This window comes from Cavia porcellus, unplaced genomic scaffold, assembly GCF_034190915.1.
Source record: "Cavia porcellus strain 051 isolate PalLab524CR breed Dunkin Hartley unplaced genomic scaffold, mCavPor4.1 scaffold_21, whole genome shotgun sequence".
NCBI classification, from domain to species: Eukaryota; Metazoa; Chordata; class Mammalia; order Rodentia; family Caviidae; genus Cavia; species Cavia porcellus.
The window spans coordinates 15,184,256-15,328,434 of NW_026947504.1; the positions used below are offsets into that span (position 1 = coordinate 15,184,256).

At 35.9% G+C, this 144,179-nt stretch overlaps 2 protein-coding genes across 6 annotated transcripts; both read left to right on the forward strand.

Moving 5' to 3' along the window:
• Positions 1 to 25,885: 25,885 nt before the first annotated feature.
• Spink5 (serine peptidase inhibitor Kazal type 5) lies at positions 25,886 to 84,652 on the forward strand. Of its 5 annotated transcripts, none has more exons than XM_023560533.2 (30): positions 25,886 to 26,039; positions 27,270 to 27,295; positions 31,590 to 31,717; positions 33,590 to 33,662; positions 41,120 to 41,247; positions 42,686 to 42,749; positions 43,696 to 43,823; positions 45,129 to 45,195; positions 47,883 to 48,010; positions 50,187 to 50,268; positions 50,595 to 50,722; positions 53,329 to 53,377; positions 55,101 to 55,228; positions 57,031 to 57,109; positions 59,715 to 59,842; positions 60,424 to 60,487; positions 62,566 to 62,693; positions 65,161 to 65,254; positions 67,628 to 67,755; positions 68,517 to 68,589; positions 69,192 to 69,319; positions 69,645 to 69,723; positions 72,958 to 73,088; positions 73,940 to 74,009; positions 74,690 to 74,776; positions 74,885 to 75,012; positions 75,783 to 75,876; positions 77,983 to 78,113; positions 79,778 to 79,866; positions 82,423 to 84,652. In XM_023560533.2, exons 1-30 carry the CDS (start codon positions 25,985 to 25,987, stop codon positions 82,479 to 82,481), a joined length of 2,874 nt encoding a protein of 957 aa, XP_023416301.1. In that variant the 5' UTR covers positions 25,886 to 25,984; the 3' UTR covers positions 82,482 to 84,652. The 5 variants fall into 5 exon arrangements, with proteins under 5 accessions (XP_023416301.1, XP_003477254.1, XP_023416302.1 ...); XM_003477206.4 differs by having other exon boundaries at positions 72,961 to 73,088; XM_023560534.2 differs by having other exon boundaries at positions 68,517 to 68,538.
• Positions 84,653 to 99,242: 14,590 nt separating this feature from the next.
• Spink14 (serine peptidase inhibitor Kazal type 14 (putative)) lies at positions 99,243 to 102,944 on the forward strand. Its single transcript, XM_003477332.3, has 4 exons — positions 99,243 to 99,312; positions 100,242 to 100,285; positions 101,544 to 101,680; positions 102,596 to 102,944. The coding sequence occupies exons 1-4, from the start codon at positions 99,243 to 99,245 to the stop codon at positions 102,639 to 102,641; spliced, it is 297 nt and encodes a 98-aa protein (XP_003477380.1). The 3' UTR covers positions 102,642 to 102,944.
• The last annotated feature ends 41,235 nt before the right edge of the window (positions 102,945 to 144,179 follow it).

A 144,179-nucleotide genomic window follows, 5' to 3' on the forward strand; every position in this document is an offset into this window, starting at 1 on the left:
TAAGGAGTAATGGACCAATATTCAAGACCATGTGATATTGAAGGTGATACGATACCCTAATATGGTTAAATATTGAACTTATGCTGGAATAATAAGAACACAAAGACAAAAATGGATATGCAGCCAAAGATAATTGGAAGGGGAGAAGAGACTTGTGATATGATTACTGTGAGGAGCAAGTTGAGTGGGAGTTCTAAAATTGAGAATATATGAAGAGATATGATCTGCAGAGGATTTTAAATTTTGCACTTGAAGGTAGAGGAATTCCCTGTAATGATGAGGAGTAAGTGTGGCTATGCATATAGGTTAGTAAGGTAAAAATTTCATCGATAAAATGCTATAGAAGAACTAAAAGACATATCAATTTGAGGTTATAGTAGGGAAAACTATCCCACGTGACTTGGTAAAATGTACAATGTATTTTAGAAAAGACAGTCTAAACTATATGGATTTTTTTATTCAAGGTGGAAGTATATTTGTGACTCGAGTTCAAAATATTTTAGCTTTAGACATTGATAAACTACATGCCATGAGAAAATTAATTCTCAATTAGATAGAAATCATGACTGTATATATTCTCCAAGATGTCAGCGCACTAATAGCACTTTATTTAAAATAATTCCCTTTACCTTTATTTTCATTAAAGATGTTAATCCTAGTCTCTGCTACTTACGGCCAATTTTTCTATATATCTTTCAGGTATGATTACAGTAGGTGCAAGAGCTCTCCAGTTCCTTAGGAATTTCTTGGTTGAGCTTCCTTCGATATCTGATAAGCCTGTCCCTCCTCCAGGTACCGTCTCAGGAAATTACCACCCACCTTCCACCTGAGAGTCCCAGATGCTGCCTTCCTACTTCTATTTTGATAGTTCTATAAATATCTCCATTTATTTATTTACTTATTTATGGTAGTGCTGGAGATGGACCTCAAGGCTTGAGCATGCTAGACAAGTACTTTACCACTGAACAACACCCTTTGCCCGTATCTCCTTTCATCTCATCTTTGTCTTTTTTTTCAGAAACAAGTATAATTCCCAAATAAGAGGAACACTAACAAATGCGCTTATGCTAGTTTTCAAAATTTTACCATATGTACATTTTTATATTATGTTAATGTAAGAAAGCTAAATTATTTCTAATAGGTTGATGGAGGAGAGAAGTGAAGATTTGTCCATAATAATATTTTCTTAAATAAAAGGAAGTGTGGGAGCGATTATACCTTTCAAAATCAAACCCCACTCTCAAGAGCAGCCTTTTACAGAAATATGAGTCTTAGAGGTGGAAAAATACTGTTTTAGACACTATCAGTTTTAACTTTGTTCTCACTAATAAAATTATCATCGTCGAAGTCTTTGCAGTAAAAGACAATGTGTTTCTTCTTCTGTTAGGTTTGTTCATCTTGGATTATTTGCTTTTCTTCACATAAGGTAATTTGGTATCTATATAACTTCTATACAGGAGTTTTACTCTCCTCTCATCAGCCACACAGATCAAAGTGATTACCACCAGATTTACCTAGATGGATTTTCAGTATTTTCAGAATCTATTTTCTCAGTCTCACTAGTTTTTATTTTCCAAATATTTTACAGGGAGTATTTTCCAGTCTCTTTTGTGGAAGTCTCACTCATTTGGAACTTTTTCATTAGTTATCTCCCTAGATGGTGGGATCTACAGTCAAACACGGCATTTTAGATGTATTCCTTTTATTGGATTGTTCCACAATACAACTTTCACTCCATTTATCCCAGTGATATGCTACAGTGAGTAAGTCCAAAGCTCATGCTGACATTTTAGGCTAGCCACTGAGATTTCATATTGAGATTAAAACCATTTAACAATTTGCATAATAGGATTTCTGGTAATAATCCTATAGCAATTGTGCCTCCAAACACACATATCTGATAAAGGCTCATCACAGTCTTGGTAATAGTGATTACTGAACTTGGAAGGGCAATATTTTGGGGATTCTGAGTTGGAAAATTGTATCTCATTCACACCACAGTAATTCTAGATGTTCACATTATTACCTACTGAATTTTATTTTGTTAATTTGGTTATAAGTACAATTTGTTAGCAATGTTTTATATTTCTTCAGTTTTTTTTATTTTTAATTTAAATTTTAAACTAAAAACAAAATTATTGTGGCCTGCAAGAAAAATTAAGCTTCTGATACAATCATTCTCAGTTATCCTTCCCGTCAAGCTATACCTCTCCCTTCCCTCAGGAACAACCTATCATGAGGACGACTTACATAAGTTTGTAATCAGTTATAATATGTAGAAATGTAGATGATGAATTGGAAATTAAGTTCCAAAATATAAACATGCTTGTTGGGCCAGGGATAATAGTTCAGTGGCATAAGTGCTGCCTGGCAACTGCAAGGTCCTGAGTTTGATTCCTGGTACAAAAATAAATAAATAAATCTGCTTGTTAAGGCAGTATTTCTTTTTCATTTTGTTTTTGTATTTTTGAGACAGTGTCTTGCTGTGTAGTTCAGGATGGCCTTGAGCTCATTTTGTGCCCCAGGCTGATCTCAAATTTGCAATGATCCTCCTGCCTCAGCCTCCTGGGTGCTAGACAGTATGTCTTGATAGCCCTTTTAGTTACTATCTTTCTCAAGGATGACCGCTCTCTTGACATATAATGTTATAAGGTAAGTTCTACCTTACGATGAACTTTATATAGTGGAAATCATGCTATTATTTGGCATTTGTGTCTTGTTTCTTTTACTCAATATCATTTTTTGATAATGTGCAAGTTGGGGGCTCACATTTGTCTTTCACTCTCATTATTGTATGGTGTGGCATTCTATTGTGTGAATATAGTATACCCATCCTACTGCTAATGGGTGTTTGGGTACTTTCTAAACTTTGAATGCCAATGAATAATGTGTTAGTGTACTTATTTTAGTGACCTTATTTGGTCATGAATTCGGTCATGTATTTGGGTTAGGAATATAATCAAGAGTAGATTGTTGGGCAATAAGATTCCTAATAGGTTACTACTGTTAGAAATTTTCTATTACCACACGTGCTTCATCTGTCTGGAACTTCATAGAAAGGGAATTCTATGCATGTAATCTTTCGTGTCTGGCTTCTTTCACTATGACATCTTTCATCTCTCTTTGAGATTCATTCAAGTTGCTATCTGGTATTTTAATTCCAAAAGGACTTCAGTTCCTTACCCTACATAATGAGAAGGATTGGACTAGATGAACTCTAAGGATTTTCTGAATTCTGAGAGTCAGTGAAAAGCTCTCTCCACAGTTTTGCAAGGAATTAAAATACAGGCATTTTGACCTGAATCTGTTGCCATGATACTATAACAACATTAGGACTGACAGTTTTGAATGTGTAATCCAGTGGGAGCACGGACATTGCATGTCTAGTCAGGGAACATTTTATGCTCTTGTGTAAGTTGACAAAGAGTGTTCAAAGCTTCGGATGCTCTCCCTGACCTCTGAGCTCTTTCCACATCCAGAATTCTTTCTATATGACTTACTAAGTTGAATTATCCATGGTAAAATTTAAAATCACCGATAAACAAGATTAAAATAAAACTTTGTGCAAAACTCTTGCATAATTATTTTTTGGCAATCTATATGTTCTCAGGAGCAGTATATGGTGTCAAACGGTGTTCTGGTGATTCACTTCTATCTGTAAGAATTTGAACAAGTTGCTTAAATACATCAAGTCTGTGTTTCTTCATGTGGAGACAGAGATAGCAATATCTCCCTCATGGGATTGTGAGCAGGATGCAAAGTTTCCAGAGTTCTTGAGTCAGGGGAGTGCTCAGGCAAGGTCAGCTATGGATACCACTGTTTCTTCTTAGGATTTTGTCATTTTATGCTCCTGTGACTCCAGTGCAACCCTGAGTTTCCACTTCTATACCAGTCCACATTTTTGTCATGTTTTCTGAGACAAAGTTTGGTATAAGCAGTGAGTAGTGAACAATCATAAAAGAGATATTTTCAATAGAGGATGGGGTGCACTTCTTAAAAATGAGTGACCAGTGGCCTGGGAATGGGAACCTTGAGTTCTAACAGTTTCTCTAGTGATAAAATTTTCATGATTTTGAAAATGATACTACATTTCTTTGTAATAAAGTAAGTTGTTTAATGGTTTAGACTCTTATATGCACTTTTTTCACTCAAACCATATTCTGCCACTTAACCTCAAATTCTTCAAGCCATCCCTGAAGAAATTTCCTCAAAGGAGAAATCAGTGGAGTATAGAAGTTAAAATACTAGATTTTGATTCAGAGGCACTGGGTTTGCATCTTCATGTATCAGTAGAGTCTCAGACAAGTTATTTTACTTCTTAGCTCTTTGGCTTCCTGACCTATAAAATGGGTTGCTGTTAAGACTGGCTAATAAAAGGATATTTTAAACAGTGCCTGGCATATAGTAACTGGCAAAAAAGGTTAACTATTTTCCACAAAATAGACATCATGATATTTACCTCTTTACATTGTTGAGAGTATTTGAATAAGATAAGGATAAAATAAAGCAGGTTAGGTGACTGGCACAGATTCCAAAGATTTCTCAAATTCTATTGCTCTGTAAGCATGTTAATTTGTGCAAAGATTGTTGATGATATCATAAGATTGAATGAAACTCAAAATCTTCAGTGGCACATATATATACAATTTTAATATAAATTATGATATCTACATAAAAGAATAATCTCATTTTTGTGCTGAGGGAAACGAAGTGGAAATTCTTAAGTCAGACAATAAAGTAACGACAAACATAGTGATAGTAACAGTAATAGTAATTTTTTTCATTAAGTCCAGTAATATGTATTTTCAGGAACATAGAATTCTTTCTAATGTGAGATCCACACTTCTTGCAGATTATAGTTTATGCAGAAAGACAAACAGTAAAAAAGCAAACAGTTGAACAAAAGAAGGACCCAGACCATGTTTATTCTATGAAGAAGGGAAAATAAACCGTGTAATAGAAAGTGACAGTGTCTGGGCATAGAGTAGAGTCTGATTTAGACTTTCTTACAAAGAAAACTATCTTTGGAAAAATAATAGTTATACTGAGCTGTGCATAATGAAATGAAGCCAACCATTCATATTATTCAGGGAGAGAAGCTTTCTAGGCGGAAGGGGCACCTGGTGTGATATAAAGAAGGGAAAATGAGCTCAGCATGTTGAAGGAGCAGGAAGAGAACGATGGAATTGAAATATAGTAAGAGGGGACAAACAGAGTTCAGGCTGATGCTGGATAGATTCACTAGCACTTACAGATGGGGGTGTGAGTCTAATTCTACCTGTGAGGTTTAACGGAAAATAATCAGAAGGCTCACTGTGTGGCTTCACTGCTATGACTTATATTTTGAAAACCCAGGCCATTAGATGACAGATGTCCAAGTGGCGGCAAAAAATCTGACGAGAAAGCCAGAGGAGCAGTCTGTATGAGAAAGGATGGTAGCTTTCATTGGTTGGTAACACCGTGGAGATGTACAACATGTTGAAGAGGAAGAATAGATAAAAAGAATGAGATAGAAATCCTAGACTGTTGGCTTGGGAAGCTGAATTAAAGCTGGAAACATTTTGTAATATGGACTATTATAATAGAGGTTAGAATTAGAGAGTTGATGGCCTTTTCTTAAATAGCTGTCTTATGGGTATTATATAGATAATTTTACCATTTTCTTTCATTGTGAATTAAGTGTTACTTTCCATTTTAAAAAGACAATGGGTTAAACAGACATTTATTAAAATAGGATACATACATGGTAAGCAAGTGTTTGAAAAATAGTTCAACACCACTAGTCATCAGGGAGCTGCAAGTCAAAATGAGAGTGAAATATCATCTCACCTTTGTTAGATCAGAAATTTTCAAAATAAAATACAAACATCTCAAATATTGGCAATATATTGCAATATGCAAATATATGGCATATTGCTATCATCCAAATAGTTACCCAGATCACCGGCCCCAGATCTGAAAAGTTAGTCAAACAATATGAACATCAGGTTGTTCTCTTACTTCAGTTACTTTTCTCTATTCCATAATTACATATAGTAATTACTGCCCATGTGCTGGCAGAGGCCCTACTAGCCTATAAGAGAAAGAAGAATTTATACACTGTTGGCAAGAATACAGATTAGTGCGGTCATTATGAGGAACAGTTTAAAATTTCCCCCCAAAACTAGAAGCAGAGCCACTATATGATCCAACAATGGCACTATAGGGTGTATACCCAAAGAATATGAAATTAGAATTTCAAAGGGACATCCACATGTTTATTACACCACTATTCTCAAAATTCAAGCTATGGAATCAACCTAGGTACCCATCATTGGATGAACAGATGGAGAAAATGTGACAAATATATGATGGGATATTATTTAGCCACCAAAAGAGTAAAACTCTGTCATTGGCAACAAAGTGACTGGAGCTAGAGGACATTATGTTAAGTGAAATAAGTCAGGACAAAGACTTTATCATCACTTACCAGGCTGCTAAAGTTGATCTCAAGGGATGAGAGTTGGTGACTAAAGCCAGCAAAGGAAGAAGGGATAAGGGTAGAGCGAATATAGTGCAGGGATGCAAGGAGGAATAGCTTCTAATGGTTTATAGTGCAGTGTAATAACTATAGTTGACTATAATTAATTGAACATTACAAAATAGTTAAGAAAAATGCAAAACAGTGAACAGCAGAGCAAGAAGCTTTCTAAGTTTTGGGGTCCAGACCCTGGATACAGTAACGGGGAAGAGAAGAAAGCAAGCAGTGAGTCCCATAGACACAGGAAGGTTCTGAACTGAGACTTGAAGCCCCTGGAGAGAGAGAATTCGGGAATTCAGCAAAAACAAGAAAACCAAGGACAGCCGACCTGCCTGACAGAGAAACAATAAGGAAGCAATGTGGCCCTCACTCTCTGTGCACCAACTGAGGTCCCGCTGGCTGCTGGGGAGAAATAGCAAGGAAGCAACATGGCCCCCAAACCTGGTGTGCCCAGATGGAGCCCCTGCAGGCTGCTAGGGAGAAGAAATAAGGAACAATGTGGCCCTCACCCTCTGTGCACCAGAGGAGAAACAGCAACCAAGGAGAAACAACAAAGAAGCAACGTGGTCCCTGTGCCCCATGTGTGGGCAGAGGCCCTGCTAGCCAGAGAGAAGCAGAGAGGAAGCCGTGCAGCCTCCCTGTGTGCTGGTGGAGGCCCTGTTGGCTGGGGAGAAACAGCAAGGAAGTCGTCTCTGTCTCCATCCCCTCTACCTGTGGGCAGCTGGTCACGGCACACGCTGAAATGTTAATAACTGAAGTAAGGAAGCAACCTGATGCTTATACTGTTTGGCTAACTTCAGTGATCTGGGTAACTATTTGGATGATAGCAATATACAACATAGTAATGATTTTGAATTGTTTACTGTCCTATTACTGTTTTATTTGGTTTCATTTTACTGTTCTGTTTTACTCCTTTTAAAATTAAAAAAAAATAATAGAGATGATTTTGCATGTTCTCAACACAAACTATTGGCATATGTCAGGGGTGGCCGATATGCTCATTACCCTGATCTTCGTATTACATGCCATGTGTGTGTATTTGTGGGTGTGTAATACTTCTCTCTATCCTGTAATTACATATAGTTGCTAGCATAGATTAAGCATAGATTAATGAAAAAATGAAATAAAAATCATTGACCTACTATATTGCTCTTCAGAACCATATTTCTCTTCAGAAAAACAGGACCAACCTACAACACACCATAGTGTAAGCAATGCTGTTTTCTAAACACTCTCCAGCGGTGTGTACCTCTCTCATTAAGTCTTGTGAATCCAAATGAATCCTATTTCCAGTTGTGCACTAGGCACTTCTTCTTCAGCTAATCCTAAAAGTTTTGAGAGGGAGTTTGAAAGGAGATAACCAGAGAGAACAAAGAATAAAGTAGATATAATAATGTTTATTGATATAATTGCCAGAACTTCTCTAAGTAATTTGTAGATGTATTGCTGTATTTGAGTATTGGATCATGATACAGCAACTCTAAAATTTTATAAGTAATATGAGACAAGGAGAAATGAAATGACTTGTCAAAGTTTAGTGACAGGTACAAAACTAGACAATTTACCTATAGAATCATAATATTCTGGCAATTTAGAAGATGACTGATTGATAAATTTTTATTTAAAGAAATAACATAATATATAGGTGGCTTGGCTATGAAATATTCTTGTGCTTATGAAAACATGCTTATGAGCTGAATAAATCAATGATGATTTACTTGGGAATTGAAATATTCAAAGAGTTAAACTATCTCCTCTCTTTATCTCGGTTCAAGTGACCAAAACAACCACTATGCTCACTATTATCACCACTATTAGTTGGTAAAGCCATACTATATGCCATGTGCTTAGTTATGAAATTTTGGATATGAGCAGCATTCCTCATATTAAGATCACTTTCTCATAAAAATAGTGGATGGAACTAACTTAAAGGAAATCCCTATGATCCCAAAAACACCCTCCAATGGTGGCTCATGCCTATAATCTTAGCACTCTTATTTATTTATTTATTTATTTATTTATTTATTTATTTATGGTACCGGGAATCAAACTCATGACCTTGTGTTTGCCAAGCAGGCTCTTACACCACTGAGCTAAATCCCTAGTCAATCTTAGCACTCTTGGAAATTGAGACAGGAAGCTTACAGGTTTGAGCTCAGTCTTGCCATTTTTGTAAGACTCTGTCGCAAAATTAAAAATAAGTAAAAAATGAAGAACAGAGGATATAGTTAAGTGGAAAGGTCCTAGATTCAATCCTTGCTATTGCAAAGAAAAAAATAAATTTATAATATAGATGCTGAGGAGTGGAGGGAGTCTAACCCTAGAGCTGGAGTATTTCTGACTTAGCCTTGATTGTGTATTTTCTAGAAATTCTTTCTCGAAGTTGAACTCTTTAGAGCTACTCTAATGAGTGGCAAAACAGCCAATCTACTCTATCACTGATAAGTATTACTTGACTTGTCTGGTAACTGCTTTTTGAGTATCATAGCAGAATTCTTTGTTGCAGAAGTGACTACTCACCAAAATAATTAGTGAACCTTTGAACTTATGCCTGGTTAAAAAGCATAGTAGAGAAGGTTTTCTGATCTCTTGATTAGCATTTTGAATTGGCATTGTTGGAGGAGCTATGTGTGTACTGTAGGATGTTTACCAACATCCTTATAACAACCAAAAGAATTATTTCCAGATGTTGTTGAATGTCTCTTGAAGAGCAAAACGAGTTCCAGTTGAAGGCCAGTGGAATAAGCTAATAAAATGCAAATGTGAATTGGAGGTTAAATTCTATATAAAATGCTATGTATGCATATAAGATGAATTTGAGTTTGTTCATTGGAGTTCGCATGATAAAAGAAAAACAATCCCTGATTCAGGCACAGTTCCAGTCTGTGACCAGGACTTCCTTTTTGGAAGGACAGGCCTGGGATCATGGGGTAGTGGAACACATTCTAGCTATTTGTCCTCAAATTGTGGCTCCCTCTTTCCAGGACTGATTATAAAGTGAAAAGGATTAAGTGTATTTGAATACACTAAGGCTCATATGAGCTCCAAGTATGCTTCATGTATCTGTACCTAGTTCTTAGAGATGTGAGCTCATCGAAGACTATATGCTCAACAAGATTGAGTCAAATGTATTTTTTGTGTCTGAGCTTAATCTAAGAGAATTTCTCTCATTTCTTTTGCACCTAAAAGGGCTCATCCTTATATTCATTCTTACTGTTTAACTAAAAAGGATGATCTAACAGAGACAACGGTTCTGCTCCAAAACAATATTGACATTTTTTTCCTGGAAAAGAAGCTGTCCATTAAGAAGTTTTGATTATGTCTGCTCTTTTTTGATCTCATAAACATAAGGTGAGCGGGGAAGCAATCGAGGATGGGCTCCTCTGGAAAGGTAGAACACAGACACATGTCCTTGTCTCTCTTTCCAGAAAGCCGACGTCAGAGAGATTCAGGATTTCCGCCATAAGTGGGCTGCCATTTCTCCATTGCATCATGACTGTAAATGAAAGATTACTCTGACTCCCAAGGCTTGTTTTCTACACACCAGCTAATTAAGCAACATGACAACAGGGTGGAGTGATACTTGTGTTCTGAATGTCTCCACACCCACAGTGGATTTGCCTTGGTGCTGCTGCAAACCACGCTCAGAGCATTGGCATCTTATGCAACCACACCCAAATGACAACAAATCTCATGTTTTAAGGACTCACTTTGATTTAAAATTGCATATGTTAGTTAATCTAGGTACAAAACAGAAAAGTGTCAGCTCTTTCTACCTTTAGTCACCCACCACCTGCTTTCCTAAGATTTTGAGATATAGCGAGAAAGATTTGTTTCAGCATTATAAGTACACTGATAGGCTTTGGGGCTACTTGGCACACACAATGTCAACTTATCCAAAACCTGGCAATGGAACAGCAGGAAACACTTTAGAGCTCAAGAAGTATTTCCTCTTGGATGGCTTAATTACATTTGCATAACAAAACTGATACATAGGAGGTAACATTTTATAGAAGAGAAAATTGGGCTCAGAAATATAAACAATACATCTGAAATCATGTAGACAAGTTGAAGCATCCAGTGTTTATTTAAATTTTTTAAATTTTATTTTAAAGATAATAAAACAAAACAAAACAGTGAAATCGGAAGAGAACTTCAAAGCAGGATAATAGGAAAAGGCTATATCTTGTTATCTTCACAGTATCTGTCCATTCCATCAGATACAGCAAAATCAAACCAAAACAGAATAAAACCAATCAAAACAATATTGAATAAAGCAAAACAATCAGGGCAAAACAAAACAGAACAGTACTAGATTTCAGAAACAAGATGGAAAGAAATCCCCCACATTTGCTATATTATTTACCATTATGCTCCCTATAGATACTCAGACCACAAGCCTTGGGCCTGAAAAGTCAATCAAAAAATGCAAGTGTTCAGTTGTTTTTTGTACCTCAGTTGCTGTCAACTCAGCATGTCCTCCCAACCAGCAGGCTGCTTACGGTTGGGGAAGGGGATGGCTGGTGATTCTCAGCCCGCATTCCTTAGCTCATGGAAGGAAGGTGCTATCTGACTTTTCTCTGGCTTACCAGAAAGGCTGGCTAGCTGGCTTGTTGGTTGGCTCCTCCCAATCCCAGCATGGCCGATTCTTAGGAGCCTCTATCTAACTTTCATCTCCCTGGACCCCACATGGGTTGCCACACTTCATGCTTTTCCTACTCTTTTTCATAATGTTGCCCTATGTATATTAATGATGTAATGGTCAAATAGACTATCAATTAATTTAGTATACATTGAGCACCGTGGGGTTCCAGAAATCATTGTCTCAGTGGGCAATATCTTTCCTACCTTGGCAGACATACTTCATAAGTGCAGTTTAATTTGTCCTCATTCTTTTTTGTCTCTTTTTCCCATTTCCAATGTGCCTCATCTCATTGTAGTTTAGGAATTTATTCTGAAATCACAGTCTCAACTTCAGATAAAGATGAAGGCTGTAAGTAAAACATAGAATTCCTAATCCCATTCAAATATCATTTTGACTGCATTCATGGCCTTGCTAGTGATTTAGAGACATGAGCAGGACCAGTAATAACATACAAAGGCATTATTTAAACATAGGAAGCATTGCTACAAAGTTCAACGCTTAACTTTTAAGTTATACTTCCTTCTTGTTTTCGAATAGGTTTCATTATGAATAACATGGACCATGACCAATAATGATAGTTACTTTAGTTTTCTCATACCACCCTCCCAAACTACTAAGCATTCCTATCCAGTGGGAAGTACCCTTATTATGAAACCCCTGAAATCAAAATGTTTGCAAAGTGCATATTTCCAAAAAAGTCATTCATCTTCCATGGTACAAATTGGAGGACCAGTCTGTCCAGGTTCTGTCTAGATTCAACCTGCAGGAGCTGGTCTAGGTTCAAACATTTTCCTGTAGGATTATGAAATGAAATAGGACTTTTGCAAAGATGAAAATCACTCCTTTCATCAATCAAGATACATCATGACATTTGTAGAAGAATCATGCTTATGACTCAGGAAAATTCATATATAACTTGTTTTAAAATTTTAAATAATTAGAAAAGTTCACTGTATGTGTTTTAACCCTCGGAGTTTCACCTACAAACTAAAGGAGAGGTGAGAGTTAATTCTGGGTGTCAGCCCACCTGTACTCAGGGATACCCAGAGAACTGGAAGGGTACTATGTCTAAGTGTCTGTGAAGATGCTTTTCAGGGAATATTGATCAGTGAATTTGTGGTAGGTGTTCACTGTTAATGTGGGAGGTGTCATCCAATTGACTAGGTTCCAGAGGAAACAGGAAAGCAGAGTAAGGGATAGCTCTCACCCTCTCTCTCATTTTTACTTCCAGATGGGTGAAGTCTAGTGTCCTTTGACATCAGATTCTAGGTTTTTGACTTTTGAACTTTGGAACTTGCAACATTAGGGCTTGGTGAGGTCCTTGGGGTTTTGACTTGGACCAGGTGTCACACCATTGGCCTTACTCTGAAGCTTCTGGCTTCTTGGACTGAGCGATGCTACTAAGCTGTGTCTCTTCAGCTTGCAGATGGCTTTTTGAATGATTTTTAAATGTCTATCATCACATGCACCACTCTTAAATATATATACATCAGTGTTTATTTACACATATTAGTTCTGCTTCTCTGGAGAGCTCACATGGAGGGGGCTGGATGACTTTCAGTGTTCTATTCAGCCTTAAGAATACCAAATTCTTTTTTATTTTTTACTCTTTTTTTTGGTATTAGGGATCAAACTCACAACCTTGCATTTGCCAGTAGGTGCTTATGTCGCTGAACTAAATCCTGATCTTAAATTCACTTTTATAAAAATAGAATTCATATTCTTCAAAATAATACATACTTCATTCAAAAATCTTGCTAGCTAAGAAAAGTAGGAAAGGAAATATAATTTATAGGCAATTTTACCTACCACTCAAGGACAATAAATCTTAAGATTTAAAAACAACATGCTTCCGTCTCTCTTAACACATAATGAAAGATATTTTAAAAATAGTTTGATATCAAACATGTTTTTTCTAAAGTTAAGTTATAAAAGTTACTTATAAAAGTAAAATTTGCCATTCTGGGTGTGAAGTCACATGAGCTTTGACAGAGTCATCACCTATGTGACCATCAGTACAATTCACATGCAGAGTAGTACCATCAGTCCGGAAAGTTCCATTGTTCACCCCTCCAAGCATACATCAGTCAGCTGGTCCCTGCTTCTTAAATTGATTGTTTTGAAGATGTCATGTAAATGAAATCGTGAAGTCTATAATGGCCTTTTTCCTATAGAATAGTGGTTTTGAAATTCATTCATTTTATGGCAGGTATTGTAGCTCATTTCCTTTTATTTTGGAGCAGCAAATTTCTTTATCTATTTGTCAATAGATGTGTTGTTGAATTGTTTCAATTTTCAGTAATCATAGATAAATTGCTGTAAATGTCATCTTATAGATTACATAAAAATCATCTTTAACTTATCTTGGATAAGTACCTAGGAGGTAGATCATTAGACTGTATTACCATATAATGCCAACAGTGGATGCAAAATTTTGCAATCTACTTTTTAAAAACATTTTAAAGATATTTCCGTGGAAATAACTATAGATTCACAAGAATCTGAAGGCAGTACAAAAAATTCTGTGTACTGTTTGTCCATTGCCCTTTATCTAGCATCTTTTATCCTGTGCTCTTTATCTAGTACCATTGCATCATTATAGAGCAACATGAAAATCAGGAACTTGACTTCACGATGCGTGTGCATCCTCAGTGTCATTTTATTGCATTGATAGGTTGGTATAATTACCTTTGCACTGAAGTCATCAAGTTTTTCATCACTATCATGATCTTGCTGTCTCTACTGTGCACCCAAGCTTGTCTGCACCCCGCCCCATTTTTCCTTGTAATTTTGAGAATATTACACAAATTAGAATATTCTATGTGACCTATGTGTGTGTTCATTTCACTCAGCATAATGTCTCTGAGATCCACCCCGATTGTTACACATAACCACAACTCATTGCTTTTCTGTTTTTGATTCAGATATCATGGTGAAGTAGGACAGTTCGGGTGTTTTCAGCTTTTGACTATTACTGTGATTGATTGTAGGCTTTTCTGTACATATAAATTTTATTTTATCCATGATAGATATCCAGGAGTGTAATTTCTAGGAGGTATAACTCAGCTACTTCCAACTTGCTTTCTGGAGTGATTGTTCATTCCTATCAGCGACCCGTGAGGCATTTGCCTCCTTGTTCATGGGCAGTGCTTTTTATTGTTAGTCGTTTTGAAATTCTACTATTGTAAAATGATTTCCCCATATTTTCCTCCTCCTATGTCCACTACGGTTGGAAAGTGCTGCAATTCTTTCACTGAGGTCCCCTATTCTTTTGGTTTTGGGGTCATTGTCTCTCTCCTGTGCTGAGGCACTGGTCACATTCATATCCTCACTGTTTTGAACATACTTTAACCTTCAAGCCCCAATTCAAATGCCATTTCTTTCCTAAAATGTTGCTTATCTCCCAGATGAAAAGATATTATTGAGCTGGGGATTTAGCTCAGTGGCGTAAGCACCTGCCTGGCAAGCACAAGGTTTTGAGTTCAATCCTCAGTACAAAACAATAACAGCAACAAAAAGATATTATTTCCTGAACATTTATATGTGCTTATTTATGACATTTATTATATGTTCTATTGAATAATTTCTTTTTCAAAACAAATACTATCATCTTTCCTCAGTTGCTAGAAATTTTAGTATGGAATGATCTTTTTATTATTTTTTTCTACTTGGGTTGATTTCTTAGGAGTTTCATCTTTTCAATGAATAAAATTAAACATACTTTCTACAAACTTACACTAAGTTGAATTTTTACATTAGTTCTAATGCATTAGATTAGAAGAGTAAAATGCTTAATTTTTTTTTTCTTGTACCAGGGATAAAACTCATGACCTTGCACTTGCCAGGCAAGTGTTTGAGCCTCTGAGCTAAATCCCTGGACCCTGAAATGCTTCATTTCAAATCTGCATTTATTGTCTTTTTAAACATATTCTGTCTTGACCTTTACTTCTGCTTAATTTCTATATAGCATTCAAATTTTATGACATAAAACCCATTAGTTCTACCATTGGTCTGAATAGTAGTCACCCATTTATAGGACATGTAAGTATCCTATACGAGTTTTTCTGGCACCTCCAAGAATATAAAATACAATATCCCCAAGGCAAATACTTGCTTTATTTCTGGCCAGATTTCCCTGTTAAAGAGATATTTATTCCAGTGGAGTCATACCTGCCTCTTACCTCAGTCAGGTTCCAGTTTTATCCTCTTGGAATACACATGATAAAAAGATATTTCTTTCACTTTGCTTTGTTTTGTTTTGTTTTGTTTCCCCTGTCCTTTAAAGGCCTTGCTTCACTGTCTTTTCACTTGCACTGTTTCCAAAAGGAAATGGTTTTGAGCAATTTGATAGTGGTGCCTGTTGGGGTAGTTTTGTTTTCTTTCTTTCTTCCTTTCTTTCTTTCTTTCTTTCTTTCTTTCTTTCTTTCTTTCTTTCTTTCTTTCTTTCTTTCTTTGTTTAGTGTGGAGTTCACTGAATTCTTGAAGCTGTCAGTTTATGATTTGGAAACATTGGTTTTTAGCCTCAATATTTATATTTTCCAAATTTGAATTTCAGTGACTAAAATTGTATTTCCAGTAGCCTAGATTCAGTTGTGCTGCAGTTCTCTGATGTCCTTGGCTTTAAAGCATTTTTCAAATAAAAAGTAACATTAAGAAATCATGTCTAGTTGATGCATTACCTATTGTTATCTTAGAAGTAGTTGTTCAAGTTACAAAATCAAAACATAAAAAATGAACAGACAATCAAACAATGACAGCACAAGCTATTCTGTTTGATAAACTATCAAAACCTTAGCCATATGGTTATCTATTTTGTATACTTAAACATACATGCAGTTATATGCATATACCTATAAGTTGTTCTTTCCTTTCAAGCAATTCTGTCATTGTGTGTTCATTTTTTATGTTTGGTTTGGTAAGTTAAACAACAAATACTAAGATAACAGTAGGTAATATATCAACTAGAGATGTTTTCTTAATGTTATTTTTTGAAATTCTGTATCATTTCTACCCTTTTTTCTGTTTTGCTTTTTTTAAATTAAATTTTTTTATAGTTTTTATCATACATTTTCAAGTTCCTTACTCTTTTTATGAAGTGAAATCCTATTTTAACTCACATTTAGAGTATTCTCATCTCTTAATTTGTATTCTTATTTTATATCTTCTGTGTCTACAGTTTTGGATATGACATATAACATGTTATATGCTCATATGTCACATGTTATATGACATATACTTAATATGATTTTTAATTTCTTCTTCAGTAATTCTAATATTCACGGTCCTGATGGATTAATTGTTCTTCTCCTCATGGATCATTCTTTCTTACTTCTTAGCTTGCTCTCTAGTTTTAAATGCCAAGCTCTAGTCATTAAGCATTATTGAATAGTGAGTATTTTTTTGTATTTCTTTAAATACTCATGATTTGTGTTCTGGGATATAGTAAAGTAAACTGGGAACCATATAATGATTTTGATTTGTGTTGTTAAGTTTTATTAGTAGATACAGAAAAATACTGTGCATAGCCAAGGGCTAGCAATCACCACTTCTGAGGGATCATCATTGAGGGCAAGGTTCCTTTAGGCACTCTATGCCATGCCTTATGAGTTTTCATATTCAGCCAGTAGGAGCGGGCACTATTTCTGGCTCTGTGGGAGCATGAGGTAGAGTTTTCTCTAATCATTTCAGGAAGGACAGACTTTTCCTTGATCTCAATGATTTCCTGCACTTATGATCTTGCTGATCAATCAATATTCTGCTAACTACTGATGGGACAGTAGAGTCTCTGGGACCTCCTTCTCTACCTCACTCTCTTAACCCCATTCTCTGTTCTGTGGACTCTAAGCTGCCTTGATTCCTGGAATCTGAGCTGTCCCCTCAACACAGGATCGAGATGGCTAGGCCTGGTTTTCTCCAACTTACCCTGAGTCTAGGAAATTTTCTCAAACCAGTAAGCTGTACCAATTTTATGATTTGGCTTATGTTTTCTTGTTTCTCATGGGTCATTGTCTTTTCAAAGCACTGATATCCACCACTTGAAAACAACTGCTAACTGGTTATGGTAGCACATGGTTATAACCTAGTATTCTGGAAGGCTGGGGCAAGAGGACTGCAAATTTGAGAAAAGCCTGGCTTACTTAGTGACTTCACAAGACTCAAAAGTTAAGTTTACCAAAAAGATAGGTGAGGGCAGAAGCATGGGGATGTAACACAATGCAAAAGTCCTGAGTTCAAGTCTCAGTACTGGGGGTATGAGAGGGTATATATGGCAAGCTATTGCTTAATATACTTAGTCTGCTTTTCTTTTTGATAGTTTTTTTAAGTCCATTGTTGTTTGAAAGTTCTCTTATGAAAGTCCTAGATTTTTTTTTATTCTAGAGTTATTTTTTCCTATGCCTTTGAGTAATTTTTTCATGTGTGCTTGTTGATTAGTACTTAGCTGAAAACTAGATAGAACAATTGCTGGGCATTTCTGAAGGCGTTTCTCTGACAGTCTCTCTTTTTATTAGTATTCCAAATGGATCTCACCCCTTGCATCTGACCCTCAAGGTTACTTCTGGTCTCCGTCTGCATTCTCCCCTCTGTGCGGCACTCTGGAAACTCTACAGTCAAGAATCTGTCAGTAAGGAAAAACTTGCTGTGTTTTCTCTCTACCACGATTCCTTGTGCTTTGTGATACACTATACAATGTGAGAAAGCCGTACTTTCTATTTTTTTAAATTGTTTCATATGAGTGAATATTTTCTTTGTTATTTCATCCCCAGTCATAAGCAGAAATATTATTTATTATTTGAAAACAAACTGGTGTATTTTGGATCTTATTGCTTTTTCAGATTTTTATTTTTCACTATTTTTTATACTAGGGAGACAATATGATATTTATAAATGTGTGTTTGATTTATTTCACTTATGAGTATGGTCTCAAGTTACCTCTATTTACTTATAAAAGCCTCAAGATTATCCTTTTTATAGCTGCACACTATTCCATTGTATAAAAATACCACATAATTTTTTATCCATTCTGCAGCTGATGGGAATTTTGATTGATAACTTTTGTTTCTAGATTTTGTAACGTGAACAACCAGTTCTGAGATAACATTATGCAATATATTAACTAGTGTTAATTCCTTACTTATTTTTCTTTTTTGAAATTGTACATTATTTCTTTTCTTTTTTTCATTTTACTTTTTAAAATAAAAATACTGGTATATTACACATTTCTCATACTAACATCTATTTAGTAAATGTTTAAATTTTATCATTCTTTTCATTTACTTCCAATGAAATTATAAAAACTATATCATAAAGTACCTTTGACATTTGTAGGAAAATTGAAGGACTTGAAAAAATCATCTTTATTTATTTACACTTTTGTCTGATTTCTAATTTCACTGTTTCTGATTTGTGGGAATGTTCTTACATTCCTCTAAATTTAAGTGAGTTGGGAATGATAACAATGATACATGCTTCATCAGGCCACCAGAAAGAGCACGAGGCCAAAGAATAAACATAGGATAAAACACTTTGCAGTCTGTATCACATTACACATGCTTTTACTTTCTTTTATCATCAATTCCCATTTAAATTTCTCTTTCAATACATTTTGCGCCCTTTCATTCTCTTTATGTATTTCTGAATGAATGGCTCTCTTTTGTTTCTCCCCTTATTTCCTCTTTCTTTCCTACCCTAATATCTCTGAATGTATGATCATAATTTTGTTGAATATGAAAAAGGAAAATACATTTCAGACTAAGAGTTAGGAAGCCTGAATTCCTGTGTCAGCTCTTCCACTTCTGCCTAGCCAATCTGACACAAACAACTTAGTCATCCTGACCTTTAATCTTCTTAACCTTAAAGTGGAAATGAAATAGTTCCAGTTTAATTTAGAATTATAATAAAGACCAAATACATAAGAAGAACCCAATTTGCAATGGCTTTAACTTATGATTTCAGCTATCAATGTGTACAAGCAATTCTTACTCAATGGAAAATGAACTTTGTATTTTGAAATTAGATCACTACTCTGGAGAGTGATATATGTTATAATACTTTTATTTTTTTGGATAACAACAGAAAGCCATAGTTCATAACCATTTGATTGGAGATAAAAAATATCAATGCTTTACATTATACTGTGTTGCTAAACTAATATGTTCAGTAGGTCAGGTATAGTAAATGCATTTTTGACATATAATATTTGCAATTTAATGTATTTACTGAAACATAATCTCATCATAAACTTATATTTCTAAGAATACAACATAAACATTTATATATCATCTATATATTAACATTATTCAGTAAGCTATTTTATAAAGAAATTAAATATACTGCTGTATAATGAGGTATCTATATAATAAATAAACCTTTAATGCTGGTAACTATAAGAAATACTTAAATAATTTCTTATGCATTTTTTACAATCTATCTCTTTTACCGTATCCAGTATTTTCTGTCTAGATATGGAAGAAAAAAATTCTTTTTCTCTTTCTCTTTCTCTGTCTCTGTCTCTGTTTCTGTCTCTGTCTCTCCCTCTCTCTCTCTTGATTATACTTGATATATTTTCCAAGTCTGTTGATGTGTTTGGGAAATGTCCTTCACTGGCATATAGTTTATTAGTCAGAAATGTTTCAACTACTTTCTAAACAGTCCTTTTAAATCAATCAGTTTCCCATAGGTATTTAACAATGAAAGGTATTAATTTCACTTGAGAGACATCACTTCAAATAAGTTATTCATTAAGTGCAAAACAAATTTCACATTCAATTTTAATTTCAAACTTTGACCTTCAACTAATGTTACTTAACTAACTAGTGTGTTAAACACTGCATATATTAGATGAGATAATGGAAGAACTCAACATGTTAGAAGATATTATGGGAGCAAATATTTGGCTCTTGTAACTATCTAAAGTGTTTCATTCTGTGTTTTTAGGCCTTTTTAAGCATCTAAAATAATATTTTACATGCCTCATACATTGCTTACCCCACCCACATATGCTGGTTCACATAAATTACTTCTCTGCTTACAGAGTTGAAATGAAGGTCACCTATTAGTGCAAAATTACAATGTGTATTAACAGAGTGTAAAGTTATAGAAGGGTTTAAAAGCATTCCTGGGAAGGGACCAATAGGTTTATACATATTTAAAACATTGCCTAATGTCACTTCCAGTTGTTCTAAAGATTGCTCTTCTGATGATAATTTATACATTCCTTTACCTGTGTGTCCAGTCACAATTCACGCTAAATTCTCGGTCACTTGTGGGTCTAGTTAGTTGGTGCTCTCTTGAGCCTCTTGTGGTATAATGCCTCCTTCTTGCACTTGTGTGGAGTGCTGTTATTCCTTTTCCAGTTGTTTCTCACCAACAGGTAGCAGCTCATTTTAAAAATGATTGAACACAATTTAACTTGGAAACCCCCTTTTATAAACAAAATATCCCTGCAATGTGCTTACCGTTCATTCTCCATTAACATTTTCTTAAACACTTGTTAGCAAATTCAACTGAACAATGATCTCTTTGGTTATTTCCCAGACACTTCCCCTGGACTGTAATCTCTTAGATATCAGAGATTGTATTTGATTTGTTCATAAACTTAACATTGTGATTAACACAGTGCCAGACAAATACAAGGCTTTAATAAATCTTTGTAGTATTCTTATGGAACATATTATGAAATGTATCTGAAAAGCACAAGACGTCCCTAAATTTAGGTTTATATTGCTAACATTTTAAATTTTACTAATTATGTTATATATTGAGAATTCCCTTATGTCATACTTATTACTGATTTTCTCCTTATTTTTTCCTAACTAATAAATCAAGGACATCATTTACACATTGGTCAGTGTTATTCAACTTGCTGCATGATTAATTTTGAGGTCCTAACCCTAGACATGAGTCTCAGCCTTGTCACTTAACACTTTTATGGCTCAGCCTGAGTCAATAAGCCTCAGTTGTTGTGCTTTTGTTGTTGTTGTTATTTTTTACTCCAGTCTTTTTTCTTAAAACAATGAAAATGTATAAGGCAATAATTATCAAAATTTGTTAAAATTATAAAAGTGAATTCAATATCCAAATATTGTTTTTCACTTAATCAGTCACTATGTTTTAAAACAGAATTTAACTAAATGTATAGATAGAAAAGTCAACTGGCAATTGCAAGACTATGTCACAGTGCACTGTCTGGAAAGAGATACTGTATTTTGTAAGAGTCCAGAGGAGGAACCTGCTCTATGGGTTCAGGGAAAGACTCCTAGAGAACACTGATCTGTGTGGAGTCCTATAAAGATTATCCCAGTGGAAAAAAATGTCATTTTACAAGGGGACAGTAGCAGTGTATAAATGCATTAGATGTGAAAAATAACACAGAAGAAAATTTCTGAGGGGATGATAATGTTTGGGTTAAAGCAGACGAAGTCTGGGACCTGTCCAGCTCTGTTGTACATATTGTGGAAGGACATCAAACATCAGGCCATTTGGAGTAGGGAAGATCAGATCTACACAAGAAAATCAACCAAGAAAAAACAAAAGCAAAATGTAAACTGTATTGTGAAAGTTGAATATCAAGTTGTTTCTACTTAACAATAGATATTCTCTCCTAGAATAAGTTGTGGTCAGGATTCTCTGATTCTACTTCTCAACTAGGCCTCACATTATATATGGTAAATAGCTAATTTGCTAAGCCTCCTATTTAAAAAAATCCCAAGACTAGGAAATTTAAACATAGAAATTTATGTTCTCACAGTTCTCACTACTCTAAGATCAGTGTTCACAGGCTGGATTCCCTCTGAAGCCTCTCTTCTTGACTTGAAATGAATGCCTTCTCTGTGTTTTCCTGTGGTCTATGTGTGTGTGTGTATTAGTCACATCTCGCGCCAACAATTTAAAGGAGCAGGAGTTTACTTTGGCTTACAGTTTTCTTGGGTTCAGTCCATGGTTAGAGGCACCAACACACAAGCAGCATGGTGGAAGCTGAAATAGTCCTGTTTTTAATCTTAATTTACAAGCAATAATTATTTCTATAAATAGGAGAGTCTATAAATAGTAGACAAGCAATGCCCATCCCATTCTATTCTTAGATAAAATAAGATACTTATCTGTAACTTTTCCTTATCTTTCCAGACAAATGGAAAGAAATCCTCATAGAGCAGTGTAGTTGCTAACAAATCACCTTGAGATAATCAGGCCAGTAAAAGCTGTTGCCAAATTGTTGTGGTTCATAGAGTGGAATAACTTCTAAAGCCTCTGAGGAAACACAGATTAACTTGTGACTGAATTATCTCCTAGAAAACCAATCATAATCTGGAGAGAGAGAGGAGAAAGAGAGAGAGAGAGAGAGAGAGAGAGAGAGAGAGAGAGAGGAGAGGGAGAGGGAGAGGGAGAGGGAGAGGGAGAGGGAGAGGGAGAGAGGGAGAGGGAGAGGGAGAGGGAGAGAGACAGCACATAGGAGATCAGATGAATGAATTTCTTTAGTGGTTAAATGTTATTGTTGGTTTAAAAGATTGCAGTGTCTGGCTTCTGTGAACTGCATGAAAGTCTATGAGGAATCTATAAGGTTTCAGAGTGGTTGAGAGCACAAAAGATAAAAGCATCAAGACCAGGATGGTGATTCAAGCTACCTCCTACTTTAAGCTTTTTAAATGGGACCCTTTTGGTACATTAGAAGAGGATAATCATAACAACTCTGGTACTGCATAACACTGCAGACAGATCAAGAGAACTAATGACGAGAAGATTGTTTTGAAAGCTGTGGAAGTTGATATAATTATAAGGAACTGTAGTTTACTGAAGATGTCATCAGCAAAGAGTTCTCTGTGTAGCAAAAAAAAAAACTAATTTTGGAGTTTGGAAATAATACTTGTTTTCAGTAACATTAATGGTTTGAACAAATTTTGTTAACTTTGTACTTTGTTATTCTGTGCCTACATCCCTTATGTGAATTCAGATTATGAAGCACTTGATAAATTTGTAGGGTCATAAGATTCATCATTTTTATAATGTAACTCCTTTCTAATGAGAGACAAAAGGGGATCTGCATGTTTTGTGAATAACTAAGAGAGCTGAAAACAGAACTTTGAGTTGAGAAAAATACTCCGATCAATCTAAGTCTCTGTTCCTCAAAACTTCATTCCTGTTTATATGAATTTAATAACTATGGTGGTTTTTAGAAATAAGAAGTAATTGACAGAAAATTGGATGAATCACTCCTAGATTTCAACATTTCTTAAATGAACTGGAGAAAAGCCCACATCCAGGAGCCTCTGATGGGTACTTTCCACAATGGGGGTGCTCATTGGGTATTTTTGTGGCCACCTTCTCCTCTTGAAAGACTTCCTAACCTCTTCTACCCGCTCAGAAGGCTCTGTGCATTAAGAAGGAAACCAATTCCTTCCACAGTCCCTCATAGCAGAGATTCTTCAAAGAGGTGCTCATCTTTGGTTCTTTTGTTCTCCCTAGCACCGCTTCCACTCCCTGGAATACTGGTTCCCTTTTGCAATGTGTATTGATACTTTTTCTGCTAGCTTCCATGGATTGTGTAAACTAACCAAGTCACAGGTTTCCTTTTGTCCTGTGTATTGATCCTCTTTTATTGCTAGTTTTAATTGTGTAAACTAACCAAGTCACATGTTTCCTTTTGTCATGTGTACTGATACTTTTTATTGCTAGCTTTAATTGTGTAAATTCCTAGGAATAATAGTCATTTAAGCTATACTTGGGCTCATGGAAGTCCATCACACAGTCATCTATTTTATTGCAAGGCATTAAACTTTCCGGCTACCAGATACAGAGTATATGGTTGAGATACTTTTTATATGGCCTCACAATTTAGTACTGGTATGTCAATATTTAGAAGAGGAATTTATAGGGAAAGAATCAATGACTACAACTATGAAAATAAAGGGAACATAGGTATCCTTTGTTTTAATTTTATGTGAAATGTATTGAGGGCATGATTCTCTGTTGAGTTAACTTAAGTCTGTTACTGAGATCCATGGTGAAGAGATGTTGATTTTTCTTGGAATCTTACAAGTTATCTAACAGAACCACATCATTATAATGGGAAAAGCACATCTAATTAATTATAAAGTTTATCACTCATGCTTGTTATTACTGCCAGTAGCGAACACACACAGGCCCAGAGAAAATAAATGGTTTTTCCTAAGGTAGCACAGCAATTGGTGAGTCAACTTTTAGACCTAGAGCTACTTTGTTTCAAAGCATGGTTCATCTTCATTATGTGCTGTAGTTGCGAACACAGGAATAGAAATAGCCTTGCTAACTATGCCATTGTTTTGTCCCATTGTCTTTCCCTTAAGCTATGGTGGACTTTGATTTTCTAGCCTCCAACAGTAACACAACCTAAACTTGCTCTTTGTGATCACGGCTTTTACTGAACTATTGAAAAGCAGCAAAGCTATTATGGACATGAAGATATTAAAAGCAATGATTACACTTTTATAGGAAATAAATTATTTCATGAAGAGCGAACAAAAGAAGGACGCACTCTTCTTACTTGATGTTTCTACGAGTATTGGCATGTTCTCTAGCTGGTCAGTCTTGATAAGCTTCCTGAGACAATTACAACATGTCCTTGATGATACCATAGAATTTTCCTTCTATGGTTGTGAAGAATCTGAGATTCCTGTCATCAGTCCGTTTGATTTTGGCTTCAGTTATTTTTGCATGTTCAAGTGACAAGATTAATCTCATAGTGAAATAACTTGGTAGACAAAAGATGTTACTCAAAAATGTTTCACTTATATATTTATAACCTTTAATAACATTTCATCTTTCCTTCTTGGGAGAGTAAATATAGGATTATATGACAATAAACTTAATTTAGGGAAAACTAATTATGTCTTGTTTTTCAAACAGTAACTTGGATAGTTATGGGCTATGGAAATTTAAATCGATTCTTCGATGCTTATGGATATGACATTTGGTTAGGACATAAGATTAGGTTTCAGATAAAATATCCTTCAGGTTGAAAATTTTTAAAACTGGTAATATACAAGCTCTGGGTTCATAGAGTTTCTGCCTTTGTGTCAAGGATGAAATAGTGTGGACTGGACAGAAAGGTGAACCTATTTCTGCTTGTCGGGGTACAGGTTCAGCCTCTCCTATCTTCACTGTGAGATCCTGGAAAAGCAGTGCAACCTTCTCTAAGTTTGCTCTCACAAGCATTCGGTTTTACAGTTTTACTATGTTCTGTTTCAAGCTCATTCTTCTCTAGTGTATATCTGAGTCATGGCAATCAATTCAGGTAGTTCAGAATATCCACAGACGGAAGTAACAGCAGTCCTTGGTTTTCTCAGCATAAACTGCTTTTACTGGGCATGGAGCTCTTTAAATCTTTACCTGGCTGCAAGGACAGCCAATCTGTGTTCTTTTCTCCTCCCCTCCCACTTAGGAAGTGATTCCAAATAGAAACAAGTTTATCCACAAAGCAGCATGTCTGGTGCTGCTGAGGATCTCAGCTGTCACATAGGATTATGGAACTTTCAACTCTCAGTAGTGTCTTTAAACTTAGATTTTTGCCCTCAGTATGGGCCAGGGGCACAATGAAAACACATTACTGCTTCAGAAATAGACGTGATTTGTTCAAATCTGCTACCTTGACATGATCCTAAAGGATAGAAGATAAATTGGTGTGGTACCTAAAGCCTAGCATGAGCCTGAACAACTGGTTCTATGTGTGTGTGTCACCAGTACTGCCAGTATGTATAAAAGTGAGCCGTGTTTCCTGAGCTCAGTCTCAGAGCACCAGCTGAGCAATGCACAGAGCAGACTTGTAGCCAGCTTACATCACCTGCACCATGAAGACAGTCACTGTGCCAGTGCTTCTGACTCTGGCTCTCTGCCTTATACAAGGTGAGCAATTTGCATGCAATTTAATCTCTACCCACACATCTCGAAATCCTGAGGAAGGGACCTTTCTCCATCTACACTTTTGTGTGTGTATGTGTTTATGTGTTCCTACATATAAAATCTTTTACATACATAGAATTTTGAATATTTATGTATGTGGACTTATAGTGACATTGTTATTTAGAAAAGGCAAGTAAATGGAGAACAAGCAAATTTTTATCCATGATAGATCCTTTGATTAATTCTATATTGCTCTGTGAAGAATTTTCATGCCTTTTAATGTTCCTCTCATGAAGTATATTAACATATATATGTATATATATATACATATATATATACACACATATGTGTGTGTATCAAGCTATATTAGAAATGTAAAACATATGTAAATAACATGCATTTAATATTACATGTATAAACAAAATTTTAAAAAACCTAAAACCATCTGGTTTTGTTTTAAAGTAGTAGTTTCTTCTTATTTTTACATTTTCAAATTCTTAATGGATTTAAAGTATTGATTCTATACCATAAAGTACTTCATGGAAGCTAGAATTTAGGTTTTAAAATTTACTGTTTTATAAAAAGGAAAAACAGATTACCTAGATTTATCTTGTTTCAAATCATTACATTTTAAAGAAAAAAACCTTAGCGAGAAAGTCAGTAAGATCATTATATAAAAATGATGCATACTTTCCAAAGATGAGTGTGTAAATACAAGACAACAAGGAATGAGAGAGTGGAATAGTCTTTGATTTTAGTTAATCTTACTGTATATCTAATATTTGTAACTACGATTAGATGATAGGTTAGCCAGAATTCAGAAAGTGGAATTTTTTGTGTGTATGTGATATAAACTTCATGATATAATTTTAAAATATATTAAAAGTGGTATGATATTCATCATATGTATGTTATGTTGTAACTTATAAAGGAAGATTACCATACTTTAAAAGCGTTTTTGTAAATCACATATTTTGAGTTTGTCAGAAAGCACAGTATTATGACTTGCTGTGATTTCTGAGAGATTGGAGTATGTGAGTGTGTGTATTAATCTCCTAGGAGCCTGCCTTCATTTCAGCTGCCATGGTAAATCTAGATGTCCTCAAAAATGGCTTGTGGTTTTACCATATATTACCATAAAAGCAGTGAAAACGCAGCACTGAGTGATTTCTTTGATGTTTTTACTGAATATTTTACAGTCCCCTAACTTTGGTTTCTGCATTTTTGTCCCAGATGCTGTCAGTGAGGATGCCAATCAGGTCAGTCCTGCTTTTTCTCATTGAATTCATTCCAAGGGCTCTAAAGCAAAATGGACTGTAGCCAACACTTTCGTGTTAATAATGCAGACATACTGCACTGATAGGTACTAATAGCTTTTGTTAAAAACACTGGAACAGGCTTTTATGAACAAACTGTGAATTTCTCTTTTTGTCTCTCTCTCTTTCTTTCTCTCACAGTGAACATATTAATGATGACAGATGTCTGAAAAAGGTGCTGTACCATGCTAAAGAAGTGTTTTGAGATTCTATAAATATAAAATAAATCAACTAAACAAACTACTGCTGTACCATTTAGCAGCTGAGCAAAATCACAACACACCATACACTATACAGGAAGCGAAAATGTTTTCTGGCAATTATAATGCCAAAAGGGGTTTTCTGTATCTAGTATATATTACCAGTGTATAGATTTCATACAATAAATATGTATTGAGATTCTGTCATGTATCAGACCCCGTATGAAATTCTGAGAATATTCTATGGTGAACATACTAGATGAAAATCTTATCCTCTTGAAACTTACATTTTAGTAGAGAACAAGAGACAAGTGAATATAAACATTAGTAAAACATATAGTACTAAATTAAGTACAAACTAGTGCTAAAAGAAAAGTAAATGAGGATTTTGGAGGAATTCCAGAGCATGAAGGTGGTATCTGTTCTCACTAGGACAGTCAGAGCAGACATCCAGGGGATGAAGTATCACAAAAAGGATCTGGAGGTGGTACAGAAGCGAATGTGAAGACCTTTGCAGCCAGGGGCAGGCCAGGGAGATACCCACTATGAGAGAGGCACTGATGCAGGATATCTTTTGATTGAGAAATAGACAAATCAATGTTAATACAAATTAAAATTTACTACTTGAAAGAAAAGTTAAAAGGGCCAATTTTTCCCTTCTCCACACTGTTATGTGTGCTGTTAATTTGGCATCTAAAATCGTGTTATGTACATAGCAACTTTCACTATATCTCTCAAAGACCCTGAACAGTTAAATAATAGGAAGTGATATAAATTCTTCTTGGCACTTTGAACTATGGGTAAAACTCTTTGAACTATGGGTAAAATACTTTCTTGTTGTATTTTATTGTTACTTGTTAAAAAGCAAATGTCTTACAGAAATGTTCTAGAGAATTTCATCATAATCTCTATTACTTCATCTATGTTGGCTGATGAAAGAGAGGGCTGAAATCCTGGTAAAGTAGCAAAAAGGATGGATTTAGAGCAACCAGAGAGGGTGTTTTTTTTTGGATCTCTTACACTGGAAAAAACGATGACATTGTTCAAATCTTACTGAGTAAAAGAATCATTTTATTTTTCTGTGTTTTGAGTGCTAACTGAAACATTTTTAATAGCTAATTTTCGTGTCATGAAGCTCAATTTCACTGAAAAATACTTAACAGTGTGGATTCAGCCACCTCATATTGGGATAAAAGGCAGGACCACAAAGAAGAAAGGATTTTTCTGGAAAGTTTTCTAATCATATGCTTTAGTTATTGGGCCACCAAAAAAGGAATATTGATGATACTGAATTTTTGTTGTTTCCCAAATTCAGGATATTGAGTTCTTTCTAGCACCTCAAAAACATGTTAAATATAATAAACATGAGCCAGATCAGCATGGAAAAGTGTTGTAGCAACATACAAGAATCCTAAGCTTGTGAGGTCAAAGCAAACTTGTTTGTGCTCTTACACTGAGTTGTAGCGATGGATTTGGAGATGAGTCTGTGATAGAGAATGGAAGATAACAATTAGACCACAGCTAGAAGTAAACAAAGAACACTGGCTCAAAGTGGATCCAGTGTTTCTGTGACGTGCAGAAAATATGAACAGCAACAACAGCAGGATAAAATTATGCTGAGAGCCAGGAGTTAGACTCCATTTCCAGATGTCAAGATGGTTTGTTGGTATGGATTTCTTCCTGATTCAGTTCTCCCTTTTCTACTAATTGAGAGCACAGTCTGCTTTCTCCAGAGTAAAACATAACTCACACTTTCTGCTTGCAGTTTTTCCTCATGTGTGAAAGAATACTGAAAAACTTTGTAACTCAGAAAATAGTATTGAGCCTCATCTAAACAAATTAAATATTATGATCAAAATCCTAATTAATTATCAATGTCCATTTGTAAAAAAGTAGATCTGCTTAGGTCTTAGGCTACCATTTTATCATGACATTGTAGAAATCCAATTCAGAAGTTATACTGATGGATTTAGTTTTTAATAACTGACATTTAAAAGTATTGTAGATCTTCCTTCCAATATTATCATGGGTCTTTATATTTTCTCTAAGATTGACTTCACAAGAGAGCTGTTTTTGCTGTGAAAATCCATTCAAATCTAAGATTTTCAAGACTATGGACTCTCTCATATCTGGGAAATTAGGTAGTAAATTGCAAAGTTAGCATAAAATACTGTAGAATCAGAGACAAGACACAGATTGCAAGATACCCAGTTGTTAATCTGTTGCCAGAAATTACTACTCTGGTACTCAGATAGGATCACAAACTGTTGATAATAATCAGAGGTATTTCAACAGGTCATCCTCAGCAAAATTTCCCAGCTGATCTCTGATATTATTTACTCCTCTTTATTATTTATCACTCTGTAAAGGTTACCAGTTGTCTACCATGCTTATGAAACTTGATTAAATGCATCGTTCTCTATTTGAGTTATAGTCACTTTTCAGTCAAGGATAAATCTGCCTAATTTACTTGTGTATCTGTGGCATCTTACAAAATGCAGACAGCTCATAATAAATGATTCTTGGAGTAAATTATTATGCTACAAGAGGTGCAATAGAATATTATAACAAATGCTTTGGGAGAGTTTATGTTTGTAGGAATTGGAGGAAATCCTTTATTCATTTTCTAATGAAAACATCTATTTATTCCTTTTTTTTTCTTTTGTCAAAAACAGAACAGAACAAAACTGGATTCAAAGTCTGGATTTAAAGGCCTTTATAAACTAAGAGGGCCTATATAACATTTTAAAGCAGCACTTTACAACCTATCACAAGTGTATCATTGATTTTAAATTAGAAATGAGTGACATATAAACAGATCTTCAATAAAATATAATGAGTGATATAGAACTCTCACTTTGAAAGGTTATTTTATTGCATGTTTCCTCATTAGTTTTAGTGTTCAGTGTGGTTTCTACTTCTCCCCACCAAAGTTGGTACAGTATAACCATTGGCACTTCAAAAAGAAAATCCAAACGAAATACAGCACAGGATGCTGCACAGAATAAGAAACGGTGCCAAAAATAAAATGAGAGGGAGGAAGAGAGAGAGTTTTGAGACATTAGTGCATTGCTTCTGCAGACTCACCAAGTTTCTTTTTACCGGTAGTGACAGAGTTGTGACTTTGATGGTGCTAGTTGCTGGACTGAAAGTGGAACTACTTAACAAAAAGTAAAAATTTGAAATTACAAAATGGCTAGACTCTCACAAGGTCTGGGGAAAAGAAATAATGACAGTGAGTGGTCCTGAAAACACTCCAGCCTCCCTGGCTTTGCATAGGTCTGTCTGTGCTCGTAGGTCAAACGATGCATCACACACTGAGGGTATTTTTTCCAGACAATGAACCAGTGTAGAAACTTGTTTTCCAAACGTACATGACTAAAGTGGTCTTTTTCATTTGACAATTGTTAGCATTTCTAGGACCTGATTTGTTATAGTATACACTGTGGGAAATGTAGGAAGAAGTATCTTAAAGATTCCAGGGCTGACAGATTGTCTCAGTCCACAAAAATTTCATACTGCGTTCACACAAATGCTAGTTGGTCTACAGTGCGTAGATATTTAATGGACCATCTTGGTATATTCCATTAGTAATAATAATAAACTCTACCACTACCCTAATAAAAATGAGACAAGAAAATTTACTGAATGAATATCCACTTTATGTACAACAATTAATCTTCTTGTGAAACGCATGTACTTAGATCCCTATTTTAGTTTATAAAACCCTTTGAAAATTAATTACTAAAGCTATTAGACCGTAAATAAGTATTACTGGGAATATTATATCATGTTTTTTGACTCCATGTTTTCTATTCTTTCCATTCTACTAATTGTACCACATAAATCTCAACTAGTTGAATTTGTAATCTCGAACAGATGACCCAGGTTTATTTTTTTGGTTTTTGTTATTCATATCAATGAAATGAATTGCTTCTGACAAGGGAATATTGACCATTAAATAATACTATTCATGAAAGTTCTTAAGTCTCTTTAAAAAATGTATTGTTAGTAAGTGCATTCTATTTATTTTTCAGGAAACATGCAGTGAATTTCAGGCATTGATGAAAAATGGAAAATTGTTCTGTCCTCAAAATACAAAGCTTTTCCAAAGCCCTGATGAAATAACATTCATTAACAAATGTGCATCATGCAAAAAGATATTGTGAGTAATGTTTCTCTTACTTGCTACTCCCTGAGGTAGTGAATACACTCTTCTTTTCTTCAAGATATATTTTTCTAAACCTGAATAACTAAATGAAATGTTTAGTTGACCATCTGACACCTTCCACTAGATAATATTAGCAAAGTGCCATTTGGTATAATCTTAATAATCTTTCCTAGAATCCAAAGGCGTTTCAAAGTAGTCACAATTAATATTTTATAGGTGTTCACAGTCTTTTGAGGATGTAGTTCCACTTTGAACTGTTTTGTAAAAAATAATTTAAGGAAAAATGACAAATATCTTAGGCTAGATTAAGGCCTAATTCTGTTGTAGCTGAGGTTCAAAAAAATCCCCTTAAAGGATACCAGAATCTCCTTGTGATGGCCAAGCAGAAGACATTGGCCTGTGAGTGTCTTCAACATCTGGGCGTCCGGGGTGATGGGGTGGACTAAATACAGTTTCCAGCTGCCTGAAACTTAGGAGTTAGCATCCTGCTGGGATACAGCCATGTGGAACAGCATCTGCCTGGTAAGAGAAAGGTCCTGAGTTTGACTTTGAGTAACAGGGAAAAAAAGTAAAAGAAAGAAAGAGTTAGCATCTTAATGTTTATTAAGTACTATCCAACAATGCCTTTTACTTGATTTCTTTCTCTCAGTGATACCCCAAAGGTAGAAGATTTGAGTTATCAATTGCAAATCCTCAAACCAGTGTACCTTTTATTTTTTTTTAGATGGCTTCAATTTGATCTTGCATTTTTTAAGATTCTCTGTGAGAAGTTGTTGTTGCTGCTGCTGTTTTTCTGTGGTGCCAGATAGTGAAGTCAGGGCTTTTTGTATGATAAGCAAACACTCTACCACTGAGCTCAACCTTCAGCCTCCCTGATTTGTGAACTGAGACTCCATCTTCAATTCTGACTGCGCTTAAAATTTCAGCAGTGGTACCAATCCAATACTGAACATAGTAACTTAAGATAGTTATACTATAACTGTCATTTTAAAATGCCAGGTTGCTTTCCTTGAAGGATTTACTTTGCCATACCTAACAATACTGGGATATGAAGCTGTGATCATATATATGCCTTCCAGAGATGAGAATGTGGGACTGTGAAGCCAGACAAGGCAAGGTTTGGGAGAACAGGGGCATGTTGAATAATTTTAATCATTCTCTTGAAAACTAAATGTAAACCAGAAGGTACATTGTTGACTACAAAGTTTCCTTACAAATACAGGGAATACCTTAATATGAGATCAAATTTATGAATATAATAAATGTATTGAGAAATAATTTAAAACTAAAATAAAATACCTTAACGCTTACAAGTTGGTTCATCACTTTGGAGTTACTCATTCAACAATTATTTTTAATGCCTTTGTAAAATATATTGGAATAAATTTGTTGTGTTAAACTAGAAAGAGTACAACATATAAATATTATCTGCAAATTACTGAAAGAATAGGTTCATTTGCTCTTTGAGGCAGTAGAGGCTGGAATCACCAGCAATATAGGGAGCGACATAGATGTTCAACTCAGCATAAGTGCAGTCATTCAAAGTTTGTATGCAAATAGTGTCATAGATAAATATTACTGTTGCTGATCATGAAGCTGTTGGAAATATTTCAGAGAGGTAGTAACTCATAGTTAAAAAGTAAGACTATCCCTATAGCAGTCAATAATTGACCTTTTGTTTTGTTTTATTCTTTGGCATTGAGTGATATTTGTGCTATCTTTCCCTTTTGGAGCATATCTCTACTTTTGACATGGTAGACTGAACTGAGGAGACCAATAAAAACCAGTAAGAACTTTACCATGTAAATTCTTCTGCAAAGGTAGACGAGCTATGTCTAAATGATGTGATTCCATGTTTCCTTGCAGGGAAAATGCAGCAAAATCCCAGGAAGGGGCCGTACATTTAGCAAGAGCCACTAGAGACACTGCCCAGGCAAAGGTGAGCCTGAAATCATCCTGTCCTGTTTGCTTTCGGATGCTGTCTGACTCTGTAGAGCTATCTGTTCATTTCCTAATTACTAGGTTGCACCTGTTGTGAAGGAAGCTATTTAGAAGGGAGGGAATGTGGCTTAGTCCAGGGGTGGGCTAAATATCTGGTACATCTTGTCCATTAGCCCAACCCATGACCCAACTTTCTGAAAACATTTCAGATACTGACAGATGCTAAGAGGTGGAGTAAGACAGGGCCATTTCTCATACCTCCCGCCCTGTCTAGCTCCAGTAAGTGCCTTTCTGAGACTGCTGAACTAGATCAAATCTCAACATTGTTGTTGTCCATGTAGCTCTCTCTCTCTCCCTCTCTCAATGTGCTGTGTCTTCCATGAGAAACTAAATTTAAAAAGTCATCCAGTACTTAACATGTATTAACATGTATTAGCAGTCATTCAATTCATTCTGCCTCTTTTGATTCCGTGTCTTTCCTAAAATCTGGAAAGTTCTTGTACTTCAATTTTAGTTGTGTATTTATATCGGTTCTACAGATTGAGACTCAGACTCATATTTTGCTTGAGAAACTATTCAGTGATTAAAACATGAATAGTGAATAGTGTAGAAGCAGAAAAGAAAGAAACTGCACACTGATAAATCTTTTAATTTATATAGAAGTTTTATTTATGTAAAAATATAAAAATAAGATTAAAAATCCTGAGCTCATATTGTTGGAAATTCCTGGCCTACAATATCTCGAAGCTACTTGTAAAAGCAGGTGCTGTCATCACCTGCCAACATCACCTCTGGGTCTCCTATGTGGGTTCTTCTCTAATTTCATCTTTCTCTTCCTCCACCCTCGGTCCTGACACATAATTAAAATGAACCGCCAAGGCAGATACACCCTAATTACTTATAACACCCTTGATCTAACCAAGCTAACGTCTTCTCTGGTAGTATGACTCAAGGATATCCAGGAACCTCATCCTCCACACTACACATAGTTGACTAAATTCTTGTTCTGAGGTTTGACGAGTCTCACGATTAAAATAGTGACACAATCATTACTGAGTTGGCTGATATCTGCAAATCTTCTACCCATCACAAGAAAGGAGTAATCTATTGGAGACAGAAAGAATTGCTCACTTTTAAATCTGCCCTTTTTTGTCACATTCAGAGACAGGGTCATTCTGCAATATCCATTACCCTCTCCTCCTATCTCTTAGGTCAAAGCTAAGCAAACAACACAATAACTACTATCAAACTTTGAATGGGTTTGTGCATTTGCATTATATTTTTGCTGGTGATATTTTTCTCTTCACCAAAGAAGAACAATCTGCCTCCTTTCTCCACTTACATTCCTCCTGTCAAAAGCAACTCAGTTCTTCACACTCTTGTTCTCTACCTGTTCAAGAATCTTCCTACAGACAATCTCTTTCTTTTTCTCTCATAATAAATCCTTTTCATTAGCATGAAAAAAAATTCTTTGATTTCTTAACTCTATTATTTTTTTTCATCAACATGTCTTCTAGATATTGCCTTCAAAGTATGTCCCAATTTGGACTCGTTTTTTTTTTTTTTTTAATCAATTTTGTCTCTCCAAACTCAGTCCAATTATTCAGTTTCAGCTTTTTAATGTCTTCTGGTCTATAGAGAAGTTTTGTGTTTTAACTGAAGAATTTATTCATTTATTATTTCTCATGTTTTATGTTGCCAGCTTTGCAGGATATTAAGTTTATTTGAGTTTATGTGTGTGTTTCTAGGTTCTCTCTTTGTTTTACATTTGATCTAGGCTTTAACAACTAGTCTTTTTTGTTAGTTTATGGAACTAAAAATTGATTAACATAATATATATGTTAATTGATTAACATATATATTTTATATTTGTGTTAGAAATAAAAAGTTACTGAGTATAAAAATTTAACTTGAACCTGGGAGTCCACAATAATTAAATTAATTTTAGTAAAATTAACTTTTTATAATAAAAACTTGCTTAATTGAAAAGCATAGACTAATTTACCATTGATTCTTACAATTTTATATATTTTATAAAATTTATAAAATCTTCATACAGATTATTTTAAAAAATAATTTTAGTATGTGATTAGAAAATATAAAATTTTATTGCTGTTTTAAATAGTATTTTGCTTTGATAGTATTTCTTCCTTATTAGTATCAGTATAGACAAATTATATTGATTCTGCCATTTAAATTTAGACATTTTATGATCTGTTTTGTGGATCCTTGATTCTGTTGTTTATTGTTTGGCAGTATTAACATTATCTGTATAAAATAGAAGTTCTTCATTTTTGCTCAATATTAGTATGCCTTTATTTTTCTTTCTTTGTATCACTGGGAAGGGTCTTACATTAAAAAGTTAAAAACTAATCATAATGTACATCAAATTTCCATCTTTTTCCTTAATTACAGAGAATACCTCTGAAGCTTCTGCTTTACATATGATTTTTTTCCAGAGAGATTTTCATCTAACAAACCTAACAAAGTTTCCAAAAAGCCAAAGATGCATTATCATTATCCAATGCCTTTTCTGAAACTATTAAAACTCTTATTTTTTGTCTATTAAAATAATTTCTGGATATATTTCCTAAGTTAAACTTTTATTGTTTTCTTAGGCTACATAATACTTAATCATAATGTACTTTTAATCCATTATTGGATCTGAAGAGCTTTTGTGTGTGTGTGTGTGTGTGTGTGTGTGTGTGTGTGTGTATGTGCTGGGGATCAAACTCAGGGCCTCACGCTTGCCAGGCAAGTGCTTACGCTGCTGAGCTAAATCCGAGGCCTCTGGATAGCAATACTATTATTTGGAAATTTAGCAGTTATAATCAGAAGAAAATTTTGTCTCTTTTTTCTTTCTTTCTTTCTTTCTTTCTTTCTTTCTTTCTTTCCTTCTTTCTTTTTTCTGGTTTGAAAATCTACATGAAATTCAAAGGTGGAACTTTAGGCTGTGGTTGAATGATGTCAGCAAATCATCTTCCCCAATACCAGAGTTAATGCTAAACAAATTTGACCAAAACAATCATTTTCACACTCTGAATGTTAGTTAATAGCCTAGGCCAATCTGAGAAACATTTATGCTAAAAGAAACAAAAAACACCACTGATCTATGAATAAGTCTGTGTTTTCCTTGTGTAGGAATACCGCCATGGAACCTTCTGCCTCAGTTACATAGCATAGAGGTATTTTCAGGAAAAGCTGTGAGCTCCAGAAAGTGAACAGACACTACTGAAGCACCCACCGCTTTCTTTGAGTAGTAGACAGGCCACTGTACCAAGAGATATATTTGGTGGATGTAAAGATCTTTACCAAGAGTAATAAAGATGACCTGAGTTTGCAGTTATGCTAGGGAAAAATATATTCTTAATTCAGTCTTCACATATAGGCAAACAAAGATACAAGCAGTTCACACACTATTGGCCAACTTTAAGACAGTACACATGTACTTAGAAGACACAAAATACCCTAATGGAAGACAATTGCTTGGTATAAAAATGACCTGAATGTTATAAGTTTTCTTCTATTCACGACGTTCCATCAGGTTACATTAAGATATTTGGTTTATTATTTTCTTGAAAATTAAACTTTTAAATTTCCACATATACTCTTTTCTTTTTCTTTTTTAAAATTGTGTATGTTTGTAATCATACATTCACTTTGTAAGATTAGTAGATGGATAGATTGAGATAGGTAATCAAACAGTGACAAATCATTGACAGGGCAACAAGCTACAAAGATTTCTGGGGGAAATACAGAATCAAAGTCCATGAAAGGTAAAACAATAACAAGAAGAAACCCATAATTATAAGTATTTTGTAATCAGAAAGATGCATCAGCAGCTGCAAATTATGGGAATGCACAATCTCAAAGATTTAATCCAGTTAAAGAAGCAAAAGAAAAAAAAATCCCAATTGTGTGGGAAAAATGCAAGGAAAGTATGAAAATAGTAACAATAAAAACAATTAGAGAGTTTTGATAAAAAATTATGATCAAATGGAAATTCTGTATTTGAAGAACATAATAAATGAAAAGAAAATTTCAGTACAGAGAGTTAAATGCGTGTCTGTGGTTGCATAAGAAATTGACAAACTCAAAGAGAAATTAATAAAATTAACAATGACAGTGTAGAGGCAGAATATTTAGGGGGGGAAAATCAATATATTTGCAGCATCTTTGGGACAACAGGCGTGCCAACAGATCTATAATGGACTATGGTATATTAAAAGGAAGAGAAATGAAAACTATGGAAATTTTCTTTCAATGAAAAGTGGCCTAAAATGTCCCAAATTTGATGTAGAAATTGAGCATTCTAGAAGCTCAACAAGCCCCAAATGCAATCTGCACAAAGTGGCCCTATCACCAAGCTATTAAAATCAAAGATAAGGAAGAAGTTTGGAAAGTGGCAAGAGAAAAATACCACATTGCTTATACAAGTGGATGAAATCTGGCTTCTCATCTAAAATGATGAAGCCCAGGGGGAGTAGAAAGGCGTAATGCTGGGACCCTTGGAGCTCCAAACCCTGTGGCCGCGGGACACTGGGTACTGGCTGGTTCTTCTCCTGGTGGTAATTCGTAAACATCCCCAGGAACAAACGAAAATGGTACTTGGACAATGTGATGGACGATGTGAATCAGCAATTTTGTTCAGAACGTTTTGGGAGTTGCTGTTCACTATCGTCTGCCCGTAGTTGAGACAAAATTGGAAAAGTAAGATTAATTTGGTGCCTTAGAATTTGCGAGTGCTGCCGCCACCCCTTTCTCCTCTATCAGCAGAAATATCTTAAGCTGGTGAAACATTCGCCAGAAATCCAAGGCTTGACACCGAACCTTACAAAGATGGTCGGCTGATAAAGATGATACTGAGTGAGCTCAGTATCAGAATTTAAGGAGCTCATTAGTGACAAAATATATGAAAAATACATGAAATCTACTGAGTAGTGAAAATTAAACCTGGAGATAAACCAGTAGAAAATAACTTATTCCAGCGTAGTTATTTTAAGTTAGTGGTGGACAGAAGATTTAGGATAACAATTTCTAGAAATACTAATGGAAAAGAAACTACTCTTGAGTCTGCTACTGGAAGAAAATATCCCTTAGTTTTCTAACAATTTCAGATAAATGAAATATAGAACTTTTTATGTAGCTTATGATTTGTAGGCCAGGCTTTAGGTTCTGAAATTTAGAATTCATGAAATTATCTGTGGTAAAAACAAGTTAGAAACATTATGTTATTCAAGGATAACATTGTCATCATAAGCCTTGTATAATATTGTAACTTATTTTTCTCTGGATTTGGGTCAAAATAACTAAAATATCTTTTTTTAAACAACTGCGAGTGGAGGAATTCCTATTTCTACGCATTTCAATAAGTCTTTTCCAGATAATACATGTTCTTTAGTATATTGGAATTCTCTTCTCTTGTCTTACTTGGTACATTTTGCTTAGTATATTAGGTTTATTTTATGTTCTTTTACACATGAAATGTACAAGCATATTTACTGTGAAATTTCATGATGGCTTAAGCCATTTTGTTTTTCTGCCAAAGTGAAGTAGATAACATGGAAGGTCAACCATCTGGGACAAGAATAAGGGTCAGGGCAGAAGGTTCTAGAACTTCTACTGTCTCTTTAGTTTCTGCCTCTCCGGGAGGTCAGGATCCACCTGTGAGTACTCAGTAGCTGTCAACATGAGGAAGAGGTGTTTTCTGCGGCGTGATTCACCCTGGGTTGGGATGGGAAGGACGTGGAGTAGCAAATGCTTGCACCTGTTCTCGTTGCCTCCCAGCTGGCCTTTTCACTTACTCTGTCACCTCCCTGTCAACACCTGAGACCTAGCATGTGGCCGCTGGTTGTCTGGCGAGGGGAAACAATTGATTCTCCAAGCCAGTTACATCAGTCTATGATTTTCTCATGCTTATGTAGTTTCCAGAAATGAGTTTTGAAAGAAAACCAACAGTTCTCTTGCTTTTCTCTTTAAGCTTTGGCACATTTCTTTCTACGTCTTCAGGAGAACTACCCAGTTACCGCCACAGGTCCACAGAAATTGTGGAGCTCTGTGCCTATAATGTTCTTCCCGCAGATCTCTAATGCCCTCTCACCACAAATGTTCCTTTTAGAAAGACAGTTTTATATAAAATATTTATATTTAAATGTCTGTATTTATGTATTTATATTTTAAAAAATATAAATATATGGAAATGCTATGCATTCATTCAATATATTTATATGCAATGTATTTTATAAGCATAGCTTTATATATTTCAATAAATGTAAATATTTTAATATATTAAAAGAATTTTAATATATTTAAATAGTTTTCACATTTTATGTAAAACATAAATGAAAGCATCGAACTTGTATTTATACACCTATATTTAAATATTTATACATTTATATTTAAAATCATCATTCTTAGATCTATTGTGTTATGCAATTTGCTTTCTTGCAGCACTTATTATAATATAAAATTGTACATATTGTCTGCTCCTCCTTATGGAATCTTAACTCCTCGGAACAATACTCTGTTTCTGCTTGTTTGCTTGTGTCTTTGCTGTGGCAGACTCGTGGGTAGGAGAATCCCTAAGGTCTCATAAATGTGTAACGAATTTTGTGGATTGACTGAGTAAATGAATTGATGAAATGACATCTGTGGCCATTATTTATTTTCTTTTCACTTGTTCTTAACTTTTATTGTTCTACTTGCAAATTCTTCCTAAACATACGACATGGATTGTGGAGTACAGCATGGCCTTTCCTTTTGATTTTAAAATCTCTTTTCCTTTTCATTATCTTCTTGGGGAATTCTCTAACCTAATTAAAAACTCACTATATATTTGTACACATCCTACTTTTCATTTTTTATATGTGCGACATACTATCTCATCAAAAGTGTATATTCCTAGGTGTTCTGTATCTACCATTAAACTATCTTGCTATGACATCGATGGCCTCCAAAATGTATTTTGCACTGCGATAGCCTGATGGAGGAAAATACCTCAAATTTCATTCATTCAGCTTTAGATAGAAGTTGAGTTCATGTTAACTCTGGGTTTTCAGGTAGCATGTCACAATAGTGGTTACCAAATGTCATTTCATAAGTATTATATGATTCTTACCGCAAACCCAGAGTGTGGGTAGGGTGTGAATTCTCAATTTCCAGATGAGGAAAGTGAGGGTAGCAGAGGGGAAGTGAGTAGGGAGCAGACTGGAGAAGGTGACCTGGCAAACCTCGCCCAGCACATAGCAAAGTCACACTGGAAGCCATTTTTTTAGCACTCTAATTATGTTTCTATTCCTAATTTTTGTGTAATCCCCACAGTTTTATTAGCTAGCAGTTCTAATGTGCTTTTCTTTTTGTGATTTATATTAATTCGGGTTTAAATGTTTGGCTATCTATGTGGATAAGGGCTATTTTATTTCATATTTTGATGGTCTTTGATTGTATCTCTTGCAGTTGAATTGCGATGATTTCAGGAGAGGAAAAAAAGGTGGAGAATTTACCTGCAATGATGGTGAAGCTGCTGTTTGTGGAACGGATGGAAAAACATATCACAACAGATGTGAGCTGTGTGCTGAGAATGCGTGAGTATTCTTCAAAGCACGTTTTCTCACTAACGATTTCATCATTAAGTGATTATTAGGTATTTAGTAGTTTAAAATATTAGAGTAGGTAATTGGAACTTTTAATAGTAAAAGTTCTTATCATCATCTGTTCCACACATGCCACATAGATAAAGCATCTCACTACCTTGTGTTTTATCTCTGTTTTGTTCTTTCTCCATCCTTGATGGTGTATTTGGCTATTGACTGTCTTCTACCAACAATATGCGTACCTGTTTTGCAGATCCTGGTTTGTGATCTCAGTCTTGGTTTGTCTGTTCTGTAGTTTTTACAAATGTAAAAATGAATGTTTGAGAAAGCTAGTAAGCTCACATTCGTTCTTTGAGATTCTGGAAACTTGTAGCGCTTATATTTTCACTGGAACGAAGCAGTATTACATCTGTGATCCTTTATGTGGCTGCAGCTTCAGAAAACACTCTAAAATCAGGTTCTTAACTTTCACTGAGGATCAGCGTATGGAAACAGGAAGCAAAAGTAGACATATGAAGTATATATATATATATATATATATATATATATATACTTACTAAATATACATGGTAGACATATATTTTGTAACACACCAATGAACACACTGTACATTTAATTCTTACTATGTCTTAAGTGAGGAATCCTAATTTAAATCATGGTCCAGGTGAAAGTTTCTGTCCCCATATTCCTTGTTATTTTTTTTTTTTTCTTTTTTACTATACAGTGAGAATCATACCTCCTTCCATTTTTGAGCTCTGGCTTCTAGGAGACTCCACAGTAATACTGGAATTTAATTATAATAGTTTTCTTCAGCTGAAATACTTTGAAAATGCTTCTACTCTTATAAATCTCTGTGTTTTTGAATTGCTTTAATTATATATTGGTTGTTATACAGATGCTAAAAATTGCCTTTTTAGAAATAGGAAGTACCTTACATTAATGATTCTCTTTTTAGATGTTATTTGTACTGGAGACAGAGCAAAGCTAATTATCAGGAACTTAGGTACTTGCTATGGAAAAGGTAAAATGCTAGTCAGGGTACCCCAATGAAGACAGGGTATAATGAAATGCTGGATGATACAAACCTGGGCTTGCTTATTTAAAGTAACAACAGCAACAAAAAGTTACTTGAGGGACATTATCTAGTTTTAAGACATATTTTTGTCCATCTTTTGATGTGGATCCCCACCCTGGATACAGAAGGAAAAATATCCCTGGAAATAATATCTGTAACTCCATTCACAGCCCTCCATCATGATCTATTTCTTTGGTTTAAAGTTAGATACACAAGCTCTCATCAGACAAACTAACGAAAGAAAAGGATGACATTTGGCACTCTTTTTCAGGAGTTAAAAAAAATCACAATATAATAAAGAGAAATAAGTACTGAATGATGTCAATTGTTGTCTTTTATAATCTCTGATTCCAGGAAAACCGGATCTCAAATTGGCATAAGAAGTGAAGGAGAGTGTGAGAGCAGTAACTCAGTGGAGGTAAGGACAGGTGGCTGGGGGAGAAATAGAAGGGGCTGTCTTCAGAGAGAAAGCAGACGTTCTCCTCTTCCTTCTTAGGTGGGATGTAGGGAAGAAAGAAATGCTTGGCTTACTTGAAATAAAATAGTGAATAATGTCGGATAATACAGAAAAGTAATTGGCAGTTCCTGAAACTGGTGGTTAGAACCTTCAGCTGTATTTCAGCTTTCTATTTAAGGGGAAAGAAAAAGAGAGAGAGAGAGAGAGAGAGAGAGAGAGAGAGAGAGAGAGAGAGCAAGAAAGAAAAAGATAGAAAGAGAAAGAGAAAAGAAAGACTGAAAGAAAGAAAAAAGAAAAAGATGATAGAGAAAAAAGAATGAAATTTCATGTGTGATGAACTAAACTTCCACCCTTTAACATGAGTTGAAACCACTGTAGTTGTCAGTTGTCAGAAGATCTTGGTCAAATTACTGAACAAAAACAAGATTAAGGTAAATGGCTACTTTCACTGCAAAGATTCTCTGAGCCTGTGACAGTAGGGAAGAAAGGGTGTTAAATGTGTCACACTTGACTTTTTCTAGTCAAACCATATTCCTAAATTTCAAAGTTTGGTGTCTTTGCTTTGTACTGTCAGAGCCCTGGAGGTTACCTGTACCAAATTTTTCAAAAAGAACATACTCTTATATATCTCTGTTTCTACCTCACCTACTCATTGTGAGCAATTTGAGGGCAAGGACTATGCTTTTCTTTAGTTCTAGTATAATGGCTACTGTTTCTTGAGTGAATGAGTAAGTAAACAAGTTGTATACTTAAATCCGTGGATGACACAGTATCCTCCAATCTGTTTCTACATGGCTAGTATCCTTCACCATGGCAGACATACTGACTACTATAAAACTTCCAAAAATAGCATTGCAAGCATTGCAATCTTGCTGACAAATGCCAAGTTTCTCTATTTGTTCTTCAGGATGTGTGCAGGGCTTATCGGGCCTATGTGGAAGACGGAAGGCTTGGATGCACAAGGGAAAATGACCCAGTTCTTGGTCCCGACGGGAGGACACATGGCAACAAATGCGCCATGTGTGCTGAGCTCTTGTAAGCATCATCATTGGTTCTTGGGACAGAGAGTGATATAAAACACATGGTCTTTTGTCTTCATAAGGCTAAATAAGCTTTGCTCTTAGAATGCCTTCAGTCCCTTTATTTATGTCATCTTATGAAGGAGAAGATAAAGTGATTACATTAGTGGTTAAGTTTCATGCTATTCATTGTTTTAAACTATTATCCTTTGAAAACATCCAATGTCTTATAAGACATAGTACTTTAAGATTGAAGCACTTTCATGTAGAATAATCTAAGTGAGTCATTTGACATTATCACTCCACCTGGGCATAAGTAGAGATCCTAGGTAATAATATTAGTAGCACCATGTGTCTGAAATCATTCTTAGTCTAAAAGGTGAGTGTTACGGAAAGGAAAATCTGTTGGCTTAATCTTTCCATGCTTGGCACTGGTTGGGCACTGGAGTCTTTCACAGTCTGGTTGTTAAACAAGTATAGACTCTAGTCCTAAAGGGAGCAAACCTTAAAGTGCTATATTTATCTTAATGGATCCCTAAAATCAAGACAGTGAAAGATTTATCAAATGAATAGACTTTACAACTGCCTTTGAAAATTACAATTAGAGTTCAGGGCATGTTCCATCAAGTTCAGGAGACTGTGGTTATTACTGATTTCTAGACAGAAAATCAGTTGGATTTACACTTTATTACTGATTTCTAGACAGACAATCAGTTGGATTACTTGCTTTCAGTGTTTAAACCTGGCCTGTATTCTGTGGATTTCTGTTTCTTTGTATGCAAGAGTTGAAAAGGAAAATCTGACCTCTCTAAACTCTGGTTTCTTACTTGGTGATCTCCACTGCCAAGAGGAGACTATAATTAGATATCAGATGCAAAAGGGTTTAGAAACTCAGTTCCAATTTAGCCTTTACCAGCAGCAATGCCTTTACTTGAAGGTGAACAGTTTTAAGAAGGTAAGCATAAGGGTGTGGAGAGCAATGGCTCAGGTGTCCAGTCTGGTTTCACCCTTGTCACACCATTGTTTCAAGGCTCTTGGTTCTGCCTCTTTAAGTGAATTTCCTGACAATTTTCTGTTTGTCAATCAAGTGGCACACCCATCCAGTTCTGCAGAACAAAGCATCTCATTGACTGTCAAGTGAGTCACTCTCACGCCCTTCCTTATCTTTGGCAATTTCTTGGGCTCAGGCAGCAGAGACTGGGAAGTGCTTGCTTCCTAAGTGAATTGGTTTGAACAGTCAGAGGGTATCAGAGTGCTGAGACCACCCAGGACAGTGTAAATATGGCTTATCCTCTAACCAGCCATTCACTTTTCTTTCTAGTTTAAAAGAAGCTGAAGAAAATGCCAAGCGAGAAGGTAAAAGAAGAATTCAACGAAATGTTGAAAAGGTACTCACAAATAGAACTTAGTTTTTGTGCCCATGAACATTAACAGAATTATACTCGAACCTGAAGGAACGCAGTGATGATGTGTTCCGTATTAGCACATACACATGTTTAAATATTAAAATTCTTCAAACTGACTATTCCTCATGAATGCATCATTTAAATTCAGACTCACATTTCCCATTTGACTCAAGATGTACAATTTCTGCCTTGGCTCTTTGGTTCCTCCCCTAAAAGAGAATGTAAGACAGAAAGTTCCTACATAATAACTTGTGCTACTTTTCTCCAGCCTTTTATCTAACATAATGTAAATCATTTTTTAATAAATCTTTTTATTGCAACACAATATAAAGTAAGCAAAAATAATTTTAAAATAATTCCCAAGTTTTACGTTTCGCTGACACACGGTGAAGTTATCCACTTTTCCAGCATGACCCATACATTCAGTGAGACCTGCAGTTATAAAGACCTTGCTTCTGCTTCAGTGAAAAGCTCAAATGTTGAAACAGTGGCTCAGAATTACTCTTAAGATAAAGCTCTTCCCCAAAGCACTTGATATTTTAGTATTTTATGTCTCGTCTAAGAAGTTATTCCTTTGCTAATTGAATAAGCACTCTAGATAATTCTCCCTGAACCCTTGAATCTAACTTTAATGAGAGGGTTAGCAATTAGTTTACTAACTAGCTGGCCTTTTGTGGAAAAGTCAGAGCACCTACAGTCTCGTCGGCATTCTGTCATGCTGGGTGTGTTCGATGAGCAAATCATCCCATCTTTAGACCTCAATCTTCCTGTCAGCAAAATAATGAAGTTGGATAAGTGACCTCGATTTTCCCTTCCTGTTGGAGTGTGATTTTAAATTCTGCACTCTTTTGTACTGTACAAATACACCAGGCTTGTTAACTGTAGAGCTTGTGATATTCTGTAGGGATAAACAGACGCAGGTTTTTGTCAGTAAAGGGCTGGCTCTCTCCTTCTTAATGCTATTTAACTAAGCAAAGTTCCCCACCCTAAATTGAGTATTCTCAGTTTAAATTTAGAAAAATGAAGTATTCCGAGAACCATCTGGGGTTTTCTGAGCACTTTGGAAGGATTTAAAGCAATTCTTTTATGGTGCTTGGTAAATCTGGTTCTGAACCCCTAGGTCATGCTGTGCTAGAGCACGGAGCATTCTTCTTTCTGCTTCCCATCAGGTCTGACCGTCCTTTCCTCTTTCTCCCTGTGGCTGGGAGCATTAGACCTAGGAGGGCTGAACACGACTGCTTTATGGTGATGGCTCAATACGCACTCCATAATTAGCCTGTCAGTGAGTTGCTCACAAAAGTGTCTCTTTAGAATTTTCACGAATGAATCACAGTTTACAAACGGAAATTGTCATTGTTCTTCCTCTGACAATTACTGAGCATTTGTTGTATTATCACTCCACCGTGATCCAATGACTGTCTTCCACCTTCCTGGGATTTTACAACCAGGGAGTTTGGAGCACGTTCATTCCTCCTCCAAAACTAATCACAGCATAATTTGGACTCAATTAGGAGTCTTGCTGAAAGCATCCTAATGAAAATTAACTATAAAGAAACAACGGAAAATACTTGACTTGGGAAAAGCCCTGAAAGATCTGTGTTGCAAAACCCTGACTGTGTGAGTGTTGAGGCTGAGGTCACTAACACAGTGGGACTTTGTGATGGCCTCTCACTTAGAGGCCAGTGTCTTAGGTGCCTAGGTTTCCTGAGTAACTTCCTGTCACCCCTAATGCTCATCTTTTCTGAGTGAAAATGCAAAAAATGAGGACCATACAATTGAAAGGAAGATACTATGCAGGAATTTTAGAATTCATATTATAATAAAATGTGTTATCACAATATGTTGGTTGACACAGAAGTCCTTAGGCCTAGAATAATTTGGGATATGTCTTGTGTTAAGTTTGGCCTTCACCAAATGCTAGCACTTTCTAAACAGAGAGAGAAGTCCAATAACCCTTAGCCACAACATGAGAAAATCTGGGATGCAATCTTTTTTAAGTCACAACATTTTTAGGTTTTCTAAATACATATTTGTCTTGGTGGTTTACCTCTGTAAGCTGTGAGTGAAAGAATTCGATTCACACTTTGAAATTTTCACCTATGATGTCAGAAATGCACATTGGTAAAGGAAATGGAGTATAAACAGTATTTTTGGATACCAGTGTGTTCCTTTTTCCTTGCGAGATTAGATTTTCTTTATTTATCCATAGTAAATAATATTTAAGCATCTCATTCTGTGATTTCATAAGTTTTATTTCCTGTTAATTAGTTATTTGTTACTACTATTACTTTTGTTTTTTCTTGGCTGTTGTTTATGTTGGATTTATGTTAGCACCTCATAACAATTTTTTATTTTCTCTATAAGTTGAAAAATTAATAAGTGCTTCCTAGTTTTAGGAACTACTGCTTAACCTAATTCTCCTCTAGATTCTTTTAGCTTTAAGTAAACATACAACTCAGCAGACACAGTGTCTAACAATCTGGCAAAATAATGACCACTTCTCATTCATGGTCATTAATGAGTCTTTTTGTGTTTACTAGTGTTTCCAGATCTGTCGATTATAAATGTATCTGATTATAAATGTATCTGTGATTATAAATGTATATGATAAAGTTTCTCAGTTAGCAGAACAGTAGTAAGGATAGCTGCGTATCTTTTTTTTAAAAAAGGCTTTCTGCAAAGAATATGAAAATCAAGTGAGAAATGGAAGACTTTTTTGTACACGAGAGAGTGATCCAATCCGGGGCCCTGACGGCAAGATGCACGGCAACAAATGCTCCCTGTGTGCTGAAATGTTGTAAGTATAGATGTGGTTGCTTTTGGGTTACTGAAGAGAGAAAGAGAAGATTGATTCAAATAATGATGAGAATAATATTGAATGGAATTCGTGGCACTGAGAGTCATCTGAGCAATCTTATGTCCTCTGTGATCCCTATTCTTACCTAGAAGGTACATGCTAATGACATAATTCTATTTCTGAGTACAGAGAATTTCATTCTCCAGTTAGAAGGATGGCTTACAAAGTATTTCCTAACATTGCTCCCCACGATCATTGTGAATCTTTTTATAAACTAATCATTGCACAGAGTGAGGGGAAAAGCAGATACTAAAGCTTTTGTTTTTCTTGATTATCTCACTGTCACAGAGTTCAAGGGGGATTCTCAGAAAATTCATGTTGCATTATAATGACATAACACATTGTTTTAGCTGGGACATATTACCTTGGGGAAAAGGGTAGATCCCACAGCATACAAAGTATATTATGCATGAAGAGGTCTCAGATGGGTTTCATTGCACCTTCTTGAAGATACTTGAGTTCCATAACCTCTGTCCCATGCTATTGTACGGCCAGTGCCTCTCAGTCTTACACAACTGATATCCTTTTCTCTTGCAGATTGCATTTTAAAAGTATTTTTCATATAAAATACCTTAAAATCAGACACAAAATATTCAGATAAAAACAATGAGACATAGATCTCATTTCATGTGAGGTCTAATATAACTTCTTTCAAAAATAAAATAATTTAAACTGAGGAGATTCAAAAGAAGAAGAGATGGATAAGAACACTAATATAGTGGAAAGAAACTATACACAGTGTGTTTCGGAGATGAGGAAACTGGCTCCAAATAGGAAGGGGACTTGACTGAGTTACGTGGAGAATGTTAATAATGGAAGTGAGGGTTTGGGGTTATTGGTTTCAAAATTCCTTGTTTCTGTAAAACTCCCTGTCCTAATACGGGAACCTCCTGACAAACGTGAACTTGGGAAACATTAGTTGCTCCTTCAGGGTCCAAGGTTTGTGTGAATCTGTTAGTGGTTTAGTAGTAGTTTATCTTCCATAAAGGGAACTAGGAACCAAAATTAGCAGTTGGCTCATTGAAATGAATCAAATTACTATAAACATTTGTGAAATTATGGTGGTAAGATAGAGTTACATTTTCTTTTACAGTTTAGAATACTTCTCACTTTATTTGGCAGAGCTCAAATTATTCAACTATGTTTAGCTTTTTATTTCAAGTGATATCCACAAACAGTTGAAATGCCATAGCTTAGCTGTGTATTCCACACAATTCCACTGTACAAAGTAAATTTATACATACTCTGTTTATCAGTGTATGGAAGCCACTAGTTATTTGTTTGTTTGTTTGTTTTTTGTCTTTTATTGAGATTGTGTCTCGCTATGCAGTTCAGGCTGACCTTAAGCTCACTTTGTAGATCAAGCTGATCTTGAACTTGCCATGATCCTCCGGCCTCAGCCTCCTGGGTCCAAGGATTACAGGCATGTATCACTGTGCCTGGCTAATTGGTTTTTACTCATGTCATTCATGTTTTGTCTTCTGGATAAGGAAGCCATGAATAAGCAATGTATTTAAAATATAAGTGAAACCTAAGGTAAACTTGATTTGGTAGGCGCATGATAAATGGACTGAAAGGAAGAGATCTTCTGAAATAGGCAAGTAGTTTTTCTGAGTGTAGAAGTAGGACTGTTTCTAGGTTGTTTGCGTGGATTAGAAAGGGAACCTAATGGGAACTGGGGAAAACTCTGGAGACAGTTTCCTGCTCAGGGTCAGTTACTCCTTGGAGTGTGATGATTTCAAAGAGAAATTGATGCCTCCTTTCATATACCAAATGATACAGGCAGAGAGATTGCTGGAAGATTAAAGCAAAAGGCAGGACACAGTTGCAAGCATTGGAAATTTTTAAAACCACTTCTAGACTGGGGTTTAAACTCTTAGTCTACACTTACTACTTCTGTGTGACCAATTATTTATCCTGCCAGACTCCTTCTTGGTAAATTGGTATTATAGTAATTTCTTTGCAATGTAGATTTGAGGATTTCATATTATGAACACAGGATAAGGCACGCAATAATGTAATCAATGTTAATTTTAGTAATAAGTCATACTTGTGATTTATTCCAACCTGGAAACTATGATTCTTTCTCACATCCTTTTCAACTACTCTCTTTTAGCAAAGCAGAACATGAAAAAAAGAAAATGAAAGAAAGAGAATCAAGACATAAACGACAGTCTAAGAATGCAACTTCTTTTGAGGTGAGAGAACCTTCTCCAGAAAGTCAGAGGAAAGTGGGGTTGGGAATCCACAGATGATGTGCCAGACACATGTAAATTTCCCCAAACTCTATGAAGCATTTGGGCGGCTTGCATTTCTGTGTGTGGGCATGCATAACTGTTTCTTGTTTGAGAGTTCATGGATCTTATTTCCTTAAGATTATCCACATCTCAAAGTTAAGAACTATTCTAAACTAGACTGACTGTTGCTCTCCCCTTTAAGAAAAAACAAATCTACATTTCCACCATTTTTCCAGCCCTATTCAAGCTGTGCTCAACACCTGCATCTTCCCTCTTTGATTGACTAGGAGTTGTGTAGTGAATACCGCAAATCCCGGAGGAACGGCCAGCTGTTCTGCACTAGGGAGAACGACCCCATTCAGGGCCCAGACGGAAAGGTCCATGGCAACACCTGCTCCATGTGTGAGGCCTTCTTGTGAGTACAGCAGGGACCCCAGGGCTCTAGGGAGGGAGCCTGGGATCTTTCCTGGAAAGTCTTGAATTTTTTCTTTTTTAAATAATGAGGATAGTGCATCTTCTCTTCAATGTACATTCAGTTTTGAGTACCATGTTTAAATGGACCAAAAACAAACAATAAAAGCAAGCAAAGATCTTTTAGATTAACAGTGGTGAAAGAGAAAAAGATGCAGAATATGCAAGACAGACCCACAAAAATAACTCAGGATCTCACTTGTATGTGGCACTGCAACAATATAATTCAGAGATGAGTTGTGATAGTATGACAGTGACAGCCAGAGGCTGGGAGAGGGGCAGCAGTGGGCACTGCAATGGCAGATTTTGATGGAAGGACATAATGTCACTTAAGGGGGATATGTTTTTCTGATCAATTTCACATATGGAGACTGTGGTTAATTGTATATTTTGAAGTTGCAAAAATTAATAGACTTTAAAGCCCTCATCACAAAAAATGATAAGAAGTGACTATGTGAATTTGCCTGATTTAATCATTCTGCATATATTAATGCATTGTATTTTACCCTTAAATATACATATTTATTAATGAAAATATTTACTTTAAAAGGGGACATGCACAATAAGTTCTTTGATGGAATTTTAGAAGTCATCTAGAGTCCTTTATCCCAAGAAAAGAATATTTTCTAGTAGTCATGCTAATTGCTTTTTAATTTTCATAAAATATATTAGCTAAAATAAGAAAATCAATGAGCTCATACATGAAATTTCATTGTATTACATGGAAAATTTTATGGCTTTTTGTTAGTTTACTATTTTTCTTCCAATTCATTCTTTTTTACTTCAAGGAATAGAACTAAAATCACTAAAAGGCATAGGAGACAGAATTGGACTCAATGTGAAGAATGGCTTTTTAATAGACTAGAAGAATGATGATTTTGTTAAATCCACTTAAAGAGGACCCAAAGTATGGTTTTAGAATCAATGAAATGATATGACCTCCCCAAATCCTATGATTTGCTTTAATGTTTTAGTTTTTGATCAAAAGGATATCCCAATATACTCCTTATGTGATAAAAATCTCTGAATGGATTTAGTTATTTGCTCTTCACCGATAGTGATATAATCCAGCAGATTTCTCCCTTATAGTTTGAGCCATGGAGCACTAACACAATCTGTTAGAGAGAAAATTAAAACAATCACCATGTAATTATCGTAACCTTTGTTAAATGCATGTAATAATACATACATAATAGTTGCTAAGAGATAGGCTTCTTAATATCATTTCATGTTCACAATAAATGAAGCAAGTTTTGTACTGTCACAAGTTATGCATGAAAACACTTGTGACTCCAAGGAGCCAGGAATGGTGCACAGTCTGCATAGAACAGGTGCCATCTAGGGGAAAGAAAGAGAATATATTTCTCACTGTACTCTATAGACAGGATACAAGGTCTGTATCTTTTTTTCATGACAAAAAAGTAATTCCATCTCCTAGTGGTCGATTCTTCAGCCTCTGATAATTTCCCATGAAGGAAACAAGATATTTCTTAACCATTCTAGTCAATTTAGGCTACAACTTTGGTGGTAAAGTTTACAACCATTTTCATATAAAAAAGTATGAAAAAACACAGTTTAAATCTCTGTTAGTAAGTTTCATTCATAAGTATAAAAATTCTTTATCTAAAATAAAGTTTTACTACCTCCTATATCATGGATATTTAAAGGTTATTGCATTTTTTGAAAAACGGTTTTCCCTCTATAGTTGTTGTTGGGATACTTTGCATATGAAAACTTGTATCAATTTTTTTAGACATTCAAGTTTCACTTAGTATATGCAACCTTGAATTTATTAGAACACATGAAAACATTTTCAAAGATTAATTTTGAAATGTTGGGTTCTATGCAGTATGACTGAATAATTTGTGTCATTTGTCCAATGATGCTACAGACCTAGACCGCGGAGCTCAACCGTCAACATTGCTACTTATCCAGAATCCTAAGAGCCACTGCTGTCCCTCATTTCCAGCATAGACCTAGTTCTGGAAGGTTTACTGATGATGACATCAATCTTTAGGTTACATATACTATTCACTACATTATGTGCAGGGTACTGTTCCAATTGTTTTATATGTATCAGTTCATTGAATTCTCCTAACATTCTTATGGGAAAATGCTTCTTGTTTCCTCTGCTTTAAGCCTCTCCCAACATACCCTTACAGATGAGGAGGCCAGGGAGAGTAAGGCGCTTCTTATTTTCTTTATGTACTCTGGCTCCAGAGTCCTGACTCTTCACCACCGCGCTATACTGCCCCCAGACGCCAAGCATGACTGCTCTGTAAAAGGCGATAACCAAAGCAAAAGAATCAGAAAATACATATACCAGGAAGTTCCACATGCTTGCTTATTAATTAAGGGACTTTTACTAAAACACTGCTTTCTTGAGGTGAAGCAAACACTCAAATTTATTATCTAATATAATGGCACACTACTGGGGCGGACCTTTGAGATTGCTTGAGAACGGTAAAAAAAACCAGTGAATTGTCAATCTATGAATACAAAGATTCACTAAAGAATTCATCATCCCCCCCACCCCCGCTTTCTTTACAGCAAAGAAGAAGACAAAGCAAGAGCAAAGGCCAAAAGAGAAGCTGCAAAGGTAATTTTCTCAGAAATGATGATGACGGCTCCTGACACTTTTTCTTTTATAATAACCTTCTATCTCATTAGCATAAATGTTTCTCCTTTAAGTTGCATGCCTACAGTAAACAATGATAACAAAAACAAATTGTTAATCCTGGTGCATGCCTGTAATTCCAGCTACCAGGCAAGCCGAGGCAGGAGGATCAAGGAGCATAGAAGTTCAAGGGCAGGCTTGGCACATTGTCATGGCCCAATCTGCAGAGCAGAAGAGGAGAGCAAGAGTGAGAGAGAGAAGGGAAGGGACGGGAGAAAGAGAAGGAGAAAGACAGAAAACAGGAAGAGGAGGAGAAGGCAAGAGAAAGGAAGAGGAATGAGGGGGAAGAAGAAAAATAAAGAAGGCAAACCAAAAAGAAAAACAACAGGGTCTTATTAGATGTTTTGATAATACCACTTTTATTTCATGATTATTCTAATTTTGAGCCTTATTTATTTTTTAAAAAATGGAGTATTGTCTTTGTAAGGCATTTTTTCCATATTTGGCTTTTATTTGATTTATTTTCTTAGGGTCAGATTATTAATATTAATGTGTGCAATATGCTGAGTGTAATTTGCATCATTCATTCCTGTCACTTTCACCAGAGAGTGCAAGATCTCTGTTATTCCAATTTACAGAACAAAATGCATATATAATATCATATTTGATCTTTTTCACCATCCAGCTAGGATGGAAGCGCTGGTTTTCTTGTCCGCAATTGCCATTATTAGCAAGAATTTATCTGTTGACTTTCCAATTATTTTTATTATGCCATCCATGCTTTTATAATTTTCTAATTTTAGATATAACATAGCCAAATCTGTGTGCAGATGTTGGGTTACTTTGATGTAACAAACTTATGCAAGATTTACCTTTATTATTATTATTATTTTAATTTCTTAACATGTCCAAAAGTGCAAACCTATTCATTATGTGGGAAAGACTAACACAGTTCAAAATATACCTTTGAACTAATTTTTAAATAGTATTTTTTGGTTAGCTGGGACTATCTTTATTAGTAATTTAGAGCTGAAAATATTTCATCCATTGAGTTTCTTCAACTGACACATTGTCTTGAATCTTCCCGGCCCTGTCCCATTCCTCCTCCTGTCCACTTCGGTTGTACTCTCCTGGCTCAAATCCACATCCTAATCCCTAGAGAAGGATTTATTCACAGAATGATGTCAGTTTCTCCAGGGAACATCTTTGTTCTTTCTTCCAGCTACACTAATGTGTCTCTATTTCTTAGTTAGGGTATATTTTTTCTCTCCTTCCTTAGCCTTGTAACAACAATATACACTGTAGAGTAATATTCTGTTCCTCCAGGTAGTCTTCTCTTTGTGGTCTAGTTAACCCCTCAGCTGTGATCTCTGATAGCTTTTATAGACTGCAATATCCAACACAACAGGAACACAGCTTTTCTACTGCTTTTTAAATCAATTTTGTCTGCCTATTTCAGCACTGTAATTATAAGTATCTTGGAAGAATGATAATGATAAATACTTGCTAATCTGCTGTAATTCCAGGACAATTTTGAATTCATAATATGAACTTTGTCCTTACCGATTTGATGTATTCATTATCTTTTTTGCTGTTTTACTTTTCTGTATTACTATATTACGTATTATCCAAAAGGAAAAGATGCAAGAAAATTAGAAAACATAAAAACATAAAAATCTCACAAAAACATAAAAATATTTTCCAGGAAAACTGCAGCGAGTTTGAAAATTTAATGAGGAGTGGGATGTTCACATGCACCAGGGATAATAATCCTGTTGTTGGCCCAGATGGAAAAATACATGCAAACAAATGTGTCATGTGTGCAAGTATATTGTGAGTATCCACCTCCATCTCTCTCAGTCCACTTCCTCGTCACTATTGCTGTGTCTCTGAGCCTGTGTTATGTATAGTGTACCCTGTGCAGAGTGTGCACTGAAACTTGTTTGTTGGAAAATGTTAAACATAGGTGGACCAGACATTAAGAAATATTAGACTGTCTAATGACATTGCTATTTCTTATTCACTCATCCTGTCTTCAGATTATGTCAGGGAGAAAGATTCAATTTTGTGCTAGTTTTTTTTTTTTTTTTTTTTTTTAATTTAGAGAAATAAAGCAAAACAGAGAAAAGGGTAGAAATTATACAAAATTTCAAAAAAAGCCACAATAACAAATGAGTAGCTGATGCATGACATATTATTATCTTATAAGTAGTGGTTTTCTAGTGTAAAAAATAAGTAATAATAATAAAAGACTGAAGAAGTAGATTTTGTTTTAACACTTGATTGACTTCTTTTATAACTAGGAGAGTAGAAACTTCATGATCTGGATTTCATGCTTTCTCTAGTCTCTCCCACCTACGATATTCTATATTTCTGTGAAGAGATTCAAATATGGGTTAAAAGAAACATAGTTCAGTACAGGGGATATATATCAAACAAGAATTGGAGTAGAAAGGACCGTGTGTGTGTTTGCAGGACATTCTGTGTATAGATGGCATGTGTACTGTGATAAGTGGCTTGATGCAGAGTGAGATACTAAGAAGCAAGTTTGTATACTAGATGTTAATTAAATGTCTTCCTGTTAAGCCAGGTCAGGCCCTTCTAGATCATTGTTTTGCTGAATGGGTAAACCAGAGACAAGCTCTCCATTGTTTAGCAACTGCATATTTTCAGGTCTAATTCTCTTACTTCTGAGCCTCCTAATTCCCCCTGAGATTCTCTTTAAACTCTGAAAACAATATTTATATCATAACTGCACTGTATGTACCAATTCCTTAAGTTTAATTTAATCATTATGTATTACAAATATATACTGATAAGAAAGAAAAGAAAAAATAAAAGTAATAGAGTCAAAGTTATTAATTATCTCAAATTTCACAGATCTTGGCCCAACATTAAATACATGAACATGGTTCCTTAAAAGGAAAGACTGGCAAAGTAGCACAATAGAATAAATAATGACCTGGCAATCAAGAAATCAGACTTTTTGTCATATATATTCAATTTTTTGGCACAGTATTATTAACTCAACATGGTATATATTAACGATTATTACGCAGCTCATGTGCTGCCCATGCACAGAAAATAGCAAGAAACCAGGACATAAGACTCATGATTGTCCTCAAAAAATTAGCTGCTGATTCTTACTAGTCTTGAATCACTATCTAAACCAAAACTAGAATTCCAATGTGAGCTTTAGTGCCATTAAAAATTACATTTACACTGTTTTATAAAGAAGCATGTTTTGAGTGATGATGGGCCATTGTCGTATCTGGCATTGCCCTTTGCATTTGTCATTGATATAGGAGATCTCAAGATGAGAAAAGTTTCACAATTAAAAAATCTTCCAGACAGCTGTGGATTCTTATAGCTCACTGATTGAAATCACTGTTCTACCCAAAACAAGAAGCACCGAGGCTCTCACACTGATAAAAATGGAGGCTTGTTTTACTGTTGTTACTTTTTAGAGGGCTGCTGAGTTTTCTGCATGTTCACCAGCATTTCAATAGCCCCTCCTGGGATAATTCATCCTGAAGACTTCTGACCTTTGGTGTGCAAGACTGTCTTTCTCTCTTGAAAAATAACACCAAAGCCAGAGGACAATTTTACTCAACTTGTGTCTTCCTCTGTTGCAGTCGACTTGAAGAAGAAGAGAAGAAAAAGAAAGAAAAGGAGAAAATTGAAGGTGAAAAAGTTAAAAGAGAAGCTGTAGAGGTAGTTGTTTTTACATCACCATAACCACGTGTATATTTGATGATCGCTCTTCTTTTTTATTTATTTAAGAGACAAAAAAGACACCAAAAACAAAAAAGCAAAAGAGATAAATAACAACAAAAACCCAAAACAGTAACAGTATAGGTTTACAAAACAAGATGATAGAAATTTAACAATGGTTGTAATATTGCATATTGTTACTTTCAAAAAGGTTGCTTAGATTGCCAGATATAGACATGTAAAATTGTCCTAGTCATGTGAATTTAACTGTTCTTTTCCAAGAATCAATAAAATTAGTAGTATACTCATTTTAGCTATCTTATGTGTATACACACACACACACACACAAATTTATGTCTTTTTCCTTTTTCCTTTCTTACTTGCTCCTCTCTCCTATCCCAGTTACTTTTCCTCTTTGAACAGTTTCTTACCTTGTACAATATTTATTGTAGATTTTGGATCATAGTTATTCTTCCAGTTTCTTACACTAGAGATACAATATGGTATTTACACATGTGAGTTTGATTTATTTCACTTATGAGTATGTTCTCAAGTTGTGTACTTATAAAAATAACAATCTCTTTACAGCTGAGTAGTACTCCATTGTATAAAAATACCACATCTTTTTTATCCATTCCTTGATTTATAGGCACTTGGGTTGTTTCCAAGATCTGGCTATTACAAATTGTGCTGCTATAAACATGGGTGTACATATATCACTGTAGTATGATAATTTTAATTCTTGTGGGAAAATTCCCAGAAGTGGGATGGCTAGGTCAAATGAAATCTCTAACCCTAATTTTTTGAGGAACCTTCACACTGATTTCCACAGTGGTTGCACCAGCCTACACTCCATCAACAGTGAAGAATTCCTTGTTTCCCACAGCCCCTCTGGCATTTGTTGTTGGTTGATTTCTTGATCTTGGTCATTCTTCTTAGGCAAAGATGTAATCCTTGCATCCTTCATGACTTTGCCAAGTGAAAAAATATATTTGAAGCATCCTCATTAGAAGAACACTGCTCCTTTATTTAATTTTTTCATGTTCTGTCACAATATTCCAGCAGGTTGTGCCTCACTTCATTCCTATTTTCATTTTCTTTCTAATTTGAATGACCCATTTCTGTTGCTCTATCCACACTTACATTTGCTCCCTAATATGTGTTTTAAATCATGAAGAAAAATGATTATTTAAAAATATTAGGTAGATCACATCACTGTGATTTCTCATCTCACTCAAAGTAAGAACCAAGATCCTGGAAGGGTCTTACTATGCCACACTGGACCTGATTTCTGTCATCTCTAAGACCTCATTTGCTGTTCTACATGTTACTCTTCTTGGCTAAGTTATACTAGCCATTTGTTGCTTGGTGGAAATGCCAAGAATCAATCCATTGGTACGTCTTGTGGATGCAGTAATATTGTGATGAAAAAGTGAATCTAATCTCATACTGTCAGGATTGAAATCCTTGCTCCATCTTACCAGGAAGATCACAGATATCTTTGTGTCTTAATTTCATTTTTAAAATAAAGATATTATAAAATTTTTATGAAGTCCCAAAAATACGTATATGTATGGTGGCACAGTGTTTCCCTATCTTAAGCACACAAGGTATATTACTACACATATTATTGTTCATGCTATTATTTTATCTAATAACTGCCAAACAGAATGTGTCATGTTGGACTTTTAACCTATTCTTTAGCATACAATAAACTTTATTTCCTATAAGACTTTTCTGTCCATCAGCAATGTTTCTTCCCTCTATCAAAATTTCACGCAATTTTCATGATCTAGTATGATTTTTCCCATTTATAAAATATACTTAACAACTCTATCAGTTATGACGCCAGGACTTTTCTTCAGTTTTAAGTTATATCATTTGTTTAATTGTAACATATATTTATTTCTCTATATTTTTCGGTGATATTTTTAGGCTAGAGTCTGTCAAGGACTTCACTGGGATAGAATCAACAGGTCGGCAGGGCTGCGTTTCTTTCTGATGTCCTTGAGTTTCTCTTCTCTGGAAGCATCATTCTGGACCCCTTCCCCCACTTTCAAAGCTAACAACATCACACCTCTCCGGCTGTTCTTTCGTGATCATATCTCACTTTCTCTCTTCCCTCATTCTTTTGGTTTGAAGAATTGGCCCTTGTGATTACATTAGACGTATTAGGATAATTCAGAATATTCTCTTTGACTCACATTCCTTAACCTAAGGACCTTTGCAAAGCCCATTTATTTATGTGGCACACAAGATTCACAGGAGACAAGTATCAGAAATTGGATGTATCAGGGATGGATGAGGACTTCTACTATATACCAAAAATTCCTTAAAATTTAAGAGATAATAAATTTTTCTTTTTACCTTTCACATTGCATAGCTAGTTCAGAATTGTTTGATTTAAAGGTCATACAATGAGATTATTGTTATAAATAATAAATAATATGTGATTTAGGCCTCTGAAAATAATATTGGGTAATAGTGACCTTCTCTCTACATCCATTATACTTTATGCTTCATGTTATAGTTTTCACAAGGGTCTTGTGGAGGAAGATGTCCAACATTTAGTTATCTGCTTCTTAAATCTTCCTTCATTTGGCAGGAGCTGTGCCGTGAATACCGACCATATATGAGAAATGGACATCTCGCCTGCACTAGAGAGAATGACCCCATCGAGGGCCCGGATGGGAAGATTCATGGCAACACCTGCTCCATGTGTGAGGCCTTCTTGTAAGTAGAATCACAGCTACCACAGCTGCTGACTAGAAGAAAACCCTGGTGGGTGTGAGGGGTCACACTGAAGGTGTGCTACAGGTGGTAATGGAACCTGTCTTTGTATTGAGTTTACTACAATAAAAATATTCAGACATGTCTTTCTAGTGTTCTGGAAGGTATTCAAGAGAGAACCATGTACTACATACAAATTCTCCTTGACTTAATGGGTTAGAAGAATTATGCCTTTTGATTCCTGCATGTAGGTCATTCTCATGGATAATCCAAAGCTGTACTGATTGGGCACTACGAAGCTGACATGAGTTAGCATCCTAGTTACTTCATACAGACAGTATCTGTTCTTTGTAAAGGAAATACAGCAGTGAGAATGTATTCACTGGTTTGCTAGGGCATGTTGTCTTATTCTCTGAGCAACATTAAAAAGCAGAACGTGGAGGGTCATGCATTTACTTTTTGATTCCCAGGTTAAATTGCTAGACATGTAGAAATATTGGAATATTCTTACCTACGGAAAATTTCCCTTTAAGGTAATACGAACTGAATGCTACAAATCATTCTGCCTTACCTCTCTCTTACAGCCTTCAAGAAGCAAAAGAGAAGAAAGATAAACTCCGAGGGAGAGTTAAAAGAGAAGCTATGGAGGTAGTTTTCCTGGAATATCCAAATCACAATGCAAGGGTGAAGTTTTGCCATTTTTCAGTAAACCACACATGGAACTGTTGAAGGCCCTACCTGCTAGGAAAACTGGAGTTCATTTAGTACAGAGGTGACAAACTTTTTCATAAAGGGCCAGAGAGTGAATAATTTCAGCGTTGTGGCCGTATCATCTCTATCACCACTACCTGCTTCAGCTGTTGTAGTGACAACACTGCCGTGTATTATGCAGTGTAATGGGTATGAGTGTGTACACTAAAACTTTATTCACAAAAACTAGTTTGTTTTCAAATCTCTTATTGGCCCTATTCCATATCAGAAAGTGAAGATTTAAATTCACAGAGAGAAATAACTTGCTTATGATGTGACTAGAATATTGGCATCAATATCCCCATCTTCAAATTTCAGTGTTCTTAAAGTTGAAAATTGAAATAATAAAATTCAAATCTATAATTCCTGACATGAAGTCCAGCATTGCAACTAGTATAGTATCTGTTTTGGAATGCCACAGTTGGTCACATTAGGTGTATGTTTCTTGCTTTACTTTTTTTTAAGATCTAAAATTTACTGTTTTTTAATTTTTACTAGTATGTATTTGACGTACATAATGATTAATCTTACTGTGGGGAAATAGTACCTGTATATAACACAATTCCCTTCTTTAGCTCCTTCACATCCTTTTATCTTTCCAGCATCAGATTCATTTACTTATAATATTTCTAATGTTAATTATTATATGTGAAGATTGAAAACCAGGATAATAGGCCAAAGAACACATAAAACATGAAAGACAATTATAACAAGTCAAGGTACACTTGCAGATACATTTTCCATGCTAAATTATAGCTTCATTCTTTCTTTGTCTTTATTCCTATTCTCTGTCTTTTGTTTTGTACTATTGATGTTTTCATATAGGAGCACAATGGAATATTTAAGCTTGTGGGTCTAAGCTTTTTCACTTAACATTATGGTCTCAAGGTATAACCATTTTCCAAAAAGAATTCAAGTCTACCCTTCTTCATGGCAGAATAATACTCCATTGTGTTAAATAGAACTTTTTAATATTTTAATTAACTTTATTGGTACATTTAAACATCCATAATGATCACTGTTACCATAGGGAATTTGAACTTGTCTTGATTCTTTTTTCCCCCTGCTCTTGTCCCTCCTTTCAATCCCCTCTTCTAACCGGGCCCCACCTCAAAACAAAACATTCAAGCATGAACTCACAAGTGGTTTAATCCACTGACAGTATAATGCCCCCATGATCCACTTATCTTCCAAGAGCCCGTCTCTGAACATATGACAATTGTAAAGAACATTTAAGATTTAAACTATAGGATGAAATTATACTACATTTATTAGGATCAGGGGAAAATGCAGAGTAGGGAATAATGCTGAAATCATGTCATAAACAGAGCAGCAGAAGTATCTGTATATGTATAGTTCTTGGAAGAGAAAATTAAGAGATAGGGGAGAAAGCCAAATATCCTTGATTTTTCCGACTAGTGCATAACACTTTATCTTTGCTTTCTAGCCTGAAGGAATATACTCATTCTATTTTAATAACTTAGGAAACAATAAGATTCCTATAAGATTTATTAGGGCTGTTTCCCAAGATCTTCCAAAAGTAGCAACCTGACTAGTTTGTCAGAGCCAACTATCTGGTGGAAATTTTGGAATGAGCAATCTGGAAGGTAATGGAGTCCTTACCATTACAGGTCTTCTAGCAGAAATTGTACATAATTGAAACACAGGGATATTTGGGCTAGATAAAATTTGAGGTTTCATTTTAATTTAAAAGTTTATTTCATTGTATTCTATTTCATTCTATACTAGATTCAGGGCTAACTTTCAAGGAAAGACAAATGCAAACCGCTGTTTTTTGTTTTAAATTCAACGTGCTTAGTAGGAATTGAAAGATACAAGTGCCAGAGAGAAAAATTCCTTTGGTTCTCTCTCTCTCTCTCTCTCTCTCTCTCTCTCTCAGGAAGTGACTTAATAAGAACCCAACAAAATAATTTCCAAGCAAATACCCAAGCTCTTGCTTTCTTTCCTTCTTTCAGGATACCTGCCAAGAATATCGGAGTCTTATGCAAAATGGAAATCTTTACTGCACTCGAGAAAATGACCCTGTGCGAGGCCCAGATGGCAAGACCCACGGCAACAAGTGTGCCATGTGCAAGGCAGTTTTGTGAGTGCACAAAGAAAGCTCCTCTTGTGGTTGGAAGGGTTGGGGAGGCAAAAGCCAGGTGGGTAATGTGTGTTGTGTTTTTCCTTTCCTTACACATGAAAGGAACCAATGATATTCTGCTAAATGTTTTCAGGTAAATCTTTATAATGGCTTCTAGTGTAGAAAACTCATTATTAGGTTATTATACTTTCTATTAGTTGTGGGGCAGAGCCAACCACAAGGTCATGACATCTTTCTTGATACAGTTTTAAGTCATTTTTCAAGTGGAGTTTTTCTCTGGGTTACCTTGGAATTTCCGTTGAGAAGAAAACAAATAGAGTTTATTATCTTCTACCCACATTCATTTTGGGGGAGCTCAAAAGATCATTTTTTGTTAGTACGTCTTTGCAGTATATAATGTTTACTTTCCTTGAATGAACGTGGTACACGTACATGATGCTCAGGCAAGCAGAAACATTGAAATGACACCCAAGATTTGGAGGCAGTGAACAGCTTTATTTTACATCAGTGGCCCTGACTAGGCTCAAAACAACAAACAGAAACACAGGGTCTGCTTTCAAGTGGTATGAGGCATATATAGACATTTACAGGCAGGAATTACAGAATCAGAGCTGTAGGGTTTTGATAGCACAGATCAGATCCTGTGACCGGGGAACTGAAATAGAAACATAGTGCCCAAGATGCGGGTCCAGATGAAGAGCCAGGAAATGAGTGTTCACCATGAACAGGTGAGGAAGCCATGTGACATGAGACAGATTGGAAAAATAAAAACAGAATGAAAGGGGCTTTTCTGCTTTAATAACACATCTTAATTCCTTTATTCATCTCCTTTCCCTCCCCACAGGAAATAGATCTTACCTATATTTTAAAAATTACGTTTCAGAAAATGAAGAGTAGTTTTTCAAATAAAGTTTGGAATTACATCTAAAATATTTAAGTTTTGAAACAGTGATTTGCTGAATAGCTACAGTGTAGGATGTGACTAGTGATTATACAAAGGAAAATGTAAACAATGCTGATCTCAGAAATTATTCAGTCTTCTGGGTATTAGATATGAGTGTAAACCTAAATAATACAAAAGAGGAATAAAAGGCTAAATGAAAAATGATATATATAATGTGTTATTTATACAGCTAGTACTGTTCCAAACCCAGAACCAAACCCAAAGGAAGACAGTCTGTGCCAAGGAATTAGAAAGCAACTATTTATTACGCTGGTAGGCTGATGGGTATCAGATCCAAATCATCAGCCCTAAATCAGCTTTAGGGGTTAGTTTATACAGGTTTGCAACTAGAAAGCACAAAATCGTGAGAGCATGGTTAACTTTCATTGGATTATGCTAGTTATTGTCTGTTACTATGTAGAAATTGTTTGAATTATGTTAGAAAAAAAGGATATATTTTTAAGTGGGAAAACAGAAATTGCTACTGAACGTTGTCAGGCTGACCTGGTTCAGGCTATGTGTGAAAAGCAGCTGGATGCAGCCAGTCAAGACTGGCTGGGTTTAGCAGTCTACCTACATGGTGGGTGACCTGAGTATATCTTGTGTCAATGGGCTGCTAATTAGTTTTAAAGTTTCAAAATCTCTGTCATAGTACAAAGTTTTGAATGGGGGTGTACAGTGAATGAAATTTATAATTTGGATAAAATTTAGACATGATGGGAAAAAATGAGAGGGGGGAGCTGCACAGGTGAATCTAACTTAAGAAAACTATAGTATGTAATGAGCAAGCCATTTAGCTCAGTTGTAGCTTACCAGTGTTACCAATTTGGAATGGCAAACCAAGGATTTTGAGATCAAATATGCATATAGCAATAAGTTACTAACATTTTTCAGGTAGGAGAGAAGATGGCAAAAGTATCTTTCCTTTAGGAAGATTCATGTAGTGTCAGTTAAAAAGAGAGAATCAAAGAGACTAAAATTCAAAATGCTGCTGGTATTGGGGGAAAGAGTTGCTGCAATGCAATCAGAGGCAAATGGGGAAGGGGCAGAGGACTAGTGGATCAAGGTAGAGATAAAGATGGTCAAACTCATCTTATGTAGCAATGGCTAAGCAAGTCACTAGAGAGGGAACAGTTGTAGAAGATACCAATGTTTTGTCCTTCACAATGAGCAGAGACTCTAGGAAGCAGAACATTAGTTGAGAAGATAATTCATTTTGGGAGCCTCTTGAGTATGAGATGTTTATCCAAAATAGCTGAAGATGCCCCAGGAGCATTTAGGAAATAATACTTAATCAACTTGGCTTATTTCTGGTTAGGTACATGTTGGTTTTCATGTAGAGAAAAGGACTCTACATAATTCCTCATTTGTATTTTTAGTGAAGAACACCAGCAACACAGTGGACAGTAAGTGGATGCTGGTCAGTTCTGTATAGAGCTACTTTAGTTACATGGTGAGGACATTAGAGAACTGCTCCATTTTCTGTGGGCTATTTTTCCCTATGTTCTATTTTCTAATTTCCAGCCAGAAAGAAAATGAAGAAAGAAAGAAGAAGGAAAAGGAAAATCAGAAAAATGCTTCAGGCCATGGTTCACATGGTGGTGGAGGGAAAGCAGAGGTGAGGGTAACCTCTTGTTTCCAAAACTAGAGAGGGCTACACTCACTGTCATTTGCAAGTAGGTCATGACCGGAAAGATATGAGGGGACTGCAGACTCTGAGTCATTTGGAAGAAGAGCACTGACCCTTAAGGCCATTGGATAAGAAATGAACAATTTTACCTTCTCTAAGGGCTGCTCTGACTTCTTCAAATGTGTAAATAATCAATACCTCGGTAACTTTACCCTATTATCTTGATCCTTGTTCTAGTAATCTAGCCTTTTGTCAATGTTCCTGCTCAGCAGCATCATATAGTCTTCATTTTGTCTCATGATTCTTTCTTCCCCTGAATGGAGCCAAGTTTTTGAGGTATCTTGTCTGTTGATCTAAGGTATCACAATAAAGTAGAAGAACATAGACTTTGGAATCAACTTGAGATAATAACCTGCCCCATCTTTTGGACTTTGAAGCATTAAATAAATTATTCCATCTACCTTATCTAGCAGTACTTTCATAAAAACAAGACAAAATTATTTTTGTTAGGATTTTCTGGCACAATAGAAAAGCCAAAAAAAAAAGACAAAAACATCTTTATTGAGGACATGGAGTGGCATGCACACCTTGTGGGCTGGGCTTTCTCCTCTGAGCAGGGACAGGCATGGTGGGAGGATTTATGAGCTCTGGCCAGAGGTAGAGTTTGGGGTGGATGTTGATGATGCATGAGGAACTGATTGGAATTTTCTCCATGTGTGGAAAGGAAAGAGGAAACTGTAATCAGGGCTGAGAGGGGTGGAGGCGGAAGTGGTCATCAGTGTAAATGTTGTTTTGCTTCAGCCTTCTGCCATGTTAGACCACCATCATAATATTCAGCAATTTATACTAGGGCAGAAGCCTCTCAAAGTTAGGCAAATGTTTATTATGTTTTCTGAGATATTTTTAAGTACCAGCAAGGTATTATTGAATGTAAGATAATTTCTTGGGCCTCTTCACTCCCTTTGGCAAAATCAAACTTATCTTACTTTTTTTCTTACAACTTTTAAATACAATGCAGTACATGTTCAAATTTTTAAAAATATAATAAAGGATACATTATTGTTAATCTCCCTCATCCCCTACTTTGAACTCATTTATCCTGTTGTTCTGGTCACTTTCTGAAACTGTTCTTAAAGTCCTCTTTCCTAAGTAATTTTTTAAAAGATGTCATCAAACAAAACAAAATAAAACAAAGCCAAAAAACAGTGACTGCTGCTGCCGATTGCCAAGTAGTGGAAAGGCAGACTCCTAAAAACACTATTATGTGTCCTCATCTACCTTATTCACCAGATCACTGGACACTAGAGCTGCACTGGGCAGCTTCTGGCTCTTCTTCAAAGTCCAAATGATTATGAAAGGTAAATGTTTTGAACACTCAGGACACTGAGGGGGCCACAATAATGCAACTAAAGACACACCAAAGAGTACTTAATTTCTTCAGAAAGTGCTAAGAACAGTGGACTAAGTGTGTGAGAAGCAAGGTGGAGTATTTTGAGGGAAATTAATGTCAAATACTTTTGCTGTGATAAAATTAAAAGGTGTTTTTGTTTAGTTTTGTTTTTTTGTGGCCCTGGGACTCAAACTCACAACCTCAAGCTTGCCAGTCAGGCACTTATGCCACCGAGCTAAATCCCCAGCACCTGAAAGTTTTAAAAAATATTTGCTGTATATTTTAATCACATCTCATAACAAGACTGTCTCACTGCCACATCAGCACAGGCCCAAAAGTTAGCATTCATAAATATCCAGCCTTTGTTTTTCCCACCTCTTTGACTTTAGAAAGCTGAACTCTAGCTCTCAGGAAGTAGAGCTGTTTAGATTTTTTGTCTTTTCAAAATTTGTTGTCATACTTTTGTGTTCCCCTAGCAGTTTTCTATTTTTTCTATTCACACCAGAAGTCGTACATTTTCTTCTGTAGAAGATCAGTGAATAGGCATTTGGTCATGTTGTGTCTGTTGCAATTATTCAGTCCTGCCATTATTGTAGGAAAGGAGCCATAAATAATACCTAAAGAAAAGAGGACAAAGTGCTTCAATAAAACTTTACATATCAGAACAGGAAGCAGGACAGATCTGACCCATGAGTATAGTTTGCCAGACTTTAATCTATGCTATTAAATCTCCACAAACTCTACATTTTTCTTATGTAGATTCTTAGAAGCAACATTAGTAGCTGTGAAAACTGGCCCCTTTTACTAGAATACGGATGCTTTTAGTTGCTCTTTCTCTGTAGAAAACAGCTTTAGAGAGAATTCTTTGTCAGGAAGGAGACAAGAACTTCCTGACTCACATTGTTTAACAATGAGTGACAGTGGACTGAGCTGACTGAGTGACTCTGAGGACTGCTTTCTTCCCTTATCAGGATCCATGTGCTGAGTACCGGGAGAGGATGAGAGATGGCAAACTCAGCTGCACTCGTGAGAGTGACCCTGTGCGTGGTGCCGATGGGAAATCATACAACAATAAATGTGGCATGTGTAAAGAATTACTGTAAGTGTTTACCACACTAGGCGTGGCTAAAATATTGCCACCTTCTGAACTGATGGCTATGCCTCTTATTCTTTTGCTCCCTCCATGAAACTCATGCTTTTTGTCAATTCCCAAATAGTATTGCTTTCTCTTTAATGTCCTAAGGAACAGGAGTCCTAAAGGACAGATAATCAAGTGACTGATTCCTATTCTGATTTTTGTTACAATTCCATAATCTCTGAATGCCACTATGATAGATTATTGTTCTTCATTTTACCTAAATTCTAGGATGCTCAACCAGTACAGCTTGAAAGAGCTGCTTTTCTTTGTCCTACATGTGAGTCACACTTATTGCTTAAACAAGAGGCTGGTTTCTCCTATTTATTTTCCATTGGTGAATGGGATTGAATTAGAGTGCACTGTGATCCAGAACAGCCACTAACGATTTGTGTTGTTGGGTCATAAACATAATTATACGTAAATTGAGGTATTTCTAGGTGACTTGAAAAAGCATGTGTAATTCTGAAACTTACCAGCGGGCTCTTAATTATGGCATTTATTCAATATGTGTTTAACAAATATTTAATGCCACACCACACATTCACACTCACAGACATTCTTCCACTTTTCAACCTGAAAAAATTATAGTTTTTGGCTATGCAAGTCACGTGAGAAAAATCTTATCGAAATGTTAATGTTGGCTGGTATTTGTTAATGTCTAATATGTATTTGTTAACATCTCTTTAGACATTAAGCCTTATATTTTTTATTGTGTCTTCCAGACAAAGAGAAGCAGAGGAAAAGGTAAAGAGTTCTTCCTTAAGATCTCATAAGACTGAGTCAGCATCAGGAAAGGTACATCATTAACACAGCTTTTATAGACTGGTCTTTCTATCAGCCAATTCCCGTTCATCAAAACTGTGCAAAGAGGTAGTCAAAATGGTCAACTGAGATCTGCCTTAGAATGTCAGGAGTCAGGATCCATACATAGCACAGGGTGATAATTTATATTAATGGGACCTAAAACTTCTAATTGTCTCACTAAACTAAAGTGTGGCTAACGTTCTGTGGGAAGGTCTGCTCGTTTGTCTAACTTCTGGAGGCTACCTACCAAATTTAATTCTTTGGTTTGTGGTCACCTTCAAAGTCCTCAATGACTAGTCCCATCTTTGTGATGCTGTATCATTCTGACACTGACCTCTAATCTCCTGCTTTCATGGGTAAAATCTTTAGGATTATGTGTGCCCCACTCTGATAGCATCAGACCAACTACAGCAGACTGGCAACCATAATTACATATGGAGCCAAAGTTAGTGCACGGAGATCCTCATGGCCGTTATTTGACTACTACAGCGCAGTGAGGAGTCTGCCCAACTCTGAGAAAGGAAACTTTTTGATTTTCAAATCTAAACACTATATGGAAACAGCATTTCTGATATAGCCTTCCTTCATTTTAGGATGTATGTGATGAGTACAGAAGCCACATGAAAAATGGGAAACTTTCCTGCACTCGAGAAAGTGATCCTATTCGGGGTCCAGATGGAAAAACACATGGCAACAAGTGTGCTATGTGTAAAACTAGACTGTGAGTGTTCCCCAAAAGGGGGGTTTTGACTCTGCATCTTTTTTTTTTTTGTCTTTTTGAGACGGGGTCTCGCTATGCAGTTCAGGCTGGCCTTGAGCTCACTTGCTAACCCTGGCTAGTCTGGAACTCGCAAGGATCCTCCCACCTCAGCCTCCCTCCCGAGTGCTGGGATTACAGGCGTGAGCCACCACGCCCGGCTTTGACTCTGCATTTTGAAGGCATAATGATCACTTCTCAACAATTTAGGAAAATAACAATTATTTTGGAAACAGATCTTGTCGTTAAAGAGGTGTTCATTCATTTTGGTTTAAATATTTCTTTCCAGGGAAAAGGAAGCAGCTGAAAGAAAACAGAAAGAGAAAGAAGGCAAGCAAAACACAGAAGACAAGAGCAATGACAAGAAGGTAACACACGACAGACACACTAATAGAGAAATTTGGCCGATTATCTTGCAGTGAATTTGTTTAGCAAATGTGTATGCATTGCTGTCTCCTAATCATTTGAGATATAATGTTAAGGAAGGAAGACATGCATAGATCTTACAAAAAACAAAGCAAAATGAAACAAAACATCATCCAACACTTTAAGGTACAGCTCTGATAAAATTACCATGTGTTTGAAAGACCTGAGACAATTACCAACTTACTGTAATTAGCCATTCAATGAATTTCATTTCCAAAATCTTAAAACACAGAAACAGATGTCAGAAACTATAAACAAGAAAGAAAGTATCAAGTATACAAAATTCTGTCTGGACATTGTAGCATATGTCTGGAATCTCAGCTTCTAGTAGGCTGATGTAGGATCACAAATTTGAGGCTAGTCTGGTGTATCTGTGATTTCAAGGCCAGCTTGGACTGCATTGTGAGACCATGTCTCAACGTAAAACCTTATTGGATCATTGAACAGAACTGTTTGCAGTATCATTGTTGGAATGTCCACTCTACAAGCTTTAATTTTGTGACTTGAACAATTATTTCTAGGATGGCAATATGTAATCCATTAACTAGTGATTTCCTACTACGCATTTTTTTCTTCTGTAAATCTGTATAACTTGTACCCCTTCACTGTTTTTTTTTCTTTCTTTTCTTTTCTCCTTAAATAAAAATAAAAATAAAATAAAATAAAATAAAATAAAATAAAATAAAAAATAAAATAAAAAAAAAAGTAAAACCAAACCAAACCAAAACCCTTTCTGAAAACCTGGTTAAATTCTTTAGTTTGCTTTTCAGTGCCACCTACTGTTTGATTTTGGGTTTTGTACATCATGTTCAACAATTTGACAACCCTAAGGACACACTCACAGCTTGATTTCTCCTAGTCTTGGCTATGAACTCCAATTAGAAAAACAAAGTAGTAAAATTTTCCTAGGATGCTTTTCCCCATTAGTAAGGTAACTTTTCATTAGGCCTCTGCTCCAACTAAACAGAAATGAAATGTTGGTACTACTTGTGAATATTTTAAAATGTTTTAGGAACATCTATTGTACAACTTGGTAGATGAATGTCTTTAATAAAATATTTCATTGTGCAACATTAAGTTGATGTCTACTGTACATTGATTGTTTTCAAATGTGCAATTTTATTATAAACATTTCAATCGTAAAAACAAATACATACATTTTTTTCTAATGTCCAGATTATATGTTGATATTGAGGAACTACAGTTTTATCTATACATGCAAAAGATATACAAATTGACATGTATACACTCTCCAAAAATCTATGGTGTAGGTTGCTTCAACTTTACAGTTGAGAAAAATTCAAAATCCAGTAATTACAAAAAACAATAAACAGAAGAACATGGCAGGTTTGTTGGCCCATGCTTGTAATGCCAGAACTCTTGTAGGATAAGTCAAGAGAATCTCAAATTTGAGCCCAGCCTTGGTGATTTACTAATTTAATGAGATCCTGTTTCACAAACAACAAGGTGGAAGAAATAACTAGGTATGTAGCTTTATGTGATAGCTCTGGGTTTAATTACTACTACTGTAATTTTATTTCTTAAGGGAGCAAGAGACTAAGCTCTTAAAGCAAATGTTGCAATACTGTAATATATTAATAAGAGATACTACTAACACATGTGTATGCTGTCTTGTGAGCACCTGAAAGAGAATATAATTCTAGTTACTATGAAAATGATGTTGAAACATTTAATATATTGATCAAGTCTCAGTTCAAGAAATTTTAAGAGACAGAGCAGATGAAACTAGGCTTGGAACTGTTTATGGGTATCACAACTTGAAGAAAAAGAAAGATCACTATCTAGATTGTTATCAGGATAGTTTAATATCTTGTCTGTTTTTATTGTTTATTACTATATGTTTACATCACAGAGTGATCATATTGCTTGTGTGGGACTGGTGCATGTACACAATACACTTTAATTATTTTTTCATCCTTTTCCCTCTTTTCTCTCCCCTCTCCCTCTATCTCTTGAATCTCTTCCCCTTTGAACAAAATTTACCACCCAACTTCCTATTATCTATCTACAGTTTTGCTCTTTATTTATTTTTTGGGTTTTGTCTCTGAGAGCAATCCCGTAGTTTTTAAGCCACTAGCAGTATTTTTCAAAATAATATTTCCATATATCTACTTTGACTCAATAGGATTAAAGGGAATTCAAGAGACTTGTATAAAGCTCCAAAAGTTTCAACAGGAGCCAGATCCCTTGGAGTCAGTTCCATGGGTTCTTTTTGAGGTTTTTATTTTTCAGTCTTCAAAATGTCTGTCTGTTTTCATACAAATGGTGTAAGTTTTATTCTCTGCCAAATAAAAGCAAAGGAGAAACAAAACTAGTTCATTTGCACATCAATTTTCCTCGCTTTCAGTACTTTTTTTGAAATGTTTTCCCTTTGATTTTAGTTCTGGTAAAAGAGTGTTTTAAAACATGCCAGTTCTGCCATTACTTTCTACCAGATGTGTGAGTCTTAGAAACAAAATACATTTAAATCAATCTGGAACCTTGGACTTGCTGTACAATCTTTGATTTCTTTCTCTGTTATGAAACAAAATAAAATACTCTATTTTAAAAGTCTAGCTGCTAGCAGGTTTCAGCTTACAAGTCCAAGATTAACTTTGACTACCTAATAACTGAATTTTTCTTTTCTCATCTGTAAAATGGGGGTGATAAATGTTTATCTTAGAGGATTTGTAGGGTCACTAAAAGAAATTGATTCAAACATAAAAGGACAAATGCCTGGCATGTGACACACAATTTTTTTAAAAAGTTGTTATTAAGAAGCTAAACAAGAAAAAAAAAAAAAAACAAAGAAGCAAAGCTAAAAGTGTGTTTAGTTTACTCTAGGGCTTTTGAAAATCACACATTTTGGGTGGAGTGATGTGTGCAGCTGCAGGGAAATATGTAGGGACCATCTTCACAGCATCCACATAAAAATGGCCCTGGCCACCTAGGCAGTAGCACAGTGCCCCCTGGGAAAAGGGGACTGGAGGGCACATCTATGGGGGGATTCAAATTCAAGTGTCTTAGGCAGAAATTGAATAAAATGCATTTAAAACAGATTCCATCTCTGCAACCTCTTTTTCTCTATTATTTCACCAACTGTTACTAACAATCAGTCCCATTTTCACAGTTCCTAGATTAAATCACAGCTAGAACAACTTTTTGTTTCTATTAAGCAGGATCAGTGTTTTGAGTTCCGGAGCAAGCAGAAAGATGGAAGACTTATCTGCACCAGGGACAACAGTCCTTTCCGAGGGCTGGACGGGAAGATGTACGTCAACAAGTGTGCCATGTGTCAGACCCTCTTGTACGTAAAGACGCTTCAACATGAGTTTGATATACCTTTGCCTGTTTGACAGAACCCAGTCCCTGTCACTTTTTGCCTGAGACACTTTACTTGTTAAAGACAAATAGCCCCTCATTCTAGAGAAGAGTTAGTTTCTGAAAGACTTTACAAGAATTTTTATTCTGATGATAAGAAGCATAGTCACATCTGGAGCCTCCAGGGTAGGAGCGTATACTGATAAAACTGATGAACTTTGAGGAGAAAAGCGTTATCAGAAAGTAACCAGAGAGAGGCTGTTTGCTTTGTGAAAATTCAGTGTCTCTACTGTATAAAATAAATACAATAATCGTACGAAATGGTTTTGTGGCAGTTGAAGGTAACAGTGCATTTTAAAAATATTTTATAAGCTTCAAATCACTCTATGTAAAGAGCAATCAAAACTGAGAATTTAGTTATACTTTAATCAGGAAAGTGACAAAGAATAATGAGACAAGTTTCTATTTTATTAAAAATGTTATTAGTAAATATTTGTAGTACATAGGGATTACATTCATTGTGGGAACTGATATATGTATATAACACATCTTAAGAGACAACTTTCTAAATGACAGTGTACAATGTTTATTCTAAAATTTTCTAAAAATGGCCTTTCAGTACAATATCATGCTAATGACTGAATCAATTAAATCTGAAAATATTGCTACAAATATGATATGAAAATTACAATATTCAAAACTGACTAAGGAATAGTACCTTTAATTTTTTAAACATAAGAAAAAAGTTAAGTTTATTAGTATTTGGAATTGGAAATTAGTGGTTTAAACAGAACCCAATACTAGGTAGAAAAATCCTATTATCTTTTTTTTCCACAGTGAGCGAGAAGCTAAGGAAAGAAAAAATGATGAAGAAAAATCAAATTCCCAATCCTCAAAGGATGCAAAGGTCATTTATTGAAAGATACCAAAGTAACTCTTTTACTTTTTACCTTCAGAATCTTGCCTTCTTCTCCAGGGTTTGGATTACAAAAACACTAATCCTTTGCTTCATAGAATCATGGTGTTGCTAGTGCTGTTACTTTGATTCATAATAAGAGTTTGTTGCTGTGACTTGGGGCTTGATGCTTTCTTGATTTTGTTGATTTCCTCTAGATCGTGTCAATTATTGCTTTAGTCTGTTTGCTTTTGCAGAAATATGGATTGAAAAATGGAGAACATAATCCTTTGCCATCTGAGCTCCACGTTTTATCTCTGACATTTTAAAATATTAAATCAAGCTTTGGGCAGCTTCTCGATGTTGATTGTAACAATTTGGGTAATATAAATTAAACTTAGATCTCCTGTTGAGCCTGTTGATATCTCTTTTGTTTTCTCCAGATGATTTTCTCAGCATCCATGAATCAATAGTGTGCATGCATCATGCTGCCTTTTCTGTTTCTTTTCAAGACTGCAAAGAAGACCGCTTCATTCAGTCCTTGAACAGTGATAATCACATTTATAGAGTTAGGTTCTCCTTGAGTTAAAAGCACACCATATGTGGAAAATGGGAAAGGAACGCAGGATGAAAGGGAGAAGGAGACAGATAGGGTCTCCCAAGTGCTGTTTTATGTTTCCCTGCATTTACAGGACCAGTGCAAAGAGGTTACCAATGAAGCAGAAGATGCAAAGTTTAGACAGCCTTCGAGTTCCTTGGCCTACATTGGCATAAGTGCAGTGAGTCTAAGCCCAGGCCCAAGAGAGGACTTCCTAAAAACAAGTTGGAGGAAACTACCAACCCAAAAGAGAAAAGGCCACGTTGACTTCCCTTTTCGCATTTTCTAGGACGAGTGCAGTGAATATCGGAATCGTGCGAGGAATGGTGAACTCATCTGCACGCGGGAGAACAACCCTGTGCGTGGGGCCGACGGGAAGACCTACAAAAATAAGTGCTACAGATGCAGAGCCATCCTGTGAGTACCAGGAGTCCACTCCAGCTTCCATTAGCACGGGACCTGCACATCCACAAAGTGCTGATTGAATAAACGTGTACTCATGTAGGCATTGAGTTCCTACGATGGGTCTTCAGATCAAGGTCCTTAGTTTGAGGTTATCTGAGAGAGTAGCAAGAAAGCTTGAATCTAGAGACAGGAAACCCAGGTATAGATTCTGATCACAAGACTAGCTGTGGTGCTTAATGTTTTTCCACTTAAGCATCATAGTTGGAAAACATTTTTCCTAATCTGGGTTCCACATCTATATCAGACTCAACTGGGAGGCCTATTTTTAAAAATACTGATTTCCATGCTTCAGATTACATTAAACCAGAACCTCTAGAGTTAGAGAACTTGCTTTTTGGAAAGAGTTTCTAGGTTATTGTGTTGACCAATCAAAATGGAAGACCAACAGACATGATGGTGATGGTTTTAAAATCCCCTGGGAAAAGAATATTTAACTTTCTACAGGTGTACTGTCTTTGAGGAGGGACTCACCAGTACTGCTCTCTTCCTGAGTTCTGCTAAGTTGAAACCCAAGGACTTAAGCCACTTGTCTAAAGTCGCACACCTATTCAGTGATGAGAACTCTCAGCATCTTTCAGTTGTGTGCTTCTCTTGATATACTATCCTGCTATTCTCTGAATGGTTTATGACTGAGTTTCCTAGGATTATTAAATTTCCACTGGAAGTTATAGAGCTCACTGTTGTGAATGTTGTTTTGAATTAATTTCTACTTCCTTCTCTAGTCAAAAAGAAGCTTTAGAAAGGTCGAAACTCCAAGCAGAGCCAATTTATCTTAGAGCTTCTGAAGAGACACCAGATTCCTCCACTTCTTCTCTGGTAAGAACAATGCTTCTGAAAACCTACTCAATAAATTAGTCTCTCAGGCCAGTTGCCTTTGCCGTCCACAATCCCATGTGCCCAACAGGATCTGGAGAAGCTGACACAGTGCAGCCTCAAGTGGTATGAGAACTAAGTGGAGTTTGTACCTAGTGAGAGTTCTGGGATTACCCACCTGTTACTATTCTGGTCCTTGAAATTGTTAGCCTTGGTTCAATTTAGTGTATCTTAAAATTTTAAGAAGTGGGTATGTAGTGAATGTGATTAATCTCACATTGATCAAATATAAAGTCAGATGCCTGAATTCTGACATTTCAGCAGATGGGAAGGGCTCATCTCAGCTTCCATTCACCGCCCTCCCCCAACTGATTCCTTTCCCAGTCATCTGGAGTACAAAGGGGAGCTGGGTGATGAGCTATTTTGGAAATACACCACGATATGTACAAGAGTAAGGTAGCTCCTGAGCAGGCGGAGTAATCCATAGACGACATACTGCAGGTTTTCACCAGGGTAGAAGTGGGAAAGCTCGTGGGGAGAAGGAGGACATGGGATTCATTTTGAAGATGAAGTTCACCACTGATGTGCTATGTATGAAAAACATAAGCATTCTTCTTTGCTGCCTCTAAATATAGTTTGTTTATTTGGGTTAAGTCACTTTTGCCAGGGATTCGTAGAAGTCGCTGGTCTTAATTCTACCTGAATATTTACGCCATTATGGAACAATCTAAATATAAAACATACAAAATAATACACAACTTGGAAGAATTCAGTTAGACATTGAATCACTTAGCAAAACAAAATAACAAGCTGGTAAATACTTGCTTGCCTCCTGTGAAATGAGTATTAGAGATACTACAGTACTAAAAGTGTGCTTGCTTTTTGTGTGTTTCAGAAAGTAATTTTGCAGAAATTTATTAATTTAAATTGTTAAATTTTCACCACAGATTTATTCATACCACTTCTACCTTATCTTTTTAATATCTTTAGCTTCTGCAGTCTTTTATTTCTAATAATGACATGCATTTTTCTACCTTTTAGTTAATTTATTAATCTTTTCATCTATTTATTAATGTTTCAAGCAGCTACTTGGCTGTTCTAGTTTCTATTGTATTACTTTCTCTTTGCTTTTTCTGATATTTTCTTTGAGCTTAATTTGTTCCTTATCTCATAGCTTGTTGAGAGGTAGTTTAGACTGCGGAGTTTTCAAACATTCTTTTTTTCAATGTCTGTATAAAAATTGTGGCTTTTTCTTACCTCTCTTCTGCAGTTTCTGAAATTTGATACCTTATATTTTCATTGTCGTGTAAACTATTTATAAATTCTATTATTATTTTAAATTATGAATTATTTAGAAAAATCATCTTGTTTCTCTCAACCTGTTACTTTCAGGCTATATTTCTTATAAATATCTAATAGTTGATTTTATTACTTATGTATTGACAATTACTTTAACTGAAATGCTTGTTAATATTTAATGTGGTTGCTGGTACCATTGGGTTTGTATTGTTCAAATCTACAACTTTTCTTTTTTATAAAAGTTATTTTTTTAGATTTAACTCTTTTATTTCTTCTGATTTTTTTGTCTTTTTCTATTTTTATTTTTTTATCGGTACCGGGGATCAAACTCATGAACATGGACTTGCAAGACAGGCTCTTATGCCGCTGAGCTAAATCACCAGCCCCTATTTCTTCTGATTAATCATATTGTTATTATTGTTGCTGTTATACCCAGTATTTGCTCCAGAGTCTTTACTTTCTAGATCAACAATAGCCAGGATTTTCACTGAAAATAATGTTACTTGTAGCATGAGTGCATCCTTGTTTTCTTCCTATGTGCATGCTTCCAGCAAATCATGCCTCATATTTGGTAGGATTTGTACCACCTTGTTTTTTGTTCTTCTTTGTTTAGGAATGTCTATAATTAAAAGAAATCAAATCCAGAAATTTAAATCCATCTACTATGGTATAAAGTAAAGATGGAATTTTGTAAAACCTATATTACAGCTCTGTTCCTAGTCATGATTAAGGAAACCAAGAGGTTCTCCCAAACTTATTGCTTCTTTTTGGATGTCCTTAAACAAGTTTCCTGTATGCTTGTCCATGCAGGATTCTGAGATGTGCAAGCACTACCGAGTCTTGCCCAGGATTGGTTTTCTTTGCCCAAAGGATTTACAGCCTGTCTGTGGTGATGATGGCAAAACATATAGCAATCCCTGCATGCTGTGTCATGAAAACCTGTGAGTACACAAGTTACTTCTTCCTGTCTGCTAGTACAGAATTCCCCCACTGTAGTACTGACCAACAGTAGTATGCTGATATCAATTTGAGGTATATTGCAGGTCATTTATTAATCACATAATTAAAAAGTCAAAGCATGTGAATTATTTTTCTTATACATAAAATAGCAAGGACTTAGTGCTATCTCTAGTGAAATTGCTTACCTACATTGTTATGTACTGTACTGAGTTAAAGAAAATTTTTTTACAAAAGTGTGGGCGTTACAATTACCAAACATTTCTATGAGCTTGTGTATTTGTATGTATCACTGCAAAACAGTTGAGATCCAATAGCATATAGAGTCAACCCCAATTATAGTATCTAAAAGGTTCTAGGATCATCAGTCACTGATTTTCCATCTTCTCTAAGTCTTCCTTTGAAGGAAATGGTGCCATGAAAAAGCAAAGTTATACCATACAAAAGAGAGCACACTACACTATATGCCACATATGTGGTCTGTTCTCAGATTTTCTTAACATCTGTGTGGCTATGGTCATATGACTTCATCGGTTGGAGTCAGTGTTGCTTCTTCTGAGAAGGGGAAACACTTCATTGAGCAAATGATTTCACAGATTTTTACTGTAATCATGTCTTCATTATAGATTAAATACAGGTATCTGACTTTAGTTTTATTGTTACTTTTTTGTTCAAATGTTAGCTGATTATTGGTAATAATTTCTCCCCTATAAACTGCCCCCTCTTTCCCTTCATTTGACCATTTTACAGTAGAAGTATGATAACAAATTATAAAGTCTATACATGTGCCTTATGGAGTTTCAAAAACTAAATCCTTACTTAACAAATGAATTTTCCATCTAGGAATTCAAATATTGCATGTACCATATCTCTAATCCAAAAATATTTCATTTCCTCTTTATTTCAAATTTAAGGGCCTAAATTATCAATATAATTTTATCTAAATTTCCATTAGCTTTATAAGCCCATAAAAAATGGTCCTCTTATTCAAGAACTTTAGAGTCGACATTTAAATGGTGAAAATATTAATAAGGATTATTAATAAGTAAATATAGTAAAGAATATTAATAAAGAAATATTAATAAATAATGCTCTAGGGTGGATTGTTTGACTGAAAAAGCTGGGGGTAAGTATTACAGAGCAGAAAGACAAAAAAAGTTTCTGTGCCCATGAAAAATGTTATAGGACAACCATTTCAGCTTATTGGTGATCAAAGACAGACGATGAGTGTCTCACCATCAGAGGCAAGCAAGATGTTTGATTTATAATATCTAAAGTGAAAGCCATTGCAATTTCCAGCCTTTAAGCTTATTTCAAATAAAATCCTGATCATATTATTGTATCTAGTTACGTTTTTCATTCCCCAAGTAGTTTTATACTCAATAAAGCCAAATTCTCTCTGAAATCTAATTCTTTTTACCTCCAAGATTCAACATTTCTGTGAATAGATTACTGGTAGAATGTTATGAGTGAGAATCTTGGAAATAAATCCAGAACAAACAGAGAGAGGCCTCATGTGGATTATACCTACTGGAGAATGATTGACTGCAGATCCCAGGCCATCGCTCTAAATTCACTATGATCATCAGTTTTGTCTTATTATAACTGTGTTTCTTCCTGCATTGAAACTTCCCTGGTTTTATTACAGGATACATCAGACTAATACACACATACGCAGTCCAGGGAGGTGTGAGGACAGCAAAACCCCAGAAACCAAACCTGGCAGTGTCCGCACCGGTGAGTACACTGGCCTTCACGGCTATTGTCTTGGAAATGGTTGGTTCTGCTTTGGTTCTCTTGCATGGGTGACAGAAATGTCCAGGTCAGGGATTTTTCTCATTTTCACTGTGAAGATAATTAAGTGATCACTGAAAGATGTGGAGATAACAACATAGAACTTTACATTTAAAACTCTTTCCTGGAATATTTAATAGGTTGCTTGTGAGCAATATCTTTAACAATAATTTTGCAGGGTGGGTTTTATTCTCTGTGATCTACAAAGAAAAGATGAAACAGAAACGGGGACGGCAGATAGTGACAAAGTTGGATTTAAACCATTCCTACGTAACAGTCATATCCTTGCATGTTACACTGCATTTATTTTTTGTCAACAATAATAGCTAACTTGTTTCACTAAAATATCTACAAGGATAACTCAACACATATTACTGACTTTCATATTCTTCCTATTGATTACATTTGAGGAGTAGAATCCTCAGAAAACATGCTGCATAATTTAGAAAAATAGAAAGTTTTAAATAAAAAGAAATATTTTCTTGTAAAATAAATATGAGTACAAATTCCAGTTTTTCATGTCTTTCCTATGGAAATCTCTGTAAATCACCTAAACATTCTAAGCAAGAGATCTCAATAATCTATTAAAATATTCACAAAACATTGATTTAAAGCATTAGACACAGTGTCTGAAAAATGAGTGCCTCTTTTATTATCACTGTTATTATGGTATTTTAAACCAAATGGTGGATTTTATAGAAAGAGCCTAAAATATGAACTTAGAAAATTAGGCCCTACCTCTGTACTTATCTAATTTTAATTAAAAATTAATTTTAATAGAAAGATAATATTTAGTCATTATCTAATATAGCAATATTTTAATAAGTGATACTTGATAAAATATTTTATTCACAATTGTATTTGCTCCATTTCACTGCCATAATGAGCTATGATAATGATGGAATTGGAATATTTTCTGCTAGATCTAGGAATCATTATGAAGTGATGCTATGGCAATGTGAGGTCACATTGCATTTCTGGGGAAATTAGGGATACAAGAGCTGTAATCAGGGTGTTTTGCAGCTCACATAGCAATAGAAAGTAAGGCTAGAGTAGCTTGGGAACTAGAAAACCTTCATTTCTTTCTCCTTTTGACTTGACGTTGTTTACTTACTGTGGATCTTTACATTAGTACTAAAAAGAAAGTGTAAGGCTCTTACTTTAGTTGTTACATCTGTTTGCTGTAAATGCTTGGTGTTTTGTTCCTCATTTTATTGATGGAACACAATATTATCTCTCACAAACACACCTACTTGTGCATATCTCAGAACAAAGAAGTCAAAATCACCTTGTGCAAGTCCAATAGACAGCACCCAGGACTTTATTTCCCTGTACTCATCCTATGTAGGACTTGACAGAAACTACATCATAAGGAACTTGCCTTCAGGTTACACTGATAAGATGCATTTCTTCAGATAATGAAGACTCAGATAATGAAGATGTCAGCATACACTTTTTTTTTAAAACAAGGAACAAGGAAGGTCCTTCTTTTCACTTCTAGGTGTTTTCTTTTTATTGGAAAGGCGTAGCCTGCCTATCCAACAAATGCAGGTCAAATGCAGGTCCCAGGCCAGTCCTCTAATTTCAGTCTGATTTGATACATAAACATCACTCACTTTGCTCCTTATTTTCTTCTCATTATGTTTTTTCCTATCATTATTAATGACAGGAATTTTATGGTATTGCTGACAGAAATCATTACAACCAAAGTCATATTGGACATGAGTGAAATTTCAGTACAGTTTAGTGGTGTGATCTTGGAGACAGGCGCTACTGATGACACATGGCTGTTTATGCCCCAGACAGTACTACGACAATGATGTGTGGATAGAATTTCCTGCCTCCTTTAGAGAAAGTGGTCTGATGTTTTAAATACAGTAAGTCCTCAATTTACAAAGAGGCTGTGTTTCAAGAGAATTGTGTGCAACTCAGATTTGATTGTAGCCTGACAAAATCAGTCTTAAACAGTATACCTATGAAAGCTCACAGCCTTAAATGTTTATACTTTGAGGGATACTATATTGATTTCAAGAGTGTTTGAAAATGTGAGAGAGTCAGGCAAGGGAAGCAGCTGTTTATACTAACAGCCTAAATTAACTGTAGGGAAAAGCATTTGTGTCATTGAAATTGTATTGTTCTGACTGAATCTGAGAATTTAGTAAATCATTAAACCCTGGTGCTTAATTATCAAATCTGAGGAATAGGGTTAATGATCTCTACCCTTTTTTAAAGTTACCATGAGGGTCACATGTAGTAAAAAGCAGATTTAGAGTTAAAATACGCTTATTTTTGTGTCTAGCTCAAAAGGTACCATATGCCAGGTTCTAAAGCCATATCGTGGAGTTACGCTGATTACAATGTGATATTGGCCATAAGTAGTCTTTGGCTGAATGTGTGAGCCAGTGGATTTCTTTGATTAACATACAACAATGATTATATAGCCTGATCTCTGCAGTGCCCGTGTGTTCTGGCATCTTACCCTTCTGTCTTCTCTTTCAGGACCAGTGCTACAAGGAACAGTGAAAGTCACAAAGAAAACAAATGCACCCCAATTCTGAATGGCCTACCTTTACCATCTGTATATAAAAAGAATGCTTCAGAGCTTTTCTTATTTACTATAGGAAACAATGCCGAGCGGTTGGGATTGGACTCCCTGATTTTCAGTCTTTTCCATCTCTTTCCTTCTAGACTGTAGTCTGAGGGCATGGAGAAATCCCTACTCAGTCTGTGTTCTGGAAATCTCACCATAGTGTTGTCTGTCCTGTTAATAAATGTAGACTAAGCAGAACACATTTTTGGGGGGGCTTTGGGGATTCCTTTGTCCATTCTTAGATAATGACAACTATTTTTTATAGAAGTTGGAAAAATTCTATCCTTCTGTTAAGCCAAGTGTTAGACAGAGAACATCCACTCTTCACATGCAAGTTGTTACTGTAGGTGAAAAGGAGACTTAGAAGTGAGCTGATTCGGGCTCTCAGGCTGTTGACACCTGTGTAAATCTACCTGTCACCTGCCAGCTCCCCATCTAGCTCATGTATTTCCATGAATAACAAAATTTTTTGTCCGTTTTGTACATCTCACCCAATGACACAAACTAGTCATTTTTCAATCCCAGTATTATTGCTTCTTGAGAATTCACTACATTTAGAACTTTGTACCTATAGTCTGGAAAAGACTAAGTAAATGAATACCAATACTTGTGGGTTTTCAAAACACCACTGTCCAAAAAATATGTGGTGCAAGCCCCATGTGCAATTTTAAATTTTCTAGTAGCTACACAAATGGCCAAAAGCAATTCTCATAACTTATTTTTTGTAGCCTAGTGTATCAAAGGTATTAATGTAACCAATATAAACTTTTTAATTTACAAAGTCTTTGACATTGGTGTGTATTTTACACTTTCAGTGTCTCTCAATTTGGAGCAGCCACATTTCAAGGCCTTAATAACAGCATGTGGGTAATGTTTCCATATTAGAAAATGCTGCTGTGCCATGTGCTAACAGATACGGGAGTCCTAGGGAGGAACCCAGAAATTAGATAAGAGTGGGAAGTAACAACTCATAAGCTCCCACTTCTGTGCTGCAAATATGTTGTTCTCAGAATCTTGTTCTTGGTATCCTGTGTTACTATGTAGTCTCCTAGTTCACTTGAAGATCCTGGACTGGTACTGAGCATATTCCCAGAGGCAGAAAGCATATGGAGATTCTGTTGTGGTCCTAGGCATTTACAGCCACAAAAGAACTGTGTCTGGTATAACTTGCTGCTTGACTTGAATTTAATAAGATTATCTAACTGCTCTTTTTGCAAAGTAAGACTCCACTAGATCAATGCTAATAGGATCTTGTAGTTTTTGACCCCTGTAACTGGATGAAACTCAAACTATAGGTGGCTGACATGTTCTCACATGATTTTTCCCTAGTGAGCAGAAAGGAATCTCTGATATCTTTTCCTCTTTCGTATTAGAACATCAGTCCTTCAGTCTCTAGTTCTATCTTTATGCTGCATTTAGCTTTATTTTCATTTTCCCAAGTATTCACATTGCAGGAAGTATTTCAACCTATGAAGTTTGACAAAATGCAATTCAGTCTGTAATAGGACACATCGGACTAAGGAACTTGCCACCTACTTTTCTCAGTTTCAAATACATATTAAGTATACTTTATATCAACATGTATACTTTTTATTATTGCTATCATTATCATAGAATAACAAGTGTGACTGGAATGTAAGGAATCAAAGAGAGCACAGGGAGACAAGCCACAAAGATGAAAGAAAGAGACAGATACTGGTTCATTATTGAGTTGGTCTATACCAAGGACCACATGGTCCCAAAAGCCAGATATGGTCCATCACCTATTTTATAAATCCAAGTTTTATATCTCTTCCCAAAAGTCTTGTGTCAGGAGATATTAGGTTCTGATTTTTTTGATTTGGTATTATTTGCATCTATCTAGCTACCTATTTATCTATTACATATCTATATCCCCAAATCCTCCTGTGCTCAGAGCAGGGCTCTGGAGGGTGGTTGGGTCATGGGGGCACTGCCCTGCAGAGTGGATTCATCTGAGTGAATTTAGTGCTCCTTCCTGTTCTGCATCTGGCTGCCATGATGTGAATAGCCTCTCCCCTGCCAGGCCTTTCACTCTGCTATTTCAGCATTGGTGTCAGCTGACCATACATGGGAACTTCTAAAACTGTGAGCCAAAATAAACTCCTCCTTTAAGCTGTAGGCACTGGGTACTGTGTCTCAGTGATAAAGAAAGTGACTTAGATCCTGAGCATATCCGAGTGGGTATAAATCAAAAATACATATCCAATTAAATCACTTTTGGTGTCCTGTCCTTACACCCCTGTACACTGAGCTGCATAAACCATAGCTTCATGTGATTCCTTTTTTATTTTAAAAAAATATTAAAATAAAAGAGGATATAACAAAACAGGTCAGAGCAGAACAATTTAAGCAACATAATGTTTCACCACAAGACAACCTGACATAACAGTAGTGAACATAGTGTCTCTTTCCTTGAAATATTTGAGTATACTATAGTATGAAACATAACAAGACAGTGTAAAACCATTCAAGAGAATGAAAGTATTACAGGGTATTCAGAACCAACTAATAGAAAATGAACAATGGTTACTATATTATCTCCTTGTCCATAAAAAAATTAGTTTATACTATCATATCTAATAAAATCCAATAAGAAACAACATGATAAAACCAATGGAGACAGAAGAACAAAACCTTGGTGGAACTTCAAAACAAGATGATATTAAATCACGACTAGCTATTATAAAGTCTTGCTTTCTTCAAAATAGCTGTTCACACCATCACAGACAATAAAATCAACCCAGAATAAAACCATTCCAACTAATGAATGAAAACATTATAAGGCTTCAAAGCAATGTAATGGGGAATCATGATTACCACATACTTTTATGTATTCTTACCATTTCTTACACTAGAGAAACTATTTGGTATTTATATATGTGGGTTTGATTTATTTCACTTATGAGTATGGTCTCAAGCTGCATCCATTTATTTATAAATATCTCAATGTGATCATTCTTTATAACTGAGTAGTACTCCATTGTATAAAAATACCACATCGTTTTTATCCATTCTTCAGTTGATAGACACTTAGGTTATTTCCAAGATCTGGCTATTACAAATTGTGCTGCTATCAACATAGGTGCACATATATCACTGTGGTGTGATGTTTTTAGTTCTTCTGGGAATATGCCTAGAAGTGGAATAGCTGGAACAAATGGGGCTTCCAATCCCAGCTTTCTGAGAAATCTCCAGACTGACCTCCACAGTGGCTGCACCAGTCTACACTCCCACCAACAGTGCAGGAGAATTTCTTTTTCCCCACAGCCTCTCCAGCATTTGGTATTGGTAGTTTTCTTGATCCTGGCCATTCTTTCTGGAGTGAGATGGAATCTCAGTGTGGTTTTGATTTGCATTTCTCTAATGAGTAATGATGATGAACATTTTTCGTGTATTTATTTGCCATTTGTATTGCTTCTTCTAATAATTGTGTATTCATCTCAGATGCCCATTTTTGGATTGGATCTTTGGATTTGGGGGGTCTGATTTTTTTAAATTATTTATATGTTTTAGACAGAAGTCCTTTGTCTGAGGGACAGTTCACTAAGATTTTTTTCCCAGTTTGTGGGTTTTCTTTTCACTATGCTGGAGATTTCTTTTGATGTGCAGAAACTTTTTATTAAGAGGTGATCCCAGTTATTGATTCTGGGAAATATTTCCCATATGGTTTGATTCCTGTTCATGAATTCTCTACCTACCCTTATGTCTTCAAGGTTTTTACCCAATTTGTCTTCCAATAGATTTAGTGTTTCTGTTTTAATATTCAGATCTTTGATAGTACGTGGTGATAGGCATGGGTCTAGTTTTAGTTTTTGGCATATGGAGAGCCAGTTTCTCCAACACTATTTATTAAAGAGACTGTTGTTCTTCCTGTGAACATGTTTGGCCCCTATCAAAGATAAGTTGGTTGAGTACGTTTGTAGTTGTGGTTGTATCTTCTAATCTATTCCGTTGATCTTTGGCTCTGTTTTTATTCCAGCTTCATGAAATATCAAATGACATCATTTGTCTGACAGGCAAAAAGAATGCTATTTACACTTCCAGTTACCCCCGAAAAAGAATTGACTATCCACAAAAATAGTTACTGCTTCTTATTTCTGGACTACTTCAATTCTGTATCTATAAAGCTTATGGCAGGTTGAAGGGCACATTTTAAAGTTTAGTCTACACATAGGAGTAGAGTAGAGATTAAAAAGAGGATTTACTTCTTTGATTGTCATGAAAGTAATCCAGGGAGGTCATAATATAACAAAAAATCTCCCAACTACATATTTCCAGCTCTGGAACTCATTTTGTTCTTGGAGTATTAGGAGAGAAACCACTAGAACTGTTTCTGCTAAGGTTTCTAAAATGAAAATAGACAAGTTGAGTCCTCAATGAATATTTGCTGACGTCCTAGAGATGCAATAAAAAGTTAACTGGGAAATGAGACATCCATCACAACCCGAAAACCATTCCTGCATGCTCAGAAGTGTCACCTGTTGAATGAGCTCCTGACAAGAGACTTACTCAGCACATCTAGTGGGGCTGCTTACCCTCAGTTAGCACTTAGCTAGAAGCACAGTATAATATTCTGGACAAAAGAGTAGAATTTCAGCACTACCACTAAATTTCAATACACCAACCAAGGAACAACCACAAACATGAACAACAAAAGCAATGTTTAGAACTGTGAATGAGTGTTTCTTATATTTTTCCCTTCTTTCAAAAAATTATAAGAAAAAGATGCACAGTTTTGACTCAGAGGATGTTTGCACTAACATGATGAAATTATAAATAATGGGCAGAGAATACTCATTTTGTTTGAGTATTTTAAAAATTAGGTCAATACAAATGAATGAAATCTTCAAGAAAAATAGAAGGGATAGACCTATAACACTGAGTGATATGTGCTCAAAAACTGGTTTTGGAAAATAGTCATGTGCAGCAGACAGAATTATATACATGTAAAACATGAAACGAAAATAATAGGAAACCAAAATTAATAGGAAAAAAGAACCGGGAAGACTTCATGACTTTAGTATTCCAGTGATTTCGTGAATAATACACCAAAAAAATTTAAAAATCAGGTGGCACTCCATCAAACCCACGGCTTCAGCACAGCAAAGTGCACAATTGGTGGAAAGGAAAATTGTAGGATGGCAAAAGTATTTTAAAACTGTATGTCTGATAAGGGGTGAATATCTTCAATGCTTTCTATACCTCAAGGGCAAAAATATTATATGTAACAAATCAGTAATGCCAATGATATGTGAAAAAGTGTCAACATCACAAATCAGTGGGAAATGCCAACCAAAACCACAATGAGGTATGGCTTCAAACATGACAAAATGACTGTTACTGAAACCAAAACATAAACATTGACAAAGTAAAGAAATTGGAAACTTATGTACTCTCTGTGAGAATGTAAAATTTTGAAACATCAAGAAAAACAGAATGCAAATTCTTCAAAAATTATTTTGAAAATATACCTTCCATATGAGCCAGTACTCCCACTGCTGGGCATGTATCCAAAAGGAGTGAAATCAGGGTCTGAATGAAATAATACACTTGTGGTTAGTGCAAGATTATCCACAATAGCCAAGAGGTGAAAGGAACCTAAATGTCCACACACAGATGAATAAGGGAAAAGTGGAATATCACGATATAACAATACATGGTACAACATCCCTTGGGCACATTACGATAAGTGAAATATGTCAAATATAAAATGGCAAATTCTGTATTATTCTAAAGCAGCCCAATTCATAGGAATAGAATGCAGAATGGAGGGCGCCAGGCATCATGAGGAAGAGTAAAGTGATCATTGCGTGGGAATAAGGATTTAGTCATTTGAGATAAAAAGCAAGTTCTGGGAAACTGCTATAAAGTGCTGTTTATACTTAACACAACTATACTATACCCTTAAAATTTGGTAAAGTAAAACTCATATCCTGTTTATTTTGCACAATTTAAAAAAAATCTGGTTGACATCCTGAGACAAATCCTCCAAAACACATCTACTGAACCCAGTGCCAGTTGCATTTACTGTGATAAGATATATCAGATCCCAGTTAAGCACTTGACACAACATAAATCTGTATAGAAACAGGCTCTTCTTCCTTTATAGAACTTTCCTCCTCTTTTCCTCCATTTTATAGTCCTTCTGAATACTTACAGTTAAGCGTAAGAGCAAGTGTTTTTAGGGTGCAGTCTTTTAGGATATGCCAGCTCATTCACTAACACAACTCTAGATATTAAAGATTGAGTAGTTTTTATTGATTATGTTATCTCACATCATCTTTTCAGAAGCCAAAGAAATCTAATACTATTTTAAAAAGACATTATAAGTCATATAAATTTTAAACTTCAGAGATGGATTTGTACATATTTTCTTAATTGCAATGATTCATATATATATATATTCATATATATATATATATTCATATATATATATTCATATATATATATATATATTCATATATATATATATATATTCATATATATATATATATATAGTCTTTTTGAGACAAGGTTTTGCTATGCAGTTCAGGTTGCCCTTGAACTCACTATGTAGCTCAAGCTGGCCTCAGACTCAAAAGGATCCTCCTGCTTTAGCCTCCTGAGTACTGAGATTAAAGACATATCACCAGACCTGGATGCTAAGTATGTTTTTAAATTATACTATTTTCATATGAATATATTTGGTTATTGTGAGCATTCGTTGTGATGTGTCAGCTTGATTGGAGTAGGAAATTTCTGGCAGATTAATAAAGCACAGTTCTGGTGTGTCTCTGAATGATATGGGGGCCAGCAAATTGATGAGGAATGACCTGGCCAGGCTCTAGGTGGCACCAAGCAAAAGATTTCAAGTCCCCTCCCATCCCTCCATCTCTCCTCCCCCTCTTCTCTTCCCTTTCTCCTTTTGCAAAAGATCTGTCTATTTTTTTCTATCTTTTATGTTTCTCTTTTATTTATATTTTGAGTTCTTATATAAGAAAACTGTGGACTATTTAAACTTGTATATCTGATTTATTTCACTTAACAGAATGGTTTCAGTGTGTATCCTTTTGTCTAAGAGAGGTGTTTGTTCTTCTTTATAGCAGACAATTCTGTGGTGTATAAATACCCTAATACCATATTTTCTTTGTCTGCTGACCTGTTGATGGACGTGTAGGCCATTTCCAGGATTTCGGTGTTATGAACTATGCTCTTGCTGTTTTCTTGAGCTGGTACATTCCTTATTTTTGCCACTTTTGGACATCAGTATTTAGATCTCCAGTGTCTTCAGTCTTCTAGCACAAACGTACAGTGACAACTCTGCAGTGAGCTTCCTGGCCTGCAACCTTGGATTTGTGTTAACATCCTGGGTCCATATTGTTCTGTGAATTCCATTGTCTTATGCTAAGCTATTTATATATATAGCCATTCCCCCAGAGAACCTTTAATATGGATATGTTGGTCAACTTCCCTATTGGTGGGAAAAAAATACCTGACTCCTGCAACTGAAAGAAGGAGACAACTTGTTTTGGCTCACAGTTTTAGAGGTCTCAGTCCGTGGTCAGTTGGTTTCCAGGCAGAAACATCATGGTAGAAAGCCACAGCAGAGGGAAGCTGCCTAACTCATGGTATCTGGGAAGCACAAAACGGGAGCAGAGCCAGAGAGGATGGAGCTGGGGACCAGACATAGTCCCTGAGGTCATGCCTGGGGCCCACCAGACACACTGAAGTTGTGTGCTTTTCTAACCTCTCAGCATCTCTCAAGCCAATCAGGTTGAGGTTCAGGATTAACTAGGCTGTTTTCTAAATTCCCTGGTCTTCTCTTAGTGTTACATTAGTTATAATTTTAATTGTTTCAAAATTCCTTGTCTATTAAAAGGATTTACGCACATTATTAGGCAACTGACGTAATATTATACCACAACACAATTCCATCCAGGTCAGATAACACAGAAGTAGCTCATGACTGGATTTTATTTTAGAGATAATAAAATTCTCAGATAAATGCACAAAGAATTTAAACTCAGAAAATTCAATGATGGTAAATGTATAAGTATATGAAGACATTTATACTTTAAATTGTTGCAATAATTCTTCACTTTCATAGAAAACAAGTATTTTAAAACACATTTTCTTGAATTTATCTATAATTATGTATGAGTAAACATCAGTTCAGCCTAAGCAGGGACCGCAAATGCAGCACAGGAAGACTTTGCAAACCACTGTAATGAATGAGGATTTCAAGAAAAATTCAGGACCCCATAAATCTCTACATTGAGAAGAAGTTAAGGAGAGTCATGAAGTTGTTGGCTGTCCTTCATAAAACTCTTTGGTTGAGGCTACCTGGACTGCAGAGCTGGGGTTCTAGAGGACTTCTTTAACCTTCTGGGAATCTTTTTGCCACCCTTCACACTTTCTTTGGGGCTTTATTTTTTTTTCTGCTTTACCTTCAGAAGGCAAAGATGTCCCAATGTGCAATGAATTTTCCTTAAAAGGTGCAATCCACTAGGCTTTACCAACTTCAGTTATCTTGTTTACAGTGTCTGTCATATGTTACTGATTTTTTAATTTTTGCTAGGGATAAGAACTGCTTTGTAAAATGAGGTGGAGTAGGATTTGCCTTTAAGAATCAGGTTTATTCAGGTGTGGGCACATGCCTAAAATCTCGGTATTTAGGAAGCTGAGTCAGGAAAATCATAGCCTGTGCTATACAGTGAGTTCAAAGCCCACATGAACTACATAGCAAGACCTTGTCTCAAAAATACCAAAAAATAGAGATATCCTGCACAACTGTCCCTGGAAATTGATGGAAAAACAAGGTGCTTCCAGGATAAAGAGGAACTGGGGGAATTTGCAACCACCAATTCAACCCTACAGAAAGTATTGCAGGATATTCTAAAAAAAAGAAAAATACAAAGAACCCAGAAATAGTGGCGGGGAGGCCACAACGAATGGAGCAGAGAACAAAATGAAGAAGACAAACTGACAGCTACTGACAGAAAAAGAGCTCAACAGAAATGAGACAGAGAAGATTGGATGATAGGAACAGCTATTTTGGAGAAAATGACATCTTAATAGGTAATACTGATTTAGTATCATCTTGTTTTGAAGTCTCATCTAGCTTTTGTTCTTCTGTCTCCAATGGTCTAAACAGGTTGTATCTTATTGGATTTTATTATGTACGATAGTATAAGCAAAAACCTTTTAAAGACAAGGAGATTATACAGAAACCATTGTTCATTTTCTGTTAGTCGATTCTAAATACTCTGTAATGCTGTCATTCTCTTAAATGGTTTTACATTGTTTTGATATACTTAATGCTACAGTATACGAAGTTGTACTCAAGGACTTCAAGGAAAGAGTCAATATGGTAACTACTTTTGGGTCGGAATTATCTGGTGGTGAAACACTATTCTGCTTAAATGATTATGTTTTGATCTGCGCTGTTTCGCTGTTATGCCCTCTTTTTTCTCAATCTCCACTCCATTATTTACTTTTTTATTTTTATCCGTTTAATTAAAGGGAAAAAAATAGCAGGATATAATATAGTAACCCACTTTGACTTTCTATTATCTCGATTTGAAGCCCTGTATTACTCTCACCATCTGGTTTTTGACTGATGTTCCCCTATTCTGTTTTGCTGGATAGTATCAGGTTCGAAAGTTTAGGCATCAGCTGTGAAGATAATGAGATTCATTATAACGCCCATTCTCGTTGACTTTTATCTACTTTTGAAGACCTACAATGTCTCCAATGTTTTGGTTTTGTCGGTTTTGTTCTTTACTGTTTTGTTCAATTGTATTATAACTAATGATATAGGCAATTCTATTATAGATAGCGGGAGGCATTATGGTAACCATTGTTGATCACCTTGTATTATGTTTTTATATTATCTATTATGTCCACCCTTTTGACTTGACTGATTCTGTTCTGTCATGTCTCATTTGGTTTTACTCTCTTCCAAAAAAGCAATAAGAACCGTGGGAGCAATGAAACCCAAAACGTGTAATAGTCATTGTACAAAAGAGAGGAAAAGAAAGTGCTCTAAACTATATAACTGCATGTATATTTAAGTGTATAAGATAGAAAATGATATCACAGAGTTTTATTGGATCATTGAACAGAACTGTTTGCAGTATCATTGTTGGAATGTCCACTCTACAAGCTTTAATTTTGTGACTTGAACAATTATTTCTAAGATGGCAATATGTAATCCATTAACTAATGATTTCCTACTGTTCATTTTTTTATTCTGTAAATCTGTATAACTTGTACCCTTTCACTGTTTTTTTTTTCTTTACTCCTTAAATAAAAAATTAAAAAAAAAACGAAAAAAAAAAAAAAACCAAAAAATAAAGAAGTGGCAAAAGAAAAACAATCCATATTTCACAGGCATGGGAGTCACTAAATGTAGAACAGTGGCTGCTTCCAAGATTAATGATGATTCAGCACACCTCCAGCGTCGTTTCTTAGGCTTCAATTTTTTGCTTACTGAAAAATATTTTTATAAGTGAAACTTTAACCTTTTTCACATTGTCACATATACATTGCTGAGTTCTATTATTTAAAAGATTAAACATTAAAGTTTAGAGAGAACAGAACCATAAATGCTTCTGTGTCCATCTTTAGATTTTTATAGTTAAGAAAATCATGGTCCAAGACTTCAGAAATGATAAAATAGAGCTGTCTTCTGACAACAAAGTAATTATTTAAGGACATTCTGTGAATAATGCTAGCAGAAGTATGAGGCTACACACCTGTAATCCTGGAAGATGAGGCAGGAGGATCACAAGTTCGAGACTGGCCTTGACAACTTTGTGATTTAGCCAGACTGTCTCAATACTGGGAAAAAAAAGCAATAAATGAAAAAAGAGATGTAGTTCAATGCAAAGGCCCTTGATTCATTTTCCAGTTCTTCAAAAACAAAACAAAATTGATGTTAATGAATGTAAATGCCTATGCATGGAGCTAAAAATTATTCTTACCAGGAATATCACTCCAATAACAGGGTATGCAAAGAGTGTCTTGGAAAGAAAAACATAATCAAGTAGAAACAGAAAAATCAAAGGTAAGAGAGGTAGGTGTGGCTACTTTCTTTCAGGCAAGACCCAGATTGGAGGGCACTCCCTCAGGACAGCTGCAGTCTTTTGTACAATTAATTAAGTAATGTGTACTTTTCTTGTAAATGTATAAGCACAAATTATTGCAGTAAGGCCAAACATCTAGGCTGATGATTTTTCTTAGAGAGATATGTTGAGAGGTTGAGGCTCAAGAAAATAGAATATTCTAGCACAATAGAGAAGCAAAAAGTACAAAATGAACAGTTTTATGGAGTTGAAGACATGGAAGGGAGTACACAACCCATGGCAGTTGGGCTGTCTCCTTCAGCCAGATACAAAGAGGCAGAGGGTTATATGTCCTCTGATCCGAAGTGGGTATGGGGCGGATACTGATGACCTGTGAGGAACTGATTGGAATTCTCTGTGCCTGCAAACGGGAAGGGAGTTGCAATTAGGGCTGAAGAAGAAGAAGCAAGTGGTAAGCTTTCCCACTTTGGCCTTCCACCATGTTAGACCACCGCCATGTTAGACCACCGCCATAATTGTACAGTAATTTATACTAGGGCAAAACCTTTCAAAAACAATGAAACCAGGCTGAAACTCATTTTCAGTGATATTTATTCATCATAGTCTGTTCTGCCTTCATGGATATTTGTTTTCTTTAAGTTAAGCAGCATAGAGAAATCAAAGCAAATGACACAGAAACTGCTAGGAGAACAGAAATACAGAATTAGACTCAAGGTAGCATTCCTGTTAATATCAGAAAAAATAAATAAAACACAAGCGACGTGTATTTCCTGTCATCCTTCAGTATGAACCTGGGTTATAAAACTGGGAGGCAGTTATCAAAGTCATTTACAACACAAAGCTGAGAGTGGAAGGGTGGTTACCAGAGGCTGAATGGAACCAGAGGTGGGGAGGATGTGGGAGAGATTAATAACTGGGTACGGAATCATAGATTGGTACAAGAAGTTCTGGTGTGCTTTTGCACAGTCGAGTGACTACAGATGATAATGTACTATTTCAAAAATCCAGAAGAAAATATCCTGAATGCATTCACAGTAAAAAATAATAAATGTTTAAAGAGATGTTTCATCTGATTTAAACATTAAATAATGTGTACACATACTGATACATCACATGGAGCCCCATAAACATGTACAATTATGAGTTTATATGTCAGTTAAAAAATTAAGATATTAACTGAAAGGATAAAGGTCATTTATATGTTCTAAAGTAAATTCTCTAAGTAAAGAAATGTCAGTAAGAAGTCAGCCTAAAGTTTCTTTAAGCAGAAGGGAGTAGATCATTAAGATCATCTTTGCCAGTCCAAAGAGGACAGGCCATGAATTCTGTCACCCAAGCCAATTGTCAAGACCAGAGGCAAATCTGGAAATCCAGCTCAGGCTGTCCTGGGGCTTTCATAAAGTCCCCGAAAAGATGTAAACTTCATCACATAGGCTGGGATGAATTGGTCATTCGTGTGGTGTCAGTGGTGTAGCTGTTAAGGCAGAAACACAGGTGTTGGCATTAAGCAATTTAGTATTGTGGTGGAAATGTAATGGGACTGTAGGATGCGCAGAACTACAAAAATTGTAGAGGTTGGGCAGGAGAGTTGAGACTTTCTATCGGAGACCATAGTACCCTGGATCACCTAAAAATGATTACAAATACGAAGAAGGTTTTTTTAAAAAAATATGTTGATTAGAGGTAACATCGCAACATAGACATTGAATTATTTCCTAATCAAGAACCGGAACTGGGTATCCCCTGAGAAATCCCTGTTTAGAGACTTTTGGAATTAGTTCATGCATAAGGTAGATGATGACAGAGTCACAGACTAGGGATTCTGTGAGGTAAATGTGAAACTTTTATTTTAACTGTCCTCTTTCAATATTAGTTCAACTGGAATTTGGCCAAGTTTGAAAAAGTGAAAGCTATTTTTACCTTACTGCCTTGAGATAGTGTTTACTACTTTTCCTTTAAATATTGTACTCTAGGATTGAATATTGTTTGTAACCCTCTAGGTTCCTGTTTTTTTATATTCATTTAATAAAGCCATGAGGTAATAATACGCAGTCAAAGAAGACTGCGTATTATTGCACTTGACAATAGGTTGCTTCATTTTACAGAGTTTGTATATTGGATTTGTAGAATTTTGTAGAATTTTACTTTGATTTCTCAATGATGATATGGCTGAGAAACACAGAAGCCATCTTTAATATTTAAATGTTGTAAGGTTCAGGAACTAGAATTTTGCAAAATGCTTCCTCAGCTCTGCATTCCATGAGAAGTTACTTGTTTAATGATTTTCCCGTATTGTGTATAAACTCCCTCAGGGGAAGGATTAGGCCAGTCTTTTCACAGTGGAATCTCCAGTGCCCCTTACAGTTCCTGATAAAATCTCTGACTTCACCATGCCCCCTGGGGATTACCTAACCAGCAATCCTCTGTTCATGAAATCTACAACAATATGAAATGCAGTAAAATGTAAATTATTTATTCTCAGGTGGGAAGTAATTTCACATTTATTATTTTTTAATGTGATGAAATGGATGCATAGCTCTCACCCTAAAACACTCATATCAATAGTGGTGGCTAAGAAGTAACCAAAACCAAATAGCATATACTAGAGCTAGTAAACAGCTCAATCCAGGCTGTTTGCTAAGTTGTTTAAATGTTAGTTCAATTGAATCTCCAAAAAGCACTTTATAAAAGGTATTAATAAGTGCGGATGAATGAAAGACTTCTGTAATTCACAGGGAATAAATTTATTTTCAAATTGACAAACAGCATATCTAGGTCTTTTGTTTCTGCTTCTAGAATCCTTACTCAGCAGTGGAGTGCCTTTTCCTTACTACGCTGGAGTCAAGAAGAGGACGGGTGCTTTCAAATTATTGCAGGTTTGATATCAGTGCAAATCCACAAACTAATATCAATGATTTCCTGGTCTCATAGTGTAGGCAACTGAGTTCATTTTTGGAAATCCTCTGTAGATATATTTCTAGGCATTTATCAAAAAAAATAGTAAAAGATATATCAACTGAGGTTAAAAATATCTGTTAATTCCAGGACTTTAAATAATAATGAAGAGTTAGAAACACACCAATCAACTGGTCGAATTATATTATTATTATAATTCATATATCAAGGAACATGACTTCATACTTAGGTTTTCTATAACTGTATTTGAGACCAAAATAATGTAATAGCATCTTTCTAAATGAAAAAAAAAGCCAATGTACATTACAAAAATTTGATTGAATGTCAGAATAATAATGTATATATATATGTATCTATGTGTGTATATATATATAATTTTTTTAAACTGGAAAATATATTTTAATGTATGGTTAACACTTATCATTTATTTGTGAGGCTTTGTGTCTGTCTCAGTAACTTTTTCTGCTGGAATAAATTACCCAACACCTGTATCTTGTAGGTGGAGAAATTTGTTTGGATCACGGTTTTAGTTCATGGTAGGCTAACTTTAAGGCAGAAACAGCATTGCAGAGTGTCATGATGGAGAAGAAGGCATTGGACCCATGAAAACCAGGAAACAGACAGATAAAGGAGGAGCCAGGACAGGAACGCCCCCTCCAGGCCCTGCCTCCTGCGAGCAGGCCCAACCTTCTGATTAACTGCACTTGGAGCTAGTGAACTCACTAGTGAATGAATCCACAGAGAAGTAAAGAACCCTGCAATCCAATCAGCTTCCCAAAGCCCTGCCTCTGACCTCATGAGACTTTTGGAGGGATATTCTAGATATATACTGTCATATTTAAAGTTTCATAGTTTTGTTTTCCAAATTCTCTGAAAGTTGGTCTTTATGGAGAGAAAAATTACAGGCAAGAAGTCCAGTCACGAGGAAGAACTTAGCTCTGAGTACACATCTCTCTGTTAAAACAGCGAGGGTGTAGATGTCTACAGGGCCATGGCCACAGCTGCTAATACGACAATCTACAGACTTTTTAAGTCACTGAGACTTTGATGCCGCCTTCTCACATTTTTTATTTCAAACAAAGCACATGTTACTCCTGTGGAAAACGTTATGATTTCTCTAGCGTGCTTTTTTCCTTCTGTAGTATGTTTCTCCACACTGTTGCTTCTTTTGGATTGTCCAGTGATCACGTCTCTCTAAAGTCTTCCTCAGCACCCCTGCTGAGGTTTGACCTTGACTCAGTCTAAAGGCTGGGCCTCCCGCGGCCTGCTCTGACCAGCACACAATGCCTCAGTGCCTTCCCTCTCCTGTGAAGCTCCTCTGTCTTCTCCACTGACCCTAACAAGTGCACCTTTAAGAAACGGCTCCAGCCACGAAGCAGCATATCGTATGCCTCTCACTCTTCTGTCTTCTAAGGTGGGTCAGTGTGGGATGGGGGATGAGAGGGGTGCTTTGCATTGTAGTTTCTACTGTGGTTTCTCTCTTGCTGGAGAATCTAGGGCAGATGAAAGGGTGAGATGGAGAGATGATTCATAAGCCATGATTTCCAGATTGTTTCAGGATAGGCAGAGCAGGCAGCTCTGGACATTGTGCCAAAATCTTGCAGTTGTCCTGAGAGTGAAGCACTCTACAGACAGTGTAAGGTCTCCAGCTACATCCCATGATAAACGGATCCCATCCGTTTATATAAATTACCTGCTCACCTGTGCTTCAGAGCAGAAGTGAGGTAAAAGCCTAGTGAATGGAGGGAGGGTCAGGTCACTGTCAGGAACTCAGAGAGTGTGTTTCTTGGTTAGGACCTGAAAGCTGAAGATACTGTTTCTTAGAAGTCAGCCCCAAGGAGATATTCGTTCACTGACATCTCCTTCTCTGTGTCTAAATTAAAATAGCTTGGAGCTCCTCATAAGATGGCATAGAAACATTTTTCTCTCTAGACAGTCACTCAGAATGTCACCAGGTAGTCTAGGGTTCAAATTCAGAAGGATCTCAGGAGAGTCAAGCATTCCTGCAGTATCAGGAATTTTTGTCCTGATCAAAAGAGCAAATATAGATTTCCTGGCTCTACTGAGACACTCCTGGTGGCCCCATATTCTGCTAGCTGTATTCTGTCTGTCTCTATCTTTGGCTCTGTCTCTGGCTCTGTGTCTCTCTTTCTTTTTCTGGTGTGTGTGTGTGTGTGTGTGTGTGTGTGTGTGTGTGTGTGTGTCTGTCTGTCTGTCTACAAGGTACCAAAGATTGAACCCAGGACTTCATAATGTTGAGTCAGTAGGGCGGGGTATTTAGCTCAGTGGCATAAGCGCCTGCCTGGCAAGTGCGAAGTTGTGAGTTCAATCCCCAGTACCATAAAAAAAAAAAAAGTACCACACACACAAAAAAAGTTGATTAAGTATCTCACATGAAAATAATAGGATTATGAGCATAGAATAACTTTTTTTGGGTACAGAAATCAAACTCAGGACCTTGTACTTGCTAGGGAGGTGCTGTGCCACTGAGCTGTATTCTCAGCCCCAAAATAACTTCTGATTTACTATTTTCCAAATAATAACAAGCCCATCACTGAACTCTGTATTTTTAGCCTTTCACTATTTAAGATGGTTTATCCAGGATTATCTTTTCCTACACACTTACTTTTGAATTTTGATTGTTTCTGCTTTGTCGGTTACACTAGAAGGCAACACCCTGAAAGAACACTGCAGAATCTAATTGCAAGAGAACACCGGAAGGAAGAATGGTCAAGTGTCTCCTGGTCCTCTGCTCACTTTTGGGCTTCATCATGGTGCATCCTGTGATACCTTCGGGTGAGTAATGTGGTGGGTCATGGCAGGCATGTAAGGTTGATCGTTTGGATTTGAAAATGCTTTTGGAATTTTCTAAAATACTATTTAATTAGATTACATAGTACATGATCTATACCTGCACATTCATATGCATATATAATCTATAAAATAAAGAGAGATAGTCTGCTCAAAAAGACAAGAAGACTCCACGTCAGTGAGAAGACCTTTGTTTCTCATCTATTCCACACAGATATGAGACCTGAAGGCTTGGGTGATACAGTGAGATAGCATATGAAAGAGTAAAGCAATATGCACAAAATAGGGCAGAAGCTTTGCCATACAATTAAACGCATCGTGCTCCCTGGTGGTCTCACTAGAGAAGAAACCAGAAGGGACTCACAAAGAGACTTGGCCCCAAGGATCAGAGACCTTAGATTTTGAAATATTTACAATGAGCCAAATATCACAATTAAAAATTCTAGCAAATTATCTCTATCTATTACTGGCTATCAACTCAATCTTTTCAAGTACAGATTGATTAGTGTTTATCAAAACAATAGTTTGGTACTGCAGGCTGGCCATCTTTATAAGAGTGGTTTTGCATTGATATAATTCCTTCTGATCATTCAGAGTAGAAGCAGTGTGTGTGTGTGTGTGTGTGTGTGTGTGTGTGTGTGTGTGTGTGTGTTAAGACGAGGTCTCACTATGCAGCCTAGGCTGACCTCAAGCTCATTGTTTCTACTGCCTTAGGCTCCAGAGTGCTGTGATTACAGGCATGCCCCAACAGGCCAGATTCCTCAATTAGAAAAAAAACGAATACATGTATAAATGAAACAATGCTTTCAGTTATTGCAGGATTCCTTGGTAAGAAGTTATAACTCTTTCATTCTGCCAAAACATTAACATTCTCTGGGGAATAGATTCAGTAACCATTTTCATGTTTTTTCTAGTTTCAGGTCCTCGAGAATGGTGGCCGCCACATGGAACTATTAGGGTAATCTCTCAGTACATGTCTCAGGACTGAAATTCTCATCTGTGTTTGTTTTATTTCTGATTGTTATTTCCGATTGTTTCCCTGGAACCTGATTGCCACAGATATACATCAAGACATCAAGTCATGTAAGGTTAGCAGGTATACTGTTAGTTTGGTAGCCAAAAGTAGAGTGATCCAGACTAGAAACAAAGCCAAGATTCCAGCACATGTACACCAGAGAACCCCACAGAGCCTGAAAACTGTTCGAGTCTGACACTTGCCAGGGGGATGACGGATTCTTAAGCTGCAGCAGACTTGGGTGTCACCACGTTCCCACTCTCAAACAGCCCAGCATTCGGAGCAGGGAATGGTTGCAGCAGGTGCTCCTGAATGTCCCGCGGAGTGGTTCATTCTGAACAAGAAGAAGAGCATCTTGGATGGGAGACTCAAACTAAGTTTGCAACTTACATGACAACAAAATGGAGATCACTGTTTCCTTTCTGCCTCCCTTCTGAGTATGTGCTGCATACATTATTTTGCCAGTAAATGTATGGTACCAAGTGAGGAAATGACGAGGCAGAGGTTATTCTTTTTATTTGGGTCTGTATTTGCTTCACTGTACTTCACTCTTTAGAAGTGTTAGCAATTTAATTTTTGACTTTCCAGTAAATATAACTTCAGTTTTCCTTGTTAGCAAGCCAAGCATGAGTTAATTAATGAGAAATATATATTTTTAGAGAAGTTTGGTGCTTGGGCACTGATCCTAGTGCAAAACCTATCAGAGGCTACAGCTCCAGCAACAGGTTATGGAGAATTTGTAAGGATTCATACTCTGTCGTCCGGAGCTCAGTTCTAGCACTGTCCTCTCCAGAAGGCTGACTGCAGGAGAATCTCTCCTTGCCTACCCATCCATTGAGAATAATTATACTTATCTTGTCTTTTTTTCTCTGCACGTCTCTCTGTCTCTTTGTCTCTGTCTCTCTGTCTCTGTCTGTCTGTCTGTCTGTCTGTCTGTCTGTCTGCTGCCTCTCTCTCTGTGTGTATGTGACAAGTAATCAAATCTGAATCTAGAGCTATATTCTACTTTTTTTTTTTTTTTTTTAAGATAGGCTCTTGCTAAATGTCCAAGCTGCAGTCTGGACTGCATCTGCCTTCCAGAGTGCTGACTTATTTTCTTTAAAGAATATTTACTGACTTTCTAAATTGAGTCCTGATTCCCAAGACGCTCCACCTGTCTGAGCATGCTTGTAAGTACACATTGTTTTGCTTTCGATTTTAGATCAAATGTCCTTACAAGACGGTGAACTTGAGTTGGCTCCGTGGCACAATCGACCCCTGTCCTTGGACAAAACAGCCCATCTGTGGAACCAATTCTGTGACGTATGACAATCCCTGCATCTTGTGTATTGAGAGCTTGTAAGTATTATGTGGGGCAAAGAAAATAACAATGGTTAAGATTGTCCATAGCGTTGAGTGTCTGCCTTTCCTATCAAATAGGTAACCTTGAAATCAGGAATTTGATTAAGTTTCCCAAATAATAATCAGCTCCCACTTAGAAAGGCACATGTTAACAGAAAGTCCCCTGGAAAAGAGAAGACTTTACTGAGTGATGTCCCTCAGGCTCTTTCTTTCTCTGAGCCCTCACCTTCCCTCCTGCTTGTTGACAGATTGCCATGTGATGTTCTTAAATACCCTTCATGTCCCCAAATTATTTTATTTCAGGACAAACTGTACTTTGCCTTCCCTTAGATGTTTTCAATCTCCTATTTATCTGAAACTCTGAAGTAGACTGAGATAATGGCAAAGTTTGTGTCCTTGGATTTTTAGGTTTACAAGACAAGAAATTAATGACATTGAAATTACACGTCAGTTTTGATTCCTCTATAAACCAGTGCATTTGAAGGGGAAAAAAGCTTTCACTGTGGCATCAAAGCCCTTAGCTCAAAAATTATCTTGTTTAGATTTTGGCCATAGAACAATGACAGCAATGTACAAATCCAAAGCCATCCTGCCAGTGAGTAACGGAGAGTCACAGGATGGAGCACTGACACACAGCTGAGGACTGATACAGAAATCACACACCAAAAACTCAGATCTGTTTAAATAGCTCATTTTCAAAAAGATCATGGCATATATCGTAACACCTTCAGTGGCATCTTAGAATCATGAAAAGGTGAGTGGGTCGGAGAATTAAAAACCTTACTTTTCCTTTTAGTCAGTGTGCTCTGTAATCTGGACATTAATCTCAAATATAAAATAAGAGAAGTAGATAATAGCACCTTGTAGTTCTGACATTACGTCATTGATCGTTTATTGTGGCTTTTTCTTTAGGAAATCCCGTGGAAGAATTAAGTTTCGCCATGATGGTAAATGCTAGCTGACCAGGCTCGGATGTGGGAGAAGATGATGTCTTTTTCTGTCCATCACAGTGTCTTCTCACTGTGCATCATCGCTCCTCTGTCCCTCCTTGCATGTATCCTGGTGACAGATATCTGTCACCACACAGCTGGCAGCAGGCAGCACAAGCTTCCTTCTCAGCCCACGCTTTCACTCACTAACTGACTTCCACATTTTCCCAAATAAAATAAGCTTTTTCTGTGCTTGTTCTGAGTTCAGTGGCATAGCATGCTGGAGGCCCTGGGCTTAATCTCCTGGATTGCAAATAAATCAATACAACAAATACGTGAACAAATTTTCTGAAGGTTTTATTTAACTTGTATCTAAGATCTCTTCATCCAATCTCCAAATGGAGCAAATTGCACACTTGAGCATCAACCAAAGGCAAACACTGGGATTAATCCTCTGCCTCGTGCTGTGAACAGTGAAGTGATCTATGCTAAGCCTCCAGTTGGGCTCCAGACAGCATGATTGAAATTTCTTCTGTATTTTCTCATCATTAAAATTCTTCTGCCAAGGGTCGGCAGTGTCCTCACTGTCCCTTTTCACATTGAGGCTCAGCCTCCAGCCAGAATCACTTGCATCTGTCTCACTTATTTCAGCAGTCAGTGCATTTTGACTGACCCCTCTTTCCTGCTTAAAAGGAAGCCCGCATGCTGGGTATGTATGAAAATTCGGTTGGAGACTTTTCTCAAATTCTCTAGACACATTTTAATCTCTAGTGTATAGAACACATTTTCTCTCAGTTCTGCCTCCTCTGGACACCCGTGTGTGCCTACACACGTGTGCTGTCCTGTCCCACTCAGTAGCTCGTTTCCTTCTGCAGCCTGGGCCACACCACTCATTCTGCTCCTCAGCAAAGCCTTGGAAGGCTGTGGTCAGCCGTGGTGGACACGTGGTGAGCACATGGCTCCCGGGAGAAGGAAATCACCTTTCATCACCTTTGATCTAGCATCTTTAGGGTATGAAGAACAAACAGCTCTGGAGCGAAAGAGAGATTCACTGTCCTCAGAGCGCACCAGCGTCCACTGTTGCAGGTACAGGGCTGTGTGGGAACGTAAGAACTCCAGAGAGCACTGCTTTGCAAGGCGATTGCTTTCATTCCATTTTCATAAATCCGTTGTCATACAATAATTGATCATATTTTAATGTCATCCAGTAGAGATTTCTTCTCAAGCAATCATTCCCACTAGCATTGCCTGTGATCTTACTGTCCCCTCCAGTGCCCGATAGCTGTGTCTTGGCTCTGGGCAGTTTCCTTATACACACATCAGTCACCACTAATCACCAATGGCTTTGGACTCCACACAGCCATCCTGGGCCACTCGGGCCACTCTGGGCTCTTTCCTTTGCAAGCATGTGTCCTCAGCTCCAGGGTGCTCCACCTGGGTACCTCTTTTCTGTATCTAGAATTTCTCACAGTACAGTAACCAAGGACAACTATAGAGTTAACTTATCATTTTTGTATCTCTTGGGTTTCAGTGTGTTTTAATGCTTAAAGCTCTATGTTATTGTTTCATAATTCTGTCTGACATTTTATTATTTTAGGTAGAAAAGAACATGTGACTTCTCTCACACCACACTATCCAAAAGGAACAATTTCATTCTGACATTGTGCTTATATTCTGATACTTTCTTAATCTACAGGAGAATACAATGTTGCTGCTCTTTTTGTAAGATTTCAAAAAGGATAAGACTGGACTTTGTAGTCATACAAATCTTTTTGGTGGATAATAAGCCATTTACTTAAATGTAAAACATACAACAAAAAATGGCTTTAATGTTTGTGTTTTGATTATAGGTTTTTCCGAGGAGGGCAAGGTCAGCATGTCTGTAAAGACAAGACTGTGTCCCAGAACAGCTGCCGAGCCTAATTTTCACAGCTGTCGTGCCACTGTGGATGTGGGTGCTCTTTCTTTGCAGCCCCAGATCTGACTCCTCCCCTCCCTCTCTCTATCAGTATCCAGTATCTGATTTGATTCTAACTTAAAGATAGTAGCTTCTATTTTTAGTATATTATTCAATATCCTTGGTTGATGCTCCTTATTTTTTGATATCTTCTAGTTGTTGATCAGTTCCAGGTTTTTCTATTCATATCTTCAGCTTAAGCATCCTAGACCCTTTTCTTGACAGTCAGACTCACATCTGTAATTATTCTACTTCCTACTTATCCCACACACGTCAGGATCATAAGGCCTTTTCTATCTTCTTAGCATTAGCTAATAAAAATGCTAATTTCACTAGCTTGGGAAATCTTTAACGTCGTTCTAAATCCCATATCTGTTCTGATTTTCTTTTTCTTCCCCCAAATGTATTTTGATGTAATGAAAGTTAATGCCATTCTTCCCTAAAAGCTGTCTCATTGAAACTCAAATTTGACATATAATCTCTGCATTTCTTAAACCATATTGTCAGTTATACCCACAAACTCTTGACTTTATCTAGGTTACTGTGTTTTTATAGGTTATTTCAGTGGTGATCTTAACTGTCACTTCAGCTTCCATAATTCTTTGTTCATTTTATAATAATTTAAATATAATCTGTTATAGTACTATTCTTTTTGAGTAGTAACACAGACTAATATCTTAGTGTAATTTGGAAGACAGTGGATTTGATCTGTTGCTTATACTCCGGCAAAGCGCAGCCTCAATCATAACAACTTGTCAGATCCCGATTTGTCCATGAGGTGGCAGTAAAGTATTGCCATTTAGACCAGTTTTGGAAAGATCTTTGGCCAAATATACTGCAGGGTTAGTGTTTCTTCACGTCTCGTGTTTGGTAGGAGAACTGGCTATTTCTAAATAACAGAATGTTTCTAACTCATTAATGAACTAAACATTAACTCTGTGGAGTTCATCTTTATTTTCTAATTAGATCTTTGTGACATCAAAAATACGTTAACACAAAGAAGGAGACTTCAGAAACTATTTTCCAAATAAAATTAGGAATGATCTGATTACAGGTTTATCAAGCCAAAAAATTTTATTGTTACTAAAAATAACAACCACACCAAACTCAGGTGATACTTAATTTTAATTTTTGTTACTATTATTCTTGAGAAATTATAATTACATGTAGTTATAAAGTCTGTGTGATACTCTGATATATGTATGTAATGCAGAATGATCAAATCAAGTGAATTCACATATTCAACACTACTTCCTTTTGGTGTAAAATATTTGAAACATACTTACCTATTTTTTATTACTTTATTAGTACATGTATGTTGTACATAACATTTACACTCCTTATGTGGAGTTAGCACATCAGGATGTATACAACACATCCCAGTTTGTTTTTTAATCTCTGCCATCCTTCCTTCGTCTCTTGATCCTTTTCCCCCTTGAGAAAAATTTATCTCTCAACTTCCCTGTTAACTATCTTTTATTTTTACTCTGGATTTCTCATATGAGAAGCAATGCATCATTTAAGCTTGGCTGTCTGATTTATCTCATTTAATATTTTATTTTCAAGGTGCATCCACTTTCTTACAAACAAATCAAGTTTATCTTTCTCTATGGCAAGCTCGTACTCCCTGGTGTGTGAATACCATGTTTTCTTTATTCATCCATCTGGTGATGCACATATTGGCTGCTTTCAAGGCTTAGCTGTCATGCATTGTTTCGCTATAAACGCTAGCATGCAGCTATCTCTAGAATAGGTGTCTTTTTTAACTCTTTTGGGAATAGCTGAGTCAAAAGGCATTTCTAGTCTTAGTTTTCCTAGGAATTGCCATACTGATTTCTACAGTGCTTGCACTAATTTACATGTTCATAAACAAGAAAAGGGCTCATTTTCCAAAGCCTCACTAGCAATTATTATTTGATTTACTGACAAAAGCTGTTCTCTCCCTCAATCTCTTAGTCCCTTCCCTTTTGCAAAATATTTATCTCCCTTTTTCCTACTATGTATCTTTTATTTTGTTTTTCTATTATATTTTGGGTTTATTATATAAGAAAACCACACAATACTCAAGCTTGTTTGCCTGATTCATTTCATTTGATTTTATAGTCTTAAGGAGCATTAATTTCTTCCACAGCTGACTCGTTTACCCTTCTTTATGGCAGAAAAGTACTCCACTGTGTATAAACACCATGCTTTCTTTATTCATTTATCTGTTAATGAACATATAGACTTCTTTCAAGATTTAGCTATTATGAATTAAGCTGCTATAGACATGGTTGTGCACATCACTGAAGTATGGATATTTCTCAAAAGGTAAAAGCAGAAATGCCACTTGACTTATCTAATGTGTGTATTTCCCTTCTACAAATCTTCCTGCATTGAAGACCATGTATTCCAGGTTGCGTATACTGTTATAATACAGTGAGTCCACTGTGTATAGCATATACTTGTACTAATGCATCGACCTCTCTGTATCTTTTGATTGAAAAAATATCATCCATTTACATTTAAAGTACTCACTCTTTGGAAAGGACTTGTTACCCATTGTGCAATTGATCTGATTGTTTTACAGTCGCTTTGTTTTTTCTCTTTTTGTCTCACTGTCTTCATTTTTGGTTTGGTGGCTTCTTCCTCTGCTAATAAGCTTTAAATCCTTACAAAGTATTTTTTCAACTGCTGTTAGTTTTTCTTTACAATGAACTTATAAAAAAACACCTACTATCAGGCTATCTTAAGCTGATAGTCTCTACACTTCTGTTTCTCTTCAGCTTATGATTTTGACATTAAAGTTGTATATTTTTAAAATTTACATCCCTCAAAAGTTATCATAGCTGTAGTTGGTTTTAACAGAATTATTGTATAGTTTTCATAAGAGACCTAGTTGATTTGTAAAACAGTATTACAATATGTGAGTATCCTGAATTTATTATATAATAATTGTATCAGTAACTTATTCATTTGGGTGTTTTCATGTATTTCCTTAAATGTCCTTTCTGCTTGAAGAACTTCCTTTAGTATTTCCTAGGAAGTAGATATAGTGTTGAAAGCCCTCAGCTTTTGTTTCTCAGGAAAGGTTTGATTTTTCACTCATTTCTGAAGAACAATTTTGGCAAAGAAAACATTCTTCATTGGAAGTTTTGTTTTATTCTCTCAAGACTTTGACTGTTTCACCTCACTGTCTTTCAGGTTGATTTTTCTTTTGAGACAGGATCTCACTGTATAGTTCAGGCTGCCCCTGAACTCTCTATGTAGCCCAGGCTGGCCTTGAGCTTGTGACAATCCTCCTGCCTCAGCCTCCCAAGTGCTGGTATTATAGTCATGAGCCACCATGTCTGGCCTCTCTATCTTTCCTATAAGGCTTTTTTTTTTTCTGGGAAATCCTCAGATAGCCACCTTTGGACTCTTTTTCATACTTGATGCTTTTTTATTTCTTGCTGCTTTCAAAGTTTTTGGTTCATCTTTTTATTTTTGATGGTTTGATTATAATTTGCATGTTGAACTCTTCTTCAAAATAAATGTGGAGACCTCTGAGCTTTCTGTACCTGGATGCTACCATTTTTCTCTAGCCTTTGGGAATTTTTTCAACCATTATCTTTTTAAATATACTTTCTGTGTCATTCTTTTTAGAAAGAAAAATGACACTTTTCTGTGTCATTGTCTCTCTCTTTTCCTTCTGAAACTAGGATGGAAAGATTTGTTTCCTTGATTCTGTCCCATAAGTACTGTGGGCATTGTTCATTCTTTTTAAATTTTTTATCTGACTAGATTAGATAATTTAAAATTTCCTGTCTTTGAGCTCACTGATTCATTCTTATGTTTGATCAAAATTCAGTTTTATATTTATTTACTTCTCAGTGGGTAATTTGGCTGAAAATAAATCAATCCTTATAATTTTCTACATATTTTGCCTTGGTCTGTGAATGCTCCCATGATAATGAAGATTTATATTAATCCTTTAAAAGGTATTTTACCCGGATGTATCAATAATTCATTTTAATACTAAAGTTTAATCAGTAACACAATTAATTACAAATACTTTTTTGTTAGTCTTTTCTGTGTCAGAGTCTGCAGGAAGGTCAACATTTTTTCAGGAGTAATCCTTTTATTTGTTGTGTTTCTTACTTCCATGTGTTGCTATGTTTGACTATCCTCATATGCATCTGTTTCTTCATTGCTTTGAATTTTTACCTTTAATAACAGTAATATTATTAATATTATCCTTCACTTAAATAATTTTAAAAATTTGTTTCTAAATTATCCTTTAGTCTATAATGCATTCTCAGGAAATTTCAGTTAGTTGTAGATTTTTGCTTTATATTTCTGTTATTTTTAAATTACCTAGCTTTTGATCTTTCTGTGCTAAATGGAAGCACAAATTTTTGTTTGCTTAATTGCATTTATTGTCAAACAGTGCTCCTCACATATTCCTTGTGTGAGACATTGCTATTTTTAATATTTCATTGGCTACAATGTCTTTATAGACTGGCTTGCCTTTCAGGTTTCTCATGTAATTTCATTCTTAAAATTGCAGCTCTGCTAATAAATTCTGATTGATCTGTTGCAGTGTTAGTTCATTTTCCTCCATCATCTACCTACTATTCTATTTCCATTTGAAATATGTGTTAAGGAGTTATTTTATCCATTTTCTTTTCTATGGTATGAAATCATTTTTAGTTTAAATAAGGAGAAGTGATGGCTAAGGTTATTAAAACCAAATGGGAATATTGTGGTTTTAAAAGAAGATAGAAATTTAGTTTTGATTCACTATAATCTTATCCATTTACTTGGAAGACTTTGAATCCAGAGAAGTTATCCAGAGATTTAGGTTCTTTCTTTCTTGCACTTTGTCATTCTTTTAAACGCTGTGCTTATTTAAACTGTTGAATGAGTCAAATTAAGCAATTTCCTTTCCAACAAGTCATGCTGAAATTGATTACATACTTCTGCTACCATTCCTCCTGTGAAAATTTATTCATTAGCTATTACTAAAGGCAGTGGAATTTGTGTAATACAGCTAGTGGTAGCGCTGTTTGACAACAAGGAGGCAGATGTGTTTGGGGATAATTATCAAGCCTAAAAGAATACATTATAAGCTGGTGCAGTTTTTTAAAATAAATTTTATTATGTTCATTTAAGGGATACAGCATAATGTTACTTGATACATACAAATGGTAAAAATATTTCTAGTATATAAGACATTACCAAATACTTCACTGCACATAGTTACTCATTCTTTACTTTTGGTTTCTATCATAAGACTAGCTAACATTTAGCATATATCTCAATCCAGTATAATTTTGTGACCTATCATCTTCATGGTATACACTACATGTCTGGACTTATTTTTCCCACTTATCTGCTATTTTGACTTATAAACTTCTAACAGTTTCATCCGTCTTAGCTAGATTTCTTATTGCTGAGACAAAATCACCAACACCTACAATTTAAAGGAGGAAGGAGGGGTTTACTTTGACTCTTTGTTTTCAGTTGACAGAACTGAAAATACAGAAAACACATGTCACAGAAAACACATCGCAGAGGAAAGTTGCTCATGTCATGGTGACCAGGAAGCTGGAAGGGAAGATTGGGCCAGGAACCAAACTAAACACTTCATGCCCTTCAAGCCCACAGTGACCTGCATTTTATGACTGGATCCCACCTCCTAACAGAACATTCAACTCTGAACTGTCCAGTGGAATAATCCTCGATGAGTATAGCACACCCATGATCCAATCCCTTTCTCCAATCTCAACCTCTAAAAATCTAAGTCTTTTGGTGGGGCATTGTTCATCTAAACCATAGCATTCCAAGTTGGGCCCCCAAAAGACTCATATCCATCTTTTTATACAAAATGCATTTAATTAATCTAAAAAGTTGGCCATGTGTTGACAGTTACAGTGTTGCTGAAAAGTCCAAATCCAAAGTCTTTTCTGAAACTGAGGCAACCTCTTAAATGTGAGCCACTATAAAAATCAAAAAGAATGTTAAACACTACCTATATAAAATGTGACAGTAAATATTCCTATCCCAAAAGAAAGAAATAGAGGGGTGGAAAGAAATGAGACTAAAGCCAGCCAAAAACTTCCAGGAAAAATATGAAATCCTGCAGCTCCACATTCAGTATTAGGACAAGTTGTGGTGAAATGTGAGCACCAAAAATGTGGGCAGCCCTTCCCCAAAAATATTGCCACTTGTGGCCCTTATACCCTCTTGTTTGGAGGGTCTCTGCTCACTGCCTGTGAGCAGTGACCTTCCTTTCAGTAGACATTCCACGTTTCTGGTTTATTCAGCTTCTTGAGGTCTCCACCACACTATTTGCTTTGTTCTCATAACCTTAGACACTCCCCACTCAGGATCACACTGCCTTCTATCATAAGCTTTCTTTTGAAATCTGATTGGAAGCCTTCTTGACCCCACAACTCTTGCATTATGCATGCCCACAAAACAAGGAAAACATAGATGATGCCAAGGTCCGTAGCCTGTTCAAGCAGTAGGCATCTCCACTTGCATCATTCTTCAGAAATCTCTTGTGTCTAGATGCTTGACTTCAAAGACATTCTTTATCAGTTGACTCTAACTGAGCTGGACTCCTAGGAAAGGTTGAGAGTCTTGCTGATATCAGTCATGACCTTAAACCATCATTCCTACTGTCACGATACAAAGTATTCAGCTTCTTTTGATGTTAATTATTTTAACAACCACTCTCTTCATGGTCCCAGTGTTGCAAGAGCTTCTTTTCTGCTCAAAGTAAGTTTCTTTTACACCTTTTGGCTCTCATATATATTCTTGATTCTCACTGTATATGTGGCTTAAATCATCCAACAATACTTTAACCATGACCTGAACATTGGGTAGCCTTGAAGCTTCCACTGCCAGATTAGTTAGTTTGATGCTCTTAACTTCACTGTCTTACAAAGTCTCAGATATGGGCAAAATTTGGACAGATTTTCTGCCAGAATATAACTCATATGGCCTCTAGTTTAACTGCACATGGAGTCCTTGTTGCCAACTGAAACTTTCTGAACTTTGCCTTTAATGTATGAATTTGTGATATTGTATTCTTATGTGCTTCAAATAGAACCTTCAGTTAATATCAGGTTACAGCATTCTAAGACTTCTTTGAAAGATTTCCAAATCTTTCAAAGTTCCTCCTGCATGCCAGTTCCAAAAGCTTATCAATTACCTTGTCAGTTTAATTATCACAGTGACTCTATTTCTCTGGCACCAAAGTTTCTCTTAGTTATATTTTTTTTCCACTGGGACAAAATACCTAATACTCACAACGTAAAGGAGGCAAGGTCTATTTTGGATCATGCTTTCAGTCCATGGTTGGCTGGGTCCAAGACAGAAATAGCCTGCTGGAAGGTTCTGGACAGAGGACAGCTTCTCATTTCATGGCAACTAGGAAGTAGGATGTGAAGGAATGAGCCAGGACATGAGCTGTATCTTTCCAGGTCAGGCCCCCAGTGATATACCACTTCCAGCCCTTTCCTACCTTCTAATAGTACATCCAGTCCTGACCTTTACTGTGGATTAATCTACTGATCAATGTGGCTAGCACACAATGATCTAATCACCTTCTGAAAATCCAACCTTTGAATGCATGAGTATTTTGTGTATGTGTGGGGATTCTACATTCAAAAACTAATACCACAGCTAGTAATCACTAATAAAGTCTGTATCTATGTATACTTGAAATTTTACATGTAGATATCACATATAAGTGAGATCATGAAACAGTATTCTTTCTATGTATAGCTCATTTCACTCAACATGATATACTCCATGCTTGTCCATGTCGTGGTAGAACACAAGTCTCATTCATTTTTAGGACTGAATGATATTCCATTGTATACAATACCAGTTTCTTTACCTATTTGTAAATTGATGAACACTTAGATCACTTTCTATCCTGGTTATTTGAATGATGCCACAGTGAGTAAAGGAATGAAAATATCTTTAAGAAGTGGTAACTTAAGTTATTTGGAGTACATGCCCAAAAGTAGGATTACAAGGTCATATGGCATTAATGTCTGAGAAGAAAAATAAGTCAAGAAAGTTAATACAACCAGAATACTTCATATTTTACTCATTTTGTGTGTTTTAAAGGCACTTCAAATATATTTATTGAACAAAAATGTCTCATAAAATATACATTCCTCAAAAAATACAACCTACAAAGAATCAGAATGAAATAGAAAGCTTTATTGCACCAGTGATAAAGATATTGATGTAGTAACTAAAAACCTCCCAAAAAAGACAATTACAAAATCAGATAATTTTACAGCTGAATTCTACAAAATATTCCAAGAAAAATTAATACCAATCCTTCTTAAATTAAATAAAAAGATCCAGAAAGAATACTTCCAGACATATTATACAAGATTAGAATCACCAGACAAGCATAACAAAAGAAGGGAAAATAATGAGCCAATATTCTAATGAAAATTAATGCAAAATTCCTCATTAAATATTAGCAAATCGATTTCACTAATACATCAAAAGACTATTCATAATGATTGGTGATATTTATCCTTGCTATGAAAGCCTGTTACACACTAATCTCAATTTAGTCATGTGTCACAAGAACAGGGAGAAAGATTAAAGACCTTATGATCTGATGCAGAAAAACTATTTGACAATTTCTTGCATCTCTTCTTTTTTTGTCATTTAAAATTTTTTTAATTATTTTGAAGAAAGTAAGATATAACAGAACAAGATGGAACAAAGCCAATTTAGACAGCATAGTGAAATTGGTACAGAACTTCACATCAGTTTACCTGGATAACAGTAATGGGTACCACAGTGTATTTCATTATCTTCACAATAGTTGTTCTTTCAATAAGGTATAGCAAAATAAAATGAAATACAGAACATTACAGAACTTGTCAAAACAGAATATTGAATAGAGTAATACCATTAATCTGAACAAAGCAAAACAGTGGTAAAAATATTTGCCTTCAACAAGATGGTAGAAGGAAATCCCTCTTATTTTCTATATTCCATATGGTCAGCCTTGCAAGAGATGCTCAGATCTCTGGCTCCCATTTGCTAATGGGGGAGGAGAGGAGTGGAATGTTTGGTTCTTAGCTTGTGTGCCAGTTGGCTCACTACTGCTTAGCAGAGAGGCAAGCTGGTTGCTTGGTTTACCAGTGCCCTAAGTTCCAACATTGCGTGGACTCAGAGGACACTGGTGGTTCTCCCCCTGGGGCAGCTACAGCCTCCATCCCTTTTTAATAATATCTCAACCCTCTAGATGTATAAGGAAAATTTTTCAAATGACCTTTAGAAAGGCCAGTTATGAAAATCCCACAGATAATATCATGATTAATCGAGAAAAAAAAAAAAAAAAACCCTAGTCTTTAAAATCTGGTGCAACATAAAGATACATACTCTTGTCATTTCTTTCAACCTATTACTAGAAGTACTAATAAGGACAAAGAAAATAAATAAAAAGAAATACAAGTCAATACAAAAATGTAAAATTATATTTATTTCAAAATGACATCTCACACATGCAAAGCTCCATTACAAATAATGCATGAATTCTGTAAGGCTTCAGTATACCAAATCAACACATGATAATTAGTCACATATCTGTAACTTATCAAAAAATTGAAAAATTGAAATTTCTATATAGGATAGCATCAGATAAAATAGGTATAAATTTAACCAAGGAGGTGATTTTTGCACTGAAAATAGTAGACGTCAATAAAAAGAATTAAAGATCTGAACAAATGGAAAGATATCTCACAATAATAGATCAAAATAATTAATATTAAAATTTCCATACTACCTAAAATAATACAGATTATTTCAATTTTATTAAAATTTCAATGACATTCTTGACAGAAATAGAAAAAATTAAAATGTGTTTGAAAATATAAAGATCCTGAGTAGTCAAAGCAATCTTGAGAAAGAATAACAAAGTAAGAGACCTCACACTTATTGTTTTAAATTATATTATAAAACTGTAAGCTATCATTATCAAAACAGTATGTTACTAGCATAAAACATGCATGGGTTAATAGAGCAGAATAGAAAGTGAACCAAGAAGAAACAATGGTGAAAAAATACTTTCTTCAATACATGTAGCTTGGAAAACTGAATTTCCCTTTGTGAAAGAATGAAACTGGACCCCTATTTTGTGCCTTACAATAAAATCAACTCAAATGACTGCATTTTAAATTTTATGCATGTTAAATATTCCTATTATTGCTATCATCCCTTTACAATTAGACCTCTACAAACAAACTGATGTATTCAATATTTGGAGATATTACTAAGAAACACTATGCCATATTAATGACTGGTTAATGTAGAGATAGATGCCTGATATAAATCTGAGATTTAAAAAAAAATCATCCCATAAATTATATTGTTAACCACATAAAGAGAAATGAAAGCAATTCAGCAGAGATCAAAAGGAATTCAGCTTTGGATATAGTGGGTTTTTGTAATCATGGGACTATCCAATGGAAAGCCTATCTCAATTAGCATTATTAAATAGTCTTCTGAGTATTTTAATGAAATGCCTGCATGACTACAAATGGTAATAACAGAACATGTGTACTTCAGTGGGAAGTGCTTTGCTCACTTTCCTTGGTTTGTTAAGCATTCCTTGGCTGTGAGAATAATACACAGAAGTCTGCTCTTAAGGGAAGACAAATATGTCGAAGGTGTAGTTTTTACAACCTAATAATAACCTAGCCTCTATGATTACATGTTTACTCAATCTCCTCCTACATAAGTGTTTAAAGGGGAATTTTGACATGTTAACATAATGACTAAGTCTTAATAAAGGAAATACCCAGATTGCAGAATTGTGTCTCAATCAGTTAAGGAGAAGCTTTGTCTCTTTTTCACTGAAGCACTATAGAGTTCATTCTCACATAATGACTCTTAACAACAGAAGTCACTATAGTTTTTCTTTCATGAGATGGATGTTTGACCACTTCTTCCTAACAGACTTGTAAATATTCAGTAAACCGCTTATTTTGTCTCCCATATATGAATGCAAATTCTATGTAACTTAATATTGTGTCAATTTGGTGGCTTTTGGATGGTTTTAGGGAAAACTAGGTGCTTAGCATTTGTTTATTAAACTATTTACAAGTGTGGGAGCAAAGTTTTGCATAGAGAAGCACAAGACTTCTGTATCTGTTCTTTAACACAGTTGGGGTGTAACATTTGAGGATCCATTTAATTTTTCTGAGTATCTGTTATTTATAAGTAAAGTGAGAAATTATTTCACATGCAAGCTATATAATTGTTATATTTAAGGTTAGAAATAATAGAAAAAAATAGAAAAGACTCTAATATTGTTTTCTTACCTCTCCACAAGGATTTTTGTTCTGAAATATAATTTGAATTTATGAATGACAACCCCTGAGACATTCAAAGTTAATCTATAGTCTGTTAAAACTGGAGTGAAAAATGTACAAAAATGATGGAAAATGGCCACAATTACAATAAACTTAATCCTGTAACCTCTCTTTGAACAAGAAGATGAGAACTAGAACTATTCTAAAATCATATTCCCAAAATGGGACAAAGGTGTTCACTTGTCTAGACCCAAAGAATAGACTTAAAGGCAAGAAGAGCTGAACTAGGGCTTTACTCAGTCTTGCATGATTGGGTGTCTACAGAGCAGTTACAATGAGCCATGTATCCCGCAGCACCCATATGCATTCCTCCAGCTCCTCACTGGCTGAGTAGTATGGGGAGAGGGTACAGTCTTGCGCAATCATCTAAGTTTTCTTTTCTCTTTATAAGGCAGTTCCCCATTCCTACTCCTGATCTGAGTTTGGATTTCTTCATAATACTGTGTGCTCCTCCCTGAGACTTTCTGAGAAGCATACATGCCTACTTGGAGAATTCATGTGACATTGTGATGACTATTTCTACTCAGCCCTCACCACCTTATTTTTATGTCTTTCTTCTTCTTTCCCTACTCATGGCTACACTTTTCTAAAAGGTTTCCTTACTCATTAATTTACCGCTAGCATTCCTTTGCTTAGAGATCTTCTAGATGCATGAACTTTGTCAGTCTCTTAGGCAGTCTAAAAAGTCAAACAATAACAAATGTTAGAGAGGCTATGGGGAAATTCTTCTCCACCATTGGTGGGCACGTAGGCTGGTGCAACCACTGTGAAAATCAGTGTGAAAGTTCCTCAAAAAGCTTGGATTTAGAGGTCCCATTTGACCCAGCTGGGCATTTTCCCAGAAGAACTGAAAACTTCATACTGCAATGACATATATGCACCCATATTTATAGCAGCACAACTTGTAATAGCCAAATCTTGGATCAATAGAGGAATGGATAAAAAAAAAATGACCATCAACTGAGGAATGGATAAAAAAGATGTGGTATGTTTATACAGTGAAGTACTACTCAGTTATAAAGAAGAATCTTATCAAAGCTTTTCTAGGTAAATGGATGAGACTGGAGATTATACTCATAAGTGAAATAAATTGGACTCACATGAGCAAATACCATATTGTCTCCCTAGTATAACAAACTGAAAGGGTAATTAAGATACAAAATCTATGATAGTTATTGTGAAAGAGTAAGAGATTGCTCAAAGAGGAAAAATAACTGGGATAGGAGAAAGGAGAAAAGAAGGAAGGGAAGGGGAAAAAGATATAAACTTATTTATATATGCATAAAACAGTTAAGATGATTATACTACTAATTCTGGTAGTTCTTGGAAAAGAATATTTAATACATAATTACATCAACTTTGCAAGTCTATGTCTGGTAATCTAAGCAGCTCTTTTGAAGACAATATGCAATATTACAATTATTGTTAAATTCCTATCCTCTTCTTTTGAAAGCCTATATTGTTATTGTTTGGGGGGTTTTGTTTTTCTTGTAGTTGTTGTTTGTATGTCTCTTGCTTTTGTTTTACTTTTCTTTTGTTCTCTCTTTAAACTAAAATTTTTTAAATGGACCACTTTAAGTTTTTTAAATAAAAACAAAAAGGTATAGCAATCAAAGTGGAAGTTGAAATGCTATTAGGAAAATCTCCACTCAAATTAGAACATGAAATTTACTTTCTTTGGAATCCTCATTATCAGATTTTAAAAAATAAACTCCATATTTCAGAAATGAAAAGCAGTCTTACCCTGCAGTAAGCCCCCATCAGCACATCTGCCTACATACTGTTATTGTGCAAGAACTTTCCATGTTATAGCCAAAGGCAAAAACTAAATTTTTTGTTTATTAAATTCAATGACTTGAATTCTGGTTTGGAAAAAAAAATAATAGATCCAAAATAAGCATAGGAAAGAAAAAAATCAATAAGGAAAAATAAAATTGAAGACAGAAAATCATCAGAAAAAAAATCAATGCCAACTAATAAGTGAAACAAAAAGCTAATTCTTCAACAAGATTTGTAAAACTTTATTAATCAGAAAAGAAGACAAAAGAAAGAAACTAATAATAAGATGAATGATAAAAATAACTATAGATTTTATAAAAATTAATATGAGAATAAGGAAGGATTATGAAAATTTTATGCCAAAGATCTTGACATCTTAAGTAAAATAGACAAATTCCTTGAAATACATATAAATCAAAGTTCACTCAAGAAAAAAATTTAACACTTCAGAATCAACATTAAATGATTAATAGTTTTTCTATATGCCAATAATGAACTAGCAGAGAGAAAAATCAGGGAAAAAATTCCATTCACGGTAGCTTCATATAAAAAACAAAACAAGAGTAAAATTAGGTATCAACCTAACCAAGGAAATAAAAAAGACCAGACAATAAAAATGGTGGGACTCAGAAGAAATTAAAGAGGATATTAGAAAACAGATCTTTATGTTCATGATCAGCAGAATTAATATTGTTAAAATGGACATATTATCAAAAGTGATCTACAGATTCAGTGAAATTCTTATTTAAGTATCAACAGTATCCTTGAAAGAAATAGGAAAAATAATTTTGAAATTCATACAGAAACACAAAAGAATACTCAAAGCAATCCTAAGTAAAAAGAGCAAGGCTAGAAGGAAGCAGCATCTAATTACAAATTACATTGAAAAATCATAGTAACAAAAGCATGGCGTCAGTCCAAAAACAGGTGCACACACAAAGGGGATGAAGTGCAGGACACAGAAACAAAATCATGGAACTACAGTCATTTGATTCTTGACAAAGGAGAAAAAGGCATGTTTTGCAGAAAATACAGCATCTTTCATTGCCAGTCCAATTATTTAAATATATTATGACTAAAGTTTATATATTTTATAAAACTTTATAAGACATTATAAAAGGAAATTCATTCAATACAAAAATCAACTGTTTGGAATGAACTGTCTGAAGTGACTCCAGATAGTCAGTATATAAATTAAAGCACTGCCCAAGTGAAACTCAGGGTAAACTGTTAGGTCATTAACAAGTGGTGCTGAGAAAACTGGATATCTATAAATACAAGAGTTAAACCAGATCCCTGCCTCTCATCCTACACCAAAGTTAATTGAAAATGGATCAAAGAACTATGCACAAGACCTGCAAATTTGAAGCTTCCAAGTAAAACAAAATAAAGCAAAAATCATAGCAGAAACACTTAAAGCTGTAGGCACACAAATTTTCCTGTAGAACACCTATATAGCACAGCAAATAATAATAATAATAATAATAATAATAATAATAATAATAGGTGTTGTACCCCAGAAATGAGACCCCAAAATGTTGTCCAAAAATGGGGCAAGACATCTTTTTAGAGAAAAAGGAGTGCTTTTATTTATCCTGGTACCAGCGACACAGTGCAGTTGGAGTTTGCAAAGCTGTGCAACTGGCTTAAAATTTTGACAGACTTTCATAGAAAGAACAATGAAGAAGACCTTTGTTTCCCTTTTCTTGAGGACAGAGAAGTTTTGCAGGAATTTATAGTCCTTGGTCAGCTAAGAAATGAGGAAGACCTTTGTTTCCCTTTGCTTGAGGGCAGAGAAGTTTCGCAGTTGGTGGTCGGCTATTTCCTTCTTTACAAGAATTTACAGCCCTTTGTCTACTAATTTCAGGATCAACTGTCATTCAAAAAAGGAGGACAAAGGTTGAGAGGAATATAGGTAACTCGAGGTTGACTGACAATTGTCCTTTGCAAGGGGAACAAAGGTTAACATATCAACCAGGTCACCCAGGAAGATGGCACATACAGAACAGTATGATGGCGCTGCAGTTAGTGGTCAGTGCCCCAGGGTGCCTGGTTGTAGAAGATAGTTATGTTTGCGAAGGGAATTAACAGGTAATTTGGTCATATAACTTGGGCATTGGCAAACATAGCACAGGATGACAAAGCTCTTTTTTGCTAGTTTACAGTAATAGGAATATTTTGAACTAAAAATTTCTGTGCAACAAGGGAAGCAATCAATTAGTCAAGAATGCACTTACAGAATGGGAGAAAATTTTTGCCAGCTACACTTCCAGCGAGGATTAATTTCTAGAATGTATCAACAACTGAGAAAGCACCAAAATATCAACTCGCACTATCAATAAGTGGGTAAATGAACTAAACATACATTTCCTAAAAGAAGTACAAATAGCCAGTAAATGTATAAAAAAAAATGTTCAACATTTTTAGCTGTCTTAGTTATTTTTCTTTCATTGCTGAGACAAAATACCCAATGCTCAAATTAAAGAGGGAAAGGTTTATTTAGCGCACTGTTTGCATATGTTTCAGGCCATAATCAGCTGGCTCCAAAGCTGGATGGCATGGCAGATGGGCAACAGTTCATGGCAGAGGGAAAACAGTAAAAGCAACAAGACCAAAAGGGGAAAAGGCAAGCCTCTTTTCCTCCCATATATGGTAAGCAGGCTACCAGTTCTAGGGCAGATGTAACACTTACATCATCTGGTGTCTCCTCTGGCAAGGGTCAGTGTGTTTACAAAGTGAGGACCCCAGCCCCTACTGAGTTACCTCTGAAATTCTCAAATTGACACAATGAACCATCCATTACAAAATCTTGGAGCATAAACATCCAACCTAGGGCATGTCCTTTATACCCCAGGATGTAGAAGTGCACAGTTAATTTAGTTAAGCTTTTAAGCTTCTCAGTGGACACAAAGCATCAATGATTATATTACCCATTAAATAAATACCAATCAAAATTACATTGAGATTCCATTTCACCGCATCAGAATGGCTATCATCAAGAATACAATACAAAAAAGTTGGCCAGAATGTGGGAAAAATGTGGAAGACTGTCAAGCTGCACTCTCGTGAGAAATGAAACCCCTTGCCTTGACCTTTACTTAAATTCTCTTTCAACCATATACACTGAGGTATGAAAAGCTGGCTATATTGAACCTAATGTTCTCTTAATTGGCTAAAAGAATGTTAGGGAGTCCTGCTGAGGTGCCAATGAGTCTCAACAACAGCAAGGCAGCTGCACGTAGGTGAGAATAGCCCCCTGCTGATGGCTGAAATGGGGGCTTGCTCAGAAGCCTGTGAAACACCAGGACTAGGCCAAGACATGGTATAACATTGCAGCAGAGGCCTTGAGACTCAGAAAGAATTACATCTTCCCAGTTGTGAAGATGACAGCTTAACGTACATTAAGATAGCCTTATATTGCTAATTAGAGGCCTTTGTGCCTGGTACAAAATTGTTGTTTCTCCTTATAGGAATGCCTGCACAGTTTCTTGTTCCTAGCACTCTGCTGGGATCTCCTTCCACCTCCCTGATGGATACCAATAAAAGCCAGGACCTTTTGAATATAAAGCCTTTAGTTCAACACAAAACATTGAGCATCCTTAGACACCTCAACTGTAGCATTTCTCTGTCTTTTTTTTTTTTTTTTCTTTTGTATTTGTGTACCATATTGCCAAGTGAGTAAGTCTGATAATCTCAATGGGGGTTTCAGTAGGGAAAAACAACAACCTTTTTACATAGCCAGTTGGATACAAATGAGTACAGCTGCTATGGAAATTAATATGAATTTAAAATAAAACTAACAAAGGAACTACTATATGACCCAGATATGCCACTCCTTGGTACACATTCAGGAAATTACAGCATACTGTAAGGATATGTGTGCACCCATATTTACTGCAGTACAATTCACAAAAAACCAAGATATGGAACCATGTTAGGTATAACAACAGACAAATGACTAATAAATTTTGGAATATATAAACAATTCACTATTATGTGACCATAAAAAAGAACAAACTTTTCATTTTCAGGAAGATGGATGTAACTGGAAAGTATCATTTTAAACAAAATAAGAGAGATTTTAAGTACAAACATTGTGCCTCCATTCTAAGTCCAACAGAGATTAGATGAGGAGGTTGTTAAACAAGGAATGTCAGTATAGAGGCATCTAGACATTATCTAGAATGCTGTGCACTTAACTACTATCCACCTCTGTGAATGAGGTATATAACACATTTTCTTTTGGTTTGAAAGTATTTTTTGATTCATGCTATTATAAATTATTTTTACTTCTCTCATTTAAAGAAAAAAACAGAGTAAAAGAAATTTCTTTGGTTTTTATGTTCTCCTCTATTTTTTCTTCATGAGCTTTTTATCCTTTGATCAAAAACTTTCCTCACACGTGGTCTCTACACTGACTGCACTTTGTTTTCTTCCATTTTGTATTTTCTTCTAAATTTTAATGAAGTTTGAACACATGACTGTATCAAAACTGTTATTGTGAAGTTCAGAGACATTTGTAGACCATGAAAGCCAATAATCAGCTCTTATTCTTCATTTGATTTTACCAATAAACAACATTTAACACAATTACTTGCTTGCTTTCTGAAATACCACCATCTTCTCTCACACCTGCTTCCAAGATGGCTCCTCCCAACCTTTTCTTTTCGGTCTCCTCTCAGATTCTTCTTTATCTACCTGACTTGTACATGTTGAAATACAGAAGGATTTCAGCCTTTGGAATTCATTTGGGTTTTACCTATTCTTGTTCTCTTAGCATTCTCATTCTCTGTCCAAATTTATACTACAATCTCTGTCCCTTCCTTGTAATTGAGATTTTTATCAACAATAACCTACTTGGCATTTTTTAATTGACTCTCTACTTCACATTTCTCACTTGTTCTGTCTCAAACTCCTGATGTACCCCTCCCCACAGCAGTTTCCCTTCCTTTGCTCCTAAATCAGCTAATTGATATTCCACTTTTCTACTTGATAAACTAAAAATCTTGCTATCATTTTGGCTCTATCCTTTATCTCATACTTAATATATGTCAACAAATTATTTTGATTGTATCTTCAAAATATATAGCAAAGCTAATAACTTTTTGTCACTTCAACTGTTAATCCCTTAGTACAAACTACTATTTTATCTCACATTAATCTCTTAGTTGACATCTTTGCTTCTACTATTTCACTATACATTTAAAATTTACTATTATGCATAAATAGAACTTCTTCTGGCAGAATAATTTTGTCTAAATGTGACTTTATCATACCTCTTCCTTCATCATAAATATGAACAGATAATAATTGCTATTTCTTTGATTAAGCCTCAACCCAGCTACCTTGGAGCAACTCTCTGATTATTTTTTCAATCATCTTGCTTACTCCCTCTGAGTAAATTTTTCCCTATGAAAAACAGTTTTCAGTAAATTGTTGCTGAATTTTCTTCAATAAATTGTTTTCTTAGCTACTTCTGGATCCAAGCTATTCTGTATCTAATTGCATAAAGCATAGACTATGTATTTTAAAATATTTATACCATTCTATCTTGATTTGTTTAAATTCTTCAAAAATATTTTGGACTGTTTATGCGTAATTTCATATTACACTTTACTAGGCAAAAGTCTTAACTCAAATCTTTTCAAGGTAAACCCTTGCTGACAGTTGACTTTTGTGCAATATTTCTGTCAGAGAATGTCACTATTTTTTCCACAGAAAGGGTTTGTGATTAACCACGAGGTGCTGAGAGTGCTTATTTTTTAGCACAGTGGACCTAAGAAGATTTTATTTTTTGGTGATGGGAATCGAACTCACGACCTCACACTTGCCAGGCAAGCACTGTGCCACTGAGCTATATTCCTAGCCAGAGGAGACCATCATTCTTAAAAGTTTTGAGAGTTATATTAGTTGCATTTGGTAACAAACAAGCTTTTTGTGGTTGTTTTGCTTTTCTTTTTTTCCCTGAGTTCCCTTGCTAGAGAGATGGAGAATGAGAAACAATTACATTCTTAAAATCAGCAAGTTCTTAGTTCTTTATATTTTATCTCAATTCCATTCCAGAAATGAATAATTCCTTCTTTAGATCATGTATATATTTCCATATTTTTTTGTCTCATGATTGAAATCAGTTGATACTTTAGCACTTAAAGTAGAAATCTTCTGACCAGTAGAGTTAGTTCATTAGATACATTTTTTCTTATTTCTCATGTTATTCCAGTCCTCTGTGTTCGTCCTTCAATAAGATAAGTCTCCTTTTCCAGCTTCCAATAACGTTTCCCTCATTTTTACAGAAATCTTCATCAGTGACTTCCCAGAAATTATGTGCTTCTGTTACTGTTCTCAGAGTCCTTACTGCTGTACCTACTAGTGGGTCCTAGAGACAGTGTTATATGTGATAAGCTTGTGATATAGGAAATACAAATCAAAATCAAAGTCTAGTTCTATTTATTAATAGTGCTCTGCAAACCACGTGTATATTAATGGCATAAAAAGCTCCTATACCATTGTATTCATGGGTTCCACAGGGCAGGGAAGAGGGGATAGCATAACTGCACTTCAGGGCTCAGCTTCAGTTTCAGAGGGGTCACTGGTAGAAGAGACTAAAACACGTGAGAAGAGAAATGTTCTGGAGGTTGACAGTCAGCCAGGTGAACACCCAGGGCTGAGCACAGTTAGAACTGTTTCCTGGGATACTGACATGTGATGACTGTGTGTAACCTTGGCTTCACATATCCTGGTGGTTGCATTTCCAAAAGATGCATAACAAAAAGGCCCAAGTGTTCCGAGACAGGTAGGTGCACAATTCGTGACACTTCAAGATGCATTCTCAGGAGTTATACGGCATTCCTTCTGACAGAGGGACATCCTGACTTCAGGGGGATGGACCACAGATCTCACTGCTCTGCGAAAGGAGTGTAGACAGTTTTGAGACTTACAAATCACAACATTATATAAAAATTTGGGAGTCAGACCATTAGCCCACTGAGCCTCTCATTCTCATTCTAGGGAAAACACTGAAAAGAGAATGAGAGTATATTTGGCTTTTGTTTACTTATTTTAAGATGATACAATAAGAAAGGGAAGAATTTAGAAATTATTTATAGCCTTGTTTATAGAAATTAAAGGATATGTAGAAAATATCCAGAAATGTTAGTCTTTGAAAAAGATTAAAAAATGTTTGCTAAGCATGGGAAAATTAGGTAGCCTAGAGCTTTTTAGTGACAAATCCACTTGCTGCTTCCTTGTCTACATTTTCCACTTTGTCATGATTATTTTAAGGACGCGCTCCTCTTCCCTGTGTTTATAATTTCAATGGCCACAAGCTCTCCATTATGAAATTTACCCTAGAAGCAAAGCCATTTTTGAAAATTTGAATGGAACTAGAGGTTCTTACATTTAAGTGAAATGAGGCAGGCACAGAAAACAAGTGCAACGTGATCTTACTCCTATTTGGACCCTGAAAAAGTTGATCTCATAGAAATTGAGAGTCAAAATATGGTTACCTGGGAGTGGGAGAGGGAGAAATGGGGAGAGATTGATCAATGGGTGCTAAAATACTGTTTGATAAGAGGAAAGAGTTCTGATGGTCTATTGATTGGTACAGTCGCAATAGGAAACAATAATATCTGTATATATCAAAAGACTAAGGAAAATATGTTGAAAATTATCATCAGAAAGAAATGATAAATGTTTAAGTAGATATATCTAACTTGATTCAAATATTATGCAACATACATTGAAACATGACTCTATCCTTTTAGTACATCCAAATTTGACGTATTGGTTAAAAATAAATTATATTTAAGTAAAAAGTATTATACATAAATACTGAAAATAGAGAAAAGACATAACAAAAACTTAGAACTGTAGTTAATTAATGGCTTTAACCATAACTACTCATGTATGGAAATAAGTATAAGGAAATAGTTCACAAAAATTTTGAGGGATTTATATTACTAGATAAACTGTGAATGCAGATAAAAAGCCTATTACCTTAAGTAATTTAAAAGCTCCAAACCTGAGCAATACAGTCTCACAAAGTACGTATGTTTCCAAACTCCATCTCAGATTTGACTTCCAGGAAGATAGGCAAGTGAAAGCTTATAATGGAGCCAGAACCAGAAATCACACATACACACAAAAAAACTGACAAGTGCTTCACTTCAAATGATAGTATCAGGGTCATATCAAGAAATGTGTTCAAATACCAGGGAAGAGGCATCTAATATTCCATATGGGAAAACTTCTTTTTCTTACTGTATGTGGTTGATATCCATGTATAATCTCATTGATCTTCTATCCCAAATGAGAATTTCCAATAATCTTGTTCTAATTCCCTACTGCATACATAGTTTGGGGCAGGAAGAAAAGCTGATCGCATGACCTATAATGCATAGGTCTCCACAAGGAATTACTTTCAGAAACTGAACTACTTGGCAGTTGCTTTGGCTGGATAAGACCTTAGATTGTCTCCCCTGAGGGGTAGAGTATGTCTTCAATTTGGAAAAGAAAACAGGCATGCATGGTTTTCTGGTGGTCACAAGACCAAATTGTCTATAAAATGCATTCTTCACTGCCAGAATTAGATAATTTTCAGAATGGAAGTGCAGCAAAGAAATTCACTTGTCTGTTCCTTTTGTGTTTGGTGTAATTACGCTCAATTCTCAGTAAAAATATTGCATTTTCTTTTTGCCTAAGTTGATAAACCATATCAATCTTTTTTCCCTTTCTACCAACTTTATATAAATGAGCATGTCGAATGTGAGGTGCATATTGGAGATAAAAGAACCAAAGGGGAAAAAATTTTGTGTCTTTTCATCACAGCTGAGAAGAAAGATTCTTGAGAACTGAGGGTCAGTCAAGTGGACTTTACACAACTGAGAAACAGTTGGACAATGTTGTGGCTTGGCATAACTGATGCCATCTTGAGCCCTGCATTTAACTAGTGCCCTATATTTGACTCAGGAGAATGGAAAATTACCTAGATTACAAGTCCCATGAAAAAAGCAGAATGAGCTGTACCCACAAGAGAAAAATTAACCTGCTCAACAAAGAAGCAGGATATAGGTGTCAACCAAAAATTAATATACGGTTCTAGGTAAATTGTTTCCAACAGGATTCCTTTTTGTGGTTCTCTGTTTTAAAAGCTTTGTAACTTTCCAAATCAGTGCCACTCAGTGGGACTCTGAAACAGGGGTCTCTGCACAAGTGGTTGCTGAGCTCAGCTAATTAAATCCCAAATTTATCAGTTTAGCTGCTTGAATTCCTATATTGTTCACGAACCCACTTCAGACAAGTTATTATACAAAGAGATTATTTCAAGTGGAATAAATCAATTTGTAATAAAATGTGCGATAAAAAAATTTACTGCTGTAAAGATACAAAGATACAAGAGTTAATAGATTGTACTGTCTGATAGATGCAAAATTCAGTTTCTCATATACTCGGAAAGTAAAATGGATATTGCTTCTCACACTGCAAATAGCTAGGTAAAGTAAATCTAGCTTGGAGAATGAAATTAGGCAAGCACAGATTCTTCCATTCTACATAGTTATTGAGCTACAATAATATTTTCTCTATAGTTGTAAAGCATACTGGTGGGTGTCAAATAAATCTCTGCCCTCAAAGATGTAAGTAAAGTAAGTAAGTATAAATGCCTCATGTATAAGATTTATATTCATATTCATGCTGTGACAGGTAAAGTGTTGCATTTTAAGTCAGAGAAGAGGTTGTTTTTTCTTGAGTAACTGAAGTACACATTTTAGAATAGACTTGAGTCAGGAAAATTCGGTATGATTTTGGTGGACAGAGGTAGCAAAATGTGTTTTAGACCAAATTCCAGGGAACAAAATATGAGAAGAGAAAGCTGAAGATAACTCAGGCTTCTGGTGATCCGAGTCCTGGGTGTCTGGTGGGGAGCCTGGGAGATGGAGGTGGGGCAGAGGCATGTCAGACAGGGAAGTACCTCAGTCTCATGCTGGAGCTCTTTACTTTGCAGTCTGCACCTTATTAAGGGAAGGGCAGCCACACCCCCTGATTTTACCCTGAGGTATCTTGGCTGAAACAGACTTGTTAGGCCCGGGAGAGAATTTGTATAGCAGAAATAATGGGATTTTTGAACTCAGACATAAAAACTCTTGCAGTGTTTTTATTTCTAAGGTTGGAAACGAACCTAATGGATGACTTGCATATAATAAATCACCTGACTGGGCAGGTAGATTTTAAAGGACTTTGGCAGACTTTCTCCTCTTCAGATTGCAGAGTAGCAAAGATTTAAGAGGCTTCCTCTGATGGTTATAATTAAACTTCAAAGGAAATAGGCAAAGCCATAAATTTAGTTGGGCTGAGATTATTCATTTTTTTTTTCTTCATTATTCCAGTGCTCAATTTACCCTTGCTTATCTTCATCTCATTTTTCAAAAGTGAGTAAATTTTCCTATTTGGGAAAGTCACAGTGCCAGCAATAATGTGTGTGTGTGTGTGTGTGTGTGTGTGTGTGTGTGTGTGTGTGTGTGGCACCAGGGACTGAACTCAAGACCTTTGAACTGCGCTATATTTTCAGCCCTTTCTTAATTTTTTATTTTGTGACAATTCCTCCCTAAGGTATCCTGGCTGGGATTGAACTTGTGATTGTTCTGCCTCAGTTTTCCAGTACGCTAGTCGTGTCTGATTTAGACCTAGCTCTCATTTCAGCCTGAGCCACTGTGCACACTGGAAACAGCTTGACATTTTCAGTCTCATTCTCAACCATCATTACATGGTCTTGTTTGTCCCAGGCTACTAAGTTCTTATAATTATTCACCTTCATACATCCATATTTATAATGGTGAGTGTAGTTTTCTCTCTGTACATCCATCTTGCTCTTTTTCTGCATCTCTCATTACCATCCCAACCTCCAAACAACCATATTTTGCCACAGATATCTTACATCTTTCAAGACTCACACTTGGCAGACTGCTATCTCTTTTTTTAATGGAATAATCTTTCATGACACTGTCCTAGTAAAAATATTAATCGTTTGTTAATGTACTTATACCACCTTGAGCAATATTTTCCACAATGTTATCAAGTTATATTGAACTGTATCGTTTGTATCTGATTTGCTAATCAGTGAGATTCTTGAATAGAGGGAAAATACAATGCTATATATATTTATACTCAAGGAATGTGTCAATTGCTCTGAGAAAATAAAGGAAGAAAAGCTTAATAAACCCATAGGAACTACTGAGGAAACTCAACATTCAAAGAATGGCATATAACATTAAGGGTTACCTTATATAAGATGACCAAAAAACTAACCAATAAATAAAGATGAGAGCAGTTTGCATATTTTCATTAAAAATATTTATGATCATGATTATAGCCTATCAGAGCATTGAAGGAGAATGTTTAAAAGAAAAATAAAATAAAATCATGCTTTGTCTTAAAGATAACTATAGCTTCATGTTGTGGATGAAGGTACCAAGCATGAATCAATAATGCCAACAATAGAGTAAGTATTAAAGCATGAAATAAGAGCACCTGGCTTGCAAGCAAGTGGTTGTGAGTTCGATCCCCGGTACTGATTAAAAGCATGAAATAAGTAAATGACATCCTAACAATGGTGGATCAATCAATGTGGAGCAAATTTATAAAAGTTTTGCATCCAGTGTCTACAATGATCATCATTACGCCCATACAACCATGAAATTCATAAGGAAGGAGATAAATTATCACAAGAACGAAATTCAGCTTTGTTGTCTCAAACACTTCCTCCACCATCCAACCTGAACTTTAAAAATGTTAACAGAATATACATGATGTAAGACTCACCATCTTTACCATTTAAAATGTAGATGTCACCAACTAAGAAGTGTTAAATACACCCGTTCTATGCTCACCCAGGTCTGCCGTCCATGCAAACGACCGTTTGATTTTCTGTCTCCATGCTTTTGACTGTTCTAAGGACCTCTTAAAAGTGAAATCATATAGCATTTACCTTTTTGGAAGTGGCTTATATATTTAGTATAATATCCTCAAGATTCATCCTTGTAGCATCATATAATAGAAATTTCTTCCTACTTACAGCTAAATAATATGTGTGAGTGTGTGTGTGAGTGTGTGTATGAGTGTGTATCACATTTTACTTATTCTTTCATCTATTAAAAAGCAGTCGGGTTGCTTCTACATTTTATCTACAGTGAATAATTCTGCCATTAACATGGGTTTACCAATGCTGAAATTCACTTTTCAAATAATTCATGTTTTTTTTTCCAGAAGTCTCACTTAGATCTGCTTTTATGACTTGCAACTGTCACTGTCTTTATTCTCTTGATATTTATTTATAAACTTGACACAATCATTGGAGGTTGGATTCAACAAGGCAAAACAGTTAAAAGCTTTCTATTTAATTCAAGGAAATGAACTTCAAAACGAGAAATAAAAGAGATATGACTTCAGACTTGAAGCCAACTTTTACATCTTCATTTACGTTAGGTTAAAGAGGTAGGACGAGAAGGTAACTTTCAAAAGTTTTACACAGCAAACTATATTTTATCACATAGTTTGCTTTCCACTGAGGTTAAAGCAATGTAAATAAATGTAGAGGACCCTGATTTTACTGATATAGGGTATGATAGGAAGATGAATGGTGGAGCACAGAAAATGAATGTGACAGGTTACATGAATTGGAGAGAATTGTTGTTCAACAATCTGCAAGTTACAAAAACTGACTTCTAACTACGTGCTTGACTGTCTACTTTAACATGAAACTCAGTGAGTGTTAAAAAAATTTTACTTCACCAGGGATTTAGCTCAGGGGCACAAGTCCCTGCCTGGCAAGCATGAGGTTATAAATTTGATCCCTGGTACCAAGGGAAAAAAATTTAAATTTTATTTCACTGTGAACTAAGTACACGTACTACAGCATTTCCAAATGGAATTGTAATTTTGTTTAAATCTGACTATCAAATCGAAGTAAAACAAATGATAGAAAACTAGTGAAGGGCAAATGTCTAAATGATTAAAACAGAAAGAAGATGAGTTCTGAAGAACAGGTCAGCTAGAATCATTAAGATCTCTGATGAATATACAGTGCTATTTTTAAGAAATCATAGCTTAAATCATAGAATAAATACTTGAGTGATTGCTCTGTTTGATAAGTAAAAGTTAATAACAAATATATGTTCTCTTCATGAGGAGCATACAGAAAAATAGGGAAGACATGGGCATAATTTTACACAATACAGAAGTTTCACAAGAAAAGCAAAGATGTGAATTCTGACAACTAATGCATAATATTATTAATCTCAAACTCAAATGCCTTTTACAAGCACGGCAAATAAGTGAAACAAACATATTTAAATAAGGCAAGTATCACTGAAACAAGAAGTCCAAATATATTTAAAAATGTTATTTTTATTTCTAGTTTCTGTTAAATAGTCAAATGTTGAAAGTCAGATATGATAAAAGAAGAAAATTTCAAATCCTGTCACTTCGCCAAATAAAACATATTACTAGATAGTTGATATGAACTGGGAAGAATCGCTAACATAATGAAATATTCAAACCTGAAACACTCTTGAGAGATTGAATGTAAAGTGTGATCAAATAACAAAAGGCATTTATGATGCAAGACAACAAATGAAATAAGTATAACATGGATAAAATAACTTAGAAAGCTTTTCTTATTGAGAATATGAAGGAATTTGGGATGTTGCTCAGTGGTAGAGAGCTTGCATGGTATGCACAAGCCCTGGGTTTGATTCCCAGCACTGCAAAACAAAATTGAGAAAAAAAAGTAATGCTAAGATTCATTTCTGGTGCATGGCAGAAGTAGCATGAATGTACAGTCCAGGTCTATCTGGGATTAAAAGTCGGTAAAAGTTCATATTTATCAAAGGACCATGAAATATAAGGCAGTCTGAGTGTTTATTAAGAGAACTTTAAGCCATATTTTGTATTTAGTGGAAGATCAATACTCCTTCAGCATGATAAAGAATTTTTATTTTCTGATAAAACAAAGAATTTATTTTTAATAAAACAATGGATCTAAATATACTAAATATACCAAGTTTTATAAGCTAAGAATTATATTATTAAATAAAATTTTCTTGTTTGAACTGTTATCATCTTCATTTTATAGTAGTGTCAGAAGATTCTTAGCTTGCTAATTAAGTGTGCTTGAATCTCTATCACTCATCGGACACTTCTGAGTGGTTATTAGTTGTTCATATACTTGGAAGTACTACAGGTATGTTAAGCATCAGGTTCTTCCACTAAGCACTCACTAAGTTAATGTTTTTCTTTGGTTCTCCTTTCTCATTGTTTCTTTCTCTCAAATATTGTCTCTAGAAGAGCTCCTCTATAGCATCATGACATTTGTATGACACTGACCCGAGTAGAGTATTTGTTACCTGTTGGCTTCCTGGGTGTGACATCTACCCCTGTCCCAGGAATGGCTGCCTTGTAGCATGGTTCCTGTGGTCACTGTGGGATGGAAGGTGTGTGTTTCCTTCTCCCCTCCTTACTCATCTGCTGTGCTATCTACTGAATCATGTGACTCCTCTCTTAAATCTTCTTGCTTTGAATCAGATTCCATCTAGCTGGTGAATTAATCTTTCTCTGAATTTGTATTTCATACTAAAGACTGAATTTTAGCTGCTTTTGTGTCTCTTCACTGAAGCATGAGAGACTGAGTTTATGATCAGTTACAAATACTTAGATATATCCTTCTTACTATCACTCTTAACCATGCTGAGTTCAGTGATACATCTGTATGTATTTCAAAATCCAGAGATTGTGAACTAAGCCAAGACACAGAGCCAGAGCTTTGTAACTCTTTTCCCCTTCTCTTTCCTAACTTCTTACCCCAGTCCTCAGGATGATTCCTCCCTCTTCTATGGCCTAGTTGAAAGTTCTAAGAAAGACAATCATCATTCTGAATTAGTATGGGTTTTACAAATAGAAATTCTTGTTTTTGTCCAATACCTTTTTTGAATTAATATAGCAACTATCCTTTTTGAAAACATGCCTCTATCCCATGATGTATACAAAATCGTGAAAGACTTTTGTGGGGAACAGAGTATATCTGTCTGAAAAAGGATAGGTCAAATATAATGCATTTCACTATATATGGGTAATTTTGGGCTAAAAGGAAAAGTTATAAGTATCTTCTCCCATACCTTAATTTTTGGAGTCCATCATTTTTCTGCCCATATCATTTGTGGGCTCCCCTGTCTGGGATTTCACCTTTTACAGTAGGACTTACCCCACCCCTCGGGATTCTACTCTTCAGATGACATCGGGATCTTTTTGAATGTGGCTTCTTTCTTACAGCAGATACTGTACTTATTACTTTGGTTTCGCCCCACAATCTTTCTCCTTTTTATGACCCGGGACAAGTTTTCAGGCTTGCTCCCATTGGGTGAGACATCACCAGAACCTTGTCTTAATTCTCCTATACCTTCGTCTTCTTGTTCTGTCCCTGATTCATCCCTTACTGAGAATTCCTGAAATTTAAGCTGGACCTAATATGTAAACCGCCTCCTAGAGGTTTTTTTTTTTTTTTTTTTTTTTTATATCAGCTGATTAACTCGAGTTAACTGAATTAGATGATTTTTTGTGGTGCTATTTGGGTTACTCAATCGAAAAGCATGCTCTTCCTTAGGCTACACTGCAGCTGGCAAAAATTGTTTATTTTAAAATTCCTGGGGCAAGTTCTATGATCAACAAACAGGAGAGTGGCCACCTGCTAATTTTAACCAGCTCCTGATTGCAAAATCGAGGACCTGCTCCAGTGCCCTTTGGGTGATTCTTTGTCTTGGGGCATGCTTCTGCCATCTTGTTTGTGTCTGTATGGCAGGCCTCCGCCATGTTGTCTTTTGTTTTTTTAACTTTCTATAGGCACTGGGGATCGAACTCATGACCACCTGCTTGCAAGGCAGGTGTTTATGCCACTGAGCTAAATCCCCAGCCTTACCATATTGTCTTTGTTTGCTTCTTTGCACCGCTTGTCTTGAATGGACCAGACAGCTTCCTCCTCTTTTGTCACCCTTGCAGCTCCTTCTTAATCATTTTAAGGATTTTAGGGATCAAGCTGCTGGATATGGAGATCCTATCTACCCTAAGAAGCTAAGAACATTCTGTAAACTCAAATGGCCTTCCTTTGGTATCGAATGACCTTCACAGGGAACTGTTAACTTACAAGTCTTTCAACAGGTCCATCAAGTCATTTTTGGACCCCCTCATAAGCCGGCCATGTACTCTGATCAAGGGGGTCTAGGATTTGGTGCTCTCATCCATCGGGCAACTTGGGATGACTGCCAACAGCTTTTGCAGACTCTCTTCACATCTGAGGAATGTGAGCAAATTTCCACCTTGGTGTACCAATCTGTCTTCAACACTAATGGGGAACCCACTTCAGATCTAATGAGGCTCAATGCTGTTTTTCCTTTGACCTGCCCCAACTGGGAGCCCAACCCAGATCGAGGTAAGGAGGCTCTCAACCAGCATCGTCAGACTCCTCTTATGGCACTCTGAGCTGCCGCCCTCAAGCTAACTAATCTATCAAAAGTAACTGAGGTAAGACAATTGGCTTCTGAGTCTCCGTCCTTTCCTTGAGGGCCTCCTAGAGGCCTATGATATATATACACCTAATAGACCCAGAAGCACCAAAAATATAGATGAGCTATTAATAAAACATTTGTCTCTCAGTCAGCCCCTGATAGTAAGTGAAAATTGCAAAAATTAGGGGGTTTTGAAGGAATGATGATAGATCAGTTGATAGAGATAGCCCAGAAGGTTTTTGACAACAGGGAAGACCCATAAGAGAAGAAATTAACCAAGATCTTGGCTGTACTAGCAGAAGGACATAATCAAGGCAAAAAGAGAAAAGACCAACAAACAAGGGCCCCACTAGACAAGAATCAATGTGCATATTGCAAAGAATCGAGCCATTGGAAAAAGGACTGCCCAAAATTAAAAGCCAAATTGGAAAGAGGGGAAACCATCCCTCAGGCCCTATTGGAAAAATATTGACAATTTCAGGGTTTGTTCGCTCCCCCGGAGAGTAACCTTAACTGTGGGGAGGGGCAACTCATAGATTTCCTGGTCAATACTGGATTTTGCTGAGTTGGCACAACTCCTCCACGCTGCAACTGGGGGAACCCCTACTGCCCTACCTGTTTGGACCAAGAGGGAAAGCCAAGCATTCCAAAAACTAAAATTGGCCCTTGCCCAAGCCCCAGTACTGGCAGGAAGAGAATTCATGAACAGGAATCAAACTGCATGGGAAATATTTTCCAGAATCAATAACTAGAATTATGTCTTATTAAAAAGTTTCTGCATGTCAAAAGAAATCTCCAGCACAGTGAAAACTCACAAACGGAAAAAATCTTAGTGAACTGTCCCTCAGACAAAGGACTTCTATCTAAAACATATAAAGAATTAGAAAAAATCAAACATCTGAAATTCAAAGACCCCATCCAAAAATGGGCATGTGAGATGAATACACACTTCTCAGATGAAGAAATACAAATGGCAAATAAATACATGAAAAATTCCCCTAGTTCATAGAGGAACTAGGGGAATTTGCAACCACCAATTCAGCTCTACAGAGAATACTGCAGGATATTCTAAAAAAGAAAAATACCAAGATTCCAGAAACAGTGGCAGAGAGGCCACAATGAATGGAGCAGAAAGCAAAACGAAGAAGACACATTGACAACTAATGAAATGCAGAAAAGGCTGGATGATGGGAACAGCTATTTTAGAGAAAACAAGACATAATAGCTAGTGCTGATTTAATAATCATCTTGTTTTGAAGTCGCATCAAGCTTTTGTTCTTCTCTCTCCATTGGTCTTAACAGGTTATATCTTATTGGATTTTATTATATGTGATAATGTAAACAAAAACTTTTATAGACAAGGAGATTATACAGAAACCATTGTTAATTTTCTGTTAGTTGGTTCTAAATACCCTGTAATACTATCATTCTCTTGAATGGTTTTACATTGTCTTGATATATTTGATGCTAGAGTATACAAAGTTATATTCAAAGATTTCAAGGAAAGAGACACTATGGCAACTACTTTTATGTCGAGATATCTTGAGGTGAAACACTATTTTGCTTAAATAGTTATGTTTTGACCTGTGCTGTTTTGTTGTTATGCCCTCTTTTATCTCATTTTTTCATTATCTACTTTTTTATCTTTTTAATTAAGGTAAAAATGAATAAAAAAATAGCAGGATATATTATAGTAACCCACTTTGATTTCCTATTAACTTGATTTGAAACCCTGTATTGCTCTCACCATCTTGTTTTGACTGATATTTCTCTACTCTGTTTTGCTTGATAGTACCAAGTTCGAAAGTATAGGCAACAACTGTGAAGACAATAAGATTTAATATGATGCCCATTCTGGTTTCACTATTATCTTCTTATGAAATCCTGCAATGTCTCCAATGTTTTGATTTTATTGGTTTTGTTCTTTACTGTTTTGTTCAATTTTATTATAACTGATGATATAGGCAATTCTTTTTTTTCTTTTTTTTTATTTAAGAGGAAAAAGAGAAAAACACAAAACAAACCAAAGCGGCGTAAGGGTACACGCAATACAGAACTACAAAACAAAACAAAACAAAACAAAACAAAAAACCATAACAGTAAGAAATTACCTGCTAGTAGATTACACACTATTTTCTTGAAAATAGTTCCTCAAATCACAGTATCAAAGAACACAAGGTGGACATTCAAACAGGGAGACTGCAAACAGCTGTGTTCAATGTTCCAAAAACATTGATAAAGTCAGCTATTTAACACCCCCAAACACACTTGCTGTTATATCCGTTAGAGCTCTTTTTCTTTTTTTTTTTCCCCTCTCTTTTTTACAACAAAATTTACACATCTTGGATTTTATTACTCCTTAGTGCTTATTACTTTCTTGGGGGGGGGGAAGAATACAGTCAAATATGGCAAAACAAAGCTGTCAGTCAATACCAAGGATAGACATAGCACATGGTGTAGAACAGAGTACAAGTTTATCAACAATGGTTATCAACGTTGTCCCTTGTTTCCTTAAAAAGAATTGTCTATCTTATTAGATAATATAAAGTTGGACAAAACAGTAGAGAACAAGACCAATAAAACTTAGGCATTGTAAACATTACAGGACTTCCAAAGAAGACAATAGTCAAACCAGAATGGGTATCTTAGTGAATCTTATTGTCTTCAAAGTAGTTGCCTATGTCTTCAAACTTGATACTATCATATAGAATGGAACAGAGTCTAATCAGTCAAAACAAGATCGTGGGAGTACTACAGGACTTCAAAACAAGTTAATAGGAAATCGAAAAGAGTTACTATTTATATATCCTAATTTTTTTGAATTTTTTCTTTAATTAAGACAAACATAAGAAATGACTAAATAATTTTTTTTGAAACAATAAGGGGGAGATTGAGATAAAACAGGACATAACAATATAACAATAGAGGTCACAGCATGACTGTTTCAATAACCTAGTACTTCACCACCTTATAACCTGACTTAATAGTAGTTACCATAGTGTCTTTTTCCTTGAAATATTTGGGTAAAACTTCATATACTCTAGCTTCAAATATTTTCATATCAAGAAGCCCAGAATAAAGCCTTTCTAATTAATGAGTGAAAACTTTATAAGGCTTCAAGGCCACCTAATGGGGAATCATGATTACCACATATTTTTATATATTTGAATCATTACTTACATTAGGGAAACTATTCGGTATTCACACATGCGAGATTGATTTATTTCACTTATGAGTATGGTCTCAAGCTGTGCCCATTTATTGATAAATATCTCAATGTGATCCTTCTTTATAGCTGAATAATACTCCATTGTATAGAAATACCACAACTTTTTTATCCATTCCTCAATTGATGGGCACTTGGGTTGTTTCCAAGATCTGGCGATTACAAATTTTGCTGCTATAAACATAGGTGCACATATATCACTGTGGTATGATGCTTTCAGTTCTTCTGGGAATATGCCTAGAAGTGGAATAGCTGGAATAAATGGGATTTCCAGTCCCAACTTTTTGAGAAATCTCCAGACAGATCTCCACAAAGGCTGTACCAGTCTACACTCCCACCAGCAGTGCAGGAGAGTTCCTTTTTCCCCACAGCCTCTCCAGCATTTGTTGTCGGTTTTCTTGATCCTGGCCATTCTTTCAGGAGTGAGATGGTATCTCAGTGTGGTTTTAATTTGCATTTCTCTAATGACCAATGATGATGAGCATTTTTTCATGTATTTATTTGCCATTTGCATTTCTTCATCTGAGAATTGCATATTCATCTCAGATGCCCATTTTTGGATTGGATCTTTGAATTTCGGAGGTCTGAGTTTCTTTAATTCTTTGTATGTTTTAGACAAGAGGCCCTTGTCTGAGAGAGAGTTCACTAAAATCTTTTCCCAGTTTGTGGGTTTTCTTTTCACTATGCTGGAGATTTCTTTTGACATGCAGAAACTTTTTAATAAGAAGTGGTCCCAGTTATTGAATCTGGGAAGTATTTCCCGTGCGGTTTGAGTCCTGTTCATGAATTCTTTACCTACTCCTATGTCTCCAAGGTTTCTACCTATTTTGTCTTCCAATAGATTTAGTGTTTCTGTTTTAATATTCAGATCTTTGACCCATTTAGATTTTAATTTAGTACATGGTGATAGACATGGGTCTAGCTTTAGTTTTCGGCAAATGGAGAGCCAGTTTTTCCAGCACCATTTATTAAAGAGACTGTCGTTCTTCCAGTGAACCTGCTTGGCTCCTTTATCAAAGATAAGGTGGTTGAGTGTGTTCGTAGTTGTGGTTGTATCTTCTAATCTATTCCACTGATCTTCAGCTCTGTTTTGATTCCAATACCATGTTGATTTTACTACTGTTGCTTTGTAGTATAACTTCAAGTCAGGGATTGTGATGCCTCCTGCTTTGTCTTTGCTGCTTAGAATTGCCTTTGCGATTCTAGGTCTCTTCTGGTTCCAGATGAAATTTAGGAGTGATTTCTCTAGATCTATAAGGTATGTTGATGGTATTTCTATTGGGATTGCATTGAATCTGTATAACAGTTTTGGGAGAATGGCCATTTTCACAATGTTTGTTCTTCCTATCCATGAGCAAGGGATGTCTTTCCATTTTCTGAGATCATCTTCAATTTCCTTTTTCAGTGTATTATAATTTTCACTGTATAAGTCTTTCACTTCTTTCGTAAGAGTAATTCCTAAATATTTCATTTTTTTGCTTGCTAATGTGAATAGTCCAGTTTCTCTTATTTCCCTCTCTGTAATTTTGTTGTTCGTGTATAGTAATGCTATTGATTTCTGAGTATTGATTTTGTATCCAGCCACATTACTGAATTTATTTATTGTATCTAAGAGTATTTCAATGGAGTTTAGGGGGTCTTCTATGTAGAGTATCATGTCATCTGCAAACAATGATAATTTAACTTCTTCTTTTCCTATCTTTACCCCTTTTATTTCTCTTTCTTGCCTAATTGCTCTGGCTAGTACTTCCAGTACTATATTAAATAGGAATGGTGATAAAGGACATCCTTGTCTTGTACCCGATTTTAAAGTAAAGGCTTTCAATTTTTGGCCATTTAGTATGATGCTGGCTGTTGGTTTGTCATAAATGGCCTTTATTATATTGAGGTAAAGACCATTTATTCCAATTTTCTGTAAAGTTCTTATCATGAATAAGTGTTGGACCTTATCAAAGGCTTTTTCTGCATCTATAGAGATGATCATGTGATTCTTATTTTTGGCTTTATTGATATGGTGGATTACATTTATTGATTTGCGTATGTTGAACCATCCTTGCATTCCTGGGATGAATCCCACCTGGTCGTGGTGTATAATCTTCTTGATGATTTGCTGGATCCTATTTGCTAATATTTTATTGAGGATTTTTGCATCTGTGTTCATTAGGGAGATCGGTCTATAGTTCTCTTTTATAGTTGGGTCTTTCTCAGGTTTTGGTACTAGAGTAATATTTGCTTCCAGGAATGACTTAGGAAGGATTGCTTCCCTTTCAATTTCATTGAATAGTTTGAGGAGTGTCGGTATTAGGTTTTCTTTATATTTCTTGTAGAATTCTGCAGTGAATCCATCTGGGCCTGGGCTCTTCTTGGTGGGCAAGGACCCAATTACATTCTCAATTTCATTAGCAGAGATTGGGTTATTCAACAGTTTTATATCCTCTTGATCTAGCTTTGGTACTTCATATGCTTCTAAGAATCTGTCTATTTCTTCTGTGTTATCAAACTTTTGAGAGTAGAGGTTTTCGAAATAGGTGTTGATGATCCTCTGTATTTCTATTGGGTCTGTAGTGATTTCTCCTTTTTCATTTCTTATTGCATGAATTTGAGCTTTTTCTTTCCTTTTTAAAATAAGGTTGGCTAGGGGCTTATTGATTTTATTTATTCTTTCAAAGAACCAACTCTTTGATTCGTTGATTCTTTGGATTGTTTTCTTAGTCTCTATTGCATTGATTTCTGCTCTGATTTTTATAATTTCCTCTCTTCTTTTGGCTTTGGGCTTGACTTGCTCTTCTTTTTCTAGCTGTTTGAGGTGTAGCATCAAGTTATTTATTTGTATTCGTTCTGTTTTCCTGATGTGGGAACTCAGTGCAATAAATTTTACTCTCAGAACGGCTTTCATTGCATCCCACAGATTCCGGTAAGTTGTATCTGCATTTTCATTTTCTTTTAGGTATTGTTTAATTTCTTCTTTAATTTCTTCTGTGACCCACTGATTACTCAAGAGTGTGTTATTTAGTTTCCATGTGTTTGCGGAATTTTTGCAGTATCCTTTGTCATTAATTTCTAATTTCAGAGCGCTATGATCCGATAATATGCAAGGGATGATTTCAACTCTTTTGCATTTGCTTAAATATGTTCTGTGAGCTAATATATGGTCTATTTTAGAAAATGATCCATGTACTGCTGAGAAGAATGTGTATTCTGATGTTGTTGGGTAGAACATTCTGTATATGTCTATCAAACCCATTTGTTCACAGGTGTGATTCAGTTCTGTTATTTCTTTGCTCATTTTCTGTCTGGTTGATCTGTCCCTTGGTGTCAGTGGTGTATTAAGGTCTCCTGTTACAATTGTGTTACTGATAATTTGAGTTTTCATTTCTGTTAATAATTGTTTTATATAACTGGGTGCTCTGGAGTTTGGTGCGTATATATTTAAGATAGTTATCTCTTCCTCTTGGAGTTTTCCCCTTACGAGTATGTAGTGATCATCTTTGTCCTTTATGGTCATTGTTGGTTTAAAGTTCACGTTGTCTGCAAACAGAATGGCTATTCCTGAAGAATTGTTTTCCATCCTTTGACTTTCAGTCTGTGAGTATCTTTCTGGGTTAGATGGGTTTCCTGTAAACAGCATATGGTTGGATTTTGTTTCTTGATCCATTCTGCTAGTCTGTTTCTTTTGATTGGTGCATTGAGACCATTTACATTAATGGTTATTACTGTTAAATGCTGGTTAATTGTAGGAATGTTATCTCTCTGCTGTTGCATCTTTATCTTTCGGTTCTGTTTAATTATTTGCTTTGCTTAGTGGTTTTTTCCTTTGTGTATCTAAACTGTCTTTTAATATTTTTTGCAGGGTTGGTTTGGTGTTCATGAAGTTCTTCAGCTGTTCTTTGTCATGGAAGTATCGTATTGCACCATCTATTTTGAATGATAGTTTTGCAGGATATATCAGTCTTGGTTGGAAATCATTTTGCTTTAGGATCTGGAATACTTCACTCCATGCTCTTCTTGACTTTATCGTTTGTGCTGAGAAGTCTGCTGTGATTCTGATAGGTTTTCCTTTATAAGTGATTTGTCTTTTCTCTCTGACAGCTTTTAATAATCTATTCTTGTGTTGGATTTCTGGGATGGTGACTATTATATGTCTGGGTGTAGTTTTATTTTGGTTATGACTGTTTGGAGTTCTATATGCTTCACTGATCCTGATGTCAGTTTCTGATCTCATGCTTGGGAAATTTTCAGCTATTACTTCTCTAAATATCCTCCTGACATCCTTCATGTTGTCTCCCTCTCTTTCATTAATCCCTATCATTCTTATGTTATTCTTCTTTGCATTGTCTTGCAGTTGTTGAATTGTTGTTTCCTGGTTCCTTGTTATTTTCAAAAGATCTTTCCTTTCCTGTTCACTAGCTGCAATCCTGTCTTCAAGGTCTGAAATTCTATCTTCACTTTCATTAAGGCGGTTTTTACAACTTTCAGTGGAGTTTTTTATTTCCTGTATATCTCTGTGCATCTGCATTATGTATTCTGTTTGTTTCTTATATTGCTCATCTAGGGATTCTATCTTTTTGTTTAGTTCCTCCAATTTTTTATCTGTGTTTTCTTTAGATATATTTAGAATCTCTTTCATTTCTTTTATCATTTCTTCTTTTATCTGGGAGATTATTTCGAGTTTGAATTTCTTTAAAGCTTCCTGGAGTTGCTTGTCAATTTCAGTGGCTATTGTGTCCGATATATGAGGTGGATGGGATATATTTTCTTCTATATACATCGCTCCTAGGGTTTCTTGAGATGGGCTGGAGGTTTGAGGTTGTAATTTGGTCTTTCGTTTTGTCATTTTCCTATATTTCTGTGTTTCAAGTGTTATTTGAAAGCTTCCTCAGGATCTGTTGAAAATCCCCTTCTATGTTTGGAGCTACTGGGACTCTGGCGCCGCGCTACTCCAAGCCATTAGGCCTACAGAACAAGTGGCCCTCCTCTGCCTGCTCAGAACTCCGCAGTTCCAGACAAGCTGGGCCTCAGGGACACTGTGCGCCCACCTGCCCCTTGGAAGCTCCACAGTTCTTCAATCGCAGCCGGGTTAGGGTACTCACCACAGGCCGCAGTGCTTCAGGAACCTGTGGACCCTCCCTGGTTGCAGAGATATCCACAGTCCTCCAGACACGCAGAGAGGCCAGTGAGGGCACCCCAGATCTGCCCAGCCCCTCCTCTGCAGACCTATGGCCAGGCGCGGCAGCTAAACAGGCTGGGCTAGGCTGGTAGTGTGGGCCAGCCCACCTATCGGGAGCTCAGCAGGTCTCCAAATGAAGCCGGGAATGGGGAGGCTGATGTGGAAGCCTCAAACCCACCTCTCTCCTTCACTGCACCTGGAAGCCTGAGGGAACTCCAGCAGTCTGGGCGCAGAAATCCAGAGTCCTCCAGACACGCAGAGAGGCCAGTGAGGGCACCCCAGATCTGCCCAGCTCCTCCTCTGCAGACCTATGGCCAGGCGCGGCTGCTAAACAGGCTGGGCTAGGCTGGTAGTGTGGGCCAGCCCACCTATCGGGAGCTCAGCAGGTCTCCAAATGAAGCCGGGAATGGGGAGGCTGATGTGGAAGCCTCAAACCCACCTCTCTCCTTCACTGCACCTGGAAGCCTGAGGGAACTCCAGCAGTCTGGGCGCAGAAATCCAGAGTCCTCCAGACGCAGAGAGGCCAGTGAGGGCACTCCAGATCTGCCCAGCTCCTCCTCTGCAGACCTATGGCCTATAGGCAATTCTTTTTAAGATGGCAAGAGGCAATATGGTAACAATTGTTGATCACCTTGTATTTTGTTTTTATATTATGTAATATGTCCATCCTTTTGATTTGATTGACTCTGTTCTGCTATGTCACATTTGGTTGTCTTCAAAAAAAAAGTAATAAGAGCTGTGGGAGTAATAAAGTCCAAAATGTGTAATTGTCATTGTAAAAAAGAGAGGAAAAGAAAGTGCTCTAAAGGATATAACTGCATGTATATTTAAGTGTGTAAGATAGATAACCATATTACTGAGTTTTGTTGGATCATTGAACAGAACTGTTTGCAGTCTCACTGTTTGAAAGTCCACTTTATATGCTTTAATTTTGTAACTTTAACAATGATTTCTAAGATGACAGTATGTAATCTATTAACTAGTGATTTCCTACTGCTTTTTTCTAAAATTCTGTATAACTTGTACCCTTTTTCTGTTTTTTCTTTTTCTCCTTAAATAAAATTTTAAAAAAATACATAAAAAAATGTTCATCATCATTATTCATTAGAGAAATGCAAATTAAAACCACACTGAGATTCCATCTCACTCCAGAAAGAATGGCAAGGATCAAGAAAACTACCAACAACAAATGCTGGAGAGGCTGTGGGGAAAAGGAACTCTCCTGCACTGTTGGTGGGAGTGTAGACTCCCACCAACATTGTGGAGGTCAGTGTGGAGATTTCTCAAAGGGCTGGGATTGGAAGTCCCATTTGATCCAGCTATTCCACTTCTAGGCATATTCCGAGAAGAACTGAAAGCATCATACCACAGTGATATATGTACACCCATGTTTATAGCAGCACAATTTGTAATAGCCAGATCTTGGAAACAACCTAAGTGTCCACCAACTGACGAATGGATAAAAAAGTTGTGGTATTTTTATACAATGGAGTACTACTCAGCTATAAGG

Excerpts from the sequence above, each read along its gene's own strand:
- Spink5 (XM_023560533.2), top strand. The coding sequence starts at position 25,985 with ATGAAGACAGTCACTGTGCCAGTGCTTCTGACTCTGGCTCTCTGCCTT. Across the intron at positions 74,010-74,689 it reads AATCCTCAAAGGATGCAAAG|GACCAGTGCAAAGAGGTTAC; the intron begins GTCATTTATTGA and ends CTGCATTTACAG. Across the intron at positions 79,867-82,422 it reads ACCTGGCAGTGTCCGCACCG|GACCAGTGCTACAAGGAACA; the intron begins GTGAGTACACTG and ends CTTCTCTTTCAG.
- Spink14 (XM_003477332.3), top strand. The coding sequence starts at position 99,243 with ATGGTCAAGTGTCTCCTGGTCCTCTGCTCACTTTTGGGCTTCATCATG. Across the intron at positions 99,313-100,241 it reads GCATCCTGTGATACCTTCGG|TTTCAGGTCCTCGAGAATGG; the intron begins GTGAGTAATGTG and ends TGTTTTTTCTAG. Across the intron at positions 100,286-101,543 it reads CGCCACATGGAACTATTAGG|ATCAAATGTCCTTACAAGAC; the intron begins GTAATCTCTCAG and ends TTTCGATTTTAG.